Source organism: Leuciscus leuciscus (genome assembly GCF_965113295.1).
Source record: "Leuciscus leuciscus genome assembly, chromosome: 13".
NCBI classification, from domain to species: Eukaryota; Metazoa; Chordata; class Actinopteri; order Cypriniformes; family Leuciscidae; genus Leuciscus; species Leuciscus leuciscus.
The window spans coordinates 17,329,311-17,449,867 of NC_138737.1; the positions used below are offsets into that span (position 1 = coordinate 17,329,311).

General features: G+C 37.3%; 5 protein-coding genes across 15 annotated transcripts; 3 read left to right on the plus strand and 2 right to left on the minus strand.

The window, feature by feature from the left end:
• Positions 1 to 3,184: 3,184 nt before the first annotated feature.
• tspan36 (tetraspanin 36) lies at positions 3,185 to 7,218 on the plus strand. The gene is made up of 7 exons (XM_082188398.1): positions 3,185 to 3,385; positions 5,014 to 5,205; positions 5,389 to 5,463; positions 5,572 to 5,667; positions 5,809 to 5,958; positions 6,388 to 6,471; positions 6,563 to 7,218. Exons 1-7 carry the CDS (start codon positions 3,326 to 3,328, stop codon positions 6,635 to 6,637), a joined length of 732 nt encoding a protein of 243 aa, XP_082044524.1. The 5' UTR covers positions 3,185 to 3,325; the 3' UTR covers positions 6,638 to 7,218.
• Positions 7,219 to 8,392: 1,174 nt separating this feature from the next.
• Positions 8,393 to 26,937, plus strand: mapk4 (mitogen-activated protein kinase 4). 5 transcript variants are annotated; one of them, XR_014211130.1, is made up of 7 exons: positions 8,393 to 11,150; positions 11,574 to 12,154; positions 17,670 to 17,814; positions 18,650 to 18,811; positions 18,896 to 19,097; positions 22,078 to 25,655; positions 25,688 to 26,937. XR_014211130.1 is itself a non-coding variant. In XM_082188362.1 (7 exons), exons 3-7 carry the CDS (start codon positions 11,612 to 11,614, stop codon positions 23,048 to 23,050), a joined length of 2,025 nt encoding a protein of 674 aa, XP_082044488.1. In that variant the 5' UTR covers positions 8,393 to 10,552; positions 11,101 to 11,150; positions 11,574 to 11,611; the 3' UTR covers positions 23,051 to 26,937. The 5 variants fall into 5 exon arrangements, 4 of the variants coding, with proteins under 4 accessions (XP_082044488.1, XP_082044489.1, XP_082044490.1 ...); XM_082188362.1 differs by having other exon boundaries at positions 8,393 to 10,552; positions 11,101 to 11,150; positions 22,078 to 26,937; XM_082188363.1 differs by having other exon boundaries at positions 8,393 to 8,933; positions 11,101 to 11,150; positions 22,078 to 26,937.
• Positions 24,953 to 71,090, minus strand: slc20a2 (solute carrier family 20 member 2). Of its 5 annotated transcripts, none has more exons than XM_082188369.1 (11): positions 70,497 to 71,090; positions 51,554 to 52,112; positions 50,976 to 51,116; positions 50,034 to 50,119; positions 47,281 to 47,377; positions 46,931 to 47,050; positions 44,418 to 44,627; positions 43,711 to 44,320; positions 39,646 to 39,831; positions 32,822 to 32,906; positions 24,953 to 29,128 (listed from the first exon to the last, which is right to left on the minus strand). In XM_082188369.1, exons 2-11 carry the CDS (start codon positions 51,840 to 51,842, stop codon positions 28,964 to 28,966), a joined length of 1,989 nt encoding a protein of 662 aa, XP_082044495.1. In that variant the 5' UTR covers positions 51,843 to 52,112; positions 70,497 to 71,090; the 3' UTR covers positions 24,953 to 28,963. The 5 variants fall into 5 exon arrangements, with proteins under 5 accessions (XP_082044495.1, XP_082044492.1, XP_082044494.1 ...); XM_082188366.1 differs by lacking the exon at positions 32,822 to 32,906 and adding an exon at positions 34,312 to 34,396 and having other exon boundaries at positions 70,497 to 71,066; XM_082188368.1 differs by lacking the exons at positions 32,822 to 32,906; positions 70,497 to 71,090 and adding exons at positions 34,312 to 34,396; positions 60,622 to 60,795.
• Positions 71,091 to 73,102: 2,012 nt separating this feature from the next.
• On the plus strand, positions 73,103 to 85,340 carry hsd17b3 (hydroxysteroid (17-beta) dehydrogenase 3). Of its 3 annotated transcripts, none has more exons than XM_082188388.1 (11): positions 73,103 to 73,393; positions 77,591 to 77,637; positions 78,610 to 78,685; positions 78,778 to 78,885; positions 78,978 to 79,045; positions 80,178 to 80,222; positions 82,714 to 82,748; positions 83,098 to 83,179; positions 83,284 to 83,349; positions 83,621 to 83,770; positions 84,118 to 85,340. In XM_082188388.1, exons 1-11 carry the CDS (start codon positions 73,369 to 73,371, stop codon positions 84,211 to 84,213), a joined length of 798 nt encoding a protein of 265 aa, XP_082044514.1. In that variant the 5' UTR covers positions 73,103 to 73,368; the 3' UTR covers positions 84,214 to 85,340. The 3 variants fall into 3 exon arrangements, with proteins under 3 accessions (XP_082044514.1, XP_082044513.1, XP_082044515.1); XM_082188387.1 differs by lacking the exon at positions 73,103 to 73,393 and adding an exon at positions 73,408 to 73,820; XM_082188389.1 differs by lacking the exons at positions 73,103 to 73,393; positions 77,591 to 77,637 and adding an exon at positions 73,685 to 73,820.
• An 11,037-nt stretch (positions 85,341 to 96,377) lies between these two features.
• ercc6l2 (excision repair cross-complementation group 6-like 2) lies at positions 96,378 to 113,109 on the minus strand. The gene is made up of 18 exons (XM_082187634.1): positions 112,918 to 113,109; positions 112,081 to 112,489; positions 111,883 to 111,993; positions 110,999 to 111,192; positions 109,838 to 109,999; positions 109,446 to 109,653; positions 109,093 to 109,350; positions 108,516 to 108,635; positions 107,467 to 107,538; positions 105,837 to 105,982; positions 105,651 to 105,746; positions 105,173 to 105,272; positions 104,825 to 104,977; positions 104,429 to 104,500; positions 102,331 to 103,069; positions 101,294 to 101,448; positions 99,992 to 100,155; positions 96,378 to 97,586 (listed from the first exon to the last, which is right to left on the minus strand). The coding sequence occupies exons 2-18, from the start codon at positions 112,357 to 112,359 to the stop codon at positions 96,689 to 96,691; spliced, it is 3,927 nt and encodes a 1,308-aa protein (XP_082043760.1). The 5' UTR covers positions 112,360 to 112,489; positions 112,918 to 113,109; the 3' UTR covers positions 96,378 to 96,688.
• Positions 113,110 to 120,557: the final 7,448 nt, after the last annotated feature.

Here is a 120,557-nt window from a genome sequence, read left to right on the forward strand (position 1 = left end):
TAATTATATGCACTAGTGTATGTGTATGTATATTTTAATTAGGCTACTATTTATTTATTTTTGGTACATTTCTTAAGAAGCATAATTTATTTTTAGACTTAATTGTTGGCCAGTTGTGGTCTGTGCAATAAATATTAAAAGTTCTAAACCATCTATTGTTTTATTGTTGCACTATAGTAATGATAATATTTTAATATTTAAGTTAATAGGTGTCTCTCACATTGTCCCACAGCAACATTAAAATAGTGTAGATTAGTGTACAATGTTTTATAATAATAAGATGTTCTATTTAGTGTCAATTTCATTCATTTAACATTTCATATTGGGGGTATCCAAGAAATTTCTTATATTTAAACTTTTTTTTTTTTTTTTAAGTAACGCAATAGTTACTTTCCCTGGTAATTAGTTACTTTTGTAATGATGTAATTCAGTTACTAACGCAGTTACTTTTTGTGAGAAGTAACTAGTAACTATAACTAATTACTTTTTTTAAGTAACTTGCCCAACACTGTCTGCCCCTTGGTTCAGTCTGCCTAACATGTGCACTGCCCTCAGCAAGCGCAGATTGTGCTGTGCCCATAAGAGGAGGTGTCTCACCAGCCTGTACATAGGCCACGGCCTGAGACCACCTTGGTGATTTAGATAGGCCACCACTGACATGTTGTCCAAGACATGGTGCCCCTTCAGGTCTGGCAGGAAGGTTTTGAGAGCTAGAAAAAACACCAGCCTTTCCAGGCAGTTGATGTGCCAATGCATCTCCGGGCCTGACCAGGAGCCGGACGTCGGCCCTCCTCCTGGAGACCATCCCCAAGTCTGCACCTGTCCAGTACAGATGAGGGTCCTTCTAAGGGGCCAGGGCCTTGACACAGCCATGGGTTACCTTGAGATAGAGGCATCCAAGACGCCAAGCATGGGATGAAACTCAGGCTTTGAGACAATATTGGAGGAGCATGTGGAGTAGGCCCAACGGAACCACAGAGGCAGCCGCCATTAGACTCAGAATCCTCTGAAAAGTCCTGAGGGGGAGTGAAACCCCGACTTGGAATTACACCACAAGCTGCTGAATCGTTAGAGAGCATTTTGGCGCGAGGTCCGCATTTGGTCCAAGTTGAGAACTGCTCCCAGGAAGGATATTTGCTGTCTGAGAGACAGTGAGCTCTTGGCTAAATTGATCCTGAACCCCAGGCATTCCAAATGGCCAAGTAGCAGGGACTTATGAGCATTCAACTTGTGCTCTGACTGGGCCAAAATGAGCCAGTCATCGAGGTAATTCAGAATGTGCACTCACTTCTGTCTCAGAGGGGAGAGAGATGTATCCATGCACATCATAAACGTGTGTGGCGCCAGGGACAGTCCGAAAGGAAGCACAGTATACTGGTAAGCCACCCCTTCGAACACGTATCTCAAGAACGATCTGTGTTGAGGGGCTATCTGGATATGAAAGTAAGCATCTTTTAGATCCACTGACAAAAAACAATCCCCTGGACAAACCTGCAAGAGGATTTGTTTCAATGTTAACATCTTGAACGGTCGCTTCATCAGATGTCTCAGATCGAGGATGGGCCTGAAGAAGTAGTGGCTGTAAAAGCCAGACTCCCAACAGAGGCACAGTGGCAAGGTGCGAGACTGTCTCTAGACAGTCCCCCTTTGCCAGTAAACTCTCTACTACGGACCGGAAGACGTGCAAATTGCTGCCCCGTACCGAAGTATGTACCACGCCCTTAAAGCAGGGAGGTCTGCTGACGAATTGATTGTGATTGTGTTCAGAACCCAGCTCGACACACCGGGGATGGCTTCCCAAACCTGAGCCAGGGTGACAAGGGAACCTAACCTTCTCCTATTCACTCCTGACAGATCACGACGGCTTCTGCGGCTCAGGGCCTAACGTCACCTTGGGGCGGGGACACTGGCGCTTAGGGATGGTGTTGAGCTTGGCGGCATGGGAGCGCTGTCGTTGCTCAGACTCCAACTTGGACTGAGGCTGAGTCGGCAGGCTTCTCTGGCGACTTGAGGCAGCTGCTGAGCTGGAAAGCTTAGGCTGGAAGTGGCGTATTGCCTGAGACGACTCCTGTGCAGTGAAGCATTCAGCGAATCCATTCACCGCAGGGCCAAAGAGATCGGTGAGGTGAGACTGGGGAGTCAAGGTAGGCAGCCTTTTCTGCTCTCTTTTGGGATCTGGGGATGCGGGATGTGAAGCGTTTCGGGCAGTTCACTTGTACCCGTCAGCTCAACCCTCTGGCTCCCCTGTATCTTCCTCAGTGGTTCCTGGGAGGAAGAGAATGGGAGAGCGCGAGGGGCCACTCTCTGACAAGAATGCGATCCACGAGCGGAGAGAGGTGAGACTCATGGGCTAGAGACTCAAGCGAGGCTTCTGCACGGGCTTTCCCCGACAAATATTTTTTTGGTCATTAGACTTCCACAGAAATTATAAATACAAAATGGGTTTATATATATATATATATATATATAAAAATAGCCTACCCTAACTTATATATCAGCCTATATATTAACCCTAACTTAATACTTAGGCCACCTGGCACCAATTTATACAAACTATGTCATCCAATCTGAACTTTCAAAGCTGATGGGTAATAAACAAGCTTGATAAACAAGTTAAAGCTAAGCCACATTGTGCCATTGACAAATCAGCGATGTTGCTGACCAACTCAAGGAGACATAACATGATTTCCAACAAGTTTAATAAATTAAAAATGTTGTTACTTTTCATACAAGAAAATGCTATATGGATGTAGTTTTTGTAGTATTTAAAGCAATATATATTTCCTTCGAACTTCATTGTTCAATGTGTTTAGCTGATGATGTGCATCTGTCCCAATTCAACAAAAAAATCCTGTGAAATGTAATGCCATCAGTCTGTCATTATCATACTATTATATTATGCTACTTTAAATAATTTGTCTTGAAATATTTACATTTAAACGGGTGTAGAAACATAAAAAAAAAAAAAAAACGTAAAGGCTGTACGTAAACAGATTTTATCAGTCAACCATCACGAATACTGTGCCACCTTCTCTGTATCTTCTCTGGTCACGTCACCTAGGTAACGCCTCACGCATTTCCGTCATGAACAGCTTCCCTGTGAACAAGACATTTGTAAGTTTTTTTTTTTTTTTTTTTTTTTTTTTTGGGATGTACGGTGTTTAGGACCTGGGGGTTTCCATGGTTGACGTATGAGAGAGCATGTGACTGACTGAACTATAAAGAACACGAGGAAAGATAACGTCACAAACTCCAAAAAGAAAAAGAAGAACGCCACAAACTATCCGCAACATTCTCAGCTTCGACTCATCACTTAGCAGCAGACATGGATTGCGGAATGATAACATCCAAAAGCGTTCTTTTGCTTCTCAGTTTAATATTTTGGGTGAGTTTGTGATGTTCTTTTTTATATAATTTCTGTTCAGTTCTGTTTTTGTTGCCTAAATATAGCCCATTATTATGAGGCTTACAAATCTATGCTGTCCATGTGGGTTTTGCTGTTGTTTGATGACTATATTTGTAGGAAGAAGGGTCCTTATAAGCAGCACAATAGTTTGTATTCATTCCAGCGGTTGTTTCTCCTCCTCCAGACTTAAACGTTTAGTCAGAGTTATTTGCTTTTGACAGCGGGCTGTTCTCTAGAATGTAATTTAATTTAGGGTGAATCATTTGTTTGCTCTGTTTATACACTTAAAACAACCATATGAAAGGGCTTCAGTGCTTTTTGCTATGCTGCCTTTAAACGTATACATGCACTTGTTTATTTCAGAGTTGATGTAACTGTCAGAGCTTCTAACTTGATTTCAATGGAAATAAATATTTTTGATGCCCATATTGTCTGTGCCATCATGTAGCCCTAATCATCTGACTGGGCTTAATGTCATGTGCCCTTTTCTGGCTTCAGTGGGCACGAAGGGGAGTTCTGTAGAAAACCAACACTTCTTACTCTTATGATGTTGCTAAAATTTGCAGAAACCAAGACAAACTGTAGGGCTGAGACCCTCCGAGGCCCTGCGGTTCCCATCCTTTCCAGCCCTGTCTGCATTTGCATTTTTATATATATATATAATTTCCCCCAAAAAGAACAGCACAAGAAGTAAAACCTGAAACCTTAAAATCTGAGAACTGAAAGTTCTCATTGTAGCATCTTCGTCTTCTGAAAAGCTGATTTATTGCTGTTGTCATGTGTACTTCTCTACCTCAAGGGTTTCTGTTTTGCTTTTACCGCTTCTGCTCAAGCTGAGGCACAAGACCAGCATTCCAGGAAAGATTAGAAGGCAGGAAAAGGTTACTCATGGTCTCGTGACTGTGCATTGTGACTGACTGACTGCTGAAGAAACCGATCATGTGCTAGCGAGTCATACATAACCCAAAGTTTACTTGTTATGAAATGACACCTTATGAAATCATATGAGAGATGATGTATGTGTTCTTATGGAACTGAACTGTGTAAATTTCAACAACAAAAAAGTGTCCAAGATAAAAAGGACCAATCTTTTAAAAATCTAGTTTAATTTTTTATTTTTTTTCATTCGGGGGAGAATTTATACATTATGACTTTTATCTTTTACCATTTTCAACAGATGTTTAAATTGAATGGTCATTTGTGAGTATTGAGAAATCCACTCGGGATTTCAGTTTACATCTTGATTGTGTGTGTGTGTTTTAGCATTTTAATTTCGATTTTTTTTATGTGATTATTGTAATATATCAATAATCATTTAAATACTTGGTCATGAAATAGTTATGGAAGTTTCCTGCTGCCCCCTGGTTGAGAACCACTGCTCTAAAATGTCATGTGGTGTAACCATCAAGTAAAAAGTAATGAGATATTTTTCTTACACCTTGAATACATGTGAGTGTACATGCCTGTATATCAGTATTTGTTTTTAATCAGGTTATAGATTTTTTTTGTGTGTAAATATCATGAAATCATTTTGGGGGGAGTCCCACCACAGACATTACTGTGAAGTTTGATGTCATTGACCCACCTCTTGTGTCGTTCTTTTTCAGGGTGCTGGAGTGGCCCTTGCATATGTTGGTTCTTATGTGATAAAGAGCTACAGCAGCTTTGAAGACTTTGTGTCTGATAAGTACAGCATCATCCCAGCAGCCATTATAATCGGTGTGGCTGTGGTCATGTTTGTCATCGGAACCGTTGGCTGCTGTGCAACTCTGAGGGAGTCCAAAGTCGGTTTAGGCTTTGTAAGTATGAGCCATACATCTGCGTACCTTTGTTTCAGGTTATTTTATTGAAAAAATAGAGACTAGGGTCCTTGTGGTGGTTTCTATTCCTATTTAAATCATTTTGGATAGTACTGGTTTCATCATGGTGTTGATTTTGGGGGATTTTTATATTTGATGCTTTTCTCTGAATTTTTCATTTAGTTTCTTATCATCATCATGATAATCTTCGCAGCTGAGGTGACCGCTTTTGTGTTTGGCTTCATCTACAGGGGCAGAGTAAGTTATTCTCATATAACTTCTGAATAACATTTTCTTTTTTTTCTTTTTTAAATGGGATATGTAGAAATCTAAATCATTGGAAATTGTTTCCCGTGATGTTTACAGATTAAGGGTGACCTAGAAAAGTCAATGAAAGACGTCTTCCAAAAGTATGACGGTCTGAACACTGAAACGCATGCAGTGGATTACTTGCAATCTCAAGTAAGACTAAAAGGTTCCTTCCTATCATTGCAATAATTTTTGGTTGCACAGGAAATGATAGACACACTGGGCAGGAAATGGATGCATGAAGGAGTCTCCTGACCTTGTTTTTTTTTTTTTACTCCATTTTTACATTTCCAGTTGGAGTGCTGTGGGGTGAATAACTTCACAGACTGGACTACAACACCATGGTTTGGCCAGCATAACAACTCTGTGCCACATTCCTGCTGTAAAGCAAACAATACACAATGCACGGGTCAACTCACCCAACTTGATCTTCTGAATACACAGGTTTGAGCGGCGTGTCATTTTGTTTGACATGGTCAATTATTGTTTTCAGTGAACAGTGTTATTTTAGAATTTATATGCTATTTTAGTATAAATATAAATATATATATAAATATATACACATACATGCATATACATACACAGTAAGTTTGAGTTGTTTTATTTATATTTAGACTTACATTTATTTCAGTTTTAGCAAGTTTATTACTTCAACCTCAAACTTATTTCAGTTTATAATTTGCATTTAAATGTTTCATCTAATATTAGTTTATTTTATTCCATCTTAAGTAACAATAACAACTATTAATAAGTTTTAGTCAACAATAACTATATTGGTATTCAGATCAGCATATTTCCAAGCAGTTTTCTTGAAATATGTAATTGTTTTTAAACCATTTTCTTCGGGGGGAAAACACACTCTTGTTTTTACAGGGATGTGAAGCTAAACTGGAGCAGATGCTTCAGGATGTGCTTAGTTATGCAATGTTGGTCATCCTGGGATTTGCCATCATAAAGGTACATCAGTTCATTTTAGCCTCATCATTATACTTGTTTATCTGACAATGAATTTTCAACAACTTGTTTTGTGTTTCTCTCTCTTTTTCAGTTTTTTGGGATGCTCAGCATTTGTGTCATCACCTGCCGAAGCAAGAAGAATGACTATCAGCCTCTGTATGCGTGATAGTAAAATATGAATCCCTCTCTTGGGACAGTCTCTATTTTCTCAATACTGTGCAGCTACACACAGCACCATAAAGAACAGATTTGACAGTTTGAATATGTGACAGTATTCTAAACATTCTGTATTAAAAAAAAAGTTAATTTTAATATCTTTTGGTTTGAACAAGATATGCTGAAAGGAACCACAGAGATGTGTGTGGCCAAAAAAAAAAAAACACTGTTATCAAATTATCACAGAGGGTTTGAAAAAAACGTGTTACATTTTTGGAGTAGTTTTGATGGTGAATGTTTTCCTGCCAAATAGGTTTATAAAATATTACACCCAACTCCACAAAGTTTAAGGAAATGTTACTATAGCAGCACTTTACCAAGTGTGTATACATTTAGATCAAACTTTTGAGTTGATAGATGCACTTCATTTTTAAGGGTTTTATGCATTTCTGTGTGCTTTAGTTTCTACATTGTCATATTCAATGTTTTTTTTGTGCTGCTATCCAAATTAAGTCTTAATAGTCATGTATGTATATTATATCTATTACAATTATTTAGCTCAACAAATGATTATTAAATTATGGAAATAAATTGGTCTGGTGAGTGTATTTTTGACATGGTTAAGATTACAAAAGTGCATGTTAATAATTAACCTCAAATGACTTGTTTATCAATACCATTTCTGAGGACATACACGTGAATTTAGATAAATTGTAGGCGTTGACTAGTTATCTGTTTTGTGCTGACACAGTTGTGAAGATACTGCTCATGAAATTAAGCCATAAAGGCGTAAACTGTCATTATCAGGAATACTCCGTTGGCACTATGTACTCATTTTCAGGTTTGTCGGGTTTTAACTTGAGAAAACTCCTAACGAACGAGACAAGGCCCATTAAGTTTAGTGCTTTAAAAGTAATAATACAAAAAACAAAATAAATACTTAAAAAAAAAAAAAAATTTTATCGTGCCAGTGTCTGATTCTAGTCGTGCAATTTGCAATTTTATCCATTAGAGGTCACTGCAAGCTAAAATATTTACTGAGGACATAATTAGACAAATAAAGGCGATTGAGAGTTTTTCCTCTTCATAACAGCATTTGAATAATCCAGCTATATACATTATCAATGATATGAAGCATATGCAAAAATTGACGAGTGTGGAAGCAACTAAACAAAACACACTGCCACATTTGTATCTATATCTATACACTCCCCGAGCTGACTCTGGTGTTTGGACAGAGGAAATGTAGACGAGCTCTTCATTTATCTGATTTCCTCCTTTCACCACTGACTCCTCAGTGCGGTAAACTGACCTCAGTCAGGATGAAGCGTTTGGAGGGCAGCCAAACACTTTCTCTCCTGCCGAGGAATCCAAAGAGAATACTGCATCTCAGCACTGCCGGAACCGAGGTGTTCATTTTATTTCCAGGAACTGTTGTACTTGAGGAGTGAGAGTGTGTGCAAGTACAAAACATAGAAGCAAAGCTCTGGGAGACCTAATCTTGACATCTCCGTTCACTTTATCTTGTAAAAAAAGAAATAAAAAAAGACCATTGATCAGAGTGAAAGGAAACATTGCTCAGTCAGTCAGACAAAAAAGTAGTTGGATCGTTCTCTGGAAATGGTGGCATCAGTGTCGTGTTATTTTATAACCGTATTTAATTTTTAAGGGAACACATATATATCTGTTGTGTGTGTAAATGCAGTGTACAGACATTACCACAAAAAAAAAACGTAATCTATTTTTTATAGTTAATAAATCTACTTTGTAAAACAATGAGTGTGTCTGTATAGTGAAGCACTTTTCATGTTGAAAACAGATGCCCTGACCACTGACCAGTCAAGAGCATCATTTAAGCACAGGATGTGTTTGTCCAGCACAAGCCCGCAGGTGTCAGGATCACCGTCTGATGGACGGGGAGAGCGTGACGTCATCAAGGGGGCACCGACGAGTTTTGCCAAAGAAAAGCTTGTAGATCCACACAGTGGGAAAGGGACACCGGGAGGCGAACGAATGCAGTGTATCTCAAATGAACGCTCTCTCGGCGGTTTCTCCCGTTGACACTATCACGGGTAAGATCTTATGTTATTCTCTGATAACACACACGGAAAATTCCTCTCGGCAGCAGCAGCAGCAGTAAACTGACAGACTAAAACCTCCATCTACCGGACTGCACCAGTGCCGATTCAATAACAAACTCTGAACTACGAAAACATCACTTTCCCGGTGGAAAAGTATGTTCATTTGTATTTTTTTCCAACACAAATAGAGCAAACCCGTGGAGCAGCTGACAAAGGCAGGCGACGGTAAGAGATCCAGGAGCATCGCTGCCTTTGTAGTTTTCTCCGCGGATGGGCCGGAAGATAAGAAGATAGTGTTGTCAGAATCTGATTCTATACTCTATTTCTTAGGTTTATAGGCTCTTTTGTCACTTCTGCGTAGACTTGCGAGTGAAACTGCTCTTATTCTGTATATTACGCACGGGTTTGTCTATGTATCCGTTCAATTTCAGAACCAAATACAGGCGTTACTGTTGTCACACAAAGGCGAATGAATGCAGCGCTGCCTATTGTGTGTTCAGCTGGACCCACAGCTTCATTTGTGCTTCATTCACAGGCTTAAGTTCTCCGTTTTTATTATTTTACGTTAGCAAACGTTGTGCGTAAATATGAACAATAAAAATAATTCAGCGTAATAAACGTATACATTCTGTTTTAACGTTCAACAATAAATTGCATCCGCTTCCACGGTCAGCGCCATAGTCATATGCATTATTTATAAAGTTTGGCTCACCCACTAGTCGGGTCCCATTGGTTTACTAGATTCCTCACTAAGTAATTCATTTTTTATTTTATTATTATTATTATTCAAAAGTTTTAGCCTACACAAAAAGGAAACGCTTTTGAGAAATCTCAATAAAAATGATCATATTACTCTAAACGTATCGGTGTTCTAGAAAAATCTGTTCTACTATTCTATTCTATTCTATTCTATTCTACATGAATGGGTCAGGCACCTCATGGGTGCAACCATGTTGACATCACATGACCTGTGGTGCCATGCTATTGATGAGTTACTACTACTTCTAATTATAATGTTAACTTTTTTATCTATTGCTCAAGGCACTTTACATTACATAAACAATAAAAGTACCAATGTCCATTAAATGGATGTGTGTAGTGTGAGATACTGTTTGAGAAAAAACATACAAAACTAGAGATAAACAGCTTCATTGTGGAGTAGCTTCAGTTTGGTTACAAAAAAACAACTTGATGCATTCATGTCATTATGTGCCCGTATAAAGTCCAAAAACACTAGCATAGAATGCAGAAAGGAAATTCCCATTCTTTTTCTCCATAGAGGAATTGATTTTTGTTGATAACTTATGATATAAATAAACCATTAAAAACAGACCTACTGTGAGCTAAAAGGTTTTTAATCAGTGATATATGCTTTTGTTGAAGCTGTCAGTCAGCATTATTTCAACCAATTTCTTTTAAATCGTGTTCAACAGCAGAATTACTGGTGTAACACTACCCATGATTCTGTGGAGAAATCTCCACCAATCAGAAAACAAAACAAGCTAAAAAAAAATCACCAAAATATATCGTTTGTGCCTACCTATTCCCATGTTTCTCCATCAGTTTTATTTTGATTGTCATTCATAAAGCTTCATGGGATTTTAGTTTTTCCCTCATTTAAGCCGGAACACACTCTGTACCTTTTGTCTTTTTGTCCGATTTACAAATACTTTTTGCTACATATCAAAGTGTGTAATGTTTTGATTCACCTTGTAGCTGGTTGGTTTGGTTCATGACTTGGTTTTTGGGATAAGTAAAGGGGAAAAATACTTTCAGAACCAATGTAGCTGAAAAGTGACCGGACACTGCTGCACTCCATTGAGACGAATAAGAGCCAGCAAAATGTAAACAAACTTACTAAGTTCACCTTTACGAATTCGGAAAACAAGAAATAGTATTGTAGTGATATCAGACTATTAAAGGGATAGTTCACAGAAAAATGAAAATTCTGTCATCATTTACTCAACCTCAATTTGTTCCAAACCTGTATGAAACACAAAAGAAGATATTTTGAAGAATGTCTGTAACCAAACAGTTGATGGACTCCAATGACCTCCATAGTATGGAAAAAAATACCAGAGAAGTCAATGGCGCTCATCAACTGTTTGGTTACCGACATTCTTCAAAATATCTTCTTTTGTGTTCAGCAGAAGAACAAAATTCATACAGATTTGGAACAACTTGAGGTGATCTATCCCTTTAAGTCTATGGAATAACACTGGATGCTTTTTTGCTCATTATTTATATAATAAATGTAGGAAACCATTAAGCTGAAATATTATAAACTATGAACTATAAAAATGTTCATTTAATCATACTTCTAAAGCATACTTGTCCATATGTTTATTGTAATTGTGATCAGTATCTAATTATTTGTTTTTCTCCTCTGAAGGGAATGCATGAGGAGCATGGAGGGTACAGGACAGCCTGGAGCCCGAGACGGCAAGTGAAAGCTCTTAGATTATGGATGAAACTCACCCACGATGCTGCTGCTAATGTTAAAGTCAAACATCACAGAGAACCTCAAACTCCAGCGCAGGGGTGTAATTCAGTTTGAATATAACATGCAGTGTTTTTGGGGTAGAGATGAATCCTGGGAGACTGCGTTTCAGAGTGTTTGCTGTGTGCAGCAGGCACTGGCTGACTGTGGGATGTTGCTATGGAAACACTTGCCCTGTACTAGGGTGTTGAGTTGTATTCCACCCAGTACTGTGCCCCCATTGCTTTGCTAGTGTGCCACTGTGATTTAAGATCTCTCTCTTCAAGAAAAAGTGTTAATGTTTTCATGCAGCTGTAATTTGAGTTATAGATTGTAATAAAATATTACATTATCCGGTTATTTATCATTCTCCTTACTCTCTCCAGCCTCTCACAGGCAATGCCCAATTGCTCCTCTCTAAGCAATGGCCTGGCGAAATACATCCCCATTCCGATATGGCTTTGACCTGGGGGGACATTACCAGGATCTGCGTCCTCTGGGCGTGGGAGCATCGGGGCTCGTCCTCTCTGCGGTGGACAGGCGGAGCGGCCTGCGTGTGGCAGTGAAGAAGCTGGTAATGCGAGATGTCGTCAGCGTAAAACACGCTCTGAGGGAGGTGAAGATCACCCGCCGCCTTCAGCATGAGAACGTGGTCAGGGTGTATGACGTGTTGGGGCCGTCCGGTCACCCTTTACCCCGTGACCTGACCCATGTGCCGGCAATATACATTGTGCAAGAGTGTATGGAAACTGACCTGGCACGGTTACTCGAGCAAGGGCCGTTGCCAGCTGAACACGCCACCCTGCTTTTTTATCAGCTGCTTCGTGGGCTCAAGTTCATCCACTCTGCCAACGTGCTGCACCGTGACCTCAAGCCTGCGAACATCTTTATCAACACGGAGCAAATGCTGCTGAAGATCGGAGACTTCGGCCTGGCTCGCATTGTCGACCCACATTACTCGCACAAGGTAAGAGTCTCAGCAGCAGGGCAGGAATGACTGCAGCACATAATTCACTCACTTCACTCACTAGAAAGAATAACTGGTATCTACTAGATAAGTCTTTGTTAGTAGAAATAGTACAATGGTTTCCAATAGAGATATCTGACTGATATTTATTTGTCAATTCTCAAAAATGTATTTGTTATCAGTGCTGTAGTAGTTGGTCTATTGATAAATGGCACCGTTTGGTGAGTCTCTACAATATTCATTAGTTAAGTATCATGGATAATAACATTTTAACATTCATTCATTCAAGAAAGCATAACAATTAGACATTTGCCAAAAAATATTGTTTAGTTTTGAAAAATAAATAATAATATATAATATATATTATGTTCTTATTGTTGTAGTTTAATTATCATTAAGTTATACATGATTTAATTAAAAAGAAATATAACAATAATAATCACATATTCATAATTAGCGTAGCAATAAGACATTGACCAATGAATGGATTATTTGTGACCATTTTTACCTTTGCAAAAATGTAAATAATTGTAATAATAATCATTTTTAAAATAATCAATACATATGTTTTTATTGTATTTTATGATCATTTATACAGAAAACATATAACAAAATTAAAAATCTGTTCTGTAACCTTTGCAAAAATGTAAATAATTGTAATAATAATCATTTTTAAAATAATCAATACATATGTTTTTATTGTATTTTATGATCATTTATACAGAAAACATATAACAAAATTAAAAATCTGTTCTGTATATTGATTATTTGACATTGGAAATATGGAAATAATTTGTATTGGTCATAAAAAGATGATATCGATTATATCAAAGCTCATCAAGATGTTAATCTAGTTTGTTGAGTTTTAGTAAATGTGTGTGTATATATATATATATATATATATATATATATATATTGTTCATGTACCAGGTTATTTTTTAGAGTTCCAGGTAATCTAATATATATTAAAGCACTATTACAATCTGATGCGGCTACTGTGGGATGGTACCGAAGCACACAGTACTTTTTGTTAGGGTTTGGTTCACTTCATGTTGAATAACTGGATATATTAGTTCATTTTTGGGAACTTTTAGATGTTAGTAGTATGTACTGTCATATTTTTAGTCTGTACTGCCTTACAAGCTTTCATCGCGGTTCACCCTGCAGTTACAATCTGGCCTTGATTAGCAGAATCACATTTCCTATCAATTATCATGTGCTACGGGCTATAAAGATAATGACATATTAATCCATTTACAGCTTTATCATCCACATAACCTCCTTAAGAACAGAAGTATTTTAGATCTGCTTTTAATCTTTTTGATGGTTCTCATTGTCATAGGTCTAGGCAGCTACACATTAAATTTAAGCAGTATCTGTTATGCTACATACATTTTTTTATTGTTGTTATGCATCTGGAAGTAATTTTATATTCCTAAAAGTTAGTTTAGACAAGTTTTGTACATAAAATACCTATTAATATAGTTTTTTAAGCTTGTATAGTTGTTTGGAGAGTTTATTGAAGCATTTTTGGGCACAGTGTTTTGTTTTATGCAGATATTATTATTATTTGATCCTCCTGGTGAACCTACATTAACCCTATTAATATAACAACTACAGTCTGTCTAAAGTTACTTCATTTTTCGGTGCATTTTACATAGATAGATGTTTTCAAACTTTGACATTATGCCCTATTGCATTACACAATAATTATGAACAATTACCTTGATGTTATAGGAGCTGAAAGATTAATGTGGCACTTTACTGTCTCATTGTGCTTCTGTATTATTTAGCAGAGCTCACTGTGTAACACTAGCAGACCAGGAGGACAACATGAATGGAGAGCTTTGTGTGAGACAGGACAAGGTGGGGTGAATGATCAGGGAAGGGGGATAGTCACAGTTTGGGATGGAAAGAACAGCTAGAATAAAAACAGCCTTACCCAGAAAATTATAGATGGAATATCCTTGCAAGAGCCCTGTTTAAAATACCATGCACTGATAGTAAAATAGCTGAGATTGCAGACTCTATAAAAGCAGCATCCCTCTGCTCTCATGTCGCTCAAAATATTCATTTATTATCAAAATGTCAAAGCTGCTTTGTCTTCAGTGGCTTCAAAAGTTGTACACTTTAGCCACATTTAATGCACAATTAAGACAATTAAAGAAAAGTTTTTGGTATGTTTAACTATAAAACAATATATTTATTGTGCAAAATTCATTTAAAAGTATTCTTCCGATGTTGTCTCATTAGGAATCATTAGTGGAATATGTTCTTATTAAATACCAGTTTATACTCCTGCAGTGCCAGATCTTGCTTCAAAAACATAAGTCAAAAATAAGGAATCCAAAATAAGCATCTAATTAGCCAATCACATGGCAGCTACTCAAAGCATTTAGGCATGCAACACCATCTGCTGAAGTTCAAACTGAGCATCAGAATTGGGGAAGAAAGATTATTTAAGTGACTTGAACATGGCGTGGTTGTTGGTGCCGGACAGGCTGGTCTGAGTATTTCAGAAACTGCTGATCTACTGGGATTTTTTACGCACAACCATTTCCAGGGTTTACAGAGAATGATCAGAGAAAGAGAAAATATCTAGAGAGCAGCAGTTCTGTGGGTGAAAATGTCTTGTTGATATCAGAGAAAATTACCAGACTGGTTTGAGCTGAAAGAAAGGCAGTCAACAGTACCTTAAAAAACCTTAGAAAATCATCTCTGTGCACACAACACATCAAACCTTGAAGTAGATGGGCTACAACAGCAGAAGACACACCGGGTGCCACTCCTGTTAGCTAACATCAGGAAACCGAGGCTACAATTTGCAGTGGTTATAGAAGGACAACAGAAGACTGTAAAAACTTTGCTTGGTCTGATGAGTCTATTTCTTCTGTGACATTCAGGCGGTAGGGGCAGAATTTGGCATAGACAACATGAAAGCATGGATCCATCCTGCCTTGTATCACCAGTTCAGACTGGTGGTAGTGGTGTGGGGGATGTTTTATTGGCACACTTTGGGCCCTTAGTACCAATTGATCATCATTTAAATGCCACAGCCTACCTGAGTATTGTTGCTGACCATGTCCTTCCCTTTATGACCACAGTGTACCATCTTCTGATGGCTGATTCCAGCAGGATAACATGTCACAAAGCTCAAATCACCTCAAACTGGTTTCTTGAACATGACAATGAGTTCACTAAACTCAAATGGCCTCCACAATCACCAGATCTCAATCTAATGAAGCATTTTTGGGATGTGATGTGACATTTGCATCATGGAAGTACAGCTGACAGATGATGACAGATGATGACAAATCTGCAGCAACTACGTGATGCTATCATGTCCATATGGACCAAAATCATTATAATATACTGATTTGGTGGTCAAGAAACATTTATTGTTATCAATTTTGTAAACAGTTGTTTTCTAAAACTTCAAAGTTGCTGATTTTTTTTTTCCTTTGGTCATGTCTCATCACCTTTGGGATACCAAGTGAGCCTGGACTGCCTCCTGTGCCCCTGTGTAAAATAAAGGTGCAGGTTGTATTAGTCTAAAGAATCATTAGTGTATCATTGTACCTCTGAGTATAGTGAGCTTGAGTGAATTAAGGGCAGTAGTTCCCTTCACCCATTCCCTGAGCGAGTGCATGCAACTCTTCCATTCAGTGCTGAGAGCGTCTGTTCCCCTCTCAGCATGGAGGGAACATTCAGTTCCCAAATCTAGAGGATCACAGATAAGTGAACTATGGATTCACAGCAGCATCTGGATCCACATATGCTAGCAGTGCAGGCAGGGGACTGATAGGGCCCCAGATGGTTATACTCATTCAATACAACATGAAAAATAAAGATGATGTGGACACTGCTCTTCATCTATAATTCAAATAAGGAACCAATGGGCCCATTCTCATGTTCTGTAGCTCATTTATGATGGCTTGACCAGCGTAAGCAGCAATTTAAAATAAGTAATCCATAGATAATGAGATGAATAAAAAGCTATATTAAATTCCTTAATCATATTTCATGACTTTGAAACAGATTTGACTCATGATTGTTTTGGAAACTTGATAAACAAATCAATCCACAAGAGTCAAATTTAAAGCTGTCATGGAGATATTATATTATAGGATTTTTGTGATAATTTTTTATATAAATATCATAACAGAATAATGAATCCATTAATAATCTAATAAAATTTATCCTAAAAATATTTATCCTATTTGTGGATTTCTGGCCAGTGAAAAAGTTGGCAGCAGAAAACATCCTAAATGTCGAGTCTGTCTCAGTGTGCAAGTTGAACTGACAGTTCTTGACAGCTCGAAATCAGCATTACCGACATTTGTTGGTCAAGATGCCTGATTCCTGACATTTTGTCCTCATTATTGCTAATTTTCAGTCGTTGCTCATTTTGTTGGCCTCACTTGCTTGTGATCGTCAACAGTTTCAATGGTCTGAGGGAATCAGCTCCAGTGAGAAGACAAAGGCCCTCTGTTTAAACAGGATGTGTAAATATCATTCTCGTTTGTGTCACCATCACCCTTCAGATCCACCCTACTGAGGCTGCCTGCTAAAATCCCACAAATAATTCATCACCTGAGTCCTGGGGGAGAGTGGGAGGTGAGAAAGAAGAGGAAAGGATGAAGGAAGGCAGGAAGGATGAGCTGATGGGAGATTTATTGGGAGTCATGGGGTTACTGTATATCAGCTGATTCTCATCAGACTTCATACAGATACAGTCACATGGCATTTTTTACACCCTACTGTTTTTTTTTAAATATATATTTATTTTATACTACACAATCACTACAGTTTGGTAGAAGATTAATACTTTTATTTTGCAAAGAAGCATTGAAGACATTTATAATGTAAAAAAATATTTGTATTTCAAATAAATGCTGTTCTTTTGGGCTTTCTATTTATAAAATAATCCTGAAAAAAGTGTATCACGGTTTTCACAAAAATATAAAGCAGCCAACTTTTCTCAATAGTGATGATAATAAGAAATGTTTCTTGAGCACCAAATCAGCATATTCGTATGATTTCTGAAAGATCGTGTAAACATTAAGCTTTGCCAGCACAAGAATGAATTACATTTTAAAATATATTAAAATAGAAAAGTTATTTTAAATTGAAATAATATTTTACAATATTAATCTTACTGTATTTTTGATCAAATAAATTTATGATATTTTTGATATATGATATATTTTTAGGTTTACTTAAATATATTTAAATTCAGACAGATTTCTTTTTCAGCTTGTCAACCTTAAAAAAAAAAAAAAAAAAAATTATCATGTGAAGTACACCATTTAAAGGTATAGCGGAGGATCTTTCCAAATTTTAGATAAGACCCGCCCTCTCCACTTTTTGAAAAGTTTGATTGATTCACCAGAATGATTGACAATTAGGAGGACCAATAGTTTAGACTACCCACCAGGAAGTAAAACATCCTCCGCTATACCTTTAATTGTTGTGCATACGGTGTGTATATGTACTTTTTATCTTTGGCACGCAGGGATACCTGTCAGAGGGAATGGTCACTAAATGGTACCGTTCACCAAGACTGCTGCTGTCTCCAAATAACTACACTAAAGCAATCGACATGTGGGCCGCAGGCTGCATTCTGGCTGAGATGCTCACAGGACGCATGCTGTTCGCAGGTAAGACTAGAAGAGCCCTCAGTAATGAGCAAGGGGCCGTCATTAGTGTTTCTGTTGCTTTATTGGGTTTTTTATAGATCTTGCAGTTCACTTGAGACACAAGAACATCAATCTTCATTATCCGGACTCGGTCTTAGAGCGTCCTCTTGTGGCTGTACTCGGCAAAGTAAAAATAGATGTTTAGACCACCTTACATATCAATCGATTTCTTTTTCTATCATTTTCATTTCACTGTACTTCATTGGCAAGATTGAAATAAATACAATATTGCAAAAGTATCAATACATGCAGCAAAAGCAGTGACAAGAATAGAGTTTTTTTTATTAATGATAAAAATATGGTACAATACAAATAGCGGTAACAAATAGTTATGGACTATACAAAAAAAGAGTATTTAGTGTCAAACTATATTTTTATATTGGCATGATTGTTATACATTTAAGCAAATTTAACAAAACTAATAGGAATACAAAGCATCAGTTCAAAACAAAAACAGTGACCTGACAAGAAATGTATCAATGATAAAAATAAGGTACCAGTAAATTTTTTTTTTTAAATATGGTTACATTTATACAGACAACAATTAAAACTGATGGGGAAAAAAATGAAAAAAGATTGCTTCTTTTCTGTAAGAATTTACTACAGAAGCTTGGTGTAACATATAGTTCTTGTTATAAACTGTACGATTTTTATTTATCAGATATAGGAATAGATTAGCAGTCCTAATGAGATGAATTTTTTTTTTTATATTTTTTTTTATAGTGCACCCTGATGTAAATAGTCCTGGTGCAGTCAGACAAAGGTACGACACCTCTGTTTGTTTCTCTTCTCTAAGGTGCTCATGAGCTGGAGCAGATGCAGCTGATTTTGGACACTGTGCCTGTTATTAGAGAGGAAGACAGACAGGAACTGCTGAAGGTCATGCCCTCTTTTGTAGGTCAAGGGTGGGAGGTCAAAAAGTCACTCAGAGAACTACTGCCAGAGGTGGAGGAGAAAGGTAAACTGAGCATATATTATTATATTTTTAATTATGTGAAACTGTGATGCATCAACAATTTCACTCACTGAATCTACATTTCAGGCATTGATTTCTTGGAGTGTATCCTCACCTTTAATCCCATGGACCGGCTGACAGCAGAAGCAGCTTTGTCTCATTCATACCTGCAGAGATACTCGTGTCCTCAGGATGAGCCCGTCTCCCTGCAGCCGTTCCGCATAGAGGACGAGTTAGAGGACAGTGTGGTCACTGAGCACGGTCATGCGCTCAGCTCCCACTGGGACAGGTACACCTCTCACATGTCACACATGAGGCACTCTGACTTATCAACAACCAGAGCTGTGTCATTTGTTACAGTTTTCCTGGTACTCACAGTTCCACTGCTGCTGACACAGACCAACGACAATATAAAAAACATAAACTCTTGCTCTTTTATGAAGAATGTTGTTAAATCTATATAGCTAGAAAAAAAAATCATTGTTTAGTTCATTTAAAGTTTCAAAATAAGTAGAATCCACACTTTTTAAAGTAGAATCCACACTCTAAGGTTTTATTCATGTTGTATTTTTGCATGGACTTTAAACTAAACTAAAAAATATAATTAATAATAATAATATTAAATAGAGTAAATAATACATTTATGGATCATTTTAGGTATGCTGACTGAAAACAACATGGAAAGAAATTAATCAAGACTTTACTGATTTCAGAACACTAAAACAGCTAAATATAAGACTTAAAGGTGAACTAAGTAACTTTTTTACCTTAACCGAACAGCTTTGGAGTCATTGGAATAGTTACATGACTTTTTTGGGGGTTGAATGGTGGTCGTCTCGCACCCCCCAAGCGCCTGTGAGCCGAAAAACCACCCTTGCAACTTTGAGCCGGCGGGCCGCGGGCCGCATCGTCAGGAAGTATCGCGTGATATCATGTCTCGCTATGTAACGAATTGCTTTTCGGCAAAAAAATCAGCTAAAATCCTGTCATTATTGCGCGAATGAAGAAGACGTTTTAAAGAATGTCCCATCTGCTTTGATGTCGTTGATCTACTAGCCTCTGGTGTCTGAGAGTCGCCAACGAGTTTTTCGACAGTGTTGTCAAATATCTATTCCGAAGCTGTAGGGGGAGCTCTATAGAGAAACCTGCGAGCAAAAAGCGAGAATACAGCGAAGAAATTCCCGAAACTGCATAGCCCTGCTTTAATGTAATATATAATCAATCAATTCAATAATTCAATAATTAATTTAAATAGGATATTCTTAATTCATGGATAAAACAATATAGTATTGAGAACGAAAACGCATGTATGTTGTGTGACAGTATACTGGATCTGTGCATAAGCTCTTAAAGTGACAGCAGCCTAATAAACCTACTGATGTCTGTCATGTTAATCAAAGGACAAAAGACAAAGAGAAAATCGCTTGCTGCTCTTGACTGAAGAACTTTTGTAACTTTAATTGTAAGAATGAATCTGTTATAATAAAAACTATCCAGTGTTATTTTACATTTGATTACTTTATTTAATTTCTGTATATTTCTTACCCAAATACTACCGTTAGACCCACCTGAAACACTTAAAGCAGTGTTCATTTCATTTGTTTCTCTATTCTATTGTTTGCAATTTGTCTATTTGTTCTTATATTATTACTGACTGTTTACTTGTCTTTTTTTTGTAAATTTAGATCAGAGTTCCAAATAAAGCCTCCCTGTGCTGTGTGTAAGCTATTTGGGACAAATGATCCAAATTATCAAAAAATAATAAAAATGTCTATATGGCAGATTCCCCCATGGTATCGAAAAAGGTATCGATTATCGTATCACATCGTATCAAAGTTTGAAATTCCAGTTTCGTTACAACACTAGTTGCTTCTAAGCAACAAATATATTTCTCATAACGAATAAAAATATGAAAAAATTAAATGAAAACATTTTATACAGCTCTCTGAATGTTTTGGAGGTCTCTTTCTGAAAACAGTCTCTGTCTTTTCGTAGAAACTATGTACAGTACAAAGTCAGAAAAATATTTTAATATGACTTCCAGGACATAGTATGACCAAGATAAAGCTTTTATTAGTTTGTTGCAACTTTATTATTATGCAGTTTACCATCTTATATGCAGCATGTCTTTGCAAAGCAAAGAAACGGGTTTGTTACCCTACGGGTACATCGTATGGTTTGCCAGAAAACCCCCCATTATTTTAACAATAGTAAGTAGCAAACAAAACCAGTTTGAGCTGAGATTTGTGGACCCAATAAAGTGCAGAACTTGTGGTACTACAGCATAATGAAACTCAGAAAAAAAAAAAACTAATTCCAGTTTTGAAAGAGCAAATTAAAGTCTGCAGTTGTTCTTTGATACTCTTTAATTATAAAAGTTTGTGGGTACATGTGCTGGAAGAGTTAAAACAAGGGTCACGTAAAAGGCAATTTACACAGATGGGCACTGAAATGCCCAGAGGACCTTCCAATGATGTAGAATGCCGATCAAATATAGAAACTTATTAAACCCCTGCATAATTAAATCTCATAGCGGACTCTGTGACAGCTTAATAATAATGTCATTGTTGTCTTCTATGTATCCATATGGGCACATCTGAAACAAAGTCTTCCCTTTTCTGATCAGAACCAACAGTGAGAGGTGAAAAAGCTTGTTAGCTTAGACCAAAGATCAGGAATGAACTTTTAAAACATATCAAATATTAGCAAAGTGTATAAATGCTGATGTTTAAAGGAAATGAATGTGGATGCCGCAGATGGTCTTCATTACCACCACTTGACTCTTTTCTCTGTTTGAGAAGTAATGCACTTACATGGTCAGGACAGAAGTATTTGATAGCACAGACAAGTTTACTGATTGATTTGATCACACTGATCAACTGTTAACATGTCTAATGTGCAGCCTGATATTATTACGATTAAAAATAACTATTTTATATTGTAATATTTTTATTCCTGTAACTGCCAAGCTAAATTTTCAGCATTATTACTCCAGTCTTCAGAGTCACATTATATAAAAATGTACTAACACAGTGTGCATGATTTTATTTTTTTTATCATATATGCTGGTTACGCAATGTCTTACCCTATAAACTTCCAAGTTCATTAATGTAATTCAAAAAAACAAAATTGTGGGAAAAGAGATGCAGGTGTTTTTAACCTAAAACATTCCTTTAAATAATGCTGTGACTAATTGCTAATATTCACTTATTTATACCTTGAATGAAATGTTCATATGTATGCTAAAACTGCGTATACACTTTTTCCAGGTATGATGGGAGTCTGTCGTCAGACGTTTATTGGCGGCCGCAGGAGCAGTGTGGGTGCATGCAGAGCGTCTCAGAGCTGGGAGAGGCAGAAGACGACGAAGTTCAGAGAGATCCACGAGCGAGCTCGACGGCCCACATCGAGGAGGCTCAGGTTGACCCTCGCAAATACTCCCACAGCAGCTCCGCAGAGCGCTTCCTGGAGCAGTCCCACTCGTCTCTGGAGCGCGTCTGCGGACAATTCACAGAGCTGGACTGCGGCTCCTCCTGCGATTACAAGGTGGGCTCTCCGTCCTACCTGGATAAGATCGCGTGGCGAGAAGGGAAGCCGCAGCACTACTCTGAACCCAAGCTAATACTGGACCTGTCTCACTGGAGGCATAACAGCATGTCTGCTCCAAGAGGGGGCAGCGTGGAGAAGCTTCTTGCCGAGCCCGGAGATCTGTTTCAGGAGATCTCGCGCTGGGTGGAGAGCACACAGTCTGGACTCCACTCGCCCGGTTCACCTCAAGAACCTCTCACCTCCCCGTGTTCCCCTCCTCAACCGCTGTCTCCTACAATGCTGTCTCATTCTCACAAGCAAATCCCAGCACCTTTGCAACTGTCCAGCCCTCACCAGCTCCAAGAGGACAGGAGTCTTACCCCATTCTTCTCCGCTCCTCCATCTCTGCTACCCACATCTCCTTCCTCTCCTCATCATGGTTCATCTGATTATCCGTCTTCCTCCATTTGTGAAATCGATGAAGAGCACGCGCAGATGGATCCTTCCGGAGAGGAACATTTTGACCTAGATGTGTTTATCTCTCAGGCTCTGAGGCTTTGTAGTCAGAGCGAGGCACTGTCGGAGAACTCGGATGCTCCCAAACCAGGCAATGTTAGCCACGTTCATAATATCTCAGATCACAGACCCTCCAGAACACAAACTCCAACCCCTGAAATTGTCAAGGCTCACGGGTGTCATAAAGAGCACTGGTAGAAGAGATCTGTTACTTCTTATTTAATGATTTTAAAGATGTTCGATTAGTGCATCTTATTTAAGATGGCATGAATGAATGTGAACACTGAGGACCTTTTGAGGACCAGAAGATTTTTGAGAATGTTGTTTTATTACCTGAAGCTGAGATTCTGTATTCCACCAAAAATCCAAAGTATTTACCTTTAGGAAGAGGATCACCAGGCAAAAACATCTGAGATTTCAGATATTAGTCGAATGGAGCCCTGAGGGCACATGGTGATGTGAACATTATTTGTTCCCCCCAAGAAACTCTGTTCTCTCTCTCTCAAGAAAATTTGTTTTTGCGAGAGACATCTGTGTACTCTCGTATTTGATTTCACGCACTTCAAATTCTCTACAAACTATTCCATCTTTTTGAACATTTGAAAACTAATTTTGTTAGACAAATTTTGCAAATTTCTTGGGAAATGAAAGGAAAATGCAAAAAGTATTTTTCCACCTTTCAACTAATTTCCCTCCATAACTATATCTCTTTAGGCCCTCTGTATATTTGAAACTAAAATGTTTTATTGAATGTTACTAAAAACATTGTGCAAGAGTGAAGGATTTGTCCGTTAATTCTGTTTAGCACAAACTTAGGTCAGCATAATTTTTAATAAGAACTTAAATTATTAAAATAAGTGTGTAATCGAAGTAATTTTTTAACTAAGTTATCTAAAAAAAATGGCACTTTTGATATTAAAATTTTCACTCACAAGGAAATAAAGACGTGATTTCAATGGCCTAGAAAAAGGTGTTTCATTCTACATAAGGCATCCCCCATTATTGTCCACCACGTATAGACGGACTATACGGTATATGCCAAGACAGTTTACATATTACACTGAATGGGAGAAACTGCTACACATAATATAGTAGAACAAGTACTTCTAAATAAAAGGGCCAATTGGTAAAGTCACTGCATCACTGGGACTGCACATGCACATTGGCTGGCCAACTTTAAATTTTCATACAATTCTTTTAATGCTATTTGAGGATAAGAAACAACATTTTTGGGACAGTTAATGTCAGATTCTGTTGCAGATTTGAAATATGTTTGAATGTGAATTTAGCAAGAGATTTCAGTATTTCCCCATTCAAGTAGATTGGCCGAACAGTGAACAGACTTTCCCTGAAAGAGTTTTTGGAATAGATCAGTCTGACCCTCTTTATTACTAACCCCCGTCATTGGACACTTTTGATTGAAGAATTAATCATGGCTGTCAAATATGCCTGGGCATAGGATATTTCTACAATATCATTGGTAAAAGAAAAACATTGCACCCACGCTGTCAGACAATGACAATGTCAAGATTCATCAGGCTCAAATTGTGAAAGAATGGTTTGGAGGGACATGAAGAATAATTTTCACACATGAATAGGCACCTCTGAGTATTGTTAGACTTTACAGAGTGCTTGTCTCTGGCATTGTCAATACAAGATCTTGACCAAAAATGTATACACCTCTTGATGGAAATAAATGTTGTGACTTCCATCAAGAGGTGCATACATTTTTGGTCAAGATCTTGTATTGACAATGCAAGAGTCAAGCACTCTGTAAAGTCTACTCCAGCACATCTCAAAGACTTTCAATGAATTTAGTGTTTAGACCTATTCATGTGTGAAAATGATTCTTCATGCTCCCTACCAACCATTCTTTCAGTTTGAGCCTGATGAATCTTGACATTGTCATACTGGAATATGGCTATGATGTGTCTATCTACATGGTTGTTTAAGAAATGAAAAGCTACACACTCCATCAGTTAGGTAACATGCTAGAAACATAATAATCACTGCAATAATGATCCAATCATAGACACTTAAGCATCAATCAAACAAATTGTAATAAAACATCAATCAACAAATTAAAACAGGAGATCGGAAGATTGTTATTCTTTGTAATTTTAATTCCCATAATTTAATTAGTTAAAATGCAGACAACTTTCACAAAAAAAGTTCCAAAAAGAAAGAATACAGCAATACAGTACATATGCAGATAAGTGGGTTTGTTAAATCTAAAGCCCTGTCTTCAGATGGTACCAGACAGTTAACAGCATAGCATTCACTTCATCATGGAAATAGAGACGACACAGCAGGCAATCAGCAGGCCAGCAGAGGATTGGGCTACATTCTATTTTCAATTGCAGATAAGAACATGGAAACTTAAATGATATTAGTACACTACGGGAGAATGTCACTATAGGCTGCCAAGGACAGTTATGAAACCTTTTGTCATCACACCGGTTGAGGATATGGATGATTTTGTTTGCACGACTCCTACCTAGTGATTCCTTTGGATATGTCCAATTATAAAATGTCCATCAAAAAAAGCACAAAATGGCACTGAAGTTTTTTGATCTAGCATAGTAGTGTCTAAAATGACATTCTTTGTAACTGAGTCAGAACAAACTACTGCAGCCCAATGTTCAGTTACACAAATACCTGAACGCAGACAATTGCGCAACTCAAGTGCGCATCACATTTCCCAATGATATTGTACGGAGCCCTTAAAGGGACATAGTGAAGGGAAAAAAATATGAGATAGGAGGAAAAATGATGTCAATGCTTTTGCGTTCTGTTGTGAAATGTTCCCTAACTTTTGAGTTCTTTGCAAGCGAGCGCAAAGTTTCTTGGGGAACCGCAAAAGCATTGAAATATATTTTTTCCATCACCATATCGCTTCAGGGGTTTCGTACTATAGAGGGAATTAGCGTAAATTGCTTTCAGATAAACTACTTTCTTGATAGAGCAACAGTCTGAAGAGAATTTAATTGAGAAATTTAAAGACAATTTTTATAGCAAATTACCTAGATGAAATATCATTTGGTTTAATGTTAGATACATTTGAAAGCAACTAAATCATCCCCTTTAGGCAACACAAGAGCGCATGTGTGCTGGTCAAACGCAGAGCGTCTGCATTCGTGTACTAGCGTAAAGTGTTTCTGGCTTTTTATTTTGACTGCGCATGTGAATGATTTCGCTGGTGTGCCGCTATAAAACAAACCAAGTCGTAGCAGAAAGGCTAATTATATCGCCAGTTTGATACAAAATATCGGATGCAGGTTAGTAAAACGTTTCGCTGTGTCTGACTCTCAACGTCGGTAACGCCACTGCTGGTGAAGGTCCGATTGACCACAGTCTGGCAGCTCAATATTGCATTTCAGGGAAACAAAATTACAAAGGTATTCAACCTTACTTCTCAAAAAATAATCATGAAAAACTGTTGAATTTTAACAACTCGCAACCTCTCTCTCACGCAAGGGAGAGAGATGTCCCTGGGCAAGAAAAAACGATGGATATATGGAACCAATCCACATTACTAACACCTGTCAATCATCTTTAAGAAAATGTTCAGTGGTATTCAGCACTGAATTTTCTTGTAATAGTTACTGGTACTTTCACACAGTCGCTGCTCAGGAGCCCAGTTTACTCTCCATGTAAGAAGTCGCCACTAGGTAAAACTTATATATGTAGAAAAATATAGTTTAATGAAATTTATATATCTATTCATTTCTTTTTTTCTTTTTTTATCTTATCCACCATGTAAAGTTGCGTACTACATGTAGCAGTGTGAGTAACACAGGATCATGATGGATCACACTGCTAAAACACAAAATGACATGAAACACCTTTGCACTATGCCTGGTTATTTCATATTTAATTTGTGATTAATAGTTAGTTGATTGGCATATTTAGGCAACTGCAATGAGTTATTCTACAATATGATTACAATGTAAACACCACAGTACTGAAGTTACTGTATCCAACAAACAGTAAAGCACAACATTACAAGGCAAATGGCCATTTAAGCATAGATTTGTTCTTGATGAAAAATAAAAACAAAATTAATACACACACACACACACACACACACACACAAAGAAACAGCAACACTTTGCATTGGTTCAAAGCCACACGTTTGTACAGTTTCCAAATCAGGTGACTATCCCGAGGCAGATTACAATGGTGTCTGACAAACATCTAAGCTCAGTTCAGCTGATAAGCATGGTCATTTTTTGGACGGAAATCATGAGACTTTTTGGTTTCTTGTGGTGTCAGGGCCACAAATAGGTTGTTACATATTGACCTTTCATTTTATGACACGTTTGTGTCTCTGAACCACATATTGACCTGATGTTAAACAAGTTCCTCTTCTGATAAAGCTCAATGTGATATCAGTACTGAAGGCTTTATCAGTGAGGCTGAATCAAGTAGCTGGATGCTGATATGAGATTCACCGATAGCCAGACCCAGCATCTAATACTGCCTCTCCAAAAAACCATCTATGTGAACTGGTTAAATCTACGTTTGTGTGTTTGTGCTGGTTTTATGGGTTCACCCAAGTGCCCATTAGGGGATTTTGGCTGTTTCGGCACATACAGGTTTTTATATTGGCATCATCCATTGGGCTCGAAGAACATTTTATACTAGGGCTAGATTGAACTACTAGCATCCTTTATATAATTTCCGCAATACAGAGACAAACTGATCTCTTTTGTTTGGACATCATTTAGATTGTTGTAATTACAAAGACTGTCAAAGAGTTTGGCAATTAAACTTGACCATCAGAATCTTTGGCTATTTTCCAAAAAGGGAATAAAATCAAATGAGTTCAAATCACCTATAGATATGTATAAAAAAATAAAATAAAAAAAAAAGCTGAATTATTGAAAGTTTACATTGAATACCTCAGATATGCTCCTTTATCCCCTCATTAAGGTTTAATATCTTTAAAATGATGGTGAATTCCTAATATTTCACTGACATGGGCATCTTCTAGGTTAGTCGATTGGAGAAAAAGAGATAAATCGTTTAAGTTATTCTTGATATACCCTGACAGGATTATGAATGTAGTGTCTTGTCATAGGAAAGTAAATGTTTAATATTTGATCATTTTCATATGCTTGGAAGAGCATACGTTTCATGCAACTACCAAACCTGGTCTAAAGTCTCCTTATATGTAACAATATAAGACCTCGAAATAAGACATAACTAAAAATCTAAAATCCAAAGCTGAATATATACACAGTAGAAATTATAGTACTATACATAGTTCAAAACATGATTTTGTCTTCACACCTTTGTTTTTTTTTAAAAAGGTCTGAATGGTAACATATCGAAAAATAAATACAACAATAAAAGAACAGGGAATTCTTGCACATTATCCACTAGAAAAATTATTAATCTTATAATATGTCATGTATTATGAGATAGCACAGTTTTGTCACTTGTCTTTTATGTGGCATAGAGGGTTGACTGAGGTATGATTTTAGCAATGCAGCTAACATAGGTTTTGAACAGCAGGATGCTTCTCAGTGTCATTTACGCAGAAGTTTGATGTTTCAGCGAATGGCAATAAAGGTGCGGTTATAACACACCACACATGGCATATTTCAAAACATTACATTTAGAGGCCCAGGAAGTGTTAACTATATTTTGTGCCAATATACTGTGAATTGTGCCATAAAAGTCCCGTTCTTCATGTACATATATTTTATGCGAGATTGGCAATTGCAACGGTTTCGAATGCACTGAGTATGTGCACATCTGTCCAGTTCTGTCTACTCCTTTGAACATGTAGGACCACAGATGTACGAGAACTATTTTTTGGAACTTTGAAAATGTACCATTTCATATCACTGAGTCAAAGACCTTGCGGTTTATGGTAACATTTCAACAAAACAATAGAAAAATGAAACGGAAATAAATACTCTTGACAAGATTAAGGATATTTAAGTCAAAGGATTCTGGACGCTTTTCCAGGCAGCATTTGAAGACTCTCCCTACCCTCTGGTTGTCCCCTTATATCATGATATTGAATTTTTTTTCTGTCTCAGTCTTATTTTTTTCATCATTACCCTCCTATACCTCCTTCTCTCTTCTCCATTTCCCGTCTCAGACGTAAGGCAGTATGCCGTAGACGAACAGGGCCATGACCGCAGCGCTGAAGAGGCCTGCTACAGGGACCGTGACAAACCAGGCCAGGAAGATGTTCCGGAAGAGACGCCAGTCCACAGCCTTCTTAGAGCGGATCCAGCCCACCGCCACCACTGAGCCCACCTGCACCCACAGCAGAGGCAAAATCAGCAGTAGCACGATACACAAACATGAAATGAAAGCAATAAAACATGGATTTCATCTTTCAGATGGGGAACTAGGGATACAATATCTATGGAATGTATTTTGTTATTCCTGAAGGCTTTTTAAAGACCCCATGAAATCACAATCATAGTTTTATGTCCTGTTGAATCAGGATGTTAGATTGATGTATATTAAAGTGTTCACCCCATTATTATTGTACATTTTTTGTGGTCAAAAGCGCTGGGGGCAGCATAGCTTAGAAATTGAGACATCTTGTTGTTAACAGACTGAAATGTATCAAAATATGATTTATATAAAGATGTAATATATAACAATATTTACTATACAGAAATGATGTTTAAAAGGCATAGTTCGCCCAAAACAGACAATTCTGTCATCATTTACTCACTCTCATGTATATTCCAAATAGGCAAGACTTTCGTTCATCTTTGAAACACAAATGCATATATTTTTTTATATCCTCTCAGCATGTTTGTCACTTCAACCACGCACGTATAAAAATACATCATAAAAGTAATCCATATGAATCAAGCAATTTAATCCAAGTCTTCGGAAGGCAAATGATTGATCAGATACCGGATTATATGATGAACAGATTTAAATTAGGTTTGTTCAATTATATTTTAATTGGGTTTTACGTACGTACACCCACCAACATCTGTTGCCATGATGTTTGGAATGACTTATTGTGTGAGAGAAAAAAAAAGAGACATTTTAGTCACATAACATCGGTTAATGGAAACGCCGTCATTTAGCAATAGTTTTTTAATCGACATTTAGCAATTATCGCAAAAGTTCTGCACAAATCTCTAATGGAAACCAGGCTTGTCTTTAGCAAACTGAATGTTCAGAAAGCCATCTAAAATTATTACTACAGTATATGGACCACATTTTATATCGCCACCATGAATATATAGGGAATATTTGATATATCGCACAATTATATATTATAGAGAGCATTTTACCAAACAAAAATGTTGGCAAAAGGTCTGACTAGCCAATACATCGCTTCAAAGCTAACAAACAAGAGCTAAAAGCCAGAAAACTTCAATTTTGATTTCATAGGGTCATGTGCTTAATATGTCTCCTGAATGCACTGACATAACAAAATACATGGATTTGATTATTAATTGTGCAAAGTACTGGGGGAAGTGGTTAGTTAGAGGACACAAAGTACCACAAGGTTTGAAATTAAGCTTCCTTTTCCTTTATAAAATCTGGGTCAATCCTCAGTAAATTACAATTAAGCCATTTAACAAAGCCATTATCCTGCTCTGCATTAGTCATGTTCTCTTTTTGCTTGAAAGGTAAAGTCATGTCATGTCCTGCCAACCACAGGGCAGCGGGAGGAGTAACATTTCCATACATGCTGTGTGACTCAGTGGTGCTGGTGACAGGTGTTGTGCTAGATACAAGAGCGATCTGGCTGTTCTTATACGGTCAGTGTAACCGAAGCCTCCGTCACAGGGGGGACTAAATCTGGAGCAAAAGTCAACCCAAAGTCAACAACAGAGAATAAAAGACTTCAGGCCTTTAATTCTCCCATGACTTTCTTCAACATTTAAACCCCTTGAACTTCGCAAACTTCATGTAAGATGTAACCTGTGGGCCATGCAACTAATCCACAAATTCAAGCCAAGCATCATAACCTTTTTGTGAATCTGGTGGTATCATTTGTTTAGCAAACAAGCAACTCAATTTTTTGAGGCTTTAATCAATATACACCTGATGAAGATGAGACTCCTCCACAGCTGCCATGTGTTTGTTCCGGTTTCAAAATGATGCAATATAGGTGGCTTTACTGCACAAAACTCAACCTGAACGGCCTGCCAAATCATGTTTTGGATGCTATGACACAAACATGACACATGCTCCCAACAGTAATGCTGATAATTCGAATACCCACACTAGGGCTGTCAATCGATAAAAAAAAGAAAGAAAAAAAAAGTATTAATAATATGTTGAAACATATGCGGATTATTTAATTAAATCAATATTTACTCAGAAAAGGCCTCAAATGAAGAATTCAAAGAACTAACATTATTAAAGATGTTTAAATCTTGATTTATTCCCATATTTTCAACAACAACAAAAAAAAATATATATTAACATTAATTAAACTTTATTAGAAATAAAACATTTCAAAAAAACATTAAAAAAAAATGTGCTTAACCCCATACAAGTTTGATAAAAAAAGCCTAAATTGTGCTGCTAGTCAATAGCAGTGTTACTGTTAGCTTAACTAAAACTATATTTTCAATACTGAATTTTTTTTAATAAAATATAAATATTAGATGAAAAGCTTAAACTTAAAGGTATAGCAGAGGATCTTTCCAAATTTTAGATAAGACCCGCCCTCTCCACTTTTTGAAAAGTTTGATTGATTCACCAGAATGATTGACAATTAGGAGGACCAATAGTTTAGACTACCCACCAGGAAGTAAAACATCCTCCGCTATACCTTTAAACATTTCTAAAGTAAAAAAACAAAAAAACAAAAATGAATAAAAATGACAAAAGCACAAATGACAAAATCTCAAATTAAAATGAAAATTGACAAATACAAATAAAACTAATTCAAAATATTATAAATACAAATAATATAATAAATACTATAATAGTTTATAAATAATAGTAAAATAACACTGGTCAGTAGGGGCTAGATAGTTTGAGACCAAATGTTGTTTATATAATTCCCATAAATTCTGCATTTGAATTGTTGCATATAGTCGCCAACTGTTGGATATAGGGTTGGGTATCGGGCCGAATTTAAGCGATTCTGATCCAACTTATCGATTCCGATTTTTATCGATTCCCAGTTTCAAATCAAGTTAGGTAAAAACATTAATTCAAACATTTTGTTGCAGCAGATTTCCATGAACAAAAATCATCAGCCTAAAGAACACTACAATTTTTCTGTGGTTTTAACAAAATAAAAGCCATGAAAGTTGTGAAAATGATGGCAACTTTTCAAAAACCCTGGCGGGGAAAGAGTTAACATGTTAAATTGAAAGCCCTAATCCAAACTGTTAACATGTGAAATTGACAGCCCTAATCCAAATTAGCCTCAATCCAGTTTTTAAAGCACTAAAAAAGATTTTACAAGATGTTTATAAATCTGAATAGAGGTCATGGAGTAGAATGAAGCCAAACATGCTTAAAGCCCCTGAATTACAAAGCATCCCAGCACATGCAAGAGAATACATAGAGGTCAGCTCATGTCCACTCCAGGGATTTGTAAAATAAGTAAATAGGAATCTTTTTTTATATTTTTTTTGACTATAGGCGATGTTGCTGGACTGTCAGCTGAATGTGAACAGTTCAGGCTGTTGACCTATGGTAATGAGGAAAAATTAACTACTTTTAAATGGCATCACTGCAAGTGACATGGTGTGATTAACACGTTTAGTATCTCAACTGAAATGTATGCACTACACAGTAACTTTAAAAACATACAGACTTCGATTACTACCTTTTCTTTGAAACAACTTAGTAGATGAAAAAAGAATGAATCAAAAAAGTGAATCAAAGCTGCAATCATGGAGTGACATGTTTTGCAGAGGTGAGCACTGATTGGCTGTTCGGTGATTATGCTAGTGAAGCTATGGGGTGGAGTTTAGCACTACCAAAGCTTCACTACTATACCAATACCTTGCAGTGGGTGGAGCTTATAGGAACGCCCACATTTGAGGCAACAAGCACTGTTAGAGCGCTCATTACTTCAATGCAAAATCCACTGTGACAAATGACAAGACAAAGACAAACAACAGATAAAATGTAAGAGACAGGCATAGCATGGAGCAAGACACCAGTGGCCCCGAGCATACGTGGACAAATACACAGCGACATGCCATGAGACAGATGAGGGGGGGACAAAGAGATGATGTGGTGAAGCACAATCCTTAACATCATAAACACAAATCTGGGAAGAGAAGACAGAGTTATTTCATTCTGTATGCACCAAGGCCACGTGTGAGAGAAGAGGGAGTACTCGTCTTTATTTCTAAAGGGTTTGAGAGAGCCGCTTTAGCCTTGATGAGAGGGTTCATTGTCCCAGGATTGACATCAGTGTGCGGTAAAGTTGATTTATAACCATCAGAAACCGTGACCGAGCCAATGACATCAGTAACTGGATGACTCACCTCAGAGAACCTAGGGTGCCTGCCAGAGTAATCGTGATTAAAAATAAATGCAACAAATGTCAGGAAAAAGAGGTGCTTAACCTTCAGAAAGTGTTGCTCATCCACTTCAGGTGGTAAAACAACATATTATATGAGAGGTTCTATTTTATATTTGTTATATATATTATTGACCAAGTTATTTCAGTATTATTTATATAATATTATAGTATTTATTTTTATATTTTCAGCTTTCATTTTAATTTTAGTTTAAGTTTTAGTCATGTTATTATATGCTTTTTTATTTTATTTATTTTTTTGTTTTTTTTAATATATTTAGTTAATTAATTTTTTATTTCGGTTGTAGTTTTAGTCAATTTAGTATTACAACTTAAACTTTTATTTCAGTTAGTTCCTGAGACAACATTTCTAATATTAAGTTTAAGTTTTAAAGATTTCAGTTAACAAAAGCTATTTTTAATAGTTTTAGTTAAATAACAACACTGATTATTGATCAACTTATATTTCCCATAGATAAAAGAAAAGTATTGAAACAAATTCTTCTTACATTACAGGGTGCAATGGACGAATGCAAATCAACAATAAAAGTCGAATTTAAATTTTCTAAATTATTTATGCTTGTGGTGATTAAAGCTAAATAAGAATTTTCTACAATGAATTATAATTGTAAAATTGTATCATTGTATGATTTTAAATGTTAATATATACAGGATTAATTTCAAAACTCCTACAAGTCATACCATGTTCATTTTATGTTATCTAATAGTTCTTTTTCTAAGTACAAGTGATTTGTGCGTTTATTGTAGCAGGACAGCACCCTATTTGTGGATAGGGTGTCAAGTGTTGCTGTTCATCATTATTTGTGATTCACATCAGCATCATATGCTGAAAGCTGATTTCGGCAGCTCTTGTTCCCTGTACAAACAGACAGTTCCCTCCTCTCTCCGTTGGCGTGCACACAATAACCTGAGGGGGCCAGCTGGGGTCTGACCCGATCTTTACCTTGCAGTGTGTCGTACTGATTGGAAGTCCGATATTGGACGCCAAAACAACAGTGAGCGCAGAGGCCAGCTCAATAGTGAATCCACTGCGGGGGAGGGCAACAGAACACAACTTTATACAGTTACACCTGCATTTAAACCAGTTATGACAATGCATGCCACTGAGAAAGGCTGGTACACACGTACAGCACGAAGGTCTAGAGGAGCAGAAACATTTTAACAGGCATGCAAGAAGTCCACGAGGAGATGAAGGTGGTATAGGAACAAGAAAACAGGGTTGACAGGTTTTCTGTGAGTATTTGCCTATGAAATGTGTGCGTGAGGGACAGTAAACGTGTGTGCATGCATGCAGGTGGAAACAGCGGCAGCCTTGTGGTGATTACGGTTGTGCTGAAATTGTGCTGATAAACTCTCCTGTGGCCTCTTAAAACACACACAGACAGCAGGAACACGTGGGTAAGATATGCACGGTGCACAAACAAGCAGACAAACCATCCACAAAATCATGCAAACCCATCTAAACAGCAACTTTTGAAATAATGCATATTGCAGGAAGTTCACTATCCCAGGGTAAAGTGCCCCTATTATGCTCTTTCGAATATTACCTGTCATGCAGTGTGTAGTATAGCTGTTTGTGAATGTAAAAGAGACTGCAAAGTTTCAAAGAGCAAATAAATGCAGTCATTGTCTCTCAAAAGAAAGAACCGATTCTGAACTGCATGAAACGAGTTATCAGTAAATACACACTTAAATCCTGCACAAATCTATTTAGGTTTGTAACAAATTTGGATAATGCTAGCCTATGGTCTTCACTGTCTACCCACGAACCACGATCTACTTTAATCTGCCCTCAAACACAACTGTAATAGATTTAACAGGTAAATATTATGTAATTTTACTGTAAATACTGTTAGTGTACAGTTTTTTGAATTTAAGATTTTTACCGTAAGTTTAAGTCCGGTAAAACCTAAAAGGTTGCTGCCATATTTTTAAAGGTAATATACTGGCAACCAAAGCTGCCGTTTTTTTACCATCAATTTCAGGATTTTTTTTCATTGTGCAGTTGTAGCTGAGGTCTGAAAGAGCTTGGTTCGTGTTATCAATAGGTTGAGAAGATGCTGTTTGCAAAAGCAAATCCACTTTGCATGCACATCCAAAGCACAAGAACTCGCACTCAAATTGATACGGTAATACCAACACTAGTATCACGGTGTATACAAATGGTGAAATTCAGATAGGGTAATGGGCATTTAGTTTCTGATACGTGCTGTAAGCGGTAGACCAATGGCAGATGGCAGACTGGGCCATCTGACCAATCAGAGCAGAGTGGGTTCACGAAAAGAAGAGGCTTAGAGAATCCTTTATTGAACCGTTTCAGACACTGAGAAAAGAAGTGGAGCTTCAATTTATATTATGAGTGTTTTTTGACCTTGGATGCATGTAAACCTATTGAAGGAGACTTCCAAAACAAAATTCCGAACCTTTTAAATAGCATAATAGGGACACTTATTTATAAAAAAATTAAATAAAATAAAAAACTTCTTCCTGTCAACAAACATTAAAGCCAAGGAGCAACCTGACAGATGCTGAGGTCATGCTGATTGTTATTTTTGTGAGCTATGCTAGGGAACATGGCCACCTGATCCACAGTCACTTAGTATAGACTGGACTGTCATGCAGGATTATAGAGTGACCCTTCAGTGTGAAACAACTACAGTCACCAACACATATTTCCAGAAACTGCTAATTTGCGAGCATATCAATATAATTGACAAATAATACGATTTTAATTCTAAAAAAAATGACACAATCCCAATTAAGTTTCATGAATTTTCTTTTTTGTTAAAGTTGTTACTATAATTTTTTTTATTAAAATGACCAATGCTATAATAATGCTAAATAACATTATTCTACATTATTCAAGTTGTTTTTCAATGTAAATAAATAGGATTTTTTTCTTTAAAATTCCTGCCACTTAAAATATTAGAGAGAAAAAGGCAGAACATTTAATAACAGATAATTTGATATAGAAAAAGAAATAAATTGTGCCATGAAATGATCCAGGTTTAATTGCATCTAAGGCAGTGTTATTTTAGTATCATTGGGATACTATTATAGTTTCTATTTTTTATTAGTTTTTATTTTATATTAACTTTTTAATTAACATTGGTACATCAAGTTAAGCTAAATGAGAAATATTTCCTTTGCAACTAGCTGAAATAAAATAGCTTTCAGTTTATAAAGTTCATTTTATTTCAAGTAACAAGGTTTTTTTTTATGGTTTCAGTTTTTAGTTAACTACAATAACCCTGATCTAAGAAAAAAAAAAAAATGTAAGTGATGATGGATATACAGTGACAGTAAAAAATAAAATAATGTTCACCGTTCACGGTAGCGAGATTCTCGTGGAGAACCAATAATACACAATTAAAATAATTTCTAAATGTAATACTTTAAACATATAATACACTATTTTGGAGCTTAAATGTAATTAGTAAGTAGTAGTCAACAGAAAAATATTATTAAATTAAAATAATTTGCCTAGTTTCAAAGCCTCATTTAAAATTATCTTTGGATTCGGTTTTCGGCAGAATGTCCAGAAAGTTTAAGTTTTGAGCAAGTTACATTTCAGTATATCATCACAATTCCTTAACAAGCATGCTTATAAAAATGATCTGAAGCTCATTTTCTCAGAACAATGATGAGATTTTTTATATCTTTTGTTCTTATTATGAACTCGAGCTCATTTGTTTTTGACAGTGTGTCTTGTTACTAAGAGAACGCAAGGTCGTTGAGGCCGTGTGCACAAGTGTCTTGCTAAATTTAGCAAACCCAGGCAGTTCTGAGTGAAGGGTGTAAAACAGTGACCGCTCTCTTTAAATTGCCTTTATTCTAAAGTGTGTTTAACATTTAAATTACGGTCATTCTGCGGTGATATTTAACCGGATTTGTTGTGGCACCACAAAGAGGGATTGAGGGCAAGTACCCAAACGAGAGAGGAGAAAAGCCGATATACAGAACTAATCTAGCAAGATTTCAATATCAGATAAACTGTTGTGACCCTGCTGCCAAAGCACATGCTCCGTTTCAGTAGTCTACAATTACACCTTTCAGCACTGCTTTAGGACCAAGAGGAAGGTTTCAGTTCTGTCAGATTTTTACACCAAAACTGGTCCTCCCCTTCTGCTATTTTCCACTTGCTACAGGAATAGATGGACAGCTTTTGTATTGTCAGAAATAAATAAAACATGGAAAAATGGTGTGTTTTTGGCATGGGTTTACCATAGGACACTTACATTAAGCCTGCTGTATACTGTAAAAAAGGTCTGTCCTTTCTAATTGCTGCTTGTTAGAATACTTAATATAAACCCAGTGAGATCCTGTGAAATAAGGGATAAGTGAGGGATAGTGAAGGGATAGTGAAAATTACCCCATGATTTATTCACCCTCAAGCCAACCTTGGTGTATATGACTTTCTTCTTTTAGACAAACCAAATCTGAGTTATATTAAAAATATCCTGGCTCTTCCCAGCTTAATAATGGCAGTGAATGGAGGATGAGATTTTGAAGCCCAAAAAAGCACATCCATCCATCCATCATTAAAGTAATCCACACAGCTCCTGGGGTTTAAAAAAGGCCTTCTGAAGAGAAGCGATGCGTTTGTGTAAGAAAAATATCCATATTTATAACTTTATAAACTAAAATAACTAGCTTCCGACAGACGGCCGTACATTGATTTATAGCGAAAGAGTAACACTTGACCTGACGTATTGACGAACGCAGAAGCGCAGAGGATAGAGCAAAACAAAACACCACTCACGAATTAGAAGTCTAACACGAGAATTTTTAAAGAGAAATGTCGGAGGATTTGGATATTAGAGAAGAGGAGCTTAAGTTTGTTCCCAAACCCTATTAGTTTGAACCGCAAGAGGCTTCGAAACTTACGCTACTCCTACATCGCGTCAGGGTTTACTCTATTGGCGCAAGTCGACTTGTGCAGGCCGTCTGTCGGTAGCTAGTTATTTCGTTTTTTAAAGTTTTAAATATGGATATTTTTCTTACACAAACGCATCGCTTCGGTTCAGAAGGCCTTTATTATCCCCCGGAGCCGTATGGATTACTTTAATGATGGTTGGATGCCATTCACTGTCATCAGGGCCGGCGGAAGCGCTGGGAGAACAGGGCAATTGCCCAGGGCGCCAGACACTAGAGGACGTCGCACGAGCATCTCAAACTTGTGAAGAACTATCTGTGGATACGTTTACATGCAACCAAATAATCCATTAGTAATAGTAATCGGATTGGCGGCTCAATCGGACTGAAAAGCCTTCATGTAAACTCCTTAATTGATCCGATTGAGCTTGATGCGAATAAAATTTCGATCGGATTGAAAGGAGTGGTTTATTCCTTTTCTAATCCGATCGAGAGAACATGTAAACACTCGATTGGATTGAAAACCGAAACTGAAAGGACTGTGCATTTGCAATAACGTAGAAATAGTGCAATGACGTATGACGAGCTGTTCTTCCTTTTGAATAAAGTGTCATAAATGAGTGTCCCGTCATTCTAAAATTCTCTTTTCACTCAGTGTCTGTGAAGGGGCAAAGGACAATGTCCCACCAGTCCTTGTTTCGGATTCTCATCCACATGTCAATGTAAGCATGTCAAAAAAATCTATTTCGATTTGCTGTTGACATTAAACAAAGTGATCGGGTTGATGTGCGTGTTTATGTGTTCATGTAAACACTACGTTGGACTCAATCGGAATAAATTCAGTCCGATTGAAACAAAATTGTAAACATGTCACAAGATTGTTTGAATTTGGCCGAAATTTCAATTGAGCACCCAATCTGTCGCAAATTGGATTACTCCAAGATAATTGAAGAATTAGCAGCAGCCAAAGCAAGACAGGTCTTCGTTTAAATGGTGAGTCAACTGTATTAAATCATTACACCTGTCTTAAGTCAACAGTAGGGGTCAATGTGAGATAAACTGACATTTTTTCTCTTAAAAATTTGAGCGTAGGGGAGCATATTCCTATTTTGCCCAGAGCTCTGGATTGTCTTCCCCCTTGACTGTCATTATAAAGCTTGGAAGAGCCAGGATATTTTTTAATATAACTCCAATTGTATTCGTCTGAAAGAAGAAACTCATATACACCTAGGATAGCTCGAGGGTGAGTAAATCATGGGGTAATTTTCATTTTTGGGTGAACTATCCCTTTAGGAAGACTTCTTACACAGCTGGATTAACCATCACATCTGCATGCAACAGAAGCCCACACACCAATCATCATGCACATACGTCATGCTCTCTGCCAAAAAGCTGATCTCACCTGGAGGGGGTGATGGGAGTGAGGTCTTTGCCCATTGTTTGAATGACACGTCGACCCCAAACCCACAATCCAGCACAGATTCCCAAGCCGCCATAGAACAGCAGCCAGATCGGTGTGGCCGCTTCCTGCATCACCCCACCCTGGTCGTATATCAGCCACAGGGCCACCAAAGGACCAATTGCATTACTGCAGAAAAGACAAAACACAGGGGAAAATTTCTACAATGAGGACACAAACTGTATGGAGATCAAGCCATGTGGTCTATAAATCAACATATTGCTTTAACTCTGCTAACTCATGATTCCTTTTTTTAAACAAGTACCTACAGTTCAAGTTTGGGTTGATACAATTTTGTAACATTATTATTGTCATTGCTGTCACTTGATTGATTTAATGTGTCTATAATTTTAATGTCTTCTACAGCATCATAATATTTTGTGCTAGGTGGTAATTTTTTTTTTATAAATTAATTTGCCCCCCAAAACTAGTAATAATTCAAAATTATATGAATGCACAAAGAAATATAATTACTATAAAATATGAATAAACAACTATTATTAGTACTACATTTTTACTACATTTTATATGTATGTATATATAATGTACGCACACAGTACAGGTCAAAAGTTTAGAAATAATTTTTTATGTTTTTGAAAGAAGTCTCTAATGCTCAAGTCAACATTTATTTGATCAAAAATACAGAAAAAAAAGTAATATTGTGTAATATACAAAGGGAAATAATGGTTTTCTATTTTAATACACTGTAAAATATAGTTTATTTCTGTGATGCAAAGCTGAATTTTCATCAGCCATTACTTCAGTCTTCAGTATCACATGATCCTTCAGAAATAATTGTAATATGCTGATTTATCATCAAATTTGGAAACAGTTGTGCTGCTTAATGTTTTTTTTATAACCTGTGATACTTTTTTCAGGATTCTTTGATGAATAAAAAGTTTTAAAAAGAACAGCATTTATTTAAAATAGAAATCTTTTGTAACAATATACACTACCGTTCAAAAGTTTGGAGGAAACAACTAATACTTTTATTTGGCAAGGATGTGTTAAATTGATTTTAAAAAGTGATAGTAAAGATTTATATTGCTAGAAAAGATTTTGAAATAAATTATGTTCTTTAACTTTTTATTCATCAATGAATACTTAAAGTATCACTTATTAAAAAAAAAAAATATTAAGAAGCACAACTGTTTCCAACATTGATAATAACTGAGTATCAAATCAGCGTATTAGAATGATTTCTGAATGATCATGTGACACTGAAGACTGGAGTATTAGCTGATGAAACCTCAGCTTTGCATCACAGAAATAAATTCTATTTTAAAAGTATATTAAAATGGAAACCATTATTTTAAATTGTAATAATATTTCACAATATTACAGTTTTTCCTGTATTTTTTTTACAAATAAATGCAGGCTTGATAAGCATTGGAAACTTCTTTCAAAAACATTATGTAATGTATGGAAGTAAAATAATGTCAAATGTTTTTGAAATAAAAAGCCTGTTGAATTGCACTACTTGGAAAAAAATAGGCATTGCATTAACCATGCTTGCATTTTAATGCATTGTATTTTTAGTGCTTACATTTTTATGGGCTGAAATTCAACATGGTTGAATATTTAAGATGTGAATATTTCAATTAAAAACATTTCAAACACCTTTTCATTATTAAAAATTCAATAATCCATATTCACCTTTCATATTTCACTTCCAAAATATTCAAACTGTTTAAAAATACAACCAATAATATTCAACAGGCAATTTTCGGTCCATTTTATTTCGCTTTGCAAATTCGCTTCCACAAATTCAGTGGTTCAAATTCGACAGTAAATTCAACATTGACGTCCAGGAACTGCAGGAAAAGCAGTAGATTGCCGAGCATACTCTCCATCTGCTGTTAGTCGACCTCACCATCAGATGGTGCAAAAGCGCGTGTTGAAGACCAGCAACAGTTAGAACAAGTCATTCATTCATAAAACTCATTTACAGCAATGTAATTGTATTTGTGATTATTATGACGGCTGTTTTATGTTAAATTCAGTGTCTTCACGGTTACTTTTCCTGTGTAGCCTACATGCATCTTTCTCTACCGTGAACGAGATTATAATGTTATTCCCCGATGCGGATATACAGATCCAATGTTACATTTTTGAGGTTGACATATATTTCTCTTGGTTGTTTAGTTGCCTTAACTTTATGTTGTGGCGATGTGCTGCATGCAGGCTATTAGTATTTCCCTCAATACTTCAGGATTCCCCTGCTGGACATATACAACGCTTAACGTAGCTTAATGGACTACAGTGATGTAAAAGACCAAACTCGCAGGCAAGCAGATGGACTCAGAATAACGCGCAAAGCTTAATGCTGAGCGTTTCCCAGTGATAGATTGGCATACAGATGGCTTGATGTTGGACATTCGCACATTTAGGGACCGTCTCTAAAGTGTATACGACTTTGGTATACACGTTTCTAACTCCGATAGCATTTGAATAGAACGACTTACAGTCATAAAACCAACTGTAAAGTGTTCATTTAGTGTCAGGCATACTGCGCACCCTTTGGATTTTTTATATTTATTCAAATAAATTTAAGTTTGCTATTGAAGTTAGAAACGTGTATGCCAATGTTGTATGCAACTTTAGAGACGGTCCCTAAATGTGCTAATGTCCAATATCAAGCCAATTTTTACATTTAGTCATTTAGCAGATGCTTTTATCCAAAGTGATTTACAGTTAAACTAACAATAGGAGGACAATATGCAAGTGCTGTGACAGTTTAAGCTAATGCAATACACGTATGCATACTAATATATATATATATATATATATATATATATATGTATGTGTTGATTTTATGCCAGTATATCACGAAACGCTCAGCATGAAACTTTGCGCGTTAAGTTCATATTCTGAGTCCATCTTCTTGCCTGTAGCCTATATAACAGCCTACTTCCCTAATAAGGTGCAAGATTGGTCTTTCATATCACTATCAACGGAAGGGAAATCCTTGAGTATGAGGTATTGAGGGAAACCGATTATAATCCTGTTCATGGTAGAGAAAGCTGATGACATGTAGAATACACAGGGAAAGTAACAATGAAGTTATTGAATGAAACATAAACACAGCTTTTGTGTGTTTATCATCTTTTCCGCATATACTGACACAGATAATCATTTTCATTTTATGAATGAATGTCTTCGTCAGCAACAAGCGCTTTTGCACCATCTGATGGTGAGGTCGACTAACAGCAGATGGAGAGTATGCTCGGCAATCTACTGCTTTTCCTGCAGTTCCTGGACGTCAATGTTGAATTTACTGTCGAATTTGAACCACTGAATTTGTGGAAGCGAATTTGCAAAGCGAAATAAAATGGACCGAAAATTGCCTGTTGAATATTATTTTTAAACAGTTTGAATATTTTGGAAGTGAAATATGAAAGGTGAATATGGATTATTGAATTTTTAATAATGAAAAGGTGTTTGAAATGTTTTTAATTGAAATATTCACAGCTTAAATATTCAACCATGTTGAATTTCAGCCCATAAAAATATAAGCACTAAAAATACAATGCATTAAAATGCAAGCATGGTTAATGCAATGCCTATTTTTTTTCAAGTAGTGCAATTCAACAGGCTTTTTATTTAAAAAACACTTGACATTATTCTACTTCCATAGTAATGTTTCCAAACTTTTGACCGGTACTCTCTATATATAAGATGTTAACTGTTTAAGTTATTAAGCAGCTGAAGTTAGCCTAAACACATTGCCACATCTCAAGACTTAACAGTCTGGGTGTGTGCCAAATCATCTGTAGAGCCGTGAACCAGATCTGTGGCACTCAACTGAGGGCTTGTTCTCAGGACACACTAATGCTGTGGAATGTGAAAAAACTATGCAAATACAGGTCTTATTCTGAACTCGCTAATCACAAAGCATACTAAAAAGCAAAAATACTAAAAAGAAAATACATACTGAAACATAAGAAACACCTGTCGTAGGAAAAAGAATCTTGGTTTTGAAACCAAAAACTACATCAAGTGGCATACCTGACATCATTCCCCCCGTGCGCAAACGATCCGAAACAGGCGGTGAGGATTTGCAGGAAGTGGAAGAGCAGGTAGACTTGAGCATTGTCCTTCTCTTCCTTTTCCTCATCAATGCAGTCCTCCAGCACACCCTCAGCAGGGGCAAGGGGCTCCCTTTTATCGGCTGCCAACTTCACATCCACATCACCTTCCTCTGCTTCAATCTCGGCCTCCGCCACCGCGTTACAGTAGCTGGAGTAACTGTCATATCGCAATCGCTTCTTGGAATAGAAGACGCTGTCGCCCACCAGCTTCTCGCTGTCCTCTGGAGGAGGGGCGCTGGACTCCGACCGTATCAGGGGTTGCATAGGCATGCCGCAGATGGCCGCTGTGTAGCACGTGTAGCTGTTGTTGCGGCGAAGGTGACGGTAGTTGTTGTCAGTACGCGAGCCGCTGCGTTCGTCCTCCAGGCGGCCCAGGTGGATCTTGTGTAGTAGGTCCTTGTAAAGACCAGAGTCCTTGTGAACAGTGTGATAGACCTGGCCGTCGCTGCGCATGTGCCCGTCAAAGCTGAATCCCCCATTGGAAACGGGTGACTTGAGGCAGCCGTTGGTCATGGAGTTGGTACGACCTGACATGAAAAAAACGAAATAAACATATCAGGTCAGTGCAGGACATTTTTCAGATGGAATCCATTAAAAATAAGATAACCACATCCTTTCACGTACCATACACTCTGCCGTTGGGCAGAACAGTGCCTCCATTAGCCAGACTGTTCAGCTCCCCTGTGGACTCCTCCGTCAAGGGCAGCACAGCATCGTTGCTGTTTTTCGCACCTGGGAGCTCTTTAAACACGGGGGCTTCCTCTTCCTCCTCCGGAATTTTATCCAAACTCTCATCAGAGATGCGGGAAAGAGCATGCTCTTTCTTCAGGCGACCTGTTTAGGAGGAAAAGGTATCATTTAAAAGAAAGGTATCAAAATTAGGTAGGGATGCACAATAAATTGGTTAATGCCCAATATTAGAGTTTTTTTAATGATCGTATCCATATTGGATATTTGCTTTACATGCTTATTTCCCTTATTGTTAAATTTACATTACCTTTGTAATCATCTAACACTCACTGAAAGTTACAGTATTTTTAAACTTTTAATGTTTTTTATTTTATCATCTGAAACATGCTGTAACTAATATTTCAAAGCAACTTATATAATGCACATCAAGCATGCAAAACATTTAGATTTGTGCTGATTGAGAAAGGTATGCAAGCCCAAGTTTATTTGTATAGCGCACATCCCAAATGCTGGTAGTAGTTGCAGTTTTACTTTAAATAAATTTGTCTAGGCTAGTCATTTATAATAAATGTTGATTAAATACATTTGTCTAGGCTAGTCATTTATAGTAAATGTTGATTAGAATGAATTTGTTTAATACCTAATATTTTTCATTCCTTTTCTGTTCTGAATCCCGTTAAATGTAAACGTAAATTTGTTGGAGTAAGGGGAACTAAAATGCATGTATACAGTGTCTATAATGTTTGTAAAAAATATTTTTTTTACCACCAGTATTTTACATTATTTCTGAATGTTATAATAAAATGTGGATTATATACCGACGTGACTTATCTGTGGTGTTTTTTCCTCATAATGCAATTTTAACCGGGTGTGATAGTCAGACGTGACTAATTTTCCAGAAAATACGGTAATCTTTAAAAACAATAATCTTTTCAAATATATATATTTTTTCATACTGAACATTATAATGTATCATTTAAAATATTTATTTTAGTTTTACTGTTTTATTTTAAATCTGCACTACCATACAAAGGTTTGGGGTCGGTAAGTAAATATGATTACAACTTAAAATAACTGTTTACTATTTTTTTAATATATTTAAAATGTATATTCCTGAGATATCAAAGGTGATCATGATCCTTCAGAAATCGTTTTTCAGAAAACAGATTGTGCTGCTTAATATTTTTGTGGAAATCATGATGCAGATTTTCAGGATTCTTTAAAAAGTGACAGTAAAGACACTTATAATGTTACAAAAGATTCATATTTCAAATAAGTGCTGGTATTTTAAACGTTTCTATTCATAAATTTAATGCATCCTTGTTGAATAAAAGTATTAAGTTCTTTCAAAAAAACTAAAATCTTACTGACCCCAAACCTTTTAATGGTAGTCTATTTAGACAAAATCGTATAGAATATTCACTTATTGGCATCGGCCAGAATTTTAATATCAGTGCATCCCTAATCAACAGAATGTTCTTTGCCGAACAGACAGGGAGGGGGGAGTAGGCAAGCTTTGTGAAACTGGTGAAAAGCTGAAAATTAAAAGCAGCATTTACAAGATTACAGTGAGAAAAACGAGCAAGCAAACATAATCACTGATAAACATGGATAATCCATGCGTGAAAAACTGTGATATCAGTATGATTACAAACTGGCTCTTTTAAATCGAAGAGTGATAATGAACAAGCACTTTATATTAGTGCCCCTCATATTTAATGCTAATTTGCTCTTTACTCATATAGAATTGATCCTTCTCGAAAGCTTAATAAATCCGATTTTTGCATGTGATTTCCCATGGGAAACCACACTGTGAAATGGACCCTTGATCTGAAAACAAATTCAATAAAGCATGCATCAATTCAACAAAGCGCTGATCCTTGAGTGAAAGCAGTGCTTTAACATTACATTTCATTAGTGATTCATTTCATTAAGGCACTTCTCTCAATCAAAACATGTGGGCAGCCAATCTTGCATTGAGAAAGGTACAGCGACTGCACAAGGTCCGTGTGACTCATCTGAAAAAATGGTGTTGTTTTCAAATAAACAGCTTCAGTTTATTTGCTTTTCATCAGTCGAACGCAACATGGGCCCACAAGCCAGAGCCAGCAAAAGAGAGTCTTTACATTACAGAGCGCCCCAGCAGAGCAGCAGATGTTAGGCAATTCCTTCCCCTCCTGATCTGGTGAAGATACCTCATGCTGAGTCACATCTTTGACTTTTTCCAAAGCTAGATTAGAAATAACATCTAACTTAATGGCCAGATGTCAAGTGCACAAACATGTGGAACACACAATTTCTGAAAATGTAGTTAGTAATTGTCCTCAGATAATTGATTCCTAATCGGGAAAAGAAATAGAACATTTAGGACAAACGGAACAGAGATCTAACACAAACACTTAAAGCCACTAGTCTGCGGGAGGGAAAAGGAAAAGGACAGTACGTACTTGCTATTTTTCTTCTCATCCAGGGGCAAACAAAAAACCAGACCACACCGGCACATACCACAGCGCCAGCCAAGGTAATGAGGGCAATAGACCAGACGGGGAGCATCTCCAAGCCCAGTACTGCACAAAAAAGGAGGAGCGCGACACGGTCACACACTTCATTAAACTTTGCTGTGAGATTTATAAACAATCAAGTGAATATATTCTGAAAGAAAATGCATTTTACGTGGAAAGCTATCTCAAGACAATGTGGCCTATTTAATGATACTTATTCAGTGACAACAAGCAAACTCAAGGCAGATCAAGGACGTCTCTCGGGTGAATGTGACATCATTTCAATACTGACTTACAGGGAGCGCCGGTGTACATGATGGAGAAGGTGTTGATTCCGATGGTCGAAGCGTAGAAGAGGGGCAAAGCGCGGAGACCATTGGGAACAGGGTCATCCTGTAATGGACAGATCGCAGAAAGAGCTTCAACTCAGGATAAAACTACACAGATGTTATGAATAAAGACAAAACATTTCCAAAGTTACATTTAACGCTCATTTCTTTTGTTTATACATTAAAGTCACTGTCATTCTTAAATAAAAAGTAGTTGCAATATTTTGTAGCTTAAAAGAACCACTCCATTGTTGGTCACAATTTAAGAGTAGCACATTTAAATCAGCGTTATAGTATTATTTATTTAGTATTACAGTATTAATTAATATTTTGAATGAGCTTTTATTTTTTTTATATTAAAATTTTGTTGTGATTTTGTCATTATTATTTTTTGTTCTACTTAGCTTAAATTTATTTATTTCTAGTTTTAGTAATTTTAGTACTTCAGCTTAAACCTATTTTAGTTAGTTGCCATGTCAACATTTCAATATTTATATTTTATTTTATCTTTATTCCAATTAGTTATTCCAATTAGTTTTAGTCAACAATAACAATACTGATTTAAATACTCTCTTAAAGGGATAGTTAACCCAGAAAATGAATATTTGATTATTATTTATTTAACAGGCAAAATGTCCAAGCTGCTCTTTTCCATACATTGAAGGTTGGGTTAAGCATCAAAACTACAACAAAAAAACAAAAGAAAGAAAAAAGTAACCAGTCTATTTCTGAGCTTTGCAGAGAAGAGCATTTTGAGTTATAGCTGCACGATTCTGGATAAATTGAGAATAACTTTTTTTTCTTTCAAAAAATAAATAGAGATCACGATTCTCCCACTAAACAAAAGAAAGTAATTAAACCAGACATTTTAAACCTTTTGTATGAATGATTCAATGACTTATAAAGATTTCACTTGTTTACGGAATGAATCAGCGTTTTTGAACAAATCTCTTGAATGAATAATAAAATGGCAAATACATTTAACAGTCATTTGTTTCCACCTAATGGTGTAACATTGTAAATTATACAAACCTTATTTGAAGCGTCAAGCTACTTTCAAGAGGAGATTTTAAACGCTACCGTAGAGTGTTTATATCAAAAATATTAACTTTTAGCTAAATTCGAATTATTTCCTTAAATATTAGCAAAATTCGAATTATATTCGAATTCTAAAGGCAATACTTAATGTTAGAGGAAAAAAGTACTGTACGTCTCGTCTCCTATGTCCACAAGGGGTCGCAAGCGAGAGCAATATGCAAATATAAACCAAATCAAGCATCACATCTTTTATTTAAATGACATTCACTTTTTAAAGTGCATTCACTTTTGAAACAACTGTTCTTAGATAAAATATAATTTCCTTAATGTGCATGCAAGGAAAATTAGGTTACAATAGTATATAAATCTGTGTAAGTGCATCAGTAACCTGAGAAAACACGCCTCAACACAGCGTAATGTACTACATGAACACAAAATAGCAAACTGCCATTCTGAAACAATCCACTCACTACACATCTACATATTGTTTGTCAAAAACACCAGAAGGTCAACTTAATCTGCAGCGAGTGCTGAGCGCTTTTTGTTGACAATGTTTTCAGCTCTGACCGATGTGCTAGGTATGGTCAAGTGTGTCGTTGCACGATTTTTGTCACCATTTGAGAGGGTTTTCGTCAGCAAGTAGCCTTTTCCCGCCATTTTGCACCGCGCTGTAAACAAACCGCGTCAGTTACGTCATCATGTCTCGAGCGCCTCTTGACATAAAAAAAATCGAAAGCTGCTTTTGCATTCGAATGTGCAGTTTTCTTTAAAGTCGACGAATATTCGAAATTCGACTTTTTATTTGACAGCCCTGATGGACATAATGATTAATCATATGGCTCTATTTTCAGTGTATATAAAATTAAAAAAGAAACTTATATACATGCTTATATACATCTCTATAGTTCCTCACACAAAGCAATCACATGGCTTCAGAAAACGTTGAATCTAGCACGCAAGTAGCATGGACAATTTTTATGTTAAGTTTTTTGTTATTATGAATTTTTGTTGTCTTTTCAGAGCTTGGAATTACTGTATATTACATTTTACTTGCATTATACAGAAAATAGCTGCTTAGTCATTCTGCTAAGCATCTCCTGCTATTTTTCACAGAAAAAAAGTCATTCAGATTTGGAACAACAGGCTGATGAGTAAAAGATGAATTTCCATTTTTAGTTGAACTGTTCCTTTAAACCACTGTGCTTATGTGGCCACTTGTAAGAATGCATTTCCCAGCTCCTAACTCTTTAAGGCTTAAATATTTAAGTGTTTACAGAAGCAGAGCCTACACCAGGCACACATTTAAAAGATGAACTGCTGTCGACTGTAAAGCAGTTCCTGTGCCATCACAGATGAGCTATTGTCAAAGCCATCTAAACAGCCACAGGCAGAGTTACTTGGAAATAGCTGAATGCATGTTAAACAGTAAATATAAATGAGAACATGTGATGTCTTATAAGGACTGGAGATGGACCGGTATATAACACTGAAGGACTGGGAGAAGACCTCTACTGCACTTTAATGTTTGTATGGCATGTGTGAATCAAAAGCCAAACACACTTAAAGCCTGTCTCAGTACTTTGATCCTTTTTTCCCCTTGATTTTTACATCAAAATTTGTCAAAACGAGATCACTCAAGTAGGGTGATGTAAGACAGTTGTAATAGTCGACCCATAACTCACCTTGCTAAGAATGCAATATCTGATGATGAAGAAGAGCAGGCCAGACATCAGGCCAGACAGCAGAGGGGAGATGAACCATGAGGCAACTGCATCAAACAAACAGCAATTACTAAGTCAATAGCTTTCCAATATAATGACGCATTACGCAGCTAGAGGCACAAAGGCCAACAGCTGACATTACATTAATTACAGATCTCGGTTACAAGAATGTTGACCGCAAAAATGTGATAATTTACTCCAGAGAAACAATACATAAAAACATACTGTTCAAACATTTGAGGTTGGTAAGGTTTTTTCATGTTTATTATGAAAGAAGTCTCTTACGCTCATAAAGGCTGCATTTATTTGATCAATATTGTAAAATGTTATTACAATTTAAAATAGCTGTATTCTATTTGAATATATTGTAAAATGTAATTTAATCCTGTGATGGTAAAGCTGCATTTTCAGCATTGCTACTTTAGTCTTCAGTGTCACATGATCCTTCAGAAATCATTCTTTTATGCTGCTCAAGAAACATTTCTAAGTATTATCAATGTTGAAAACTGTTTTGCTGCATAATAGTTTTTGTGGAAACCATGATACATTTTTTCAGGATTCGTTGATAAATAGAAAGTTCAAAAGAACAGCATTTGAAATATATATCTGTAACATTACAAACATCTTAACTATCATTTTGATATCAATTAATGCATCCTTGCTAAAATAAAGAACTCTTTAGTAAAAGAATCTTACTAACCCTACATGTTTGAACAGTGTAGCAAAGCACAGCATTAAGTAAAAAACAGTGCACTAAAAGAGGAATTAGACAGCAGAAACAAATAGTAAAAGGCTCATCTTAAGCACCTAAGTTGCATCAAAGCAATTAACAAAAATGTTTTCTGGCGATCAAATAACAACCATAGTAGGATAAATAATGAATTTCATAATGGATTTTGTTACCAATTTTGACTAACTGCATCCACTGTACTCCTTTAGTGCCAATAGCAACCATGGAGAAGCCAATAGTTGATCCCACAATGCAATGAGTTCCAGAAATGGGCAACTTCAGAAAAGAGGCAATGAGCTGCCAAGCCGCAGACCCTGAAAGAGACGGGAATATGAGTGGGAGGTGGAGCAAAAAAAAAAGTCTTTCAGCCATATGTTCTCTTCCCTTCTGTCTTCAATACAGTCTAAGGATGGGATACTATTCAAATTGTTACAATATAGCTATTCCCTACCAACTGACATTAAAGAACTTCCAAAGACATGTTTGATTTCATTACACAACTTCTTTTAAACCATCTATACAATGTTCTAACTTTGAGTTTTAAATGTCTAGATTAAAATTTGTCCCATAAAGCTCATTTAACTCCGGCATCAGCTAAGTCACTCTATAGCAACTCAGAATAAAACATGTAATCATAACTCCCAGAACCTGGCAGCCTACAAAGAATAAACAAATGCCTCGCTAAGCTTCTCCATCATTAATCTTAAAAATGACACGCTGAGGTTTCAACTTTAAACGAGCCATTACTTACCAACCATGGCGCTGACCTCTCCAGCCATCAGTACCGGCACAGTTTCATTGTATAAAGTAACATCTATGATTCCCTTCCGAATGGTTTCCCCGACTTTGGCACCAAGGAGCATGGAGCCCAGGGTCTCAAATATGGAAGCCAGGATACAGGCCTGACGTAGCGTCACCACTCCTGACCCGACCGCTGTGCCAAACGAGTTTGCCACGTCATTGGCCCCCACTGAAAATGCCAGGATGAAGGCTATAATGAAGCCAAGCACGACCATCCACAGGTACGAATCTGTTTCCATCTTGGATTTTGTTCACGCAAAGCTTACAAATGAATGCCAAACAACCAACTACAAAGAACAGGAGTAAGGTGCTGTACTACGAAGGAAATTCTCCTTTGCTCGTTTCTTTTTTCTCCCAACTTTCCCCAGGTTAAAAGAGTTCTTGGGGGAGAGGTACACTGCTAACTAAGCCGTTTAACCTCAGTCTGTAGAGTGCTGAGCAGTGTAGGCAGGAGAGAGCATTCCATTGTTTGGCCCTCTAAAGTGTCCTGTCCACAAAGATGCCTTCAGCTGTCAAAACAAGAGAGACAAGGACATCATTACACAGTATTCACACTTTCCTTATGGACTGCATAATGTAGCTAAAAAGACCATGGGAAATGGAAAAGTTGGACAGACAGGTGTTGGGGACATCAAGGAATGTGAAAAATGTATTGATAATAGTAATAAACATTAAAATAAAAATGATATAAATGACCAAATTAATAACTAAAAGATGAATGAATGAATTAAAAACAAGCCAGAATGAGTAACAGTAGGGGAGGGTGATGACCAAAATCTTATAATCACATTCACAATATAGTCATTTTTGCTTTAAATACGGTTTTTATAATATCAAACTTTGATACCATAGACATTTCATAATTCTTGTCACCAATGTCAATATCACAAAAAACTAATACTAGCCTAAATAAAAAAACTCAAGCTTACTGAAGACATGTAAACAGTCAGTGATAAAATAAGAACAAATAAACTAATTACAAGCAAAAGGATTTAAAAAAAAAACTACAATAGAACAGATACAACTAAAATAGACCTACCTGAAAAACCTCAAGAGCTAAATTAGAAATGCTACATAAATTGTATAAAGTAATCAAATGTATAATAAAAAAACACTGTGGTCTTTACTGTGTAAATTAAACATACATTTGTTATTAAATTTACAAAAAATCATCAAGTCAAGAGCAGACAGTACAAATATATTAGGCTGCTGTCACTTTAAGAGATGCCCGGATCCAATAAACTGTTACACATGCGTTTCCCATCTCAACTGTGTACGCTCATTTAAGGCATAAATGACTGTATTTACTAGTATACTCGCAATGACAGGTATTTTGACATACAAGTGTGTGTATTTAACCATTCAAGGCCAATAAAGTGGAAAAATACCAGACAGCGCCGAGAAACAGACTCTCAGAGAGTGCGCACATATAGCGAAATGAGTTCCGTTCAGCTGCCTATTGCACCTCAACGGTTTAAAATCACTTGTTTTTAAACAACAATGCTTAAAAACTCATGCAAACTTAAGCTTTTGTGACAGCACAGCAACGTCACATTAGCATAATCGCGATAGAGACGATCTCTACCGGTTGACAAAATTCTACTGGTTAATAGTGTCTACCAGTATAATCGCCCACCCCTAAGTAACAGGGAGAACCCTAAAATTAGGGTTATAAGGAAGGGTTAGCTATAGGAACTACATGTTGGTTTGTAGCAATTTCTCATAAATATAAGAAAAATATTTATTTAATAATTTTCACAAAAAGTTTGATAGTTTTACATATAGCCTACAGTACAAACTAGAGTCAAAAACTCAACATCAAACGGTCAAAAAGGAGGTTCTTTCCTTAAGACAATGGTTACTATAAACCTCAAGAAGTCAACCTTTAGGACATATAATAAACATTTTAAAAGGCAATATTCATAATTAAAAATAAATAAATAAACACACCAGAATATGTAACAGGGTTAAATTGCCATACAAAAAGGGCTAGCTAGTTAGGAACTTATGTTAGATTGTAACTATTTTCCATTGATTTAAGAAAAATATTTGTTTGGTAATTTTTCCCCCTCACAATAACTTGAGCCACAGGGCTGAAGGTTGAGCGTAAATACAGAACAATGTGTGTAATAATTGAGAAAATTAAACAAGAATTTACTTGTCTTCCTGCCATGCTGTTAAAAAAAAATTTTTAAAGGAATGTTACATTGTTTGGAATAAGAGGGAAAATCATGTGGTATCAGGCAGGATTAATAATCAGAAATTCATTTGACTACAATGAATTGAATATTTCAACAGATTATGACAATATTATGATGCTACTGTATGATTTTAATCGTTGGAAAGAGTCTGAAAAGTCGAGAACTTTGAAGAGAGACAGACCAAAATAACCATACAGACATCTGTTATGTTAAAATTAAATTAGCATGAAAATGTGCTATATGTAATGAAAGTACAATGATTTATTTAACAAAAAGCATGGGATCTTAAAATAAGATATCAAATAGCATTACATAAAACAGTAAGAAAACCACTTAAACACTTACATTAACTGGCCACCTTACACTACGACACCAAGGGCGAAGCGTTCAGGTGTGACCAAGACACAGTGTACGTCCATAACAGAATATAACAGCGCAGTAAGCACTGCAAAACATTCACTCGTGCTTCACACCTCCTCTCTGCTTCTTGGCTTCGTTTCAGGTTTGAGTCTCCCACCGAGGCGAAGCAGTACAGCAAGTCGTGCTCCAGCTGCACTGTGCAACACTGCGGAGACGCAGCCCCTAATACCCGCTTACAGCCTCCTTGCTTCCTGCTTTCCCCGCTCTAAGAATCTTAGTGGGTCAAATTCATTGGAAAACGGCAGGGCTGTAAAAGGGCCACTATGTACTTGGTGAAATCTGATCAGTGCTGTTTATCGGAACGACTGATCCCACACCACAGGGGGACAGTACAGTATTTAGAGCATCAGTCAACAGCTGATGACAGAATGGACTTTAAAGCATTACAAAGACACAGTATACGATCATGTAGTGACGTCAAAACAAACACCTGTAAAATTACAGAGCGCTCTCACCACAGGCCAGACCTGCAATGCAGAGGCTAAAAAAAAATATCACTGCTAAGAACTGATACCGAAGTCAACTTGAGGGGGGACAACGGCACATTCTTCCACTTCACTAAGCCTTTTGTTTAAAGGGAATTAAATGTAAACAGTGTGAAAGCCAGACTAATACATGCTCAAGGTATTTACTGATTGTGTGCAAGAGTCCCGTGAATGGCAACACCTCACGTATCAAACATCACATGGTTGTTGACTTTGTCACAAAAGATGGTCTGTATAGTATAGCTGCAAGATTCCGGATAAATTGAGAATCACAAATTTCTTTCTTTTATTTTTTCAAATAGAGATCACGATTCTCCCACGACTCTGAACAGACAACTAAACAAAATAACACTTAATTTACTTGAGGCTCTGACAAAATATGAATTGCTGCGGTCTATGCCATCAACACCAAGGGGGTTGGTGTGAGATTAAATGATATAGAGATAGGGCTGGGCGGTATATCGAGTTTGTACGATATATATCGATATATTTTTTAGAAACGATATTGAATGAGGCGATACCGTTTATATCGATACAGTAGTTTGATACGAGCACATCTGAAAAATAGCGGAGGACGCAGTGTGAGCTGCTGCAGTTAAAGTACATAGTACAATTTGTCCTAAACATGACAAGCTTAAATTAAGGGCTTCAAAGATATATACATCAAATATGACGTCATTGCGGTGTGGGCAATCGTGCATTTTGGGTGCGCAAGGCCCCATCTATCACATTTAAGAGCGTCAAACCGCCATTTATTGTTTGAATTTCGTGATAAAATATATAGAATTTGAAAGCTGAGACTTTGTTTCTTATCAGAAGTAAAAGAGCACAAAGCTCTTTGCAATTATTGGACGGGAGGCGCTACAAATAATGTTTGATGTAGGGAAAAACCATACATCCGGCAACTGTGGCTTGAAATACGGGTGATAGGGTCAAATAAAGCCTGCATTAACATCGCCATTTTTTAACAGTTGAAGCGCTATTGTCTCATTAACTTGCCCTAAATTCTGTTTAATTAAGTACAAAAAATTGCTAATAGTTAGTGAACTTCTAATGGAGTTATAACAACAAGCAGCAGATGTTGGGTTTTTCAGAAAAATAAAGCAGTCTTGAGATATAAATGTCTCATGCATACTAATAGCAGGTCTGGATTTTAAAGAGGTGAATTTTAGAACTAACAATGGTTACAACACATTTTTTGGAAAATGGATGCAATGCCAAAACACTGATACTGCCATGTGACATCAGGACAGGTGATAAGCTGAGACAATTTGGATGAAATTAGATTCTTCTGATGCTCTCAGATATTTGAGATCTATTGCTTTTCAGCCCTTCAGCTCTTTAGCAATCTATGTAACAGGTTTAGCAACAATTTGCTGACAGCACCTGTCAAAGCCTATTTTTCATAGTATTGCTGAACTGATTATTTTATGAGAAGACAACCACCTTATTCAGAGATTAAAAGGCTATCAATAATAATCTACATAATTATTTGCTCACACGGTTGACCTTTAAAATGTGAGAAATGTCATCAGTCTGGGAGCATACTTGCATCATTTCAAGACACACTTAAAGGGATAGTTCACCCAAAAATGAAAATAATTTCTTATTTACTCACTCATAATAGTTCCCAACCTGTATGACTTACTTTCTTCTGCTAGTTTTGGTTACCACTGACAAAAACAAAAACACTCACCAAGACATTTCTCAAAATATCTTTTGTTCCACAGAAGAAACCCAGTCATACAAGTTTGGATTGACAAGAGGGGGAGAAAATGACAACCGAATCTTCATTTTTGGGTGAACTATCCCTTTAAAGGCCCATACACGCAAACTACAGGTGCGTAAACCCTCTAGGCTGAACAAATTATGATGCCTTTCACAGCTTTACACAGATATTTAAAAAAAATCATAAAATGTAAGGTATGACACCTTGGGACACTTTTAAACCCTGGGACACGAAACAAGCACTGGGAGAAGAATATCACCTAACTAATCTGAATATTAAAAGCATTCAGCTTATACTTTGATTGTTAAACACAGGAAGAGAGATGTGTGTTTTTTTTAAAATACATAAGTAATACAATGCACGCTAGCCAGTTAGTAGTTTCTACAATGCATTCCTCTTGATACGGTCACTCCCCGTCCAATATACGAGGTACAGAACCTGTTGCATTAGACACGACACAAGAAGAAAGGAGAGAGTGCAGTAAAAATGTGCCTGTAATGACTGCAGCACTCTAAACTCTAATCAAGTGTACTCACCTTTGGGCTACGCAGTGCTCAGTGTTTCCCCCCTTTTTTGGAATGTGGGATCAGAAAAAGGTTGGAAAAACGAAAGATGGACTGATTAAACGTGAGGGATCATGAATGAAAGGATGGGAAAATGCTAAACTGATGTGCTGACTTATGCCAATAAAACAGGAACAATGAGACTGGTCAATGGATTCAGACAAAGAAAAGATGTGCGAACGTTGTGTAAAATGTAGTATGAGGAAATGCCAGATGGAGAGTCAGACGTGTTGCAGGACAACAGCAGTGCGATTCTCATTGAAAAACCTGTCACTGCAGTCTAGACTGCTTCTTAAAGAGAGGCACCAGCATCACAGGCCAGCCAGCCAATCACGTGCACGCTGAGTGGGAGCGGTGGATCTGACTGGCTAACGCAGCATGAGAAGAAGGAGTGACGAGGAAGATCAAGCCAATGAGAGTGAGAAGAGAGGAAGAGGGGTGGGTGAATCCCCTCTAACAGTCAGGAAAAGGCATGCAGTTGCACCAAGGACATTCAATGGTGTACACAATGACTGCTGGCACCATAATATCTGCATTATGTCTCTCTAAAAGCATTAAGTATCAAATAAATACAAATTACCAAATGCAAAAGGACATTTAATAAAGCACCACAGAGTTGTCTCTCCTCAAAGTAGAGCAGACAAATAAGTAATTCATAAAATATTTCAATATTAAGGGATATGCAAACTCCCATGGCAAAACAAATAAGAGGAAATCAATGGTGTGCAGGTAATTTGTGTGGGGGAAAACATGGCTAATGTCAGGAAAACAATTCACTTATTTAAAAAAAAAAAAAATAACAAAATCAAACAAACAAAACCAAATGACATAATATTGTCAAATAAGTATTAATATTATAATAATATTATTAGTTGGACAGTACAAAAAAAAAATCTAAGCTAAAAGAATAAAAGAGGTGTGTTATACTTAGGGTCCTTGCACACATTAATTTGTATTTCAGGTCCCTAGAAAGGCTATTGTCTTTCAAGAAAGGCAGGACTGCATGATGAATGTTTCTGACAGTAATATTACTGACACTAATCTCCTCCACAGTGAACAATAAAATCGCATCTGCTCTCATAAGCTCATTACGCAGGGCTCCCACACCTTTCGACCAATGATTTTGCATTATTTTTGCATGACATTTGCCTTACATTCACCCTCATGTTGTTCCAACCCCGTAAGATTTTCGTTCATCTTCGGGAACACAAATTAAGGCCCCTTTTACACGAAGGGAAGACGCAGATATTTCCCTGCAGTTTGGCCTCTCATTTACACGAAAACCTGTTTTTAATCACAGATTATTTCTAAAAACTCCGGCCAAAGTGGAGATTTCTGATAACGGCGGTTATGTGTTGCCGTGTCAACTGGGAGAAACGGGTTTTAGGTTCTCAAACGTCACATTATGCGCCAGAAAATACTTAACGTCATGTGAGCGCCCTATGTGTCCCTCATGTTATTCGTTGTCAATTCTGAGGATTCTGATTGGCTTGCATGGCTTTATCCTTCTCCCTACACTGCCGCCCATAGGTTTGGCATAGTTATGATGGCACTCAACGGCGTATTTATGCGGGTTGATGTAAATGACAACTTTTTTGAAAACGATGTTGTGTGCACAATGTTATTATTGAAAACGGAGGGGGGAAATATTTGTTTCTCTAAATACCCGGCTATGTGTAAATGAGGCCTAAGATATGTTTGATGAAATCTGAGAGCTGGCTCACTCCTTCATAGGCTGCTAGGTAATTCATATCTGCCAGCCCAGAAAAGTTAGTAAAGACATCGTTAAAACAGTCCAAGTGACTGCAGTGGCTCAACCTTACATTTTTCACATTTTGCCACAACAAATGTGCTTTATAAACAAACAATTACAGCAGCCAGAAAAAATCTAATATTAAAGAGTCAAGGGTCAAGAGCCCAACTAAAGCAAACACTGAAACAAAAAATTCATGGTGACTTCAAATGAAACTATTATTTTTATTAAAACGTAAATTACATACATAAAGTCAATCTGGTTAGTAATAAGTGAAGCTGGCAATGCTGTTTGTGGAGTTGTTTAATCCTCCTCTGCAGAGATCTTCAGAGATTTAATGTCTTCTTTTATCTTCAGTTGATTTCATCTAAGGCTGTGGCTTTAAGTCAGATGTAGTTCTTGTTTCTCTTTTCTTCAGAGATCCTGCTTGTTAACAGCAGGTGTTCATCATTAATGCTCAATCATCAGTTAATTATCTCATTAACTTCAACAATGCTTCAATGGTACTTTAACTCTGTAGTGTGCACACATATGAACACTGAGCAGCAGGGCTGGGAGGAGAAAAAAAACAAAAACAAAAAAATTCCACCTAGCTATCGCAATTTATTTTATTTATTTTACGATTCTAAAATCGTTTTTTCTTTTTTAAGAAATCGATATTAATTCAAAATCAGTCGCTTTATTTTTGTCCTTGCTTGTAGATGAGGTTGACAGAAGTTAGCCACTTTCGTTTCAACAGAGGATGAAATGTGTCGTTATCTATGAGTGTTGAGTGACGAAATATCCCAAGTGGACGCGTGGAAGAGACGTGAGACTGAAAGCACTGGCGCTACTCATATGCTGAGAGAGAGATACGACAATAGAGCTGCACGATTCATCTTTAAAAGACTGATATCGATTCAAACACCCACTCGATCTTTCAATTTGTCTGTCTATTAAACTTTGACAAAATCATATCGCAACATTCAAAGCTGCGTTGGCGCTGCCGCTGACCCGGAGAGAGTTGTCATGAAACAGCTTCACAAACAGTTTTTTCAATCTTTTAGTATCATTATTTCTGTGATGCAATAGTTAAAATTATCATATAAGTACTTGGATAAAAGTTTAAAATTCAAATATGAACACTGATGTCTACGAAAGCTATCAAAATCAGCTTTTGATAGAAACTTGGTGCTTAAAATAACGCATTTATCGATTACATTGTTTCGCCAGTAAGTGGCGACAAGTAACTGTTAAAAAATTTATTTGTTATTGAATCATTTATTCAAGAGAATGTGTATGATGCTTCTGAAATAAAAGTCAGAAAGATGTGATGATTTGTTTTTGTAAATATGACTCATCTTATACATCATGTACAGTCTATATAAGTGTATGATTTAACTTTTCCCGATGGTTTAGTGTTAAAAAAAATTTGCAATATCGAATCACAGTACTTGTAGAATCACAATTCTTAAAAGTCCTTACTGAAATTCCTAATTCCTAAGTCTTATCTGATGGTATAATTCATAAAAACAATGTCCAAAGTTGAAGCAGACCCTTAGATGAATAATCCCAACCATTTGCGATGAATTCACTCCAAACGATAACAGTTCTCATGCATCAGACTCTTCCAAATCAGGAATACTCATAAGTAAGCCAAAAGTCCCAAGCTTTCATCCCTCTGGGCTTTACAATCCATATTTAGTTTGCAACATGCACTGTTAAAGTCACAGATAAAGAGTCCTTCTAAAATACATACAAATAAACTGTATCAAACTTCTTAGCAACAAACATCATCATCATCATCATCATCATCATCATCATCATCATCATCATCATCATCATCAAGGCATACTTTTAAATAACAGGAAAGAAAACAAATCCTTACTTTAAGTTGAGCTTGAAATGGAGCATTTCCCAAACAGGACATAGCACAAATGCAGGTAAGCCATGCTTTCTACTGCTGCTGTTCTGCTAACTTCCTCTACAAACCCACCTTTACTTAAGGAGCACATTTAGGCACCATAGCACCCCTAGCGGTGTGGAAGAAAGACTGCAGATAAAAGACTTCATAACAGGCTTGTCTGTTACAGCGGCCATTCCCAAACTGTGGTCCGCGGACCACTAGTGGTCCTTGAGGGTACTGCAGGTGGTCAGTGGAAAGGCAAAATAAAATATAAAATAATATTCTTTTACCTTCATTTTACCAGGAAATTCCCATAAAAAAAAAAAAGTAAAAAGTAAAAAGAATATGTAGGCCTATATTGATATAAAATTTAAATTAAATTGTCAAGTTATTGTGTGATTACTAAAATAGGCTAGTGGCGCTCGGCCGTGACGTTCAAGTTCAGTGCCGTTAGAACCACAACATGGATCGGTGGATAGTAGGCCTACCTTTATAGGCAGTTTATATGAAACGAAATGTTTATAAATGGAATGAATAAGGCCTGTTATTATTTTAATTTCCAGTTAGTTTCTTGATCTCGCGTTTCTGAAATGTTTTGCGGATGTGCTGATAAGTGGACAAACTCAAGCCTACTTTTTGAGGACTTGTAAAACTCTGAAGATTAATAATCCCCTAAAAACGCCAAAGGTTTTGAAACGCTGACTATATCCAAGTGTTCTTATTACTGTATAGATTTCATACTCCATTGCTATGGAAATAAGCCTGCTGTTCAAATGAACCTGATTATGCCCTCGGGCGCTTGAGTAGGCCTAAATAAATAAATTAAATATGTGGCAGCCATTGTGTGTAGTAAACTTTCTTTTAACAAGCCTGTTGTACTGATGTGATGACCAGTTATAGTTTTAGTGCTAGTAAGCCTATTTAGAGGTGTGGATTAATTCAGGTAGGACTGTGTGTAGACATATACATAGACTTCTGGGTTGTACGTCAGAACGTAGGCTTACTATTGGCCGACGCTGGTCATGCGTGTGATGCTGGCCAATAGTGAGCCTACGTTCTGACGTACAACCCAGAAGCACTTCGCTGTTACACTACATGAACCAGGGCTGGACTGGGACAAAAAAATCGGCCCTGGCATTTTGGCCATTTGGCTAATATTAATATTATCTTAATATTATTTTGCAAATATTTCAGACTGCAATATTTATTTTTAAATATGTATTATTCAATCATTTTTCACACATATATGAAATGTCAAAAAGTTATAAATATATCTGACAAATATCAAAATATAAAACTTAAATATCTGTATGTTTTCTTAAAGAATGTGTGCGATAATAGCTGAAAATTATACACACGATAGATAAATAGATATTCTGTCTTTGTTTCTTGCAGTGTTTGGAACAATCAGTGCTTTCAGGATGATGATATCATTATCATGTCATGTGACCCTCCCATTAACAGTCCACCTCTCTTGCTCTGAACAGTGAACACTCAGACAAAAACAAAGCCACAACACGTTGGGCAACTAACCCTCTCCAGCACATCACAGACTGTCCCGCGCCGCTGACACTTGAGGGATGCCTGTAGCCCCGAGCTGATCAACTCACCCTCAGGTCATCCATCTCTGTCCTTAAAATAGCCAAACCTCCAAACAATCATTCATCCACTGCTGAGACAGTAGCTATAGGTGATATAGCTGTAGTTATTGGAACACTCTCTCCAACAAGCACCGTCCGAAGGGGATGACAGCCTGTCAGACATTGTCACAAGCAATTCTGGGACTCGCTCTCACATCTACACAGCCCTGACTCACCGGCAGCACATCACGCAGTGTTTCAGAACACAACACTTTTATCAACTTGTCCTGTGGCAAAGAGATACTCTAAACAAGTCTGTGCGGTTTCGGGCATCATGGGAGATAATATATGGGTGGTTTGCAAATAGAAATCCGTAAACAAACAAATGACATTCGCAGGATGTAATCTAACGACTTCCTTCGCTTCCTTTGTTAAGCTGACGAAAGAGACTGAAAAACACAGAATAACAGCCAGTGTGTTTATCATTTTTACAATGTCCATTGTGTCAGATGAAATGAAATTACAAATGAGTCGCCTTTTCATTTTTCATTAGGGATGCATTGATATTAAAATTCTGGCTAATACTGATAGAGAAAATTTGGAACAAAAAAAAAACTTAAATCACTATAATGCATGGTATATACAATTAATATGAACAATTTAGAGATTTTTTTGTATTAGTAAATATTACACTTAAAAGTGTTAAATGTAAGCATTAGGAGATAATGTCAAAGCTAATGTAAATAAAAAAATTAAAAACGAACATGTATGATTAAACATCCATCAATCAATACTGACAAATAAAAAATTATATAATATAAGCCTTTTAATAACTGATATCGGACCAAATACATCAGGCAATTGTTCATAGCGGTGAGATGATACATTTGTTTTTTTGATGCATCAATTATAAAATATTTTTTAAATTAAATAAGAATAAAAATGATTATTTGCATTAAATAAGAAATATTCCTGAAATGTTTTAATAATTATACAAATATTAATTAGGATAATATGACTAAATATTAAATTATTAAGAGGAGGTGGTCAGTTTTTAATGTAAAATTAATTATGAACTGACTTACAGTAGAAAAAAGTCACTTCTGAATCACACTGGAAATCAATGATTAGTCAATCAAACCCTGATGTTTTCATTGCTTTTTCAGTCTGTATAAAGTTCGCGACAGGAATCCTGCATCAAAGAAGCAGTCAAAATCAACAATGAAGCTCCACAATATTGTGACTCCCGCACAGACATTGATGGTTTCAGGTGTCTGCAAATAGATGCTTTAACACTGATAGCAGGGTGCTCACTTCCTAAACTGACCCTAGGGTGCTGGAAATAGTCGTGACACATGAGGCCGTTCAAAGAAAAGAGCAACCAGCTGTCCATTGCATACATATTCTATCATTAACTGTACTACATACAAAACACCCTCACAGGAACAAAATGCACACAGACACTCTCTTGAGTGCACACCACTCCTCCTCTAGTGCCAAGCAGTAATTCGATATTTTTAGATGGCACTGCTGTCTGTGTGGTGTTGGCGTGAGTAATAAGTGCTTTGGTGGATGGTTTATGGAAAATATTAGTTTAGAGGCTTCCATTCATGTTTCCCCGCTTGAAAGAGTTGGAAAGCTTATGTGTTACGCTGTTAAATGTCACGCAACCACGCAGCTCGCAGTGTGATAAATGTTCAAATTAAGACTGAGAAATGCAGATGAAAAGGCCTCGTGCTACTAATATAACTACTAATTTGTCATTAAAGACCCCATGAAATGGCTTTGACGAGTTCAGATTTCTTTCCTGTGCTGGCAAATAAGAGGTGAGGCATATCAAAAGGTCTGTCCTTTTCTTTTTTTACACAACCATAAACTATAAAACATGCTACTGCAAGTCATGGCAAAAATGTATTACATGCAGTTTTTTTTTTATCTCCCTATTAAAAAACATAATAAATGCTGCAAAAAAGCAGTTCATTCAAACATTTTTTGTGGGGCTTAGTCAAGTAGGTGTGTGATAAATGTTCAGAAACTGTAATAAAGAAACAAAAGTCTCATTAATAGGCTAAATTCCATTTTAAAAAGTGCCATAGTAATTATTTATTAAAAATTGTTATGCAGTTTTATGATATCTGGAAAAGTTTGAAAACAGTTTAACATGACATGTTTATCTCAGATGACCGACTGTAGACCCACACGACTGTGTGTCAGGGTCAGTAAGTTGTAATAATATAATATAATATAATATAATATAATATAATATAATATAATATAATATAATATAATATAATATAATATAATATAATATAATCAAGTATGCAATATTTATGGTGCTTTTTTTAAGTTTATTTACAATAAACTTAAAATGCGCAATAATAAAAGTTAATTTTCATCTTTAAGGCCGTATTTAAGCAATAGTGTACTCCTAAAAGTTAACAGGCACACAGACTAAAATCCACAAAAATTAGATTGTATTTCATGTTGTCTTTAACTCCATAAAATTACATTTATCTGTTTGTTTGTTTTTCCTTCAGCTCTGTCTGATGTGAGCTTTATTTCTTTTTTTTTCTTTCTTTTTTTTTGCACCCTGAAGGAGGAAAAAGCTTTCCTTTTTAAAAAAAAGGTCATTTCAGAGACATATTTGCCAAACCTATGTTCTAACGGCTCGGTGACAGAATGCCTACAGCAACATCTAGTGCACTAGAGGCAGCCAGTGGCCACTGCCAACCTGCCTTTCTACATTACCCTAACATGCCAACAGAAATTAGAATTTCAGATCTACATTTTATCATCAGTCAGACTAGTTTTTTTTTATTTTGTTTTATTTTTACAATTCTGCCATCTCAAGATTGAGTGACTGAAAGATTCCGAGATGACAGACTTGCGCACCATTTACTGACAGGTCCGAAATTTTCACCCATTACCCTAGTGTGCGAGTGGCGCAACAGTGTCATCTGGGACTGGTGCCAGTTGCCGAGGAGTGACAGCTAGACAACAACAAGCAGCCATGTATTTCCATGGGACAAAAAGAGAAAACAAACCCTAGTCAGTTCTTTACACACTAAACTTGTACATACTGGCAAAGCACAAACTCGTTTGATGTCAAAAAGGGCATGCACAGGATGTTTCTGTTCTTCCTCCAGTTCAGGGTGAGGCTCTGTGGATTCCTCCACCGAATTTATCGGAGGGCGTAAACTCGCCCTCCAACAAAATGCCGTGGGCATTTTAGGCATTTCATTTTGTGCTCTTGTAACAACAACCTAACTCTTAACACCACTTAACCTGGTCATAAATTGAGCCGTGGGAAACCCATTCACCTTCACGATAGCTTAATGGAGTCAGTGACTACTTCGAGAAGCCAAGTGTTTGCCATAATGTCTTATTTAGAAACATTTCAGAATGTCGCTATTTCATAAACAATGTCAAACTAATGTGGTCACCTCCTTCTTCTCCTGCTTATGTCATGTGTTTTTTAACCGCTCTAAGGTGGGAATTTAGCCACAATGTTCTGCTACAAAATGTACCATAACCTGATCCGACATCTTCACAACAAAATCATGTCCCTTTACAAAGAATTAGCCATTGTGTTTAAAGAGCACCTCCCAGCAGTTCCTCAGACATATCAATGACTTATTGTTCCTTTAGTGCTGCAATGGGCATTGTAAATGGGCAACTTGCCTTCCTTTGAGAATGCCAAGCGAAGAGCCAAATGTTGTCGGGGTTACACACAAGGCTGAGCTGTGAGTACTGACATTCAAAGCTCAGAGGGAGCGTATTGTGAGAGTAGCAACAGGGAACATGGAAGATGGGTAATTCACTCCCTGTATTGTGGAAAACTCTGCCTCTTTCCTCATTCCAAAGGTATAAATCACTATCATACTAAATCTTAGATACATTTATTATGTTATTTTATAACATCAAAAGTTATATTTGTGGCAAAGACTAAAATTAAACTAGTAATAATAAATAAATAAAAAATAGTATACAAAAAATACAATTAAAATCTTAATATTAGTTCCCAGTGAAATCTCTTAAGGTGCCAAGTTAAGGCTGCTCTTTGACAGCTCAAAATTCAGTGTAAACACATAAAAGCCAGATAAAATCATGCATGCTCTGCACCTTAGCTCCTATATAACAGTATATAGATGTAACTGCTGTGTAAAAACATTTATGCCACCTTAAGGCTGAGGTTAAAAAGCTCTGTAAAGCGAGTACAACTACTCTAAAACCAGTTGAGTCTCTGTATAAACAATCACTCAAAATTCTTGATAAGAAATCAGTAAATTTTCATCATTGCACAATACTACTACTAATATATATATATACATACACACACACACACACACACACACACACACACACACACACACACACACACACACACACACACACACACACACACACACACACACACACACACACACACACACACACACACACACACACAACTGCAGATTGGTCCACATGGGGTGGAGAAAGAGGGGAGTGTATTATTCCTCTCAGAAAATGTACATTTAGTCAGTCTGTATTTTCAGTCAAAGCCGCAAGGGAATGGAACTCATTCCCATCAACAATTAGAAGATGGGATACATATGGTTCTTTTACGTTTCATCTTAAAAAAATGGTCACTTACTACACAGAACTGTCAACATTAGCATCTAATATTCTGATTTTAGATAATAATATAACGTTTTTTTCTTCTTTTTTTCACTTCTTTCTCTTGTGTGTGTGTGTGTGTACTGATATAAGATGCTTTGTCTTTTGTTTTTAGGGTGACTTTTTAACATTCTGTCATGGGTCAACAAATAAACAAAAATCGCCTTTTTGACTAATTCTGGAAATTTTCAGCCATGTTTATTAATGTACAATACCCCTGTAAACAAATAAACTTAAACCTCTGAACAGTATTAAACCATCTCTGAAATGCCACTTCAGAAGCGCTTCAGTCAACTTTGCAGTGTTAATTTGGCATTAGACATAAAAAGAGCAGTGTGGTAAAAAGTAATCATACATCCGTAAGATTTAGCTTGATTTAACTGTTTATTCACTTTGCATTGATTGGGGTTATATAACGTTTTTTGTGAATAAACTCAAATCGCTGAGACCAAAAATTAACCTGGCCATTTCTTTTTTTTTAGTAAGTTCAACAACTCAGCAAACACTTATCAGATAGGCCCGGATACATAAACACTAAGAGGCTGTTGCTGTCTGATTCTATCACAATGCACACATGGCACATGCTGCTGCACATGATGCTCTAGGATGAAATACTGGTTTTAAAGTCTCTTCATGTGTGTAAAAAAAACAAACAGTCGCATGCAAGTTTATTATGACAGGAACTAATGATTGATTTTCAGGCATTAAGTGAATATTTGACATTCTGCCCATTCAAATGTGTGATCTCAACAGAAGGTAAAGTCTGTTTTGTAGGTCCATAAAAGGACAGAAATCTAATATACCACTAAATGATATCAAGCACTGTGAGGAAGCATACAAGGCGTCCAGTATATTTGAATAGACTACTATTTGAATAAATCTTTTCATAATCTTCTTGTGCTTATTCATCTTTCATAGTATATTCCAATCAAGAGCAGACTGAACACTGACTGTAAATTGTACACTCTTACCAATATATACAATAGGAGATGAGGAAGGGAGTCTAGACACATTGATTTCACATGTATGCATGATATTATTTATCCATATGGTCCTCAGATTTAACTGAATTAACAAGCCATTTTTACCCGAAGCATAAGTAACTCAATATAACATAACTGGCAGTTTAGATTCTGGACTCAGTACAGCAGCCATGTTATATTTAAGAGTCTGCAGAGTACAACAGTCAGATTCCAGAAGTAAAAATACCATTTATTTTCACTTTAGAAGAATAGATTTTTAACAATAACTTAAAAACCATTGTAGACAGACCTACTGTGAGCTGTGAGGTTGGTTAATCGATGGTAGATGCTTTTTTGAAGCCATTAACCCACATTATTTCAACAAAAATTTTAAATGATCATATGCTGCGTTCACACCATGTTGTAATTACCATTAATAAAGCTCTGTATGCTTTCAAATCTTTCTTGCAGTACTTTGACGTCATACACCGATCAGTTTGCACAGCGCCACTTCAAGTCGGACACACCTAAGGGTGTGTTCACACTTGTAGTTCGGTATGCTTGTTTCGTTTGGTCTAAAAAAAATAAAAATAAAACATTTAGTCCTGGTCCGCTTAGTGTTCAGATTGGCATTTTTATCACCGAACCTAAAGGCATAGGGATAATGTTCACAACCTTGGTCGGCTTTCATGTAATAATCATGTAATCTTTTATTTTTATCCTGATTATTTATATAGTTAAAGTGAAAGAAATTGCATTTTTAGGTATGTTTTGCGACATTGTTAATTGTTATTTAGCAATAAGGCATAATTTACTTTTTTTTTTTATTACAAGCATGTCATGTCATAATTCTTAAACAGAATTATGCTTGTATCATATTTGTTATCTAAGTTTTATCGAAAAATATCCTAGATGGTGAAAAGAACGTTATCTCTAATAATTTCGGATAGCTGTATGCTACGTATGCTGTGTGCTGGGATAAATGTGCTCGTTGTATGTGCGTAACCTACTTGAGATCTCATGAAGAGCTTATAATATGTGTAAAGGAGTCAAAACAGCAGCAGGAATCCCTCCGTCACACACACAAATGAAGATCTGCTGCAAGGAGATGCGGTTCTGATGCCTGTATCAAACTGTGATGGATGGGCAACATCACGACTTTGACTTTTTAGGGTCTAATCTTCCTGTTTTTGGTTCGCTTTCATGTCTTTGGTCTGTGTTGCATTCATATTTCATTCGAACCACACCAGAGTTCAGTTCGTTTGGTGCGCACCAGGGTTTGGATGGCAGCGTTCACACTTATTCAAATGACCCGCACTTACAGAGCAATCGCACCAGGGTTTGTCTTAAACAAACCAAACATCCCAAGTGTGACTGTGAGCACACCCTTAAAGTCCTCGTGAACTGGATGTTGTTTAGCGCACCTCCTCTCAGTCGCAATCCCTCGCTTATTGCAAACTGATGGTTGGAGGGGAGCGGAGGTGGTCATGTGGTACAAGTCGCAGCTCTCAGAAAATTACTAGTTTACACATTGTAATTACAAGTTCTAAAAGCACGTGACGGCTTTATACAGTTCAGAATCGTTAAGGTAATTACAACATGGCGTGAACACACCTGTATTTAACAGCGGAATTCCTGGTGAAAGACTACATTAGCCATGATTCTGCAAAGATATCTCCACCAATCAGAGAATCGAGACAAGTTGTGCCAAAAGAATGACGTATAAATGTCAATGGCAATGCTTCTTGTGATTGTAAATCTTTCCCTCATTAAAGTCTTATACCTACCTAATAATATTCATAACAACATACGACATAGTAGCCTACTCTTGTGACCATTCTAACCAAAAAAAGAATTATTTCACTTGAAGAATCTTGCATTAAAGAAATGTTTTCCTGTAAATTGCTGTTCTTTATTATTTATTCTGTGGCAACAGTTTTATAAAACGCACAGGAGTCTCTCCTACCTTTTACACCTGAATTTATTACTTAGGCTACTAATTAAATAAGCAATTAATTACTGAAAGCAATATCACAGACCAGCGAATATTAGCACAGAGCTGTGATTACATGTGGCAAGAGGCAATGTCTTTCCGTGTGACACTGCTGTGAAACTATAAACTACATTTGTGCGCTATATTTTGTTGTGTGGACCGTGAAAAAAAAAAAGAGAGTTTATAGTAAATAAGTGGTTCGACATTACAAAATGTTACAACAGACAATCACGTGTATAACGTCTCTAAAATCACTGTCTGCAGCCTGTCCGTTGCTGTCTGTCTCGACTAGTGCGACCTCTAACAAATACATAGCCTAAATTCACATTAGAACAAATCAACAAAAGCCCTGTCATTCACAAAACGAGCACCATGCTTAATACAAAGCGGTTAATAGCATTAAATTCCAGTGGACAAATCTGACCCTGAGGAAAATTACGCAATCCCTTCTTAATATACAAAGCACTAGGCTATAGAGACAATATCACCGCGTCTCAAAGCAATAATGCAGCTGCACACGCGAGTAATAAAGTAATAAGCGGGCATTTTCCTATTCCTGAGCGCGTGGTGCTGAAAATATTCCCATAGTGTCGCGTGAATCTAATCCATTGACGAATTATCGACGGTTTGACAGCGTTCAGTGACACAGCTCTTTTTACTCACCAAGAAGAAAATGTAGACCTCGGACGAGGCTTTACGTGCTTCAGGCGACCAGTCTAAGAGCCCTTACTTTATAAAGAGAAATTCGGCGAGGAGATTCCTAAAGGCTTCCTTCAGCTCTGGCGACCATGTTTGTCCTAACTGGCTGACTGACTGACTGTTGCTGGTGTGTGGCTGTGTGCATCCGGGCGCTTGGGGGATCAGGGGGCAGGAGCTTTCCGTGTACGGAGAAAAAACGGGAAAGAACGTGTGGAGACGAACCAACGCAAAGTCCTGTCCCCTTCAACTGAAGTATCAGCCAAATGTCAGTGGATTCAGCAAACTGGCGTTTTATTAGGTTTATTATGGGATGTTTAGATATTACCGAAATGTATCCTTGTGGGTGCACGAGCCACGAGGTCATTGCTTTTTCTGAGGAAACCTCTAAGGAGGTTTATTGTAATGTCTGGATCACGCAACGAGAGATCGATATCCATAATGAATCTCGATTGGGATAAGAACACACTAGGTATAAATTCTCAATTCGAATTATTGATATGTTTTATGTTTCTGGGCAGGTAGTTGATAGTATACGTACTGTTACGTAACAGCATTCGCGCGTTCTCAACACATGCGCGCCACACGAGACTGAAGCATGCTGGGAAGTCCGACTCCTTTCCTCGAATCGGTTCTGTTAGTGATTAATTAAAAAAAACCTGTTAAAACGATTCAGCGGTTATTTTACACTCGGACGTAATTGCACAATCACGTGGTCCCTTGCATATTACCTGATATTACACGCTAACGTTCAACAAATACGTTTTATTAGGGAGTTCGTTGTAATTTCATATGATTCATCTCATAAAAGTTTAGAATCTAAATATTTGTATTACATTAAACAAAAATATTGTAATATATATATTATATCACATTATGTGCATTTTAAATAGGGATGATTCAGGATAATTGGTCCCAACCAATTTACTTAATTATTATCTTGAACGAATTGTTCAGACCAATTTTGTGATTCAAACGATTCATTGAACAAATTCGACTCTGACTCTGATTCATCAATCGGACATACACGACGAGACAAGTTCAGAAGAGCAACACCACAGGTTCACTGAGTTCATCCTAGACATTGATTTACATACAGCATCAACCTATTAAGGTAACATTTAGGAATATAACATTATAACACGTTTACCTCTGTTAATTTCGACCAGACAGTGCACCAGTCAGAATTTTGTGCCACCGGGTTGCTTCAATATGTTAATAATAATAATAATAGAGGACGTTATTATTTAGTTCTCACAGTTGGATTACATTAACTCTATATAACTATATTCTTCATGCTGTATATTGGCCGTTTGCATAATTAAAGTTAAATTATTCGAGAAGTTGATTGTTGTATTGCTATTTTTCGTTCAAGTAGCCTACATTTAAGAAAATTTAAAAATGTCAAACTCATTACTGCTATAAGAGATAATTTAAGATGCAGTTCGATCATATGAACTGGCCTATAGACTATCTTCTTTTGTGTTCAGCAGATTAAAAAAACTCATACAGGTTTGGAACAACTTCAGGGTGAGTCAATTATAGAATTTTCATTTTTGGGTGAACAGGCGACCAAAAAAATTGCCAAACTTGGTGAACAGCGCCCTCTGCTGTTTCATCCCGACATGCAAATGTTGATTTAGTAAAACGAGAAGTGCTCGTTAAATAAAATAAAATACAAAACATTACAGTGAATAATGCTCATTTCTACATCACACTAATAACATCCCTCTTGAATCATATAACAAACCGGTTGTTAGGGATTAAACAATGAGGCAGAAAACATTTTACATCCATTCAGTTCAAGATATTCCTGAGTGGGCCGTGGCTGGCAGAGCCAAACAAAGCCCTTCTATGAGACTTATTAATCTGAGGGAGGGAGTTTTAGTTTTGAGTCTACCCGCATAATTTAACATATGTTTAGAACAATCAATAGAAAATGGAGTAGGGTAACATGTTTTATAGGCTACTTTACGCAGTTGGCCTGTAGGGCGTGATTTTTACTACACTAGATGGCGGTGGAGCTTTTTATATAAAGTGCCTCAGAGAGTTCAACACTGCAGTGCCAGCAAATGTGCTAGACAGGGCTGATGATGAGAGAAAGAGAAGGGCAACTAGTGTGATGATGAATTAAAGAGTGACTGTTGACTTATCTTCACAAGATCAATAATTGTGAAAACAAAATGTCAACAAATGAGGCGAGCGGTGCACATTTACTGTAAATCAAACCTTTCAGTCTTCCCATGAAAAAGGTAAATAAATTAAGGATACAAAAGATGGGTCTGGATGTTCTTACTAATAAATTATTAATACATTTTATCACCCTCCAGTTTATGATCACACAGATATAAATTGATAAACAGTGAAATCTTTTTGTTGTTGAGTAAATATGTTCATGCCTTATTATTTTAACATGAGCAAATGTGTTTTTTTATATCACTAATCCATCTCTACATTAATTATAACACTGAACTGAATGTGACAATATAAATAAAAAGGGTTTATCAAAATATAAAAAGAAAACAAAAAGATTCAGGTAAATTTCCACACAAGCGTTTAAGGTTTAAAAAAAAAAAAGAGAGGGGGGTACTAATAGTGCCAGGTTAGTGAACTCGTTAATAAGTTGTCAAAGAGTTAAACAGCTTGGGACCATAATGATTAAAGTCCACTTTTTTATTTTTTTGTGTTTAATAAGCAACCTGCAGTTAGAAGATATAGACTAGGTGGACTTTATTTAGTAATTATATTGCTATGGTATGCAGGGGCAACACCCTAAAATCTGTTCTGTAATACAGCAGTGAACGGAATTAAGTGTTGAAATGTGATTCTTTAGTACAGAATGAACCTATATTCTGTGAAACAAGGTAAGTCACTTAAATTCACTTCACTCTGGGATTTGGAAGACAATAGGTGAGCTTACTCGTACTAAATGGCACAACACACACACACACACACACAAATCAGGAATGTGAATTATGTCCTGGGCAGAATGGGCAGAGAAGATTCTGATTGGCCGAGGGGGCTGTCAGCATTGAGGTTGAAAGCTTGTGGTCAGATTAAATTAGAGAATGAGAACCGTGCAGTAAAAGAAGGACCAAAATAGCAGGAAGGACTCATTTAAAGCCTTGTGAAAATCTATCATGACTCTCACTGAGATTCTCTTCATCTTGACCGGGACTTGCACCGTCCTGGTTTTTGGAGGGAAACTATTATGCCTTCTTATGATGCTTGCCCCGAAGCTCTTCTGTCCTCTTTCTGAATCTTTTTTCCCCTCTCTGGGGAAATGGGCAGGTGAGATACACCAACATTTTGACTTTATTTCCTGTACTTTTGTCTTAAGCATGCATTTTTATTGATTTAACAGGCAGTCAAGTTTTGTTTAAATATTAAGATGTCATTCAGCAACAACAAAAAAAAAAGACTTTTACTAAAATTACAATACTACATTAAATCATGCTTAATAGATAATTAGTTTAAAAGTAAGTTATTAGTTAACAGTTAGAAATGTCATGAGTTAAGCATTTAAGAAAATGCAATGTTTTTTGTATGTTGAAAACATGCTGCTGTGCCTTGAGGGACAACCGCTGGTTGAGAACAGTCAGATTGAAGCCAGCACTACCTTGCTTTTGTTCCACTGTTTGACCCTGGAACAAGTTTCTCGTCTCACTTTAAATTGTCACTCATAAAATGTCTTGCTTCCCTAAACAGGACTTTTTTTGTTGGCAAAAAGAGGGATCCTCTTTATGGCTTTCTTGAAATTATACTGTTTATGCAAGTTCAGCAACACAAAACAACAATTCCAGCCACTTTTTCCCAAGCTTCCTTTCCATTCCATTGCGGCACTGAGAGTGGCAGAGAACAAAAGGCAATTAGAACAGTATGTTCTAGGACGCTATTTCTCTATTCATTTCTTGATTTTGAATGGTTGTTCCTGTTCAGTTTAAAACAAATTAACCTTACTTTTTCTCTCTTTCCACAACTAATTCTTTCACTTTGAGGCTTTGAAAAGTTCTTCCTGGTGTGTGTGTGTGTGTGTGTGTGTGTGTGTGTGTGTGTGTGTGTGTGTGTGTGTGTGTGTGTGTGTGTGTGTGTGTGTGTGTGTGTGTGTGTGTGTGTGTGTGTGTGTGTGTGTGTGTGTGTGTGTGTGTGTGTGTGTGTGTGTGTGTGTGTGCGTGTGCATTACAATATCCCTTCCCAGGGGTGTTTTCTTGCATGTTAAGACATAGTGTATCTGCTGTTCTTTTCACTTTGAATAAATATCCATGCAGAGTTTTGCAATTTGTCCTGCACATTCTAGATGTCACACAGTTGGTTCGGCCTGTATGAGTGCATGATATATATGATATATGTATGTATATATATATATGTATATGTGTGTGTCTGTGTGTATATAATATTTATATAACACAACTTGATTGAGTCAACAGGTTTCTGCGGGTTATCAAATGGGCACCCCCCCTTCCTTGATGTTTCGTCGATTTAAGCCCATGACATCTCAGGGGGGCTCGACGGTAGAACCAGAGTCCTAGTTCCACCCCTGCTTTCTACCTCCAAAGTCAAGGTGTTCTTGGCCCTTCACCATGTTGGTTCTGCCACTGCTTGTTCCGTTTTATCCATATCCACCAGAATGCAAGCTTTGTCTGTTTGGGGATGTTTGCTACCAGCTGCTTCCTAGCCTTGCTGCCAATCCCAAGCAGTCTAATGGTCCTCAAAAGTGACTGCCCTGCGAAACCCCTGCAGCCAACCTCCACTGACAGGTTCCAAGCCTTCCTTTCCGTTGGCACTCGAGAATCAAAGCCTGATATTTCTTAAGCTTACGCTTGTGTGCATCTTCCATCCTCTCTTCCCAGGGTGCTGTCAGCTAAATAAGTACCTCCTGCTTGGTACCCTTTGACCAGAGCACGATATCAGGTCTGAGGCTTGTATGGATTATTTACTCTGGGAATTTGAGTTGCTTCTTAAGGACTGCCCGCATCTTCCAGTCGTTTGCCGTGGCCCAGACTCCTTTACTCCTCCTCTCTGTTGCTGTGCTCTCTCCAGACCTAAGGAACTGAATGAAACAAGGCCCCTCATAAAGTTTTTTGGCTTCTTTCTTGCCTGCTTCACCCGACAGCAGCTGAGTTAATATTTGGTCATGTCTCCACCAAAATTTACCAATCAACAAACATGACCTGCACAAGGAGAGGACGTGCTCAAGATTAGCCCCAGAGTATGCAGGTGTGGCTCTCTGTCAACCGCCATGTATGAAGGTTTGATGGAGTAAGTAGGACATTATATATGGAACACAACAGAAACTCTCTTCCATGCTCCTGATGTCCTGCAAGGTCAGAACCCTCTCCCGAACACTCTCCCAACTCGTCCAGCTGCCCTGCTTTTTCATGGCTGCAGACTTAACATGTCGACTTTCCCTCAATGCTCTGCTGGCTAACCCCTTGCGACCCGTTCTAACCTCAATGTCCGCCTGACGTACTCTTACGTCTTTACTGTTTGGCAGCATCATAGCCTGCCATGTTTTTGTTAGCTTATACTCCTCCACCACTGATGTTACTGGCAGCTGCAGCTTGCTGCCTGTGCTATACTGGCCTATGGAGCAGAAGCTTAATGGAAACATGCTGAACCATCTCCTCAAATTTAAAATAGTTCAACCTCTCCACAGTAGAGACAGGTAGGCCTACCTCATAAATAAGCAGTGGCCAGATCAATCTGGGTAGGACCCTATGCTGGTATCCCCAGGCCTTATACTTGCCAGGCAAGCCGCTCTTCTCCAGGGATGTCATCCAGGTTTCAACTTCCTTAAACAATTCCATCACACTCTGCTTGTCATTGAGGTCTGCCCTGTACCACTTTCCCAAGCTCTCCACTGACTTTCCTTGGACTGTTGGAATGGTGTTCTCTTTGATCTTAAAGTGAAACCGATCCTGGATGTGTTCCCTCCTCAACACCAAACCTCTGGAATTTGCGGGTTTGATCTCCACCATTGCCCAATCGGCAAGCTTAATAAGTCCATTGTCCATGTCCATAAGTCCTGATTTTACCGTGATGGTCAAGTCATCCATGAATGCTCTGATAGGCACCTGTTGGGTGCCATCTGCCAGTACTTCACCCCGATGTAACTTATCGGCTGACTTGACAAGGAGATTCATTGCTGCTGAGAACAGAATGACTAGCCATCAGTCAGTGGTAAATTTCCCACAGGTGAAACACATGTTAACCTTACTGAAGTTGCACAGCATTTATTAATTTATAATAATTATAATAAATTATAAAACTGAGGCAAGCCAAATGAAGATTGAATGGTTCACATTTATAAAGTTTTTTCATTCAAAATATTTATCTTGAGATCTCACTGAGATTGTGAAGCAGGGTACTACTTGTACTTCTTGTACACACAACCAGTGGTGCAAAGAAAGAACAAAAGCATGGGAAACCACTTAAGTAAAAAAGTAATTTTCCCACATAGAAGATAACACCCGGACATTAGTTCAAATCTCTCTAGTCTGCAATGAAGGCAGTAATTACATCATGTCCTCTATATTATACATTGGCCATCCCACTGGCCCTCCAGCACCGTTTTTCCTCCCACTCTCTTGTACAATGTGAACTTCTATGATGGTCTAATAGTCAGTGGTGGAGAGAAGATGCAGCTCCAAACTTTCAGAGAGACTTCACACATATGCACCACCCATACTTCCACTTTGTTTATTAAATTGGTGGGTACACACAATCTGTCCAAGAACATGCTGTTAAAACACTGACTCTGCCTATCGTCTGAAGCGTGTGAGATTCTTAGAGGGAGTGATAGGAGATAGATTATCACATTCTTAATACACTTGATACGAGAGCTTATTTTCTATAATAAAATATGTTAATTATGTGGTCGTAGTTGTTAACATTGAAACATTTTTTTAACATTGTTAAATCGTTTTATTTTCTCACATTGAATAGGTTGTTGATCACATTAGTTCACAATTACATAATCTGACACATCAGTGAATTAGAGAAATAATTATTCTTACCGTTTACGATTTCAAGAATAATACAGAATATTTCTTCTGTTTCAGTGGTCACTGGAGGGTCAGATGGAATAGGCAGAGCATATGCAGAAGAGGTAACAAGACTATTGCCTATTTGAAAAAAAAAATGTATGACTATATCTTGATATTAGATTAGTTCAATAATTAAGTATAAGGATAAAAAGGTAACAGTAAAATGTGTTCATGCTTATCTTTATAATGACCAAATAACATACACTGACTACACTAATTATTACTTTTATTCTGCAAGGATGCATTAAATTGATCAAAATAAATGACAGTAAAGATATGTATAATGTAAAAAAAAAAAAACTATTTTAAATAAATGCTGTCTTTTTGAACTTTCTATTCATCACAAAATAATGAAAAAAAAAAAAAAATGTATCATGGTTTCCACTACAATATTATCACAATGCAGGCAAGGGAAGAGGAACAGAGAAACTCCTTTGCAGCAGATGTAGTTTATTTACAAAAATGGCAATCCAGAAGGCAAAAATCAGTGTAACAGCTTCATACATGTAAAGACAATTCAGGACAAAGAGAAGAACCAAACTGCTTAAATACATTAAATACATGGCTAAATGAGGAACCAAACCAGACTCAGGTGAACATAATCAATTAACCAATGAGCAACCACAGAAACCAACTAGCAACTGGAACAAAGGGAACAGGAGCTAAACACAGGAAGGAAACACGAGAATCAAAGGAAAAACAACAAGTGTCCTCACATACAACATAACCGTTACAAATATGAAGCAGAAATAAAAAGTGTAAAGCAGCACAAATGTTTTCAACATTGATAAAGTTTTGAATTCACCAAATCAGCATATTAGAATTATTTCTGAAGGATCAGGAGACACTGAAGACTGGAGTAATGTGAAGTACCTGTGAAGTAGGCCTGTAACCAATCTGGAACAGGAAGTAATCTTTAGTTTAGCTGCTCCAAATTCTTTGTTAAGATCCCATACTGTAGCTCATCCCCTATAGATATATAGGCTGTTTCCATAAGACTTTACAATCTTTGTATTTCATGTCTTTCTGTGCAGCTTTCAAAACTAGGTATGAATGTGATCGTCATCAGCAGAAATCAAGAGAAGCTTGACAGAGCAGCCAGGAAGATCGGTGAAGCGTTTATTGTTGACATTTCTGTTTCTTAGCTTTGTCTGTAGTCTTAGAGCTTATTTTTAACCTGCTTTCTTTTCTTGTTCTGACAGAGCTCACTACAGGAGGGAAAGTCAAAGTAATAGCTGCTGACTTCACCAAAGACGATATATATGGATGCATTAAAGAAAACATTGAGGGTTTGGATATTGGTATTTTAGGTCAGTAGGTATCAGATATCTCAATGTGTCCAATTCTGAGCTGCAGTTATATTTAAAACAGTAGCGTTACTGTTACTTTTCTTCAAACACAGTGAACAACGTTGGGATTCTACCGAGCCAAATACCCTGCAAGCTACTTGAAACATCTGATTTGGAAGAAGTGAGGTCATCTATGGTTCATACAATCATTGTTCATGAATTTATCTTTATAAATACTAAGAGTTTTCAAACTGTTCCTGCATGGATCCTTCTCAGCACTGCGCATTTTTGATATCTCCGTTATTTAAAGTGGGCATGAAACTATAGTATATGCTACTAGTATCGGCTCCCATTAAAGGTGGGGTAAGCAATATTTGAAAAACTCTGTTTGGAAGTTAGTTGGACCGACAAACGTGTGTAGCCAATCAGCATTAGTATGGCAGTGGAGGAGAGAGAACGTACAAGAGGGAGATTTGAAGAAAGACTGCAGAAATAGAGAAGAGACACAATTCAAAAGAGAAAAACTCAGAAGAAATCACTGGAAAATGAAGGGTTATGACTGGGCAAGAGCTTTAGGACCTGCGTTAATATTAGAAAAGCTTTACGGTGCTGGAGAGAGCTAAGTGTGAAGGCCTGAAAACTTGCTTTGATTCCGCTCCTCACGTGAGTAACACTGGGTTTGAGTGTCATTGTGTGTCTGGAGCTGCTGTGCTATTGGCAACTAACCACCAACTCTTTTTTGTAATTACTATTGGGTACTGTAAGTGCTTCCTTGTCATTTGTTCATCATCTGCGCTTTATTTTTCCTGAAGCTTTATTTTGTTGCGCTTCTGCTATGATAAACAGACATTCACTCTTGGATTGCGTGTGTAACGGAGGTCAGTGAGAGTCGCGCTGACGATTGCTAGGAAATGTGGTGTTTAGCGTCATTGTTAGTGCACTTGCCTCGCATGCCGGCGATCAGGAATCGAGACCGACTCGGAGCAGGGCGGTTAGGATTGGAGGGTGACTTTTGGAGGCGGAGCAATGAAGAGAGAGGTGTGTTTGGGTTGATTTCAAATATCAACAATGTCCAACAGCGTTTTTCAAATATCGCTTACCACACCTTTAACAATGTAGTAGGCTGGTAATTATTTTAGATATTAGTTATAGAAAAATGCTCACTGTAAAACCAGATGGAAGCATGCTTTAATAAAATAACACAAATATCACAAATAAAATTCTATCAAGCAATAGTTGTAGATATGGTTGGCCTATTACAAGGTATTTATCAGAAACTGTTGTTTATATGTTTCATGTGGTGGCCTCTATAGAGAATACATGATGTTATCAACTGCAATGTAAAAGCCATGGTTAAGGTGAGTAAATGCAAACAGAACTGTACACTATGATTATAGTGGGCTCTGTGAAGAAATGCTTATGTTGCTCTATTTTAAAAGTGTCTGCTAAATGCATACATGTAAATGTAACTGGGTCTTTACCACTCACTCGTATTCTGAAATATAAGGAAGTCAACTAATGGGTCGCAGTGGTCACATCCAAAATTGAGTCACAGCTCTGACAGGGTTGCCGAAAACGAGGAAAAAATGCAATTAATTAAATGCAACTAATGATATAATTGTGCATAGTTAGCAAAAATGCAAGTTTATAAACTTTTAAAAGTCATCAAAGTCCATCAGAATTTTTTTTTAATTCTCAGCATAAAATGGAAGTTGGAAGTTACAATAGTCTTTTCTTGTGAAATGGCTTCTCGAACAAGAAAAAAATTAAGGACGGGACTTGATTTTGTCCATGGGGAATTGATTAGATGGTTGTAGTTTGCTATAATCTAATGTGAGTGACAGGTTGTCCCGCCCTCACACCAGTAAACACATCATCAGAGAAGAGAAGAGATGTTGCTGCAAGAGGGAGGGGAAGTTATTTTGATGAGGGCACATGAATTTAAAATAAATAAGTAATATATACAGATAAATCATTTGTAATTAATAGAATTGTCAATTTCATGGTGATTTTAAGGCAAGGCAAGGCAAGTTTATTTATATAGCACATTTCATACACAATGGCAATTCAAAGTGCTTTACATAGAAGAAATTAAAATAATGAAAGGAAATAAGAATAATTAAAACAGTTTAGAAAAATAAAATAAAATACAGTACTTTTAAAAAATAAAAAAGAATATTTATTATAGATCTTTCTTTCAAAGGATTCCCTTAAGACTTAAATCTTTCAACCTTCTTTTAACCTTCAATCTTCTTACGACTTCCATCTATCAACTTTCCTTTAACTTTCTTTTCTCCCTCATTTACTCACACGTTCTTTCCACTTTCTTTAGCACTTTAGCACTGCGTTCACATTCTTTCTCAGACGAAAACTTTAATATCGTCATTTAAATACTGTTCTACTTTCAAACCCACATTAATCACTTTCACATTATCACCTTCTGAGTGGGCATTTACAGTTTCGGGCTAAATGCCCTGCTGACATAGGAGAAATTAAAATAATTAAAAGAAATAAGGATAATTAAAACAGTTTAGAAAAATAAAATAAAATACAGTACAGTACAAACAGTCGGACGAACAGCGGCACAGTGCTCATTCAGTAAATGCACAGCTAAACAGAAGTGTTTTGAGTCTGGATTTGAATGTGACCACTGTAGGAGCACATCTGATCTCTTCTGGAAGCTGGTTCCAGCTGCGGCTGGCATAATAGCTAAAAGCAGACTCGCCATGTTTAGAGTGAACCCTTGGTATTTCTAGCTGATATGATCCTAATGATCTGAGTGATCTGTTGGGTTTATATTCAGTGAGCATATCTGCAATGTATTGAGGTCCTAGGCCATTGAATGATTTATATACCAGTAATAATACTTTAAAATCAATCCTAAATCTAACTGGGAGCCAGTGTAAAGACCTGAGGACTGGTGTGATATGTTCATATTTTCTGGTTCTGCTCAGAATCCTAGCGGCAGCGTTCTGTATGAGCTGCAACTGTCTTATGGTCTTTTTGGGAAGGCCAGTGAGGAGTCCATTACAATAATCCACCCTGCTGGTGATGAAAGCATGCACAAGTTTCTCTAAGTCTTGTCTGGAAACAAAGCATCTAATTCTTGCAATATTTTTCAGATGATAGTATGCTGATTTAGTTATTGCTTTGACATGACTACTGAAACTAAGGTCTGACTCTAGTGTCACACCAAGATTCCTGACTTGATGTTTAGTTGTTTGACCCCTAGAGTGAAGGTATGCGTTCACTTTGAGAACTTCATCTTTGTTTCCAAACGCAATAACTTCAGTTTTGTCTTTGTTTAACTGAAGAAAGTTTTGACACATCCAACTGTTGACTTCGTCAATGCATCGGCACAAGGAGTCAATGGGGCTGTAATCGTTAGGCGATAGGGCTAAGTACAGCTGTGTGTCGTCTGCATAGCTGTGGTAAGCAATTTGGTTATTTCTCATTATTTGGCTCATTGGGAGCATATACAGGTTGAACAGGAGTGGCGCAAGAATTGAGCCTTGAGGGACTCCGCATGTCATGGATGTCCACTCAGACTTATGGTCTCCTATACTCACATAATAACCTCTCCCATCTAAGTATGACCTGAACCATTTTAGGACTATCCCAGAAAGCCTTAAATTTTACTGTCGTTACACTTAAATTTTAAGTGTAACGACAGATCAGTGTAATGTTAATACATTTTAGTGTTTGACATTTTTTTTTTGGTTGAAAGTTTGGATGCTAAATAATTTTGAGTCGCCACTTGACATCCAACGTAAAATCAGTTGAGAACCACTGGTTCAGCGCTAAAGAGATTTAATAGAATGCACTCACATGGTTTTCCTCCATTTTTAGATGTGCAGAATTGTCCTACCGGGAATGCAGCAAAGGTTTGGCTTTCTCTGTTTCACACATATTTTGGTTACACTTTATTTTGATGATCCCCTTTAGACACTCCGTTGACTGTAAGTAATGTTGTTCAACCAACTGAGTATTAGTAGACTGTTAGATGTAGGGTTAGGGTTAGTAGAATAAGTTGACATGTAGTTGCAAAGTTACTAATAGTCAGTAGAATGTCTGTTGGGGACCATCAAAATAAAGTGTTAGCAGATATTAAGCAAAGAGTCTACACTACTCTAATGAGGTGCAATGTTACTTATAGTCTAAAGGGGATCATCAAAATAAAAATGTCAGAATTTTAACATATGACAAGCACACTGACAATTAGTATTTCTTTAGAGGAAGAGGAGCCATTCTGAATGTGTCTTCTGGAATAGCCAAAATACCCTGCCCTATTTACACCTTGTACTCTGCATCAAAGGTAAAAAAACAACACTACATCTACACAAAGTTGAAAAGCACTGTATTAGCAATGTCAATATATCAAATCAAAAATATTATATATATATATGCATATCTTTTCAGGTTTTTGTTGAGAGATTTTCACAGGGTCTTCAAGCAGAATATAAATCCAAGGGAATTATTATTCAGGTAGAATACAAAACTTTCTACACTACTAACCACACAACAGTTAAATAATGTGTGTGTGTGTGTGTGTGTGTGTGTGTGTGTGTGTGTGTGTGTGTGTGTGTGTGTGTGTGTGTGTGTGTGTGTGTGTGTGTGTGTGTGTGTGTGTGTGTGTGTGTGTGTGTGTGTGTGTGTGTGTGTGTGTGTGTGTGTGTGTGTGTGTGTGTGTCAAATTTGCATATCTGCTAACCAGAAGTGAGTCATATCAATGTCTTTTTTTTCTTTTTTTTCTCAGACGGTGGCTCCATTTGGGGTTTCAACATCAATGACAGGACATCAGAAGCCAGATATGGTTACATTCACAGCTGAGGAGTTTGTGAGGAGCTCATTGAAGTATCTGAAGGCTGGTGACCAAACATATGGCAGCGTCACTCATACCATATTGGTAATGACCTCTGTTTATTAATATAGTTAAAGTGCACTCTTAAAAATAAAGGTTATTTATCAGCATCAGTGGTTCCATGACAAACCTTCAATATTTATGGAACCTTTCCATTGCACAAAAGGTTAGCCTGTTTATTTATAGTGGGGAAATCTTGTTTAGATTATTAAAATGTTCTTCACGTTAAGAAAAAAATGGTTATTTTAAGAACTGTTCACTGAAAGGTTCTCTTGGGAACCCAAAATGGTTCTTCTATGTATGGCACCTCTGTGAAAACCCCCTTTTTTTTTAAGAGTGTGTGTGATTTCTGTGCATGTATTGTTTCTGACCAACGTGTAATTCTCCTATAGGGCGGGATTGTGCAGTCCATTCCCACCTGGGTCCTGCAAAGTGAAGCGTTTCAGCATCACTTTAAGGAATATGTGAAGGAAAGGGTCGAAAGATGAGAGTTGTCATTCTCTAAGTATATAGAGTATATAGAATTGAACATTTAAACACCACAACTGTTGTATTTGTTTGCACTAATTATGACAATACAGTATGCAAAAAATATAAGACTGTGAAAGAAAGTGTGAGGACGAAACAACTGACAAGAGTCCACGGTCCTTCAAAATATGCTATATCAGTGTTGATAATGGAATGTAATAATTATTAATCATAATCATATCAGTAGACAGGAGATTGTTGAGCGGAACTGACCTTGATAACATTAAAAGAAGGTCAGTTTCACAAAGGCCAAATGACAGTCGAAGAGATGTGACCTTGTTATTTTTTTGTCTATATTTTAAGATTAGAAAATGTTTGGTCTTATTTAAAGAGCAAAATCATGTTTTCATTTGAAATATCCAGTTATTTGGCGCCACATAGTGGTTAAATGCACTTTCACATGATCTTTAAAGCTTGAAGAAGATGATGCATTTTTTCTCATTATCCCATTATTTTGACTTTTATGTGACTAATCACTGCAATGCTAATAGCTGCAATGACGCACAAGAACGCACATTTTATTTATTTATATGGATATACATATTAACATATCTTAGAACAATTTTAAGAACAGTTAGCCAGAGTCAGTCTGCAGATTTGAGTTGAATTTAACACAGACATTACACACTTATGGATCTTTCTGTAAAGTAACTGCAGTAATTACTTAATATCTCATTTAACTTTAAAAAAAGAGCTGCTTTTGTTTCTGACTCTGACATGCGGCCAGCAGAGGGCATATTTTTGACTCTGCAACCTGAAGCGCGTCACATGTAGTGTGTGGATTCAGATTTCAAAGATCTCTTGAAGATGCTGAGCAGGTAAAGGACACAAACAAGTGCAGTCTGATGGGGGATTTCCATTTGAGATGTAGCTGTTAATAAAGCTGTTCACCCTTAAGCGTGCTGTCCTGCTTGAAATACAGCTGACAAGATAACACGTTTCCACTCACATTAAAGGGGTTTGTGTTTTTACTACAGGGAATTTCCACTGATAATTTATAATGATACTGCTTGTAACAGAAAAGACATTTATGTGGAATAAGGCTAAGGCAATAATTAAAATAAAAAACACTGGGGAATTTATTGTGTTCATCGTGTCTAAGCTATGCTTGCTTTGACTGCAGCAGTGATTTCTGAGGTTTTTTTTATTTATTTTTTTTAAACATGCTTCCAAGTTGCAGATAAGCAAAATAAAAGTTGCAAACCTGATACCCCAAATCTCGCGGAAACCACCAACTATATCAAAACAAAATTAATGTGGTTTAAATAGTGTACAAACTGTATCTTAAAATAGCCTCACTTTCTCCATTCCATCATTTTGCTAGATGGCTGGTTTGTTTCTATTACATTTAATTAATTGGTTTAGATTAATTCATTAACTGCTATATAGCTAATTAATCTAAATGTTAATCTAAACTTTTCACTATCTAAAATTGTACTCAATAGTTCCCTATAGTTGTTGACTCATTTGTTTTGCTAAGGCTAATTTTATTGCTCACATTTTATGTATCCTAAATACAAATAAATCTATAAAAGTATTTGAAAAGTAGCAAAAAACTAGATGTACCGCATCGCGGTACAAAATATGACCGCCGCTCAGGCCTGCACTGGCTTTCCACAAAAATAAATGACGTGGAGTAATTTGGCTGTATTGCGTGTTTATGTATATACCTAAAAAAAGTAATAGTATGTGCATGTCTGTCTGTGTGTGTGTGTGTGAGTGTGTGTGTGTGTGTGTGTGTGTGTGTGTGTGTGTGTGTGTGTGTGTGTGTGTGTGTGTGTGTGTGTGTGTGTGTGTGTGTGTGTGTGTGTGTGTATGTGTGTGTATTTGTGTATGTGTGTGTCTGTGTGTGTGTGTGTGTGTGTCTGTGCGTGTATGTATGTGTGCGTACATGTGTGCGCGTGTGTGTTTGTGTGTGTGTGTGTCTGTGCATGTGGATTTGTATGTGTGTGTATGGGTGTGTGTCTGTGCGTGTGGATGTCAGTGTGTGTGCATGCTTGCGTTTGTTTGTATTCCTGCATGTGTGTGTGTGACAGTATCATCCTAAACCAGCAACCCTTCGCTCAACAGCACCATCTACAGGCCGATGAGTGTACAGTCACTAAATGTGCACATAAATGAATTTATTTTATACCCCCCCATGGATGAAATTCTACAAAACTTAGCAGAGGATACCCCCAGAGGTTGTCAAGTTAATCATACACATGAAATATGGTGCAGTTCTGAACATCTCCACTGAAGATAGGGGCGATTAAAGCAGAATAATATTGCATTTTCATTTTTTATGGGAGGGGCGCAAATCACAAATGAGTGATTATGGTCTAGGTTGATGTGCCATAAAAATTTCTTCATCCTCGGTGCCACGGTTCAGGTAGTTATTTAGGAAAAACTGCATTTTTTTGGGTTTGGGGGGCCCAGCGCGGGGGGGGGGGGGGAGTGGCCCCCCCAAACGAAATTTTTCCGTAGAAGTCTAGTGGGGCTACATGCCCACCAAATTTCATGTTCCCCGGTGTTTCGGTGTCCCTGGTATCGTTGACGAAAAATTTTCGGGGGCCCCAGCGCAGGGGGGGGAAGTGGCCCCCGGGGACCAAACGAAATTTTTCCGTAAAAGTCTAGTAGACCAACATACCATAAAAATTTCTTCATCCTCGGTGCCACGGTTCAGGTAGTTATTTAGGAAAAACTGCATTTTTGGGGGTTTGGGGGGGCCCAGCGCGGGGGGGGGGGGTGGCCCCCGGGGACCAAATGAAATTTTTCCTTAGAAGTGTAGTGGGGCTACATGCCCACCAAATTTCATGTTCCCCGGTGCTTCGGTGTCCCTGGTATCGTTGACGAAAAATTTACGGGGGCCCCAGCGCGGGGAGGGGGGAGTGGCCCCCGGGGACCAAACGAAATTTTTCCGTAAAAGTCTAGTAGACGAACATACCATAAAAATTTCTTCATCCTCGGTGCCACGGTTCAGGTAGTTATTTAGGAAAAACTGCATTTTTTGGGGTTTGGGGGGGCCCAGCGCGGGGGGGGAGTGGCCCCCGGGGACCAAACGAAATTTTTCCGTAGAAGTCTAGTGGGGCTACATGCCCACCAAATTTCATGTTCCCCGGTGCTTCGGTGTCCCTGGTATCGTTGACGAAAAATTTACGGGGGCCCCAGCGCGGGGGGGGAAGTGGCCCCGGGGACCAAACGAAATTTTTCCGTAAAAGTCTAGTAGACCAACATACCATAAAAATGTCTTCATCCTCGGTGTCACGGTTCAGGTAGTTATTTAGGAAAAACTGCATTTTTTGGGGTTTGGGGGGGCCCAGCGCGGGGGGGGGGAGTGGCCCCCGGGGACCAAACTAAATTTTTCCTTAGAAGTCTAGTGGGGCTACATGCCCACCAAATTTCATGTTCCCTGGTGTTTCGGTGTCCCTGGTATGGTTGACGAAAAATTTACGGGGGCCCCAGCGCGGGGGGGGCAAGTGGCCCCCGGGGACCAAATGAAATTTTTCCGTAAAAGTCTAGTAGACCAACATACCACAAAAATTTCTTCATCCTCGGTGCCACGGTTCAGGTAGTTATTTAGGAAAAACTGCATTTTTTTGGGTTTCGGGGGGCCCAGCGCGGGGGGGGAGTGGCCCCCGAGGACCAAACGAAATTTTTCCTTAGAAGTCTAGTGGGGCTACATGCCCACCAAATTTCATGTTCCCCGGTGTTTCGGTGTCCCTGGTATCGTTGACGAAAAATTTACGGGGGCCCCAGCGCGGGGGGGGAAGTGGCCCCCGCGGACCAAACGAAATTTTTCCGTAAAAGTCTAGTAGACCAACATACCATAAAAATGTCTTCATCCTCGGTGCCACGGTTCAGGTAGTTATTTAGGAAAAACTGCATTTTTTGGGGTTTGGGGGGGCCCAGCGCGGGGGGGGAGTGGCCCCCGGGGACCAAACGAAATTTTTCCTTAGAAGTCTAGTGGGGCTACATGCCCACCAAATTTCATGTTTCCCGGTGCTTCGGTGTCCCTGGTATCGTTGACGAAAAATTTAAGGGGGCCCCAGCGCGGGGGGGGAAGTGGCCCCCGGGGACCAAACGAAATTTTTCCTTAGAAGTCTAGTGGGGCTACATGCCCACCAAATTTCATGTTCCCCGGTGTTTCGGTGTCCCTGGTATCGTTGACGAAAAATTTACGGGGGCCCCAGCGCGGGGGGGGAAGTGGCCCCCGCGGACCAAACGAAATTTTTCCGTAAAAGTCTAGTAGACCAACATACCATAAAAATGTCTTCATCCTCGGTGCCACGGTTCAGGTAGTTATTTAGGAAAAACTGCATTTTTTGGGGTTTGGGGGGGCCCAGCGCGGGGGGGGGGAGTGGCCCCCGGGGACCAAACAAAATTTTTCCTTAGAAGTCTAGTGGGGCTACATGCCCACCAAATTTCATGTTCCCTGGTGTTTCGGTGTCCCTGGTATGGTTGACGAAAAATTTACGGGGGCCCCAGCGCGGGGGGGGCAAGTGGCCCCCGGGGACCAAATGAAATTTTTCCGTAAAAGTCTAGTAGACCAACATACCACAAAAATTTCTTCATCCTCGGTGCCACGGTTCAGGTAGTTATTTAGGAAAAACTGCATTTTTTTGGGTTTCGGGGGGCCCAGCGCGGGGGGGGAGTGGCCCCCGAGGACCAAACGAAATTTTTCCTTAGAAGTCTAGTGGGGCTACATGCCCACCAAATTTCATGTTCCCCGGTGTTTCGGTGTCCCTGGTATCGTTGACGAAAAATTTACGGGGGCCCCAGCGCGGGGGGGGGAAGTGGCCCCCGCGGACCAAACGAAATTTTTCCGTAAAAGTCTAGTAGACCAACATACCATAAAAATGTCTTCATCCTCGGTGCCACGGTTCAGGTAGTTATTTAGGAAAAACTGCATTTTTTGGGGTTTGGGGGGGCCCAGCGCGGGGGGGGAGTGGCCCCCGGGGACCAAACGAAATTTTTCCTTAGAAGTCTAGTGGGGCTACGTGCCCACCAAATTTCATGTTCCCCGGTGCTTCGGTGTCCCTGGTATCGTTGACGAAAAATTCAGTAAGGTGACAAAAAAAAAAAAAAAAAAAAACTTTGACAATCCCTATATGACCGGCTAGCTACGCTAGCGCCGGTCATAATAAATCCCAAGTGGGGAAAAAAAATCCAGATAACTTTCAGATGTTTTGTTTTGTTTACCCATAACTTCATACCACAGTCTGAAGAATAATGCCCTGGTGACTAAGTAGTACACTGTAGCATATTTTTCAAAAGAGTAGCCTAATTATTACAGAAATAACTGCAAGACTAAGTAACTGTAAGACATACTCTGAAAGACTAAGTGCAAACTGAATGTAATATTTTCGGACACTTAATTGCATGTAATTTACAATTAAATGAAAATGAATTATAATTTATATTAAATGCAATTAGTTTAAATTACTTACTTGATTAAGATTTAAGTACATCTTCATATGTAACATAATTACTTCTATTGACTTTACTGCCATATCTGAATAGCAATTATGTTAGGCTAACTAAGATATGCTTTAATGTCATTTCCATTAAAACTTGTATGTCATGTATTTAAATATATTTGTAATTACACATTACTAATGATGAAGTTGCAATGTAAATATTTAACATTTAAATATAACCTATATTAACTTTTAATGTAATATCAAATAACACACTAAGTACTACTTTGCTTGTGCTTTATGATAGTCAACACATAAAAATAACTGTACTTTAAAGCATGACAGAAGATACAAAGGGGTCATTTACACAACACCGTTTTTGATGCCGTTATCGTCTCTGTGTCAACTACAAAAAAGCAAATTTGTGAAAATGGTGACGTCTTGCACATGCGTTCCTGTTCAGTCTATGGGCGCATAGTGTTTGTTTAGACATCGACAACTACTGGCCTGGGTGCATAATACAGCCTTTTTATTTCATTTTCGCGGATCCATATGAACGGGATCGTTTTGACAAAGTTATCGACTGTACACGAAAAACACAGAGAAAAAACGTTTCCGTTTTTAGTACATTGTTGTCGTGTAACCGTACCCTAAAACATAATTTAAAACATACTTATTTATGCACTTAATGTGCAATTATTTTCAGGGAAACGCACTGCAAAAGTAGTCCCAGGCAGATCTTGACCCCATTACAGTTCCATATCACTTCGCCAATTTATTTCAAAGGTCTTTACAGCCTACAACAACAAAATAACCAAAACCCACAACGACACTGACCAAGCAAATAAATATAGTAAACACTAGGATAAAAACAACAAATTATTTGCATGTTTTTTGCCACAAAATTACATTTTATTATGTACGGACACTCAGCATATACGCTCTTTCTCCCACTCTCTCTCCCAGACTCGCACTCAAACGCACACACATACAGTACGGACACACACTCTCACAGAAACGTCTAGTCAGCGCTTCTCTGACAATTTTATCAGTAAAAAGTTGAACAACTTAAAAGCAACAAGACATTTCTCACTAGCGATGTAATAACGGCTCTGTTCTTGGAGCAGATAAACGTACAGTTTCGCTATTAGTAGAGACACTGATGCTGCTGAACACAGTTGGTTGAGAGACACACAGACTGAGATAATTCATACACGCTTGATGACTCTCTCTCTCTCTCTGTCTCTCTCTCTCTCTCTCTCTCTCTCTCTCTCTCTCTCTCTCTCTCTCTCTCTCTCTCTCTCTCTCTCTCTAATAACTGCATTAGGCCTCTATCAGTGACTGAAGCCTCCGTTAGTTAGCTCTTAAATGACGTTTTGGAAATAGCAACGGAGGCTTGGGTTTAGATGCGTACGAAATTAGTCATGTTATGGACAAAAACCTGACAAATGTCTTGAAATACATCATCTGAACAATGTTTTGAGGTGTGATAATCGTAAGCGGAATAATTGACTCCGGGCCGTTGAATTAGAAAAATAATGCGCACCCGAGGCGTATAGGGTGTGCGTTATTTTTCAATTCAATGGCCTGTCGTCAATTATTCCATACTGTATGCCAGTACAAGTTGCGTTCCGTTAAAACAGCTCAATAATGCGTTTTAGTCTGGGACTACAATGTAAAAAATCCAACTTATGTTTTGTATGACAAATTCAGTTTTTAAAGTTTATTAAACTATTAGTTGAGAAAAGTTGAGATAACTCAAACATGTAAGTTGAGAAAACTCAAAAATGTCATGCAGCTGGTTGCCAGTTTTCTCAATGTTTTTTTTTTTTTTTTTACAGTGTAGGCTTGAGCCTTGTCTGTGAAACCTGGGGATTGTGTTATAAAATATTACATGCTTTGTTTACTAAATTTTGCAACGTTTAACAGCTGCATGTAGTCATGAGCCAACAAATTGTTTTCATGTTGGAAATTTTCTGCTGAAATAAACAAGCACAATGCTTTATGTTTATATCAGCAATAAGAACATGAAAGTGAGAGGACTGTTTTGTCATCAGTCAACATCTGACTGCAGTCTCAATAAGCTTTGCTTGTGTGGTCCAGCTTCAAGGGCTTCGAGTCCCAACACACATAAACAGCAGGCAGATGTAGGACGAATGACTGTTTACCAAGCTCTCAATTCTCTAAATAACAGATCAAATGACACTGAACTCTGGCAATCAAACAGAGAATCTGCCTCATTCCCCAACGGGTAAATATTTACCCTAATATATCAAAAAAGTCCCATTTGTCAGTGCCTGGGACAGACATAACATGCACATTTTGTAACCAAATAGTTCCTCTTTAATGTCTATTTGTGTCATTTTACCCGTCTTTGCTGTCAAATCCGTGCTTTTTTTGGTGTTTATCATGACAAGATCTAAAAACATCATTAATAACACTATCTGGGAAGTGGGATCAGCCATGTTTGCTTACTTCAGTATGTACTGAAACACTTCAAATTAGGTCAAGTAAGGAAGGAGCATGTGGGAACTCTTTCAGGGGTCAGACCTTCATTCTGAGTGGGAGTTTATTGTTATACTACATTCTCCAACGGTTTTGCGAGGTGTGATATTCAATAAGTTACTCATGTTACACTTAGTGGGAGAAAACCAATGCAGCTGATGCCTGAGGGCTCACCTTAATGATGGTGGACTCGTCGTCATGGCAAGCACGACTGTAATTTCCTAATAAAATTAAGTAGGGGGATTTTTGTGGACCGGCTGAAAGTGTTAAACGAACATGAAATCAGTTCTGAAGAAAAAGAGGACAGACGGTGGTGGTTCAAATCAACACTTTTCCTCGTCGTCGGGAGGATGACATGAAAATGAAAGCTGCCCCTTTCCTCCGTCTGAACAGAGGTTGAGCTGTTTTGCACATTCTCAGAAATCAAATCAAAATGCCTGCTAAAATGACATTATAAAATAAGCAAAGTAAATCAGAGTCAGCAGACCGATCTCATACGTGACTTCAGTCTTGGTTAGCATCAGGAAAAACAAACAGCTTGTTCTACCTGTCCCGGACTGAACTGCGGTGCTGATGGAGGTGCTACTAAAACAAGCAAATCTCCCGTGATTTCTGAATATCTCTTTGTGCAACATGGAGAAATAACAGGACGTCCAATTCCTGAGTTTGCATATAGCAGAAACTGATCAAACGGTTTCATTTTCAAACCACATAAAACAGGCGTTCCTTTTTTCTCCTACCTTTTTTGGCAGCCGAAGCCCATATGAACTAAATTATTTATTTGATATACATCTAGCATTTCCAACATGTCTAAAAAATATAATAAACGTAATGATTACAAGATTTGTGTAAAATGTTATGATATTTTGTCAATTCATTGTATCCTTTTTATATCATGTTTTATATTGAATATAATCATGACTAAAGCAGTCTTCAGTGTCACATGATCCTTCAGAAATCATTCTAATATATTGATTTGGTGCTCAAGAAACATTTATTATTTTTATCCATGTTGAAAAAGATTGTTCTGAACCATTTTTTCATTCTTTTATAAATAGAAAGTTTGAATGAACATTTATCTGGAATATAAATCTTTTTTACTATGTAAGTGTCTTTACTGTCACTGACTAATTTAATGCATCCTTGCTAAATAAAAAGTATTAATCTTATTAACCCCATCCTAATGAGCGCTAGTGTATTTCTTAAATATATTTATTTATACATTTAGACACACTCTAAGAAAAGTTATAAACATAGGTTTATAAACATAGGTTTATAAGAAGGAATTTTCTGTGCTAATTTTTCTGTATTGGTGTTTACAATTTTATTGTCGATTCTTTTTCATGTTGTTTTGACTATTTTACAAGTGACTGAGCATTACAGCCAAACTAATGTCCCTATTTAAAAAAAACAAGGAATTTTCTGTGCTAATTTTTCTGTATTGGTGTTTACAATTTTATTGTCGATTCTTTTTCATGTTGTTTTGACTATTTTACAAGTGACTGAGCATTACAGCCAAACTAATGTCCCTATTTAAAAAAAACAAAGCCTTACAAGGTAACAAAATATAAAATAAAAAAGAATGGCAGACATTTAGCCCAAAGAGGTGAAGATAAAAATATTTGTCATTATTTTCTTTGTTATTAAAAGATAACAAAGATACACATTACATATACACAACATATAATATACAAACATTTTTTTCAGCTACAGTAGGTGTATTTAACAGAAGCATTCAAGAAAGAAATTAAATAAACATAAAAATAAAACCCTACATAGACTTCACTGTATAAATTATACATTGATGCTTATTAAAGCTACTAATAAAGTTCTCAGAGCAGTGAGGGATTTTCTCTTTGTTTTTTGTTGTTTTAGGAACAACATTAGAGTGAGTAAATAAGGACAGAATTTTCATTTTTGGGTGAACTATCCCTTTAAGAACAAACGGCAGCATGTTTACTATTACACGGACACGGACACAGGCACCAATATGACAAAAAACTTCTTGGTAACATGACACTCACCAACAGACAAACACAAACAAAACTAGACAAGATGCAATGGAAACATGAGGGCTATTTATACACCAAGACTAATGACTAACAAGAAACACATGTGAACAATCAATACAGTCAAACAATGAGAATATGACACATAAGACTAGGTAAGCACAAGACATAATTATGATGACAAGAGAAACACATGACAAACAGGAAACATGACTTGGAGAATTTCCAAATAATAGACATGAAAACTTATATTTTTACAAATTAAAATAACTGATTTCTATTTTAATTATTTAATATTTATAATGTAAAAATGTAATTTATTCCTGTGATGGCAAAGCGGCACGGACATCGACATGGATACCGGCATGGAAACCAGCACCGGCACGGACACTCCGGCACGGACAAGGACACTGGCACGGACACTCCGGCACGGACAAGGACACTGGCACGGACACACTGCCACGACGCGCCAAAAAACGTAAATTTGACTTGGTTGCATGAGACTCTCAAGAACACCGGCACGGATACCGGCATGGACTCCGGCACGGACACTAGCACGGACCATCACAGACACCGGCACGGACACACTGACACGAATACGGACACCTGTACAGACACCGGCACGTACACAAACACAACGGCACGGACACACCGGCACAGACACCGGCACGGACACCGGTACCGGCTTGGACACACCGGCACGGACACCAGCACGGACACGGACACCCGACACGGACACTGGCACAGACACCGGCATGGACAGCGGCATGGATACCGGCACGGCCACCAGCACGAATACCGGCATGGACACACCGGCACGGCCACCAGCACGAATACCGGCATGGACAACGTCATGGAGACGGACACCAGCACTGGCACGGACACACCGGCATGGACACCGGCACGGATGCCGGCACTGACACCGGCACGGACACTGGCACGGACAAGGACACCGGCATGGACACACCGACACGACACAGCAAAAATTTTTTATTTGACTTGGTAACATGAGACTCTCACAAACACCAGCATGGACACCGGCACAGACCGTCACGGACACACTGACACTGGCACGGACACACGGATACGGACACGGACACCAGCACCTGTACGGACACCTGCACGAACACAACGGCACGGACACCGGTACCGACATGGACACACCGACACTGGCACGGACACACCGGCACGGACACTGTGAATGTACGTCGCATTGTACAGTATGTTAGGATGGAGGTGCCAGAACTGCAACTGATAGAATACACTGTATAGCACGATACTACGATATTTCTTCAAAAGCAGATCGCGGAGACATTTTAATCATCCACGGTCAAAAGTCGTGATATCACACACCCCTACTTACAAGTACAAACAACTAAGTTCCCTCCAGTACCTATAGATGATCTTTAGGAATATAAAAACTGAAGACCAGTATTTTGTAAACAACCATTTGAACAATCATGGCAAATGTTTCGTGAGGACAATATGCCATCCTTGTTCTACCTCCCAGAAGTTTGGAGGCCGTCTCGAGTGTCCCGTTGTAGCCCCGACTTGTCTTCGTTTGTATTAAAGCTATCAACACTGTCTAATTTCAGCATTTAAGAGAAGACCAAGAGTGAAAATCCTACCCCTTCCCTCTTGTTTACCTAAGTGCAACAGCTGAGCGATGTGAGACAACAGCTGCAAGTCGCATGTGTCATTTCTCTCATTGTGCCACCACTAATGCAGTGTGCTGAGGATATGGTACAGGTGCTGAGCTCTGCGACACATGGCAGATGAGATGAAACAAGTAGCAGCGGCCTTAAGCTTCCATGAAAGAGAGACTGCGGCGAGAGTGATTCGTGCCACTTCGTCAAAGCAATTACACCACTTCAAAACTATTTACACCACTTTTTGGTCTGAGGTCCAAGACCACCAGCTATTTAAGTCATTTAACTGCCTGAAACCAAATGAGAGGCACAGTTGTGTGGGAGGAAAAAAGAAAAAGATTTTTTGTTGAACATGTTGCACTTTTTCCAATTCTAATATAATTGTAATAAAATATAAAAAATAAAATAAAAGACCAATTAACATTCAACAATTAACTACCCCACATGCTCTGACAACACTTTTCTTACCATGTATGAATAAAATTCACATTATTTTTATATTTTAATAAGATTACATATTAAAATAAAACATTCAATTCCTTTTCCAATTTCCAAAATCTGTAACGAAACCACCAGTGAACCATCTTTTGTCAATGTAATTTTATTGTTTTATACATTTAATACATATGCATTCAAAAAATATGTGCCTTGTGCCTTCTTCAAAACATGAACTTTAACACAATTAAAAAACAAGATAAAATAAAATTGCCAGTCAATTATACAGTGTACTGAATCCTGAAAAACCAAACAAATTCTTTTTTATATAAATTCAAAATTTAAAACAAATAAAAACAAATGATCATAAATAAAAAGCCTGTCCTTGCAATAAAACATAACATTGTAAATAATCAATATAAACTACACTAATATAAACTAGTGTTTCCAGAGAAATTTCTCATTTTTTTTCCAAAGTTGCGAGCTTTCGGTTTTCTCATTACTCCTGGACTTTGCAGAGACACTAACGCTGTTACAGATCTTCTCCACCTCAGTCAGATCTGTGAGTTTGTTAATGCTCTCCACATTCCCCTCATTCAAAATGTCCCAGAAATCCTTTCCTCTACTTTTAGCTCTTCCTGTGCATGTGGATGTTTTTACATCCCTCGGTTGGTCTACGGTTTTCTTCTTCGACTTGAACAAGTCATTCAGGATGGATGTGTCACCTATAAGGTCTGTGATTTTGGAGGAGCTGCTGGTCTGGGTTGAGCTTGATGCAGCACAATCATCTGTGGAGATTAAAGGTGACCGTGAAGTGTATTTCTTGCTCTTGAAAGGTTGTGAGGAACTAATAATGTTGGTTTTAGTCTCTTCTACTGGTTCACTGCACCTTTGAGAAAGATGTCCAGAACTTGATGATGGGTATTTGTCTGTGGAGGACAACTTCATTTTGTTGTTTGTGAGGTCTGTACTGCAGTGAACGTGAACCTTAGAGGTTTCTGGTTTACCCATTCTCTTTTTCTTTGATGGTTCTCTTTGATCCTCAACTTCAAGGGTTGGTGCCTCAACTTGAGGTTTAAGAGGGGAGTTTCGGAGGGCTCTTTTTGAGGTAGTTCTTTGTCTGGCTGTAGAAGGTGGCGGTGAGGTGGGTGGCTTTGGCTCGACGTGGGGTTTAGGAAAGGTCTTTTCGGTGAAGTTCTTGAGTTCAGGTCTCTCCTGGCTGTAGAAGCTTCGCAATCGGCTAAGTCTCTGCTCTGAATCGTTCTTCAGAATGTCTTCTGCAAAGTCTCGCACAGTGTCGAATCCAAAGAACTGAGCCATTTCTTCCAACTGCTGTCTGCGAGACAAAATATTATCTTAATGACACAAATCAACTTAACTTAGATCCTGTTTACATCTGGCATTAAGATGGGATTTGATCGGATCACAAGTAGACAAGAGAGACATACCCGTTTACAACTGGTGTTTTAATCCATCTCTATTTTCCACTTTCAACCACTTCTGTCCTGATTTTTTTTTAGAGCGGAGGGTCTATGGGCAGGTAAATCTATGGGCAAATCTTTCGATCTACTGGCTGAAATAAGCTCACGCAATTTACATATGAACATGACCAGAGATGATGGAAAAAGTACGGAGAGCAGCAGCTTTTGTTTGTGATCTGATAACCAGAAGAAATCAGGAATAGTGAGAGAACATTGTGCTTGGTACGTTTTTTGTCCTGGCTCTCCAGCCGCCAAAAGTTTAAATCCCGTCTGGCTAGCTCACTTCCCGTAATATGCATGAATTAGGCCGTAGGTATAGGTTACCGATGTGTAGAAAGGCCAGGTATAGTAAGAGTTGTGTTCCTGTATCTATACAAGCTCTAAATACATAGGAAATCGGCCATTGATACGTCACTTATGCTCTCTTTGTTGTTGTTTTGTGATCTCAGCGATTATTTTTGATTGTATTATGATATGGCGATAATTTAACATGTTATGTGTGTTTGTATTATGTACGCATCTACAGTGGAAATAAATTTCCTCTCGAGGACAAATAAAAATCAATCTATCTATCTAGGTCAGTAGGCGGAGAGCAGGTGGTCTTTTGTGGCTGTTCGAATGCATTCGACCACATGAGTGTTTACACTACAAAAGCAAATGTCAAATGTGTTTTCTAATACCTTTGGAAGTGGTCGAAAGTGGACAAGCTCAAAATGTTTTAGACCCCGTTTAAACCTGTATTTAGCGTCGTCCACTTGTGATCCGATAGACCAAAACACTTCTTAATACCAGGAGTAAACAGAGCCTTAGTGACACAACTATACAAAATGATTTTCAAAGCTTTAAGTGTGTTTTCTTTTATTTTAAGTGTTTTATTTGGCCAAATCATCTGTAGTAAATCATTAGAATCACAGGTCAATGATAAATAAGAAAAGAAAAAAATCTAGTTTAAAACACATGTGCCAAGTTCTTAAAGATGTACTTTTTGATGATTTGCACCATGTGATATTTTATAACCGTATTATAAAAAGGTCAAATTATCTTTTATATTTTAAGAGACACACAGTCATGAGGGTCTGCAGGGTCTTCAATGGGGTCCACATATATAATTTCCTGTTTTGTTTTGGGATTATTATTTTTTTAGACCACACAACGTAGGACTTGAAATATTAATAAGCAGTTTACTTAAAAAATTGAGTGTATTATAACATTCTAAGAGATTGTTTTACACTCCATGCATTGCAAAATACAGGCAGGGAGCAAGTTTATGACAGCCTGTATATTATATCATAAGACCACAGCCCATAAGTTACAGCATAATAAGAACCAGAAGATTTGCTTAATGCTAAAACACGTGACATGAAACACACTCTTAAAGGGATAGTTCAGCCAAAAATGAAAATTCTGTCTCCATTTACTCGCCCTCCTGTTGTTGCAAACCTGTATGACTTTAGTTCATCTGTGTAACATAAAAGATATTTTGAGATTTTGGGGGGGAAATGGAACATTCTTCCAAATATCTTCATTTGTGTTCTGCAGAAGAATGTCATAAAGATTTGCAAGGACAAGCAGAGGAGTACATAAATTATGACACTATTTCTATTATTTTTGGGTGAACTATGCCTTTAAGATGAATTAAACAACGAACCCCATTTTAAAACATAAAACGACCCAGAAAATTCAGTGTAAGGGTCTTTAAGGAAAACCACTTAGTAATTTGAAACTGAAAGAGCTCACAAGCTGCTTGTGGCGTAACTTCTAATGGTTGCCACCCTTTGTGGTTTCAAAGCAAAAACTATCTATGAAGCAAGACCCTTAAGTATGTGTCTGTAAGGGGTTGAATCCCATTAAAGCAATTCATCAAGAAAAAGAGAATTTATATACTAGTGTGTGTGTGTTTTCACCATTACATGAGCAAACAGTACATTTGTGAGATTGTACTGAGGAGAAAAGCAGAATAAAGAGGGGGTTTTGCTTATGACTTTGGCCAGACTTGGGAAATGGGTGGGTGAGAGGGCTCCGGGGTGGTCTTCCCTCGCTCCTGCGGCCCCAGGGGCCAGGCGGGGGCAGCACACCATAGCTGTGGGGAGAACTGGCACATGGCCCTGCGCTACCAGGAATTTCTTCTCACTGACTTGCTGTTCTAGTCTTTGAGTTTTTAGCCCAATTGACACAATAATTTGCTTTGTGTGGAGATGACGGCCAGTCAGATCTTGTACGGGGAGAAAAGCGAGGGATTTGAAGCAGAAAATAGTGTTACCTGCACATGCTACTGGGTGTTTCGCCCACTATGACAGTGACATTGTTCTGGCGGTAAGAGGTTTTGATGGTGTGGGTGACCGGATGCTCCATGTGGGGTCTGCCATTTGCTAGCGGTGTCTCGCCGTGATCTGCGAGTACGGGATCAGATGACTGGGTGGAAGTCTATTACACAATAAATACAAAGTATGTTAGAATTGGACTTATTTAACAAATCTTTACCCAAAAATCTTGAGCCTTTCCCAAATTATTCTTGGTTGATCACTCAAAAATCCTATCTGGAATTTCAGACTACTTTATAAAAATAAAAATAAATTAAAAGCACGTGCAGAACAAAACATAACCGATACGGATGATCATTATGCTGTGTGCAACAGTGAAAAAATGGTACGTAGTAGATCTGTATCTGCAGTTGATTTATACCACACAATGTATCATTTTAAACACCTGAGGACAAACTAGCTGAACTGGCTTTATTTCACATCATCTTAAAGAAAATAACCAACCAATGCTGTGTCTCATGCAGTGGTTCCTGAACTGCAGAGCTGAATCTCCTGTGCCACAGCTAAAGAAATTATATTTCACATAAATTGTGATTTTCCACACTGAATTTAATGTAATGAAATAAAAAGCACCATGAAATAATGCGAAAACAATACATCTTATTCTTTCTGTTAAACTGTTTTGATTCCACTCAAAAAAAGAGCCTGTTATTTTAATAACTCACAGACACAGTTACTAGTCTCAATCAGTCTGACAAATCTTTCACCAAATGAACGCATCGAATTGGAGCAGTTACTGAATCAACATTTGATTCACTCACTAAACAGAAGTTTTTATATTCAGTCATTTCTGACAGCAAAAGGTTTGTGTAATTAATAGACTGTGAAATAGATTAGTTGTGTTACTGACCGGTTGTTCAAATGTAGTAAAACATTTTTTATTAATAAATCATATTTAAATTTGAATACAAAAATTATTACTAATTTCTACAAAAATAAATCTCTCAAACATTAAAATGTGACCAAAATACTATTTTTAGTTGCATTGAAATTCTGCATGCAAAAGAAAACTGTTAGTGAATTCCCCCCACAGTGTGCAAAAATATAAGTTCCTATTTTAATTAAGAACATTTATATTAAATTATATAAAAAATATCAATATAATTTATATCTAAAACATTAAAATGTTACCAAGATAGATACTTTTGTTAGTTAGTTGCACTGAAATACCACACACAAAAAAGCGTGGTAACTCCTAGTGAGATCGGTGTGAGGTGCATAAATATAAAACTTGTAGAAACCTCTGATGAATCCAGAATCTGGTTTGCAGGAAGCTGCGAGTGCTTGTTGAGTTCAAACACATCTCGTACGGCAGCACGGCTCAGGCGGTCTTCTGCTCTGCTGGAGCCCACTACCTTCTGATTCGAGTGGGTGTAGCTCACCTGCTGAAGTCCACCTGTCAGAGAAGTCAAAACACTCAAGTAGACTGGAACAAAGAGAATTGGAACAAACTCAAGATGACTTCAATCTTCTCAAAATGTTCAAACTTTGTATTGACTCAGTTCTCTCTATTAATTTCATATAGAGTCAATAAAAAGTTGACATTTTGAGAAGATTGATATCTGAAACACCCAATGGAGAAACCAATCTTCTCAAAATGTCTAAACTTCTTTATATGAAATGACTGGACTGAATGTGTAAAACAAACGACAGTCTAACTGCACTATAATGTTATTAACTGTTATTCAGTTATTGTAAATTAATGTTACGTGCACTTTTTATTTATCTTTATTATTTTTATTTGTGTGTGTGTGTGTCCTGGTAAACCCTACGTTTATGGGGACAAAATGTCCACACAAAGATGGCAATGTTCAAAATCCTTGTCTTTTGGGGACATTTTTTTGTCTACATGAGGAAAACAGCTTATGATTAAGGGCTAGAATATACAGTTTGTATAGTATAATAATCATTGTGTCTATGGAAAGAAGTCTGTTGCTTTTCTTAAATGTTTTTTTTTTTTTTTTTTTGGTTAAATCTATTTTTCGATTATTTAATTATATATTCTGTTTGTGATAATTGGCCAAAAGTCAATAAGGTTACACTCTATTTTAAGGTGACAGTTGCATTGTACTTACTCAAAAAAGTACATGTACTTACTATAGAGTTACGGTTAGGGTTTGGTTTAGTTACTTGTAATAATGCATAATTTACGGTTATTACTATAGTAAGTACATGTAGTAATGTGTAACTACTTCACCTTAAAATAAAGTGTTACCATCAATAAAGATACTGAATATAAAAGATTATTTCAAATCCAGGTAAATAGTCCAAGTTATACCTAACAATGAGTCCAGAGTTCTGGTGTTTCCTTCTTCTCTGGATTGGGTTTTGTTAGAGCCTAATGTGTTTCGGCTCTTTATGCCCAAAGACATTTGTGTAGTGTTGTCCTTCCCTGAAGACGATCTGTGAGTTGAATTATTCTCCTGAGGAGAAGGACCCTTCATACATCTCACGCCTATCTGAGGCACTTCATCTTCTGATGAAGAAAAACTTTCAATATCAACTTCAGATCTTTTATCTGCAAACTTCACCCTTTTGTGAACATGATTCTTGCCACCAGTTGTGCTGTCATTGTTGTGTTTGTGTGATCTTGGTGGCAGGAGCTCAAGGTCTGCTGACACTTCTGATACTCTCTGTGGTTTACCATCAGTGACTCCCTCAATCCCTTCATCGGATTCAATGGACAGATCCAGTTTCTTAAATGCTTGTCCCTTAATCGTGATGGGTTTTGCATAGTTATCCTCGTCCTGACTCTGACTACTCAAGTCCTCTTCACTGTCCGTCTCCTGCAATCCTCTCTGAGTCATTTGTCTCTGGAGAACACTATACAGGCCTATATTGCCAATACAGGAAGTACCAGCTCCCGTCTGCTCTCCTGTGTGTGTTTCTGAGCGCCTGGAGCAACAGGGATCTTCATCTTCACTTGCACTGCTGAAGTCCAACACCCCAGCGGTTTTAAGCCCAGAGCCTGCTGATCCACCTGTCTGCTCAGTAGCAGCATCCGCTGACCGGGGATCCTGAGGTAAATCAAGATGGTTCATTAGTTTTATGCAGAAGATGTTTTGTTTTGTTTATTAACTATCAACATTGCTTTGATTATTTGCATAAAAATATGACAATTAAGGACACAAATGATTTAGTGAGTTCTTCAAACAGGTGTTATAGTTGTATTTTTGTACAACTACAAAAGTACTTTTGTTTTGAAGGTTTTGATTATTTTTATCTGGAAATTTTGTTCTATTTTATGTTGTGTGTGTTTTTTTTTTGTTTTTTTTGTTCACCGTAGGGTAAATAAAAATGTAGGGTAAATAATGGCAATTTTTGGCAACTTGCGGGCACCAGTTTCTCTTTTGTATTATTATATCTCAAATTATTTGTATCAAAATTCTGCAACATATATAAATAAAACATATATATATATATATATATATATATATATATATATATATATATTTCCCTCTCTCTCTCTCTAATATTCACAATATGCCAATATAAAACAATTGCTTTCTGCTATTGCTATTAAACAATAGAAATGCTGAATCTCCAAACAATGATAAATTCAATCTGTAAAAAAAGTTGCTGCCTTAAATTTTGAAGTACAATCAACTTGGATGTTTAAGTCATTTCAGCTTAAATTACATTAAACTGACTTTAAAAAATGTGTTGCATCTTGTATCACATAAAAAAGTTGAAAATTGCTCAACTTATTTTGATGAGTTAGGCAATGTAAAAGCATATGTTGTCATAGCTCATTGATCAAATATTTTTTTTACAGTGTAATGATCTAAACTGAATGTGATCAAATAATGACAAAATAATGGCTGTCAAATAATGACAAGAAAATAAGCAAACAAAACAACTTTCTACTGTTTTGTCTTTACTAATACAACTGCAATGCTTAAAAAAAACAGAACTCTGCTCTCAACCAAGGAAGCGTCATCCTTTACAATTACATAAATGTATATTTCACACCAATCTATATTGAAATGTCTATAACAGTTTCTTAATGGACAACATTTAAAACACATAACATACAACTTTACCACACTTTAATGATAGCGACATCCAGTTTTTAGCAAAACATTGATTTTAACAAGCCGAGGCGTTGCAGTCAGTGCCCATCCTCTTCAGAAAATCAATGTGTGAGGTTCTTTCCAGAAGAACAATTAGATAAGGCCTCTGCTGAGTAAATAAATGTGGTATAGATAGTATGTTTCTGTGTGGTCTTCACCACTGGGCTTCAGAAGGGGTTGATTACGACCATGTGTTCGCCCGTCATGCCGTGGGAACAGATAAATGATGGGAAAGAAGAGGGGAGGGATGGGTGGGAAAGAGAAACGTTCGAGTCACGGGTCTGTGACAGGGTGGGTACTCACTGGCTCCTCCATCCTCTCGTCCAGAGCTTGAGTTCTGGCCGTCATGATTCCCACCTCCACTTGGCCCTCCCTCTGTAACCCAAACACGCGATTCCCATCATGTCAATGAGAAGGAATTCATTTCATATAAACAGTTCATTAAAGGCATGTCATTAGGGATATGTATGATCAGCTGGGCCCTTACAGACAGTAAAACTCTGTAGATAGTTTCCACATGCTCGTCAGAACCTCTGCATTACAAGATCATGATGTGCCCTAAAAATCTAAATTAATTTCACAAGACTAGGGCTGGAAAACTGAACAATATAACATATATAAAATATATCTATATATACAGTATATATACAGAACTGGGTTTGACGCTGGGTTTGGATGCGGATTTTGGACGTTTTTTACCTCCAGGATGCGATGGGTAAGACAGGTGCCATCAGTCTGCAGGCGGAAAAGGTTTCGGATACCAAACAGTTCCCCTGCCTTGCTGTCAGTACCCTGAACCGCCTCAAAGTAGCGTCTAGCATTCTCCTGGCCAATCACTGACAACTGAAGTTGCTGTCAAGCAAAAAAGGAGAGGAAAACAAACAGGTCTCAATAAATTGTACATAATTTTAGTGTATTCATATGTATTAGGTGTAATGATGAGGGAGCTAAAACAAAAAATGCTCACAACAGCAAATTACTGTTAAACTGTATAGGAATGATATCTTCATACACCTTTGCTGAAATGTAAATTTTTTATCAACATACCTGTTTGTAAATTTGGCGCAAGTATATGATCTCCTCTACCGTTCCTAAAGAGATGAGTCTAAAAACCGTCACATCCCTGCACTGGCCAATACGATACGCCCTGTAAATTGAAACAGGATTCAAGTCAAAAAGTCTTATTGGGACCTTGATAAATTCCATACAACCTGCAAAATGTAAACTACTGTTCAAAAGTTTGGGGTCAGTAAGATTTTTTTTTAATGTTTTTGAAAAGAGTCTCTTATACTCATTATACAATCAAAAAATACAGTAAAACAGTAATATTGTGAATTATTATTACAATTAAAAAAATATATATTTTAATGCATTTTATTTCTATTTAATCTTGTGATGATTCAACTGAATATTCAGCAGCCATTACTCCAGTCTTCAGTGTCACATGATTTTTAAATGTTTGTCAATATTTAATACTCAAATGCAAATACCTAATTATATGAATATTTCCTTTTTATTTGCTCACCTGTCAATAGCCTGGAGATCATTGGCAGGATTCCATGTTGGATCAAACAAAACGACAACATTCGCTCCGATGAAGTTTAGGCCAAGCCCACCCGCCCTACAGAAGAAGCATGAAGATCATACATTTTGGGAGATCTTGTAAATAACAGGCATAACGAAACATAATAGCTTTTGGGGCCACACTCACAAAGTAGACACCAGACACAGGTTGACATCTTGAGAGCTGTTGAACTCTCTCACTATCTTAACTCGGTCCTTAGACTTGGTGTTTCCATCCAGTCTGTGGTACTCCAGACCCTCGGCCACACAATAGCTTTCCAGAACATCTAACAGCTGTGAAAGAAAGTATAAAGAAAAGTTTGTATAACCTGATTTATATTTAATACAATTAGGACTGCCAATCAATTAAAATTGATTGCAATTGTATATTTAAAAAAAGATTCACAATTATATAAATTATATACACTGATGAGCCAAAACATTATGACCAGTCAGAGGTGAAGCGAATATCTTTGATCACCCCCTAACAAGGCCACATATTAAGGTCTGGGTAGATTAGATGGTAAGCAAACAATCAGTTCTTGTAATAAGGAATTTAGATCTAAGCAACTTTGACAAGGGACAAATTGCAATGGCAAGGTGATAGGGTCAGAGTTTCGCTGAAATGGCACAACTGTTGCCCCCGGTCAGCAGTGGTGAGAAATTACCAACAGTGTAGTCCAAGAGGGACAGACTGGCAACAGGGTGTTGGGCGCCCAAGGCTCATCGATGCACGAGGGCAACAAAGGCTATACCATCTGGTCCAAGCCAACAGAAGGTCTACTGTGGCACAAGTCACAAAATTTTAACTATGGGATTATGGTTATGGGAGGAATGTGTTACAACACAAAGTGCATCTCACTCTAAATGGCTGCAGACCAGCCAGAGTGCTTATGATGACCCCTGCCCACCGTCGAAAGCACCTATAATGGGTGTTCGAGAGTCGGAACTGGACCTTGGAGCAGTGGAAGAAGGTCGCCTAGTCTGTTGAGTCCCATTTTCTTTTACATCATGTGGGACGGCCTTGTACCTGTGCCGTTTACCTGGGGAAGTGATGGCACCGGGATGCAATGTGGGATGACGACAAGCCGGTGGAGGGAGTGTGATGCTCTGAGCAATGTTCTGCTGGGAAACCCTGTGTCCGGCCATTCATGTGGACATAAATTTGACACGTGCTACCTACTGTACCTAAACATTATTGCAGACCAATTGCACCTCTTCATAACAATGGTGTTCCCTGATGGAAGTGGCCTCTTTCAGGTCAATGGTTTGAGGACCATGATGAAGAGTTCAAAGGTGTTGCTCTGGTTTCCTCGCAACCTACAGGACTTGAAGGATCTGCTACTAACGTCTTGGTGCCAGATACACAGGACACTTTCAGGGGTCTTGCAGATTATAAATACTGTATATGATTTTGCCAAGTAAGACATGTTCCTGAATCAAAATAATTTGTTGATCCTGGAACAACATTCCTGTCTGAAAATGTAGTCCTAACCCAATCCCTACCCCTAAACCTAACTCTACCCCATAAGTTATCCCTAAAATCAGAGGGAAATGATATGTGAATAACACTGATGTAGAAGCACCTAACCCTGGTTGTAAGCCTAATCTTGGTATAAACTGTAAACTTCACTCTCAAATATGATCTGTTGATTGAAATGTTCCAGAATCAACAAAGATATTGATCCAGGAACATGTTGCACTTGGTGAAATCACGTTCACCATATAGTTTATATACATTTTTAAATAGCATAGCAAACTTTTTATAACCACCTCACCTTGGTGGAAAGAGAGAAGAGTAGAACTTTGTCTTTCTTCGCGATAAAGTGATTTATTAGCTTTTGCAGAACCTGAAACAGGAAGAAAAACAGGACACGCTTTTCAAAATGATGATGGGAGCAAAGACAATCTTGCTTATCATAACACGTGAAAACACACAACGTTTTTCATTTAAATTGTAATGAGAAATAACACGTCAGTCAGTGGCCACTGGGTAGAGATTAACAGAGCAGGCTGTGTCTTTTCTTTCTATTGCTGATGTTTCAGAAACCGGCGGCCATTCTTGTGAGGATGCCAGTAACTCAGCATCTGCCAATAACAGCACCCTCAAGATGCTCCGGCTAACGGGAGGGGGAAACCTTTGAAAGGAAGGCCTGAAGAAATGTTAAATACTGTCCTTGTTATTTCTCAAGGAAGTGTATCCACAGCCTCAGATGGAAGACAGCTCAGGGCCAGTGCTAGCCACAAGAGGGTTTATTAATCTCCATATTGCCAGTGAAAAATCCGGAACGGACTGGAAATGAAGATATCTTGGCGAAGCAAATTTTTGATGCTGTCCGTTTGATAATGTGGGCACCCCTGATTCTAATAACTGTAATATGCAACTAAACATACTTTTACACTCAGGGCTCAACAATGAGGATGGGACTTATTTATCTTGTACATAATTTTTTATGTCTAGCAAAATTAAAACAATGTATTCAATATTGTTGTTGAAAATTCTGCTGATGTGTCACCAAGATAATGTGTTGAAATTATAGTTACATTATAATTATGTAATTTTCAGAATTTTTTAAAGAAAAAAATATTTATAATAAACAGAAAGAAAAATTTGCATTGAATGAAAACTGAATATATTCAAGCAAAAATAAAATCGCTTTGTTAAAAATAAAAATGTATCATTCCCTTTGTGGTGGAGCCAATGAAAATGCTGGATGAGTAAAAATTTGAAATGACAAAAAGCCCTAACAGTACTACAATCTAATATACAATTATTGTGTGAAATAACTCCAAATCTGGTTCTTGATCATTAGGAAAAATGCCTCACCTTCATTTTTCCACTGTACATGGGGTCAGACATTGCTTCAAATGCTGCTTGTTTGCACCTCTCTGTGAAATCTGGAAATTTTTTAAAAACTTTCTCGCAAATGGCTGTCACATATTTTTCCTGTGGTTGGAAAAATTGCAAAAATATTTACAGAAAGATAAAGGATGATGATAAACACAATCTGTTCTTGATGGACCGAGTCCATTTGAGCCATTCTAAAATACATTCAATCAAACCTCAAATATGTTTGAACAGGCCAGTTGTACTGATATAAACTGATAATAATAATAAATGTTTCATGAGCAGCAAATCAGCATATTAAAATGATTTCTGAAGGATCACGTGACACTGAAGACTGAAGTAATGGCTGCTGAAAATTCAGCATTGCCATCACAGGAATTAATTACATTTTAAAATATATTCAAATAGAAAACAGTTGTTTTGAATTGTGATAATATTTCACATTATAATTATTTGACTGTTTTTCAAAAACACAAATCTTATAGACCCCAAACTTTTGAACGATAGTGTATCTGACAACAATCCTTCACTATTCCCACTACACCCAATTACTAACCTGTTTTTTGCTGGTTCCTTCTTTAGACTGCAGTAGTGCAACATGATTTGCTACTTTTCTCAGTATAGCCAGATAACTGAAGTACAGGTTTCTGACCGGCACACCGTCTGCGTTCAGTTTGTAGCAGCACTTCTTCCGTGGACGGCCACTGCCACAGTGACACTTTCCTGAGCTCTGCAACAGCAGGTTCACATCGTCTGTGTCCAGCACTGCTCGGTACACCGTCCGCTGGAAGTCTGTGAGTGAGCAATAGACAACCTGGAGAGGGACAAGACCAGAAGCGGTGCAGATCAGAGCATGTACTATGAGATTTCATATTAAATCAGTGGGTTCTTTGACTTGAACTAACTCACTCGATCATCTTTCTTAGGTAGCTGGTCACTGATAAGGGCTTTTGTTCTCCTGAGGAACCAGTGTGAGAGTTTTTTGGCAAGTTCCTGAACTGCTTTACGTCCTTCTGCTAGAGCTCTTTTTGTCACAGTGTGCTTCTGCCCCTGCTCAATGGGGTCCGAAAACCTGTTTTTGAAACCTGCCAGAGAACCCAGGCATCCAGGAATGGCCCTATGAAAGTGTTTTAAACAAATGAATGGAGAAATTATCATTATCATGAGGTAGTATAATGGCACAAAAATATACAACTTATGTTCCAAACCCCAGTAAACGGTCTATAAAAGCATCCAAGTCAAAATGGAGCTCAAGTACCTCAATCAGGGTTAAAATCAGTGGTGCTTTCTGAGTGTCTCACCAGTCCATAACACACCACAGCTCCTCAAGGTTGTTCTGAAGAACTGTTCCTGTCAGTCCAACCCTCACTTTACATCTCATCTCCTTCATGGCCTGAGTGATCTGGGACCTGTGGTTCTTTATTTTGTGAGCTTCATCAACGATAACGGCAGCCCAATCAATACTGTACAAAATCAAACATTACATTGTGTAGTGTGAAAAAGATGAGTCATCATCATTAATTGAATTTAATCACAAAGAAAAGCAGAAAAAGAAATATGTTGAAAACTACACTGACCACTTAACTTTGTACAATAAATGTTTAAATATGATAGGAAATAAAACATTATTTAACTGTCAATATAAACTCAATATAACTGAATACCATGCAAAAGTTTTGGGACAGTAAGATTCTTTTTTTTTTTTCTTTTTTTTTTTATTAATCTTTTATTTGGCAAGGACGTATTAAAGTGATCCAAAGTGACTGTAAAATTTTAATAATGTTAAAAAAATATTTCTTCAGAACTTCTTTAGAACTTTCTATTCATCAAAGAATCCTGAAAAAATGTAGGGAAAAAAGTTTCCACAAAAATATTAAGCGGCGCAAGTTTCTTCAACGTTGATACACTGATAATAACTGAAATGTTTTTTGAGCACCAAATCAGCATAGAATGATTTCCGGAGGATCATGTGACACTGAAGACTGGAGTAATGATGCTGAAAATTCAGCTTTGCCATCCCAGGAATAAATTACATTTTAAAATATATTCAAATAGAAAACAATTATTTTAAATTGTAATAGTATTTTACAATATTACTGTTTTTACTGTACTTCTGCATAAATACACCCTTGATGAGCATAAGAAAACATTTTTTTTTTAAATCGGTAAGTTTATTTTATGTCAGTTACATATGTTGCATGTAGTTACTATAGTAATAACTAAATTATGCATAATTACATGCAACTAACCCTAAACCAAACTAAACCCAAATCCTAACCCTATAGTAAGTATGTAGTTACTTAATATTACTCAGTACTTAAATGTATAATTACAGTTTAACAAAGACATCTTAAAATAAAGTGTAACCAAAAGATCTTACTGACCCCAAACTTTTGAACAGTTAAGTATACATATAAAACAAAAAAATATAAAACAAACTGAACTCAGTATGAACAATATACCTGTTAAACTGGTCCAAACAGAGTCTGAGGGTCTCATAAGTAGTAAGAGCAATCTCACATCTTCCTCTCTGCACACGCGCCAGTTCTTCCTCCTTCCTCACACCGTGCACGACCACAACTCTAAAATAACCCCAAGTGTCTAACTCATCTTTCCAGTTGTAGAGGACAGAGAGCGGAGCCACAATGAGGAAAACCTGAACAGAGTCAAACAAACAAAAAATAGCCTACTACTAAAGGGCTTTTAATGCAGTATTACACAAGAACCTTCTGTCAGGGTTCTGTCACTTCTGTCTAGTCTATTTCATGGTTTTGTGACAGAGCCCTGACACTCCTGTGCTTTCACGTCATGTTTTGTCTTGTGCTGTGTAGCATGCAGTGTGTGTTTACACTAGCTGTGTGCTTTCATGTTGTCATGTTTTGTGTGAACAAGTGGCTTATGAGTGTTCTCATTGGCTGCGTGTTCATGTCTCGTTTTGTGTTATCACATGGCTTGTGATTTGTTTTGCTGGCCATGTGCTTGTGTTTTAATCATGTTTGGTGTGAGCACATGGCTTGTCATGCGTTTCCTTGTGCCATGTGCTCTCCTGTAATTTGTCTAACCCATGTTACCTGATTATTGATTCATTTGCCCTACCTGTCCTCCCTTGTTACCTGCTTTGTTTGCTCTCCCTATTTATTCTCCTTGTGTTTGCAGTCCTGTGCTGGTTCGTCATCTAAGGTACCCTCATGTTTCCTGTTCCTGCCAAGTCCAGATCTTGTAAAGTCTTGCTGCCTGTCTTGTTTCCCCCATGGGGTAGTTTTTGTTTTATTTTATGCTTAATAAAAGCCCATCACTCTGCATTTGAGTCCTCGCTCCTTTCATCAACCCAAACCCTGACACTTACCTTCTGAACTTGTTCTGATGGCTTCTGTGACAGCAAAAACTGTGGCCTGTTGTTCTCAACGTCTTTCCATGTACCAGTTTTCTGCAAAACTGCAGCTAGGAAGCCGATGACCTAAAAAAACAAAGGGAAGAGGAAAAATGAGCAGGCCTTACTGGGTTTATTCAATACATTGTAATATGTAGATTTGCGTAGATTTACCTGAACCGTTTTTCCAAGACCCATGTCATCACCCAAGATGCATCCTCTGGATTTGGCATAGTTATGATAGATGAATTGAATGCCCTCTCGCTGATAGTCTCGTAAATATCGATTGATGGTGTATGGAACTTTTATGTCACTTCCTGGCAGCAGAAATGGCTCAGAAGTACCTGGAGGCGTCTGGTTACTGTGGAAAAGAGGCCTCTCGTCCTCAAACTGAGGGCTAGATGTTCTGGCATTCCAGCCCTTTGTAGATGAGCCTTCCTCCTCCATCTCCATCAAGACAGCGTTCACATCAATACAGGTGCTAACTAAATAATGGCTTGTTTAGTAGTGACCGGCTTCTCCTTTGGAGTAGCACAAACGATGAAATCATTATGGTGATCAGAGTAGGAGTTGTACGTTTGACCTGCAAAACAGAGGCTGAATAAATAAATTCCATATAAGTCATTTTATTTGGATATTGAGAACTTTGCTGAAAGGTTAAAGCTAAAGCTAAAAGTGTAGATCAGCAAACAATTGTATTCCCCATACAATGAGAGTGAATGGGGACTGAGACTGTCATCCCAACACCTTCTTTTGTGAGGAAAGAGGGAAGAAAGCCATACAGTTTAGGAAGAACATGACATGAGATTCCCCAGAGGAATAATTGATCAGAATTGTTATGTCTTTAACTAAGCTCAGCTATCTCACTCATTCGAGAAGTCTGACGCGAATTTTAATTAAATATTCATTTGTTTTAATTTAAAAGTATATTTTGCGAGTTGCGATCACTTTAACTTTAAGTGCTATTGCTTGAGTTCATTCCTTACACAGTGGACGTCAGTTTAGTCTTACCATCATGAATTCATTTTAGTCTCGATGTAGTCTCTGAGGTGATCATGTATTTCTGGTGCCTGTTATGGCTTGACTGTGAGATAAACAGGTTGTTATTCCTCTGCATGTCCAATTCATTTTGATTTCGTTCTCATCAACTTAGCAACATGCTGCATCCAGCGTCACAGCGGAGAGATTCGCGTCTATTTACCTATCTGTGTGTTGAGAGCTGCACTTTCCGGACAAGCGCTTAGAGAGAACCTAAACGAAACGAAACGAAATGAAATGAATAATAAAAAAATAATAATAAAAAAAAAATATATATATATATATATAGGCATATATATAGGCATATATATATAGGCATATATATATATATATATATATATATATATATATATATATATATATATATATATATATATATATATATATATATATATATATATAAACAATTTTTTTTTTTTATTAAAAACAAAGATTAAATTAGTAAACTCAGATCAATTAGCTCTTAATATTTATACTGTTCATTTTTCTATCTTCACTTGAAGGGGCAGCTTACACCAATGCTAACATGTTGTTTTTGTTTAAATAAATTAAATGAATTTATCTATCTATCTATCTATCTATCTATCTATCTATCTATCTATCTATCTATCTATCTATCTATCTATTTATTTATTTATTTATCTATCTATCTATCTATCAGATATGCCTGAGCTATGCAAACTGAGGTTTTATTGTTCTACCTGGTGCAAAAAAAAAGAAAAAGAAAAATAGAAACATATTCTGCTTAAGCGCATAATCAATCATATGCTGACGACCAAATCTTCAAATCAAAATATTTTGAATTGCAGTTAAATACGGCAGGTTGTGTCTGGTAACCAGACCAGACCAGTGCAAATTAGCACACAGCCCTACATACTGGAAAAGTTCCACTCATTTGTTTGACATCCTCCTAATGTACGTATTTCTTCTCAGTAGATTATGAGCCTCTTTTCAGGGGAGCCACCAAATCTGCTAATTATGGTCAACGAACGCAGTTAATGGCTTTGCTCAAGGGTGGTCCATATCTCTTTAACACATTCATTCGGACTGACCTCACCATTACCACCCATCTTGGGTGGCTGTTTTTTTCATGGGGGCAAACAGACCCATGCGCTTCTGTAGAAGAAGAAGTAGAAGTGTTGTGTTCGACCCAATGCCTTCTGCTATGTAAACCATCTGTCATGACTGTTTGGGCTTCTTTATAAGAACATCTCCAGCAGCTGCCCAATAAATTCCCAGCATTGAGAGAGGACGAACAGAAAGTTCTGTTTTTGTCTTGCAGTGTACCATAGCCGAGCGGACAACACAGGCTTCCTCCTCATCTTTAGCTTGGATAACAATAGCGACAAGCTGTTTCCTTGGGTTTTCATTCAGATATAGGCCCTCTTGATTGTTTCTACCACAAATATCCTCAATCATCCAGGTAAAATGTTTCCTGAGGTATAATGTTCAGATGGAGACACATCAGGCTTTTCCTGAGCAATAAATGCCCTTAGATGACTTTCCTACAATAGGCCACAGTGTTGTAGTTTTGAGCTTCGTGCACTTATGTTGTCCCATGCGGTAGTGTAAATGGCATTTTTCATTAGCAGTGTGAGATGGCAGGCAGCAGAGACCACTGAAGTTCCCCCTCACTGCAGATGCTGAATGGGAGATTTGTCCTCTTCTCCCCGCGCTTAGGAAATTCTCCATCTGTGTTTCACAGACTTTCTCCCATGAGTCACTCAAACTTAGAAAGCCAAAACCAATTACTGCTAGGCCAAAAATGACAGTTTCAACTTCATAAAATTGATTATGGAAATTTAAAAAAAGGATTCTGTTGATGTTATTGTTTTTATTCCTGTATTTGCTTGAAGTTACTATATGTGCAGACCAGATGTTTTTGAACTTGCTGATGACACAGACCCATATATGATTATCCTATATTGTGAGGGACCCCCTTCCTAAAATAAACAGATATTTGATGTAGCTATACATCTCTTTTTTATTTAAAATATAAAAACTATGGCTGTCAGTAAAATACATTTTGGTGATGACTTCCTACCAGCATTTAATGCTTTGGTAATAATGTAAGATGTTAAAAGATGTTCTTTATTTATAAATTAATTAATTAATTAATTAATTAATAGGGTTACAGGGAAATGAATGAATGAATGAATGAATGAATAGGATTCTGGGGTAAATATATATATATTTTTTAAATAAATAGGGTTCTTGGGGAAATAAACAAACAAACAAATTAATTAAAATAAAATAAAATAAATAAAATAAAATAAAATAAAATAAAATAAAATAAAATAAAATAAAATAAAATAAAATAAAATAAAATAAAATAAAATAAAATAAAATAAAATAAAATAAAATAAAATAAAATAAAATAAAATAAAATAAAATAAAAGCGGGTTCTGGGGAAAATAAATAAACATGAATGAATGAATGAATGAATGAATAGGGTTCTGGGGTAAAAAAAAATTAATAAAAGAGGGCTCTTGGATTAATTAACAAACAAATAAATAAAAATTAATTAATTAATTAATTAATTAATTAATTAATTGATTAATTAATTAATTAATTGGGTTCTGGGGGTAAAAAATAAATAAAATAAATAAAAGAGGTTTTTTGGGTAAATAAATAAATACGTAAATAAATAAATAAAAGATGGCTCTGGGGGAAAATAAATAAGTAGGGTTCTTGGAGAAATTAAATAATTTCAGTAAATAAATAGCCTAACCCTCTTGAGCTCAAAAACCTCTTGTCTTTTCTAACCACCACCTCCAAAGATTAGACACCCCTGAACAATAATAAACATCTAACAGAACATAGTCTAGACAGCGGATAGATGCTCAATAGGTTGTAATGTCTTTAGTCACATCATGTCTAAGTTTCTAAACACATGTCCAGACTTTTTTGACACAGGGAATTTTTTTGGATAGACATATTTTTAGTGTTAACAACAGCACGACCTGTTAAACGGACTGTACGCTTAACCTCGCTTTCATTCACGAAAAATAAATGATGTGGTCTACCCTGGAGATCCATCAAAAATAACTGCTACTATTAGTTATTTTCTTTAACATTATATGAACATGAGTGATTATAAGACCATATGGGTTTGCATTACTATTCCCTTAGTCTTTTTCCAATATATTCCTCATTAATGCATATGTTCATATCAGCAGTAAAGCTTTACAAAATCTCCTTTCTGTCGAGCTGGAAGTTTCAGCTGTGTGTGAGGTCTGTCTCAAGCAGATTCCAGAAGTTTTGCGTCATTTCCCCACGTCTCTGTTTGTGTGGTCAACATCACAGACACACCACTGAATCTTTCAAACAGTCTGAATGAGGTGTCTGATAGAACCCTAATACTTTTCCCGGCCCTTCATCCACAAGGCATCGGTCTTCTTTTCCATACAGATTTGTCAGGATCTGTGACAGTCTAGGACTGCTTACTATTAAAACTTTAGGGATGCACACAATTAAAACTTTCATGTAAACTGCTAGCGTGTCTCAGCGAGACATAAGCGGCTGATTTGTGGTTGAATTCACCAGCGCCTCATGCTTGCAAAATAATTCTAGAATTCTGGAACGAGTACATAGAACTTTTGTGATTTCTTTGGACCCGGCTTTGGCAACGTGTGCCGCATTCTGTCAGCTATTTACTCTCACTGTTAATTTAAAATGTCACATGGCCCAGAATATTAATGCCTTTGGGGTGGAAAGGGCTTCTCTTTTCTTTCTTTTTCCTTCCCCCTACCTATTTTTTTCTCATTTGTATATAAATGTAACTGTCCACACGTCAACAGCAGTTACATAGAAATTATTTTTTAATATACTTGCTTTATCAAAGATGTTGCCCACATAAAATACAGAAACAAATAGAAGTGCTGCCATGCGTTTCAGTGTAGATGTATACTTGAACATTCTCCAGGCTTCTTGAACTATATCCAGCCCCTTTATCCCTCTTCCTTTGTCTTTCTCACAGGCAATTATACAACCACAAGCACACACTTGAAAAGCACACACTGATCGTCTTGAAGTGGGGTCTATTATGGAAAGGCACAGAATCTAGTTGCAGGAAGAGCGCAAACAACAATTACACTATTTATTTATTTATCTATCTATCGTCGTTCCCATCGTCGGCTGGCATCCTCTCGAGGCTTTGTGCGCACAAATGATTTAACTCAGTGAGCTACATCGCCAAATTCAGGCTGACCTGAATTGGATGGGCTGGTCTCTTTTGTCCTGCATTGAGATGGAAAGACTGGATGAAAAAAACACACATATTTACAACCAAAGCGGCGCTCATTATGCCGGGACCCCATAGAGGGCCCTTTTGTTTGTTGACTTGAGCTACAATAAACACATCAAGCATCCAATATAACTCTCCCTGTTCCATCATCAAAAGCCTCGATGGGCCTCTTATGGTCTGAGACTGATTTGATAAGCAAACAAAACGCAAAACCAGTGAAAAAACCTGCTGGTGTCGGCATTTTTGGAGTGCTCTGATACAGTTGGTAGGAATCGCCTATTCATCCTTGCAGCTAGACGTTCTCCCGCCACCATTGGACATTGGCACGGTGGCATGGGTTTTGTGTGCCACCACGGGCCAACAGTGATGCGTTACTGAACAGAAAAACAAAGGCCTTCTGAATGTACCAGCTCAGCAGAACCCAATGTCCACATCCCTGGCACGTACAGTATGGCCACTATTACGCAGATTGTTGTTCTTCAGTGCAGGGGAATTATTCTGTTTAGCGTTTTAAACCGGGGGATTATACTTTGCCCAAATACAACATTTAAAAAACAATGGTGTATCATAAATGTGACCCTGGATCACAAAACCAGTCACAAGTCGCACGGGTATATTTGTGGCAATAGCCAACAATACATTGTATGGGTCAAAATTATAGATTTTTCTTTTATGCTAAACATCATTCGGTTAGTAAGTAAAAATCATGTTCCATGAAGATATTTAGTAAATTTCCTTCCGTAAATATATAAAACATTTATTTTTGTGAGTGAATGCAGCACAATCGCGAACATAAGTGGTCACCTTTAAAGGCGATTTTCTCAATGTTTCGATTTTTTTGCACCCTCATATTCCAGATTTTCAAATAGTTGTATCTCGGCCAAATATTGTCATATCCTAACAAACCATACATCAATGGAAATCTTATTTCTTCAGTTTTCAGATGATGTATAAATCTGGTTTTGTGGTCCAAGGTCACAACTGTCCTATTTATGTAATATGAAATGCTAATTCTATACTTTTATTTCTTTATCATTCCTTCAATTATTTTAGCTACTTTTCAATACTATCTATGTATAGATTTTATTATTTTTCAAGCTTAAAGTCATACAATGAAAACATTTAAATCCTAAAAAAATATACATTGTGCACGGTAAAAAAAGTTCATTTTAACAAGAAAATAGGCCTACACCTTTTTGATATTTATTGTATGAAAATTATTTGTATATTATATTATTTTTACACATCAGTTGTGCCCTCATTTTCATTACAAACAAAAATATTGCCACAGATTTTATTAAAGGTTTGTTTTGCAACGAAACAACAGTGTCAATGAAGAACATGTTTGAGATTAAATATGAGCCATGCGATGTGTGAAGAAAACACTGTAAAGTCAAAGTACATATTTCTATTGTGCGTTATTTTGCAATCAAGTTGTAATTTAGTCAAATTATGGAAAAAGAAATGAAAAAAGATTTTTAATTGTGCTTATTTATGAAACTCTGTGATACAAGCCTTCATAGCTGGTCATCAAGGTAGCTTTTGTCCAATTATGCAAAAAGATGAATGAAAACAATATATTTAATTATGTTTATTTACAAAATACTACATATGAAATTAGCCTTCGCAAGTCCAAGTTCAAAAATGTAATGTAACCAAACAATTACATTCTGAAAAAGATTTGACCTTATAAATAACCGCATTACTATGGAGCCCCTAAAGGGACATGGTGGGAAAAAAATGGGAATATGGTTGAAAGGTTTACGTTCTTTCGCAAAATGTTTTGCATTACCCCCGAGAAACTTTGCGTGTGCTTTCAAAGAACACAAAGGTTTTGCGATCAAATGCAAATTTTCTCAGGGGAACGCAAAACTTTTGCGACAGAATGCAAAAAAATACATAAAAAATTCCCTTCCCATCTCATATTTATCACCATGTCCCTGTAGGGGCTCTGTATCATGTGGAGGAAATGCTCATGATGTTTTACAAGTCAACCAATAAGCTAGTTTAACTTCTTTAAAGTCCACAGGGACATCAGTGCCCATATAGTTAGAGAAACACCCAAGCCTGACAGGGCTTAGATTAAGCCCGGATTAGGCCTTAGTTCAATTAGGACATTTAAGTAGATTTTATAAACGTGTCTTTATAAAAAGCCCCCTAAAAAACAGTACTGGTGTGCATCTTGAGACAAACAATGGCACTGATATTTTAAGATATGTCAGTGCAAGTTGCTTTCAGTTAGAGCAGCTCAAACATGCATTTTAGTCTGGGACTAGACTTAAGCCTTGTCTGTGAAACCGGGGGCCAGTGTGCTGTGACAATGTAGATTCCAAACATGTTTATGAAATGTATTGAGACCAGAGGTGGACATTAACATTTACTTGAGTACTCTACTTTACTTGAGTATTATTTTTTCTGGAAACTTTTTACTTTAACTTCACTTAAGTTGTAATGTCAGTCAGGGGATGAGTTTGGTTGCAGGGGTTGCATTTTGGTTGGAAATGAAAGTCGGATTGGCGACGTCGGATTGACGTCAGAACCCGACATCGATTGACGTCAGCATTTGGTTGGAAATGAAATGAAATGAAAGTCGGGTTGACGTCAGAACCCGACTGATGTTGGTTTCTGACGTCAACCCGATTTTCATTTTCAACCACAATATAACGTCTGTCCAACGTTGGAGATTAACGTCAATCTGACATTGGAGTCTGACATCAACCTGATTTTCATTTTCAACGTTGGGTTTGATCTACTAAATGCGAATCTTGTCATTGTTTTGGAGCACACTAGCTTATATAACAGTAAGGCTAACATATTCATACTAAAAGACAAAAAACTTTAAATAGGGCACTATTTGAGGGAACAGCCATTTGGGTGTCCGAAACCATTGTGGACGTTATTGAGTGCACTTATTCAATCTCACATTCAATCCCACTACTGGAACTGTGTTCTATAAATAAATGTAATATTGATATGAGGGTAATAATAATAATAATAATAATAAACTTTATTTTTATATAGCGCCTTTAAAAAGCATCTCAAAGCGCTTCACAAAGCATACAACCTACAATAGAACAAACAATGCATTAATAAAATAAAACAATGAAATGTATAATAAATAACAATAATATAGCAATTATAAACAGTTATATAAAAGCTACCCTAAACAAATAAGTTTTCAGGGAAGATTTAAAAACACTAAGAGATTCAGCTTGCCTAATCTCCACAGGCAGGGAATTCCAAAGTTTTGGAGCATTCGCCGAAAAGGCCCTATCACCCATGGATTTAAGTCTAGTATTCGGGACAATTAAAAGGCCAGCTTCCGAGGAGCGAAGATCACGTACTGGTGTCTAAGGGGTTAAAAGTT

What these genes read in the sequence shown, in the direction of transcription:
- hsd17b3 (XM_082188387.1), top strand. Translation starts at nt 73,670, where the DNA reads ATGACTCTCACTGAGATTCTCTTCATCTTGACCGGGACTTGCACCGTC. An exon ending in TTTGGATATTGGTATTTTAG is followed by an intron (nt 78,886 to 78,977) that starts GTCAGTAGGTAT and finishes CTTCAAACACAG; the next exon opens with TGAACAACGTTGGGATTCTA. An exon ending in GCGTCACTCATACCATATTG is followed by an intron (nt 83,771 to 84,117) that starts GTAATGACCTCT and finishes ATTCTCCTATAG; the next exon opens with GGCGGGATTGTGCAGTCCAT.
- ercc6l2 (XM_082187634.1), bottom strand. Translation starts at nt 112,359, where the DNA reads ATGGAGATGGAGGAGGAAGGCTCATCTACAAAGGGCTGGAATGCCAGA. An exon ending in GTCTTGGAAAAACGGTTCAG is followed by an intron (nt 111,994 to 112,080) that starts GTAAATCTACGC and finishes TTGTTTTTTTAG; the next exon opens with GTCATCGGCTTCCTAGCTGC. An exon ending in TGTACAGTGGAAAAATGAAG is followed by an intron (nt 107,539 to 108,515) that starts GTGAGGCATTTT and finishes TTCCTGTTTCAG; the next exon opens with GTTCTGCAAAAGCTAATAAA.
- slc20a2 (XM_082188369.1), bottom strand. Translation starts at nt 51,842, where the DNA reads ATGGAAACAGATTCGTACCTGTGGATGGTCGTGCTTGGCTTCATTATA. An exon ending in GATATTGCATTCTTAGCAAG is followed by an intron (nt 47,378 to 50,033) that starts GTGAGTTATGGG and finishes TGTCCATTACAG; the next exon opens with GATGACCCTGTTCCCAATGG. An exon ending in CATGTACACCGGCGCTCCCT is followed by an intron (nt 47,051 to 47,280) that starts GTAAGTCAGTAT and finishes TTTTTTGTGCAG; the next exon opens with TACTGGGCTTGGAGATGCTC.
- mapk4 (XM_082188362.1), top strand. Translation starts at nt 11,612, where the DNA reads ATGGCCTGGCGAAATACATCCCCATTCCGATATGGCTTTGACCTGGGG. An exon ending in ACCCACATTACTCGCACAAG is followed by an intron (nt 12,155 to 17,669) that starts GTAAGAGTCTCA and finishes TTTGGCACGCAG; the next exon opens with GGATACCTGTCAGAGGGAAT. An exon ending in AGGACGCATGCTGTTCGCAG is followed by an intron (nt 17,815 to 18,649) that starts GTAAGACTAGAA and finishes CTCTTCTCTAAG; the next exon opens with GTGCTCATGAGCTGGAGCAG.
- tspan36 (XM_082188398.1), top strand. Translation starts at nt 3,326, where the DNA reads ATGGATTGCGGAATGATAACATCCAAAAGCGTTCTTTTGCTTCTCAGT. An exon ending in TTCTCAGTTTAATATTTTGG is followed by an intron (nt 3,386 to 5,013) that starts GTGAGTTTGTGA and finishes GTTCTTTTTCAG; the next exon opens with GGTGCTGGAGTGGCCCTTGC. An exon ending in GCTTCATCTACAGGGGCAGA is followed by an intron (nt 5,464 to 5,571) that starts GTAAGTTATTCT and finishes TGATGTTTACAG; the next exon opens with ATTAAGGGTGACCTAGAAAA.